The following is a 131,714-nucleotide window of genomic DNA, read 5'->3' as shown; positions in this document are numbered from 1 at the left end:
TTATATGTATCTCATGGATCTCATCATCTTACATATTATCTGTCTCATCTCTCTTTTTCTGTTTCAGATACTAGTAGAATGTTCAGAAGCTAAATAACAGTGTAGATAAACCTGTACCTTGATAATCTAAGCACATTGTCAGCACAGAGCATCTCACAGCACTAGAGGGATCATGAAGTGTCTGCTTAGAGACTGGCCACCCACATTCTGGAATTTTACACTGACCATCACTAAGAATTATAGGAGCTAAAACTGGAAAATTGTAAAGTAAGGGAGTAAAAATTATCTCTCTTGTTTAAACATCACTAGGGGATTAAAATTTGAGAACTTTCTATTATGGGAAAACCTTTAACCTCTTCAGACGCCTGGGAATTAAAATCAACTCCTCTAGACCGATTCTACATAAAACATCCTTCCAATTCTGTGGTCATTACTCTTCTGGAGGAGTTTGCTTTAAAGAAGCATTAGAACACCATCCAAGAGAGGATCAGGAGTCTACTCCAGAATATTTATGTAATCTTTAAAATAGCAGTACCAGGATACATTTGGGCGGCCATTATCCTAGCCTGTCTGTATCGGAAATAGAATCATTTAAAACACAGTATAACAAAAGATTTAAAAAAAAATATTAACTGTTTTCCTAAAGACCAGGCTTAAAATACCAAGGTTACTTATTACACATTAATATTGGCAAATTACATCCAATGTTTTATTGAGGTCCAACGAGAGAGAAGATCCAAAACAGCTTTCACCTATAGTCCCCGCCTTGCACAGGTCTGAGAACCTTCTCAATTCCCATTACAGAGAAGGAACTACAATTCCCATGATGCACTTGTCATATTGCTGCCCTGTCCTACTAAAAGTGAAGGTTTGGGAAGAATTTACATTATTGCAGCCAGCGCCGGATTATAGGGTGGGCGTGCGGGCCCCAACCCTTTTCCCTCAAATGAGCCTACACCAAGTGTGAGCTATACAGGCAGTCACATGGTGGTTCCAATTGCCCAGCTGGTGTGTATGAATCTAATCAGTGTATTCCTGGGAGGGGGCAGTATATACACCAATGATTCTGGGGCAGGCTGTATATAAGTATGTATTCCTGGGAGGGGCTGTGTATATATTTATGTGTTCCTAATGGGGGCTGTATATATCCGTGTATTCCTGGGGGGGCTGTATACGAGTATATCTATTTATTCCTGGGGGATGGAGGGCTGTGTAATATGTATTTTACAGGGATTCTGTATATATCCATGTTAATGGTGGTGGTGCTACGTATCTACATGTTACTGGGGGTGGCACTGTATGTATATATGTGTTACTGGGGGCGTTGCTGTGTATACATGTGTTACTGGGGGTGGCGGTGTATATATATACATATATATGTATTACTAGGGGTGGCGCTGTATGTATATATATGTGTGTGTGTTACCGGGTGTGGCACTGTATAAATATATGTGTTTCTGGGGGTGGCGCTGTGTATATACGTTATGTTACTGGGGGTGGTGCCATATATATGTGTGTGTTACTGGTTGCGCTGTATGTATATATGTGTTACTGGGGGTGGCCCTGTGTATATATGTGTTACTTTTACTGGGGTTGGCGCTGTATGTATATATGTATTACTGGGGTGGCGGTGTGTATATATATGTGTATTTTTGTGTTACTTTTGGTGGCGCTGTATGTATATATGTGTTACTGGGGTTGGCACTGTATCCTGGGGAGCTGTAAATATTAATTACTGTTGTCATATTAATCACAACACTTACTTTTTTGAAAAAAATTGTGGTAAGGGCCCCCACCAGTTTGCACCCAGGGGCAAATGCTCCCTGAAAAGACACCAAGGAAATTGACAGGCAGGTCATAGGCCGGCGTGCGTAATGATGTCATCACGAACGCTGGGAGTGCTGGGGTGGGTGCTGTATATACTCTTGGGGTACTGTATGTACTGTGGGTTGCTGACTGCACTGGGGGTGCCGTTTATATTGGGGGTCTGTACATAAACTGTCTACATTGTTTTTCAGTACACATTAGACTATATAGTTTAATGCAATAAGATGAGGAATACAATCATTTTTTTCTTTTAATATTGAAGGACACAATGCTAAATCATGTTTGTTTGTTTTTTTAAATGTTCAAAGTGGTAAAAAAAATGGAGACAAAATGGTTTTGGGAAATATTCCCTTATAATTACATTGTGTAAATCAGTGTTATTTTGTATAATTTATTTGCCAATTCAGCTCATCACAAGGCATGGAACAAATTAACCACATGATAGTAGGCCAAGAGCACTTTAATGGTCTTCGGAGTGTGCAGTGTGATCCTAGCTCTCTAGAATTGGCGCCATTGAACCTTCTGGCCAGTATGCTGGTCTAAATGAGCCACCGACTATATGTTGACCGTCAGAGTTAATAGCATTTCACTGAGCTATATATATAGGTGTACAGAAGTAAGAAAATTCTGTCAAGATGGGACTTCTCATCAAGACCCCTAGCCCTAGTAAGTAAAATTCTGTCAAGATGGGACTTCTCATCAAGACCCCTAGCCCAGATCTATCCACATACCGTGAACATATGCAGGAGGGGATGTGGATGTTCTGCTTACCTATTCCACTTATGTTAAAACTGCCCAAATTACCCTAAAAATACCCTAATGGTGGAACGGGGCAACAATGAGGATGATCCCACTCTAAGCTACTGTGCAAACACAGAACTAGACAAACAAACAAATAACACAGAAAAATCACAAGCGGTCTGGGTCAAAACAAGCACTAGAATACAGCACTAGTGGAAATGGAGCTGAGGTATTTCTTTGAAAGCAAAAATTCAGCAAAAAGATTTAGCACTTCAAAACTGATTATCTGGTACTCCAACTTCGATAATCCGGTACCTACACCGTCCGGACATCCACACTGGATCAAAACAAATGTAAAAGTGTGCATATAAAATCAATTGTCCTTTGGACACCAAAATAACTTGTCCGACCTAGGTATCGCCTTTTTTCGGTTTCATCTGGGGCATAGTGTTTGCCGTATTTCCATTCCTTAAAAAGCTACATATCTTTACAAACTCTTTACAAACTCTGCTACATCAAACCTACATATTTATTTAATTATTAAAATATGTGTATCCCAGCAATATATTAACCTAAAATTCCTAAGAGCCTAGAAAAACCCCGGGACACTCTATCATTTCCGGCATTAATTCATTGACAAGCTGCCTTTCAGAGTATATAGACAAAGATGTGTTCAAGATGAAGTTGTATTTAAAGGAGGTTATAAGAATACTAAAGGATATAAAAATATAGGAAGAAAATATCTTACTTTAACTGTTATGTGATGTAGGAGTAGTTGATGTTTGAAGACAGTTTTGATGTTTTGAATTTCATTTCCACTTCCCAGTACATGACATGGAATATAAAATACTGTCACTAGGAAGTACAATTTGTTACGCAGAACACAAGCCCTCATACAGTTCTGTACACAGAAAATTAAAAAAGATATTAATTTTTGAAAGTGTGATTGACAAACCGAAAGTAAAATGGAAAAAGCCCATCAGTGGCAAGGGGTTAAAATGCCCCCTATACCACATGATAAAATGTTTACAAATTCTCTGGAATAAGGGTTTTTTGGTACCTGAGGCCACATTCACACATGGCATTTTGGTTGCATTTTGAAACACAATCCAAAGGTTCCACTCGTGATCGCATGTTTTGGTAACATTGTGTTTCCAACATGTAAGCTAATCGCAAAAGAAATGCAATCTTACCTCAAAATATGAGTGGAGGTGGAGCCTTTGGTTTGTGTTTCAAAACGCAACCAAAATGCCACTTGTGAATGTGGCCTCGGGGGCTCTGCAAACATGGCAGAAAACTATTCTATCAAAATATTTGCTACAAAAGCTCAATGGTGCTCCTTCACTTCTGTGCCCCGCTATGTGTATAGACAGCAGGCTACATCCACAGGTGGGGTGTTTGAAACATCTGTTTGAAAAACAGAGCACTTTGAATTTTGAAAATACCCATTTTTTTTCAAAATGGTTTCCAAATTCACATTTTTTCATAAATAAATGCTAAATTTATCGACCAAAATTTCCCACTAACTGAAGTACAAAATGTCATGAAAAAACAAACTCAAAAACACTTGAATAAGTTAAAACGTTCTAAACTTATTACCGGATAAAGTGACACATGCTGGTTTTGAAAATTAGGCCTTGGTCATCAGGGCACAAATGAGCTTGCTCACTAATGGGTTAATACAAAATCAATGATATTGTGGTCACTATTACTCAGGTGCCCCCCAACCTATAATTTTTAAATTCTGTCCCCCCTCCCACATTTGGTCCAGGACTAGTTGTGGGAGGTAATTGTCTTTTGTTTTTTGTTAAAAAAAATACCTCCTGCCTTTGAAGGTTCTGCAGGTTTCTACCTCCAAGTCTATGCCTCGGTGTAATTGAAGTCTCCATGATAAGTACTTCACCGTGTTTTGAGGCCACATCTATTGGACACACCAGCAGTTCCTTTCCAATCTCCATTACATTTGGAGCATTATAACAAACCCCAATAGGGACTCCACATTTTCATTTTCCTCACCAATGTCATGTTATAGGATTTCCCATTTAAAGAACCCTCTCCCCCCTTTTTTATTTTAAACAAAGGCTTTATATTAACAGCCAAGTCATAGCTATTGCCCAGCCATATTTTACTGATACCCACTATATCATATTTGCAATCCAACATTAAGAATCCAAGTTCCTTCATTCTGTTTGTAAGGCTTTTGACATTAGTTTACATACACTGTGTTTTGAAGCCACATCTATTTGAAACACCAGCAGTTCCCCTGCGATCTCCATTATATTTGGAGCATTATAACAAACTGTCAGGCTCCAGGTAGTGTTGGACCCCAACACCTGGGACCGGAATCTAAGTGGTGCCTCCAGGTGATTTCACGGGTGCAACTTTGTCCCTGGTGGCAGCCAAGATGAGGTACAGAGACGTTGAGCAGGATCGTGGTCGGGGACAAGCAGAAAGTTAGGATGGGTGGCACAGGATCAGAGTCGGGAACATAGCGGTAGGTCAGGCAGCATGGGATCAGAGTCAATAACGGAACCGGGGTCTCAACAGGAAATCACAGAGGAAACCCAGGGAATCAGGGAGCAAGCTTTATCAATGGCTATATGGCACAACGATCCGGCGGGGTGTGCAGGGAAGGGCTGGATTGTAAAGAATTCTGGGAATGGCCAGCGGTAATTAATGGTGCGCTGGCCCTTTAAATCATCTGAAGCCGGCACGGGCCCTAGGAGACAGAGATGTACGCACAGCTGCCGAGCCGGAAACAGGATTGAGGATGGGTGAGTAGCAACCGCGGGCGCTGTCTGGCCAGAGAGGGGAGCACGGTCGAGCCCACGACCCGAGGCATGGGTCGTGGCAGCACCTGCAACACAAATGCCTACTAATATTTTTTCTTCTCCCGCTATCTCCAACAATAAGGATTCCACATTTTCATTTTACCCACCAATGTCATGTCGCAGGATTCCCCCCCCTTTTATGTTTACAACTATTTAAAACAAAGACTTTAACTATATTAACAGCTTAGTCATAGTTATTATCCAGCCATATTTTACTGATACCCAATATATCATATTTGCCCTCCAACATTAAGAGTCCAAGTTCCTTCATTCTGTTTGTGAGGCTTCTAGCATTTGTTTACATACACTTTATACAGTTTTTCCTATCCCTATTCCCATGGTACCTATTCAATTACCCCAGCTCCCCTTCCTCCCTAATATACATGATTCTTCCCATGTGTAGTTCCCCCCCAGTCATCCCAGTTCTCCATGAACCCAAACCCCTCCTTCCTACGAGAACCTTTTAGCCACTTCTTTACCTCCCTATTCTCCCGCTGCCTTTCTGGTGTTGCATGTGGTATAGGCAGTATTTCAGTGAAAAATACTTTATTACCTTAAAAAATCCCTGTTTATAGTGATGGTGGAACCTCCTTGTGATGGGGTAAGAGCACCACATATTTGCCATTGTTTACATGCACATTTATTATGCAGTGTCCAACAGAATTGTGCCCACAATCTATGCACCAAAAAGTGCACCAAGAAAACAGTAGGCGCATTCTGTCGGAGCAGTACCAGGGCACCAGAGTCATGAAGAATGCATGAATCTGGCGCCCTGCACACTTCACAGGCAAACTACAGGCAAACTTTACTTTAGACTTTATTTTCAATTTTAAAAAGTATAACAACATACAAATATCAACAGCCGCCTCAGGAAAGTACAAAGTACAATCATAAATATCAAGCAGTAGAATAAAATGAGTAACATAAGATAATTACATCAACCAGTTATGCAGACATGGAGTGAGGATAATCCCACTAAGAGGCACTTCTTCCCTAGAGCGGAGAACACAAATTTGTCCATACAAACACACACAATGCACACAAATATGGAAACTATTCCTCCTCTGCCAGCCAACCAAACATCGCAGAGCAGAGAGAATTGATCCGGGATACCTCTAGCACCATAGGTGAGTTTATAGACTGTAAGATCCGCATCGATCAACAAGATCCATTTTGCAAGTGTGGGTTGTTTAGGGGGTTTCCAGTTTAATAAAATCACCTTAACCTCTTTCCGCTCCGGGTCCAAAGCGAGCGTTTCCTGCATTTCTGATGTCACCTTGTCTCGGGACAGGCTGACACATGGCTGGGTGGTCCTGAGATCTCGCGAGATGTCCCCCCTGATGACATCACAGGATCAATCTGATGCAGACTGGCCAATGACAGCGATCTGTAACGCTGAGGGGCAGATCTTTCTGGCCCCACACTCTCAAAGATCTCACTATTACTCAGGTGCCCCCCAACCTATAATTTTTAAATTCTGTCCCCCCTCCCACATTTGGTCCAGGACTAGTTGTGGGAGGTAATTGTCTTTTGTTATTAAAAAAAATACCTCCTGCCTTTGAAGGTTCTGCAGGTTTCTACCTCCAACAACATACAAATATCAACAGCCGCCTCAAGGAAGTACATAGTACAATCATAAATATCAAGCAGTAGAATAAAATGATTAACATAAGATAATTACATCAACCAGTGATGCAGACACGGAGTGAGGATAATCCCACTAAGAAGCACTTCTTCCCTAGAGCGGAGAACACACATTTGTCCATACAAACACACACAATGCACACAAATATGGAAACTATTCCTCCTCTGCGTATGAAGCAGTCTTGGCAACCAACCAAACATCCCAGATCAGAGAGAATTGATCGGGGATACCTCTACCTCTTCTGAAGGAGTAGTAGTCATGTGGCAGAGGTGTAGTCGTGTGGAGGAGGAATAGTCGTGTGGAGGAGGAGTAGTTGTGTGGAGGAGGAGGAGTTGTGTTGAGGAGTAGTAATTCTGTGGAAGAGTAATAGTTCTGTGGAGGAGTAGTATTTCTGTGCATTAGTAGTTCTGTGGAGGAGTAGTAGTCATGTGGAGGAGGACTAGTCATGTGGAGGTGGAGGAATTCTGTGGAGGAGGATTAGTTCTGTGGAGAAGGAGTTTGGATTGCAGAGGAGGTTGTGTACTATCCCCCCCCCCAATGAATGTTTTCCCTGTGTCATGTCATGGAAAATCAGGGCCTGGAAAACGTACACAGCACTGGAGGCATACACTCACCGGCCACTTTATTAGGTACACCTGTCCAACTGCTCGTTAACACTTAATTTCTAATCAGCCAATCACATGGCGGCAACTCAGTGCATTTAGGCATGTAGACATGGTCAAGACAATCTCCTGCAGTTCAAACCGAGCATCAGTATGGGGAAGAAAGGTGATTTGAGTGCCTTTGAACATGGCATGGTTGTTGGTGCCAGAAGGGCTGGTCTGAGTATTTCAGAAACTGCTGATCTACTGGGATTTTCACGCACAACCATTTCTAGGGTTTACAGAGAATGGTCCTAAAAAGAAAAAACATCCAGTGAGCGGCATTTCTGTGGGCGGAAATGCCTTGTTGATGCCAGAGGTCAGAGGAGAATGGGCAGACTGGTTCTAGCTGATAGAAAGGCAACAGTGACTCAAATCCCCACCCGTTACAACCAAGGTAGGCAGAAGAGCATCTCTGAACGCACAGTACGTCGAACTTTGAGGCAGATGGGCTACAGCAGCAGAAGACCACACCGGGTGCCACTCCTTTCAGCTAAGAACAGGAAACTGAGGCTACAATTTGCACAAGCTCATCAAAATTGGACAGTAGAAGATTGGAAAAACGTTGCCTGGTCTGATGAGTCTCGATTTTTGCTGCGACATTCGGATGGTAGGGTCAGAATTTGGCGTCAACAACATGAAAGCATGGATCCATCCTGCCTTGTATCAACGGTTCAGGCTGGTGGTGGTGGTGTCATGGTGTGGGGAATATTTTCTTGGCACTCTTTGGGCCCCTTGGTATCAATTGAGCATCGTTGCAGCGCCACAGCCTACCTGAGTATTGTTGCTGACCATGTCCATCCCTTTATGACCACAATGTACCCAACATCTGATGGCTACTTTCAGCAGGATAATGCGCCATGTCATAAAGCTGGAATCATCTCAGACTGGTTTCTTGAACATGACAATGAGGTCACTGTACTCAAATGGCCTCCACAGTCACCAGATCTCAATCCAATAGAGCATCTTTGGGATGTGGTGGAACGGGAGATTCGCATCATGGATGTGCAGCCGACAAATCTTCGGCAACTGTGTGATGCCATCATGTCAATATGGACCAAAATCTCTGAGGAGCTTACAGCACCTTGTTGTATCTATACCACAAAGAATTGAGGCAGTTCTGAAGGCAAAAGGGGGTCCAACCCGTTACTAGCATGGTGTACCTAATAAAGTGGCCGGTGAGTGTATAGTCATAGTGAGGATGAGTGTCCATTTTATTTGTCCACCTCGTCCTAACAAAGTGACCCTGAGGAACCCCCAAGAAGGCGCCTTCAGAGTAGTGCTGAAGTACCTGGGGCTTCTGGTGAAGTGCCTGGGACTTCTGCTGGACTCCACATGGGTGACTCCCAGTTACTATACCACTGAGGTCCCTGATTTTACGTCGAGTCCTGGGATACACAGCAGCGATTTGGACTTAAAGGTTTTTTTTAGTGATGACCTAATTGGTCTGATTGTATCCCAGACCAATATCTATGCTGCACAATATGTTGCCCAAAACCCCACTTCTTTTTACACGCGACCCCACACTGGACTCCTGTCAGTGCAGCAGAGATTGAGAAATATTGGGGCATAGTACTTCTTATGGGACTGGTAAAAAAAGCCCACTTTTAGGGAATATTAGAGCACAGACATTCTGCACCACACCCCAATGTTCTGCATGGCGATGAGTAAAATGCACTTTGAAGCCATGCATTATGTTGACAATGCACAGTGTCCACTCAGAGATGACCCCAGATACAATAGATTATATAAGGTCAGGCCCATATTCGAATATCTGAGCGCCAAATCTGTGGAAGTATATAACCCCAAGAGGCACATATCGATTGACGAGTCCCTGGTACATTTAAAAGGGAGACTTCAGTTCCGCCAGTACCTGCCCAATAAGAGGGCAAGGTATGGCATGAAGAGGTATACGTTGTGTGAGAGTGCATCAGGGTACACATATAAGTTCAGGGTATATAAAGGGAAGTACTCCAGAATTAGTTCCCCCAGATTTCCCCCTTCCAGGGAATTGCTGGAAAGTTGGTATGGGATTTGGTGCACCCACTACTGGACCAGGGCTACCACCTCTATCTGGACAATTTTTATACCAGCACTATCCAGTCCAGTAGCCTCGCTTCCAGAAAATCTGCAGCATGCGGCACTGTTAGAAGGCATGACAGAGGTCTCCCGAAGTCACTGCTAGGGGAAAAGCTCACAGGAACTATACTATGCCTATATATAGACGTCCTTGTATTAAATATGGAGGGACAGGCTGATGTAGTAATTCTTCCTGGGGCTACCCCTGAATGTCTGTAAGATAAGTCACTGGGTAATGGATGGGGAAGCTCGTGGTGGTAGACAGCCATATCCAGGGATCAGATGGACGATCAACTCACGGTTCTTTATTGAACAACAGGTAGCAGGCAACGGGCCTAAACGGTCAACAGCAGATTCGGATTTTGCATTGCCGCTTAGTAGACGGCAATGCAAAATCAAGGGATTTTTCTCACCAAATTAGTTTTTATTTGGTCAAACATAAAAAGCTATATAAATGGGATATCACTTTAACCATAATGACCCATAGAACTTAAGTTCTATGTTATCTATGCTATTTGGTGTATAAAGCACAAGCTGTAAAAATAAATTACTGAAAAGATTTTTTTTTGCGACCCAACCCCAAAAAAAGCTAATAAATGTTAAACAACAGGGTATAGCGCCCCCAAATTTAGTGTTACTGCAATCCTTGAGGGGTTTATTTTTTTTAAATGGTCCACTCTTTGGAGGTTTTTACTGTCCTACTATGTAAGGGGCTCAGCCAATGCAACATAGTGCATGAAATCTGTTCCAGCGAAATCCACCAATTAACTCACCTTCCCTTCCAAGCCCCGCAATGCGCCCATACAGCAGCTTGTGTTCACATGTGGGATATTACTACAATCAGGAGAAACTAGGTAAAAAACTCTGGGGTGCATTTACTTCTTTAACCCCTTCTAAAAATAACAATGTCGGGAGCAAAGGAAGATTTTTTTGAAAAATATTTTCACTTACACAAGCCTTGGTAAATACTTTCTATAAAACATCTGTGGTGGTAAAAAGTTCAATATCAACATACATAAATTCTCTGGGTGGTGTAGTTTCCAAAATAGGATAATTTATAGGGTGTTCACTCTTCTCGTAGCTCAGGACCTTTTCAAATATATAATGGTACCTGAAAACAACATAATCAAAACCAGCCCTCTAAAAGCTCCTTCCGTTCTGCGCTCTGCTGTGCACCCCTAAAGTAGTTTATGTTGACATATGGTGTGTTGCTGTACCTGTAAGAAACAACACAACCAAATTTGATATGTGTTTTAATTCTTGTGAGAAGCTTAAAGGGTTAACAAGCTTACAAAGGCTGTTTTAAATAGTTTGAAGGGTAAAGTCTTAAAAAGGGGGACAATTTGTAGGGAGTTCCTAATAAATAGTACTTTGAAAACCCTTACGAAGATAAATTGTCCTCTTAAAATATTGATATCTGAAAATTTTGAATATCCTTGTTCAAACTGCAAGCCTCCTAAAGTCCTAATAAAAGAAATTAACATGTAAGAAATTATGTCAGCAGAAAGCAGACATATCGTTCATGTCGCAACCAATTTGGGTGGTTAGACTAACTGTATGATAAATATAACATTTAGAAATCAGAAAAATAGGAAAAATGTTTTAATTTTTTTTACCAAATTTCCATTTTTTAACTAATAAGTGCAATATATTTCAACTAAAATATAGCATTAATGTGAAGTACAATATGTTATAAAAAAAACAGTCTGAAAATAAACTTGTTAAGCGTTACAAAGTTATATCCTTTTTTTTTTTTAGAACCTTTTTTATCTTTGCTTACCGGGGGATCCGATCCCTCCTGCGCAAGCCGGCAGGAGGGAGTGCCCCGAGGCTCTCTTTCACGCCTGGTTCCGCCTCCTGACGGGGCCCGGCTGTATGTAACTGTGTATGTGCAGCATTACATACACTGTAAACTGCAATACATAGTGTATTGCAGTATATTACAATATGTGTATTGCAGTGTAAAGGCCTGAACACCACATCACCACATCCGTATTAATCTGTACAATAAGTCTAAATCAATATTGAACCTATTTGGTGAACGACGTAAAAAAAAAAAACACGCAAAACTTCCCGTAATATACAATTTTTTATCAAACACCATCACAAAAAATGTTCTAAAAAGTGATCAAAAAAGCTACGTTCTCTAATATGATACGACTGAAAAGAACAACTCTTTTTGCAAAGTTATGACCCTGAAAAGTTGTCGATAGTAAAAACAATGCAATTTTCTCCAATATTAGTTTTGCTCAGTAAAATTGAGCAAAGATAAGAAAAACTATATAAATGAGGTATCAACATAATTGCAGTGAACCAGAGAATAAAGATAAAATAATACTTTTACGGTGAAAATAAAAATTGATGATTTTGTTTGATTTTGCTTGAAATAGTTAATAAAATCTCATGAATAAGCTATAGACCCCAAAATGAATTATCTATACATTGTATCTGAACCCGTAAATAATAAGCCCTCATATGTTCGCAATACCAAAAAAAATAAAATGTATAGCTTGTACAATGTGACAATATAAATCTGCTGTGAATGGCGCTGCTTTGATCCTATGCCCGGCCGTGTGCCCGTACAGCAGGTTACCACCACATATGGGGTGTTGATACACTCAGGAGAAATTGGGCAATAAACGTTGCAGAGTGTTTCATTATTTAATTTATTATGAAACTTTTGGTCTAAATGAATGCATTTTCCAAAAAAATTCAAAACTTTCTAAATTGTAGCTCCATATTGTTTTAACCCATGTGAAACACTTAAAGGGTTAATATACTTAATAGAAGTTGTTTTACATACATTGAGGGGTGAAGTTTCTATAGTGGGGTAATTTATAAGGTTTTACTATTAATTAGACCTTTCAAAGTCACTTGAAAGCAGAGTTGTCCCTCAAAATGTGAGCTTTGCCAATTTTCATGAAAATGAGAAAAATTGCACCTAAAGTTCTGTGCTTCATAACATTCTAGAAAAATAACAGGACACATACAATATCATCTCAACATAAAGCAGACATTCTGTAAATGTTAAGCTTTTTGGGTAGTTTTACTTCCTGTCTGGAAAGCAGAACATTTCAAACTTGAAAAATGAAGAATTTTTACAAACTTTTGCCACATTCTCACTTTTTTCAGAACGAAACGCAAAACGTATCGCTTAAATTTTACAATTAACATGAATTACAATGAGTCACGAGAAAACAGTCTCAAAATCACCTGGATATGTTAAAATGTTAAAGAGTTCCGAAGTTATAACCAATTATAGTGGCACATGTCAGATTTGAAAAATCAAGTCTCGTTTTGAGCTGAAAACTAGCGTCAGTGATAAAGGGTTAACTTCAAATCACCCCCTCCGTAGAACTGATATAAATATAAATAAACAGTAAAAATCATAAACACATTAGGTATCGCAGTGTTCGAAAAAACAGAATAAAGGTTTTTCACTGCATTTAACCCCGTAACCCCGTTTTGCCATTTTGAAAAATATTTAAAAAAAAAGTGATCAAAAAAGTCCTAAAAATGATATAATTGAAAACGTCATCAATAGTTGCAAAAAATGACACCACACACAGCTCCGTAAACCAAAGTATGAAAAAGTTATTAGCGCCAGAAGATGGCAAAATAAAAATAATAATTTTTGTACAGGAGGTTTTAATTTTTGGAAATGTATGAAAACATTATGAAACCATTAAAAATTTGGTATCTTCATAATTGTACCGACTCTAAGAATAAAGCAGACATGCCATTTGGGGCACACAGAGAAAGCCTTAAAATCCAAGCCCACAAGAAAACGGCGCAAATATGTTTTTTCACCATTTGCACTCCATTTGGAATTTTTTCCCACTTCCAAGTACAGGGCATGGAATATTCAATATCATGTGGTGTGGTGCCAATTGACTGGCGCAAGGCAAATTTGTTTCCAATATATAAAAAGGGCTCTAGAACCTCACCAAGCAATTACAGGCCTGTAAGCTTAACTTCCATTGTGGGGAAAATATTGGAAGGGTTAGTAACAGACTATATACTGGAGTATGTGACATCTAATAGCATAATAAGTAACAGCCAGCATGGGTTTACTAAGAATAAAAGTTGTCAAACTAACCTGATCTGCTTCTATGAAGAGATGAGCAGATGCTTGGATGGAGGAGCTGCTGTGGATATTGTGTTCTTGGACTTTGCAAAGGCATTTGACACTGTCCCTCATAGACGCCTGATGGGTAAAATAAGGTCTATTGGTTTGGCAGAAATCATTTGCAATTGGATTGAGAACTGGCTGAAGTATCGTATCCAGATAGTTGTGGTCAATGATTCCTACTCAGAATGGTCACCAGTTATGCGTGGCGTACCCCAGGGTTCTGTGCTTGGCCCACTACTATTTAATATATTTATGAATGATATAGAGGTAGGAATTATTAGCACAGTGCCTATTTTTGCAGGTGACACCAAGCTAATTAGTGTAATACAGTTTATGGAGGATGTTCATAGGCTGCAGGGTGACTGTGGAAAATAGAAACATCTAAAAAATAACTTTTAATAAATCGCTAGTTAAGTCCTGGTACCTGTTAACTTTTATGGAAAGGTCTCCATGCCAGGACATTAAATGCTGAAATACACTATTTTCGGTATCCTATGGTATTGTCACCACAATAAGATACATAAACTCCTGGACCCACTTAAGCCTACGCGTTTCGCCGTTCACAAAACGGCTCCTCAGGGGTCTAAATGTGGGGAGGTAGAAACAAAAAACGGATCCTCACAAAAACTGGTAGTGTACACAAAGAATATAATTATGATAAATTAAATTAAACGTCCGACTAGTCACATATGGTATATGCATATATAAATACTCAACAGACACCAGGTTAGTTATATTACAGTCTTAGGAGTTCCTACTTTTCTTATGCAATGTACCTTTTTCGCATTTGCATTAAGACAGGATACCTATAATGTGACTAAGCATGTCACCTGAAGGATTCATCTGTTTTGGTAGATATGTATATGTAAGGGCGTAGGTGCAGATAAATTTCAGGTGCTCAAGCCGGTATATACATATATCTATATTGCACTTGCCCAACTAATTGTGATATTATGTTATTTTATGGTAACAAGGAGTATTCTAGATTGCATACATCCCCAGGCCTATTGCACATAAAAAAGTTTATAGCTCAAATATATTGCACTTGCCCAGATAATATATAGGTGACTCATCGTGAACCGTATGCTACTGCGCATATCATTCAATCAGTGGCGTCATGCACGAAAATGCAAAACTATTATATGATGATAGTCAGTATAGATAATTCATGCACAACCAATGTCAGCAGATATACAGATACAGTTCAACCGGGTACGTCCATATCTAGGCTGTCTGGGCGTCATGATGGTCCTCGTACACTCAAGCTAAGTCTCCCTAAATGTGGCTGGTTATGCATTGATTGTTACAGCTCTGTGGCTTACTGTTTATTTCATCTGTCATGTGGTACTACTGGCTAAGGGTGTTGTGCACTAATTTGCATGGTTCAGTATAAAACTTGGGCAAGTGCAATATCTCCATTGATTGATCATGCTATCTTCTACTGTATGTATTGGGTAAGCTAGGCACATGTATACCCGGTTGATCTGTATCTGTATATCTGCTGACATTGGTTGTGCATGAATTATCTATACCGACTATCATCATATAATAGTTTTGCATTTTCGTGCATGACGCCACTGATTGAATGATATGCGCAGTAGCATACGGTTCACGATGAGTCACCTATGAATTATCTGGGCAAGTGCAATATATTTGAGCTATGAACTTTTTATGTGCAATAGGCCTGGGGATGTATGCAATCTAGAATACTCCTTGTTACCATAAAATAACATAATATCACAATTAGTTGGGCAAGTGCAATATAGATATATGTATATACCAGCTTGAGCACCTGAAATTTATCTAGAGGACACCGCATGGGACCTACGCCCTTACATATATCTACCAAAACAGATGAATCCTTCAGGTGACATGCTTAGTCACATTATAGGTATCCTGTCTTAATGCAAATGCGAAAAAGGTACATTGCATAAGAAAAGTAGGAACTCCTAAGACTGTAATATAACTAACCTGGTGTCTGTTGAGTATTTATATATGCATATACCATATGTGACTAGTCGGACGTTTAATTTAATTTATCATAATTATATTCTTTGTGTACAATATCAGTTTTTGTGAGGACCCGTTTTTTGGTTCTACCTCCCCACATTTAGACCCCTGAGGAGCCGTTTTGTGAACGGCGAAACGCGTAGGCTTAAGTGGGTCCAGGAGTTTATGTATCCTATTGTGGTGACAATACCATAGGATACGGAAAATAGTGTATTTCAGCATTTAATGTCCTGGCATGGAGACCTTTCCATAAAAGTTAACAGGTGCCAGGACTTAACTAGCGTTTTTATATATATGTTGGTTGTCTATTTGGAGACAGTCTGTCTCCTCTTTTTAAATGGATTTATTAAAAGTTATTTTTTAGATGTTTCTATTTTTCTGTGATTTTTTTCTATTTTCTGGAAACATCCTTATTTTTCCCTGCTGACGGGTTGAATGTCAGGCTCTGTGAATTTGCAGGGTGACTTGAACAAACTGAGTGTTTGGTCGTCCACTTGGCAAATGAGGTTCAATGTGAATAAATGTAAGGTTATGCACCTGGGGGCTAATAATCCAAACCTGGGAGAGTTCCTTGTTGAGAAGGACCTGGGGGTACTAGTAGATCATAAATTAAATAACAGCATAAAATGTCAATCAGCTGAATCTAAAGCCAGTAGGATCTTGTCATGTACCAAAAGTGGTATGGACTCTCGTGATAGGGATGTAATATTACCACTATACAAGGCATTGGTTCAGCCTCACCTGGAATATGCTGTCCAGTTCTGGGCACTGGTCCATAAAAAGGATGCTCTGGAGCTGGAGAGGGTTCAACGTAGAGCCACAAAAATGATAAGGGGTATGGAGGGTCTTAGTTATGAGGAAAGATTAAAACAACTAGATTTATTTAGTCTGGAAAAGAGACGGCTACGAGGGGACATGATTAGTTTATCTAAATATATGAATGGCCCATACAAAAAATATGGTGGCACTGTCTCCGTCTGGAGAAATCAAGGTTTAATCACCAGAGGCGACAGGGCTTTTTTACTATGAGAACTGTCAATCTGTGGAATAGCCTTCCATAGGCGCTGATCACAGCAGGGACAGTAGAGAGCTTCAAGAAGGGTCTAGATGCCTTTTTACACCTAAATAACATTGATGGTTATGTTATATAGAATTGTTTCCCCTAAATCCATTCCTCATGCAATCCCTTTCCTTCCTTGGTTGACAAGTGTCTTTTTTCAACCATATAAACTATGATACTATGATCACTGTGAAGTGCAATTTGTTATGCAGCCAATCACAGTGCTTATTATCTGTAAAAATAAAAAAGTTATAGATTTTTAAAGGTGGGGAGTGAAAAATGGAAATGAAAAAACAAAAAGGCCATGGTCCTTAACCAGTTAAAAAAAAAGTTCTTCATTTTACCAATTTCTGATGATTATAATTTTTTCATACTTTGGCGTACAAACCATTATAAGTTGTCATTTTTTGCAGGACGTGATGACGATTGCATTTTTACTATTTTGGTGGAATGTATGATCTTTTGATCAGTTTTTTTATAGGCTGCAAATGGTGAAAAAATGGCATTTTGTACATTTGGTCGCTATTTTCAGGGTTCACTGCCTGAATTAACCATTATTATATTTTGATTATCCTGACAGGGTCTCTTTAAAGGGGTTGTCCAGGGGGGAGGGGTTAAAAAAATTCTTTACGTCACCATTCCCAGCACCTGGAAGTAGTTGGAGCAGAGCTGTTCGTTTACAGGGACACAGCTCCAACGGACTGTGCCGCTGGACTTCGGGAGCATCTGAGGAGGTGAGTGCATGTTTCATCACCAGGCCGGGTTGTAGATTTTTTTAACACTTCAACAACCCCTTCAAAGCATAATGGTGTACATGTTTGTCATAATGCGTTATGGGGTCAAGTGTTATTTTAATTCCTCTCTGACCACGTGCTGATGTCTAAAGTCCGGAGTCTTCAGCAACGTCTTTAGAAGCCACTGCAGTTTTCTTATGGCTAGCGCGGGAGCAGGAATGGATATCCAAGTGTAGGAAATACGCAGAGAAACTAGGGAGAAAGGGAAATGCAATTTATTTCCACTTCTCTCTTCTCTATTCCTCACTGCATTGCACTGAAATAGCGAGATGCACAGAGAAGGAGAGCCGGTAGTGCCATCGGCTCTATAAACTCGGTGGTCACGTGATCGCTGGGTCTAAAGGGGTTAATCGGAGCTGCTGGGTCTGATCAGACCGAGTACAGCTCTAATCAACATCAGCCATCACAGGGGTTGTTTCCCCCTGTAACTGGGGCTCTTATAAATGCCAAAGTTACAGGGGAAAACTTGTAAAAGAAAATAAAAATGTAAAAATTAAAAAAAAAACCTTGAAAAGGGATGTTTTATGACCTCATGGGGGACATATAAAGTAAAAACAAACACACAAAAAAAGAACAAAAAAACATCACCATGGTTGTCCTGTTTGCCCGAGACTGTACATATTATATATCAAAACGCCTGAAACAAAATAGGGAATAAAATAAGGCCCTTTTCCACTGAAATAAAATTCAAAGTGAAAAAATCTTTAAACTTTTATTCATTGTCACTAACCCTATGTGTCTGAAAAAAAATGCTCCAAACTTTTTTAAGGTAGCATGCTGAAAAATAAGTTACGGCCCTAAACCTGCCTCATTCTAAAATGTGCTAAAAATGCCCTGGTCATTAAAGCTTTTTCAGGCCGCATTATTAAGGGGTTAAGGCCGTTATTTTCCTTGTCCCATCATGGAAAACAAAGTTGCATTTTCCTTAACCCCTTATCAGTGACGATTGTTTTCAGCTCAATGACCAGACTCGATTTTTCGACTGTGACATGTGTCACGATAATTGGTTATAACTTTGGAATGCTCTAAGATATCCAGGTGATTTTGAGATTGTTTTCTCAAGACACAAGTTTTGCGTTTCATTCTGAAAAAAAATGAAAATTTTGCAAAAAAGTTTGGAAAAAGTCTTCATTTTCAAAGTTTGAAATGTTCCGGTTTCCAGGCAGTTAGTTAAACTACCCAAAAAGCTAGATAACTAACATTTCCGGAATGTCTGCTTTATGTTGGAATGATATTTTATGTATTTTTTCTAGGATGTTATGGGGCTTAGAACTTTAGGCGTGATTTTTAAAATTTTCATGAAAATCGCCAAAACACACATTTTGAGGAACAACTCAGCTTTCAAGTGACTTTGAAAGGCCTTAAATAATAGTAAAACCCCACAAATTACCCCACTATATAAACTACACCCTTCAACGTATGTAAAACAACTTCTATTAAGTCTATTAACACTTTAAGTGTTTCACATAGGTTAAAACAATATGGAAGTGTGATTACAAAACTTTAGAATTTTTTTGGAAAATACATTAATTTAGGCCAAAAATGACACTTTCATAATGAATAAAATGAGGAATTGCTCTGCAAAGGTTGATGCCCAATTACTCCCGATTGTACTGATACCCCACCCATATGTGGTGGTAACTGCTGTATGGGCACATGGCTGGGCATGGAATGGAAGCAGTGCCATTCACAGAAGATTTGTATTGTCACAATGTACAAGCTATTAAATTTAAAGGGGTATTCCAGGAATCAGCATAATTCATATGCAAATGCATACTCAAAATATAAGCTTATATGTAATTAGTTGTTATTTAAAATTTTGCTCCCCTTAGCAGAAAAATGCTGGTGACATACACAGTAATGAAGTATTAAAATGTTACTGGCCCTTTAATCAGTCCGTTGATTTCCTCCGCGCGGTCCGTTGCAGAGCAGACACAGGACACAAGATGGCCGCTGGTCACATGTCCACATCACATGTCCTGCAGCTGCCTGGGCAGGTCATGTGATCACCACTAAGTTTGGCTGTAGTCGGTTGGTTGCACTGCATCCAGTATGGCCAGTGTTTTGGTGATGGCAGTTACACATCATTACCATGGTAACAGAGCAAGAAAACCTGTTACATTATTACTGGGAGCAGAGCATAAGAGGCAGGAGGAGTTACTGAGAACTAAAGGATCATGGGACTTGTATTTTCCAGTGGCGGCCATCTTGGTGATAACTCCGCCTACTTTAGAGAGGACATAAAATGTTGTGAATCATAAAATCAAACTATTTAAGCTCCGTTTTGTGACTAATGACATTGAGTATTGTTGTATTTATTTATTTATATCATCATGGGTTTTTGTTTCAGACGTTCATATTCCCGGAATACCCCTTTAAATTTTTTTGGTAATGCGAACATATGAGGGGTTATTATTTGCGGGGTGAGATACAAATGATAGATAATTCATTTTAGGGGGGTCTATAGTTTATTTATGAGATTTTAGTAACTATTTCAAGGGGGATACAAACAAAATTATCAATTTTTATTGTGGATTTTTAGCCCTTTTTTTTGTTCTGCTCGTCATAACATAAAAATAATATCGTATCTGTATTCTCTGGTTCACTATGATTAAGGTGATACCTTATTAATATAGTTTTACTGAGCAAACCGATATTGGAAAAAAAATCACTTTTTTTTTTACTATCTAAAACTTTTCAGGGCATAATCTGTATGTTTAAGCTTTTGGGTCTAGTTGAGGGCTTATTTTTTTGCGAAAAGAGTTGTTCTTTTCAGTCGTATCATATTAGGGCACATAACTTTTTTGATCACTTTTTTGTGATGGTATTTGATTAAAAATGGTATATTACTGGAAGTTTTTTTTTTTTTTTTACGTCGTTTATTGAGCGGGTGCAATATTGTTTTAGATTTATTGTACAGATTGATACGGAGGCGGTGATACCAAATATGTACTTTTTTGTGCTTTATATACTTTATTTGGATTTTATAATTAATTGGGCTGATTAGGGGTCTTGTTAAAGCCCTTACATTGCAATACATTTGTATTGTAGTATACAATTTATGGTTCAATAAACTTTATTGCATGCGAGCAAAAAGCCTACAAGTCAGGCACATGTTCGGGTCGCAGGCCCCTGTTTTAGTTATGTCACGACTTTATATGCATGTAGGTCTTAAGCTCAGCAAGGCAAACATAAACATACTTAAAATTCGATCAACCAGTTAAAAGTGAAAAAGAAGGGGGGTGAAGAATAGGGGGATGGATCGGATCCCCCGCTAAGCACACCGGGGGGGGGGGGGGTGTCTGATCCACGGGGGACAAACTTAACGCGCGTGTAAGGGGTTAAACACAAACTCCGATCCCGGGTGTTAGTGCCGAGCCACAGCCTGACACCGGCACCAGCGACCCCTGATGTCCCACAATCTTTTTCTGATGCGCTGAAAGGCGGCATGTCAGAACAAGTACTCTTAACCCCTTGATGCTCTGCGCCATAGCTGTATGGCGCAGAGGTACAGGGGATGTATGAAGAGGGCTCATGGGCTGATCCCTCTTCATAAACAGGCGGGGTTTGTTGCATAATGCAGCAAACCCCCACCGCTAATAACCGCGTCCGATTGCAAAAATGCCATATACTGCAATATATATATTACAGTATATGGTAGGAATGATCAGACCACCTAGGGTTAATGTACCCTGGAGGGTCTAAAAAGTAGTTAAAAAAAATAGTTTAAAAAATAATAAAAAAAGGAAAAAACCGAAAAGTTCAAATCACCCACCTTTCCCTAGAACTGATATAAAACGTAATAAACAGCAAAAGTCACAAAGACACAATAGGTATCGCTGCGTCCCAAAATGCCCGATCTATCAAAATATAAAACCGCTTATTGCCGGCGGTGAACCACATAACGAAAAATAGCACCCAAATGTCCAAAACACGACTTTTACACCATTTTACATCACATAAAAAATGGAATTAAAAGTGAACAAAGTGTCGCACCGACCGCAAAATGGTAGCAATTAAAACATTGGCCCATTTTGCAAAAAAATGATACCTCACACAGCTCTGTACACCAAAGTATGAAAAAGTTATTAGCATCAGAAGATGGCAATTTTTTTTTTCTTTTTCCTACACATTCTTTAATTTTGAAAATGTGTTAAAACGCAATAAACCTGGTATAAATTTGGTATCACACTGATCGTACCGAACCAAAGAATAAAGTAGATGTGTTATTTGAAGAGGATGGTAAAAGTCATAAAAACTGAGCCCACAAGACCATGACGCGAACATGTGTTTTTTTACAAGTTTTGCACATTTGGAATTTTTTTCCAGCTTCCCCATACACAGCATGTAATAATAAATAATGTTACGGAGAAGTAAAATTTGTTATGAACAAATTAAGCCCTCATACAGCTCTGTACATAGAAAAATGAAAAAGTTATGGATTTTTGAAGGTGTAGAGCAAGAAATGAGCGTAAAAAAACTTGCGTCCTTAAAGGGGTTATGCCACGAAACAATTGACTACAAAAAGCTGTCAAAGAGGTTAAAATATTTCAAAAATCTATTTGTAATGGTTACCTGGAAGTAAAGATTCCTTTCTATTTGTTATTATGATGCGTGTTCAGCCTCTATTCTGCTCCACACAGAAGCAGATGTGGGAGGGGCCAGGCCAGGCACAGCACTGACAGCGGCAGTTATTCCACAACTCAGTGCTACAGAGCGCTCAGCCTTCAGAGTCTCCTTCCACCAGCTGTGCTCAAATAGTCCCTGCATTTACTGATCCAATAGAAGTCCAATTGAAATGTGTCATACGCCCCATGTTAAAAGTGCACCAAAAAAAGTTGGTGCAGTCTGTCAAAGCAGTGCAGGGGGCACCAGATTCATGAAGAACGTGCGCCAGAAATCCTGAATCTGGCGCCCCCTGCACACTACACAGGACACTGCACATAGTACACATGTACTATGTATTCTCACAGCATCATGGTCGGTCAGGCTGACATGCATGGCAGAAGTCTAGGTGGTTGCAGGGGAGGCAAACCCCACGTGTATCGTCACTCCAAAGTGACACTTACCCCTGAGGAAGTCACTTTGAAGTGAGGATACGCATGGAGTTTGCTGTCCCTGCATTTTTCTAGACCTCCGACATATTTACACTTTACTGTCCGCCTGACCGACCATGATGCTGTGAGAATACATTGTTTTGCTCTTCTTGTATGCATTGATTGTACAAAATTAGGTGCAATAGTTGTTTTTATAACTTTTACTAATAAACTTTTGTATTTTTGTATGTTGATTGAATCTCTTTCTGTGTATTTTGTAAGGAATTGCAACCAAATCACTAGATAGATAGATATGTGATAGATAGATAGATAGATAGATAGATAGATAGATAGATAGATAGATGGATAGATATGTGATAGATAGATAGATAGATAGGAGATAGATAGATAGATAGATAGATAGATAGATAGATAGATAGATATGTGATAGATAGATAGATAGATAGGAGATAGATAGATAGATATGTGATAGATAGATAGATGGATATGTGATAGATAGATAGATGGATATGTGATAGATAGATAGATAGATAGATAGATAGATAGATAGATAGATATGTGATAGATAGATATGTGATAGATAGATAGATAGATAGATAGATAGATAGATAGATAGATAGATAGATATGATGAGAAAATAGGCAGCACTCCAAAGATATCGTGCAAAAAAATAGTGTCCTTTATTCCATGCTTTTGAAAAAGTACAGCAAGAGCGACGTTTCGACTCACACAGAGTCTTTATCAAGGACACTATTTTTTTGCACGATATCTTTGGAGTGCTGCCTATTTTCTCATCATATCTTGACAAAGGATCCGTGGCCCGATCCCAGTGTGCCTGCACCCACCACTATTTGCTTACTTTTTGGTGTGCTGTTTTCATTTTCTCGAAGTAGATAGATAGATAGATATGTGATAGATAGATATGTGATAGATAGATAGATAGATATATAGATAGATATGTGATAGATAGATAGAGAGATAGATAGAGAGATAGATAGGAGGTTGCTGATGTTTAGCGACTTCCCTGCTAGTCAGGCACAGGGGCCCCTTTGCAGGAGAGCAGGGTAACATGGAGGGACAGTGAATGGTGGAGAGTACAGGAGGAGTATGCATCAGGAGAGCAGTGTAACATGGAGGGACAGTGAATGGTGGAGAGTACAGGAGGAGTATGCATCAGGAGAGCAGTGTAACATGGAGGGACAGTAAATGGTGGAGTGTATAGGAGGAGGACTGCAGGACAGCAGTGTAACATGGAGGGACAGTGAATGGTGGAGATTACAGGAGGAGGACTGCATCAGGAGAGATCAGAGCTCAGCCTGTTACTTGTGTTATCTCTGCAGCCTCCTGTGTGACCTGACTAATGGTGGAGGGAGGAAAGGGCTGATACATTGCTATGATCCATGTTAGGGGAGGACTCCTCTGAGCAGACATGTCTGGCTGCAGTTACCTTGTATCTGCTGCTGTAGGCTCCTGTGTAGCTGGTGAGCAGTGGCCATCACAGCACAATCTCTGCCCCTCCTCCTCTCTCACCTCCTATTGGCTGCAGTGTGTCAGGTGATCTCTCAGTGTGCGGAGGAGCTGTGAGCCCGTGGAGTGATCTGTAGTGGAGAACAGCTGACTGACTCCCTCAGCTGTTGCTCAGGACGGGACACAGCTACCACCGGGGGGCGCCAGCAACCAGAACAAAAGGAGTTATCTCAGTAAGCCTGCAGATTTTGTAATAAGTGTAAATGGTGAAAGTACTTTTAACAATGCATTGGACCCAATTACAGCAATGTGCAATGGTGACACAACCCCTTTAAGGGTGATGCCACACGTGATGTTTTGAACACGTGTTTGACCCGTTTTTAACCAGTCCATCAAAAAATGCATGCGTTTTTGACCAGTTTGAATTAAGATAATTGGTCAAACCTGTCAAAAACGGATGAGTTTTCAAAAAACGCATGTTTTTTTTTTTTTGACCGACTGCTTAAAAAACGGCCCAAATACGCGTTCAAAATGTGGCATCCCTAGGTGGTTAAAGGGGTATTCACATTTCAGCAAATTAATGTTATTGTTTTTATGATAAAAAGTTACACAATTTTCATATATACTTTCTGTATTAATTCCTCATGGTTGTAGAAATCTCTGCTTGGTGTCTTTCTATAGAAAGCTTATGCGTTCACTTCCAGTGGACAGTAATCTGACTGTGGTCACATAGGTGTACAGCACATTATGTCACATAAATTAATCAGAGCTGTATTTTATAACGAGCTGTGCACCTGTGTATCCATGGTCAGATTTGTGTCCACTGGAATTAAATATAGAAGCTTTCTATAGAAGGACAGCAAGCAGAGATTTAGAAAACCATGAGGAATTGGTACAGAAAGTAGTTTGGAAAGTTGTATAACTTTTTATAATGCAAAGAATAACATTAATTTGCTGTAATGGGAATACCCCTTTAATGATCGCTGTAAAAAGCCGATAGGGCGGTCATTGCGGGGTTAAAGAGGACCTGTCACACTGAGGGCTCATTCACACGATGCGTCACTTTTTTAAATGTGTTTTTGATGCATTCTAAAGGCTTCAGCCTTGATCACATGCTACGGTTACATTGCAGATGCATTTTAGCAGATGCAGTGGAAATGCAAAGTAACCTCAGCATGTGATCAAGGCTGAGGGCGCATTCACGCGTTCCGCTAGCGTCGCGTTATGAACAGGGGGCGGAGTTTGGGGCGATCGCATATGCGTTTCCAGAGAAACGCATGCGATCGGGTTATTAATCGCATGCGTTTCCCGGGAAACGCATATGCGATCAGCCCGAGCCCCGCCCACTGTGCGCTAGCGTCGCGTTATGAACGCAACGATAGCGGAACGTGTGAATGCGCCCTCATGCCTTTGGAATGCGTCGAAAACGCATCAAAAATTCTACGCAACGCATAGTGTGCATGCGCCCTGACTAAATCCTCTAGGAGCTTCTTAATAAAGTAAGCCGCTGCCTAGCCCTACCCCAGAAAAAGCAGAGTTAGGGTGATGTCACACATGGCGGTTTTAGGCCGTTTTTGGGCTGCTTTTAGTTTTTTACAATCTAAAAACGGCCCAAAAACTGCCTAAAAACGCCATGTGTGACATCACCCTTAGGATCCATGCACAGTGACATATGGCGAGCGTATATACGGCCGCATACACTTTTCCAATAGTTGTCTACGGCGCCCAGGCTTGGTCTGGTGAGCACAACGACTACGGCAGGGAGCATCCGTTTTTGACAGGTTTTACCAATTATCTTAATTAAAACTGGTCAAAACCGCATTAGTTTTTTGACAGACTGCTTAAAAACGGGCCAAAAACGTCTTCAAAACACCATGTGTGACCGCAGCCTTAACCCCTTCCCGCCGCGGCCCTTTTTCGATTTTGCGTTTTCATTTTTCACTCCCCACATTCAAAAATCTGTAACTTTTTTATTTTTCCATGTACAGAGCTGTGTGTTGGCTTATTTTCTGTGTAACAAATTACACTTCAAAATGGTGGTATTTAATATTTCATGTCGTGTACCGGGAAGCGGGAAAAAAATTCCAAATGCAGTGAAATTGGTAAAAAAACACATTTGTGCCGTATTCTTGTGGGCTTGGATTTTACGGATTTCACTGTGCACCCCCAAATGACATGTCTACTTTATTCTTTGGGTCGGTACGATTACAGGGATACCAAATTTGTATAGGTTTTATAATGTTTTCATACATTTAAAAAAATTAAAACCTCCTGTACAAAATTTTTTGTGGGGATTTTGCCATCTTCTGGGGCTAATAACTTTTTCAGACTTTGGTGTACAGAGCTGTGGGTGGTGTCGTTTTTTGCGGATTTTGGTGACGTTTACATTGTTATCATTTTTAGGACTGTACGACCTTTTGATCACTTTTTATAGATTTTTTTTTTAAATTTTAAATGGCAAAAAAGTGCCATTTTCGACTTTGGGCGCGATTTTCCATTACGGGGTTAAACCCAGTGAAAAATCGTTATCATATTTTGATAGATCGGGCATTTTTGGACGCGGCAATACCTAATGTGTTTATGATTTTTACTGTTTATTTTTATTTATATCAATTCTAGGGAAAGGGGAGTGATTTGAATTTTTAGGGTTTTTTATTATAATTTTTTTTAATTATAATTTTTACCATTTTTCAGACTCCCTAGGGTACTTTAACCCTAGGGTGTCTGTACGATCCTATCATATACTGCCATACTACAGTATGGCAGTATATGGGGATTTTACTACTCATACTTTACCATGTGCTGACAGCACATGGTAATGAATGGGTTAACCCGAAGTAGCTTCGGGTCTTCGTGAGACCCGAAGCTACCATGGCGACGGATCGCCGCTCCCCGGGGAGCGACGATCCACGGAAAGATGGCGGCGCCTGCGCGCCGTCGTCTTTTTGATGCCGCCGGCGATCAGCGGTAAAACACCCACAATCGGTGCCGGCACCGATCGCGGGTGTTATCGGTAAGCCTTTGCTGCGATATGCAGCAAAGACTTACCGGCTATGTCACATGTCGGTAAGGGGTTAAACTTCTGGCGTTATTGGAACATGTCGATGAAGCTAGCAAACGCTGCACTGCCATAGCCCTCAAAAGGCTGACCAAGCTTATAGCATTCCGGTGTATTCATGAGGTGGCAATCCGAGGAGGTGGTAACTGCCGAATGAAGCGTGGCAATAACCGTCAGGGCGTGTTCACATGTTGCACTTTGGTTGCGTTTTCATTGCATTTTTAAATGCATTACAACAGCTGAGGAGAGGTGATTTGCCTAATTACATTACTATTTACATTTGTTAACGCATTGCTGACGCATGTGATCACATGTGCTAACATCGTGTTTACAATGCATTTTGTAAACGCAAATGTTAACGGTAATGTAATTAGGCAAATCACCTCATCTCAGCTGTTGTAATGCGTTTTAAACCGCAATGAAAACGCAACCAAAGTAGTGTGGGAGTCTTGGTCTGGGGTAGAAGCTGAAGAGAGGGGAGTGCCGCCCCCCCCCCCCCATTAATAAGCTGGATCACTGTGAGGGTGGTGGCACAAGTGCAGTTTTGGCTGCGGTTGCAAACGCAGACCAAACCGCAGTCACCGGACCGCCCCCCCCCCCTTTGCGCTAGCGTCGCCTTATGAACGGACGCCTAGTGGAACGTGTGACCGTGGCCTAACACTGCTATTACTGGGATAGGGCTTTAGTAAGCAGCTCCTAGGCCGTGGTCACACGTACCGCTAGTCGTCCGTTCATAACGCGACATAGCACACAGTGGGCAGTCCTCGGCATGTGCGTCCGGGCCGAGGACCTCCCCCTGTGCACTAGCGTAGCGTTATGACGGACGCCTAGTGGTACGTGTGAACGCGGCCCTAGAGGGTTTTTTTAGGGTGACAGGTCCTCTGTAAGAGGTTAAAAATGTGTGAGAGGTAAATATATTAGATAACACTGAAACATGGGGAAATCCCTTCGACAAACTATGTGATAAGACAGATCTTTCACAAAAAAAAATTAACATTACCTTTGTGCTACCAAAGGTGAAATCTGCCAAACCCCTTGCAGAAAAAAAACTCATGTCTGACAATCTTCCAATATAGAACATTTTCTCCTATTCAAGCCAATATACATCCTTGCTAATATGACGCATACTCTGAAGCATATGGATGTAATTCAACCACCATCCTTGGTATTAAGTTGCTCTTCACTTTGGCTACCCACCCCGTCATGGGCAGTTTTTGAGGGCGAGCAGTCCTGCTGAGCGGTAGAGGCGGAGCCGGGGAGGAGCCCCCTAGTGGCGCAGTTTATAAGACTCTATAATGCCGTTGTTAGCGTCAGTTACGTTTACCGCCCGGAGGAAATGGCTTCAGCAGCTAGCAGGTCGTCGGCTTCCAGAGCGCCCTGCAGGTGAGTAGTGACCATAGGGCTGCTGCATTCAAAATGAACGCGGCGTGGCCATGCCTCGGAGGTTTTAATTAGCTCATCTCAGCTTTAACTAGGGAAAGTCTGTCCCCACTTATGGTTTCTGAGTGTTTTAAGATCTTGTGTTCTGCTCTGAGAACTAGGGCCACGTACAACCACATAAGTAATTTTACATGAAATATATCTTCTTAACAAAACGGCATTTGCTGTTGGTTGTGCAGTGCAGGAGCTTAATATTGGCCTTTACAGGTATGATACAGCTTCCTCTGTTCATCCTGGTAATGTGGAGACCACAAGTGTATGTATTTACCTGCATAAAGAGGACCTGTTAGCCATCAAAACGGCACTAGGAGCTGCTTACTGTTTTTATAGGTGACAGGTCATCTTTAAACTGTACCCACTGACTTGGATGTTGTCTTACAAATTCTTTATCTGAGCTATGTTATACTACCGGTATGAGCAATTTAACTGTTAATTATGTTTTTATTTAATAGAGCATTTTTTCGAGGCACATGCAGATGGGGTGTTAATTGTCGTTTCTCACATGAGAAAAGGTCAGCTCCTATTTGTAGACATTTTCAAAAAGGATTCTGTGGTTATGGAGACAAATGCAGGTAAGGTGATCTTGATTTCAGTATAAATGCATAATGAGGGTCACATAAAGTCTATAGAGTCTATAAATACAATGCAAAAACCCTGGATTGAAGGCTTGTCTTGAGCCCGTCCCCTAATGTTTGCTTTGCGTTTGTAAAAAGCAATACAAATGCTACGTGTGACTGCACCCTTAGGGCTCATTCACACTGCCGTCTGCGAGGCCGTACATGCGGCCGCAAATTTGCGGCCGCATGTACGTCCCCATAGACGGCAATAGCGGCACGGCGGGGATACGGTGCCACACGTGTGGCACCGATCCGGGCCGCACACCGCAAAAAGATAGAGCAAGCTCTATCTTTCGGCGGATGTGCGGCCGTGTGCTGCTATTTCCTATGGAGGGAGGAGGGGTCACCACCTCCTCACCTCCAGCACACGGCGTGTGAATGTACCCTTACTCCAAAAAATTGGAATGTTGTTATTCATAACATTAAGAACTGAACTGGTACCAGTTTGTAACTTGGTGTCAAATTTTAGGCTAGAACTATGGACTAGCTCTAAAATTGCATTGTTTAAACTATAGACAAATTGCACTTGTATCTCTGGTTCTATTTCTATAACATCTAGAATAAACTCCAAAGAGCGACGGCTTATTTTCTGCGTTCTAAATTGCACTTCATAGTGGCGTTATTTAATATTCCATGCCATGTACAGGCAGTCCCTGGGCTACGTACAGGATAGGGTCTGTAGGTTTGTTCTCAAGTTGAATTTGTATGTAAGTCGGAACTGTATATTTTATCATTGTAATCCCAGCCAGAACTTTTTTGGTCTCTGCGACAATTGGATTTTAAAAATGTTGGGTTGTCATAAGAATGAATATTAACACTAAAGCTTCATTACAGACACCTTTGAAAACTGTTACCACTGATCATTGTAGCCTAGGACTAAAGTACAATAAATTACCAATATCCAGAGGTCCGTTTGTAACTAGGGGTCGTATATAAGTCGAGTGTTCTTTAGTAGGGGACCGCCTGTACTGGAAGTGGGGGGGAAAAAAAATTCTAAATGCAGTTTAACTGCATTTGTGATGTTTTCTTGTGGGCTTGGATTTTACAGCTTTCACTGTATGCCCCAAATGATATGGCTACTTTGGGTCGGTACGATTACGGGGATACCAAATTTTATGTTTCATAAAACGTCCTGTAGAAATGTTTTTTATTTTGCCATCTTCTGGTGCCGATAACTTTTTTTTTTTTTTTTTTTTTTTTTTTTTTTTTGGTGTACGGAGCTGTGGGTGGTGTCATTTTTCAACTTTTGGCGTTTCCATTGCTATAATTTTTATAACTGTGTGACCTTTTTCTCACTCTTTATCGATCTATTTATTTTTATTTTTTATATATATATTTTTCAAAATGGCAAAAGTGCCATTTTCGACTTTAGGCTCTATTTTCCATTCTGCGGGTTATATGCAGTGAAAAACCGTAATTGTATTTTGATCGGGCCATTTCATACGATGCGATCCCTAATGTGTTTTTGTATTATATTATAATTTTTTTTTTTTTTTTCTTCATGAGACCCGCGGCTGTTATGTCACAGGGAGCGATGATCCGCAACAAGATGGGAAAATGCCCACGAACCCACCGATTGCGAAATGCAGCAAAGACTTACGGGCTATGGAGATGGCTCTGCCAGCGAGCCCTCTCCATGCACGCGTTGGGAAGGGGTTAAACTACTCCAGTATTGGGTTTTATGTAGATCATGGAATAATACAAGGCTTGTCGTTTTTTTGGAAAAAGACAGTTTTACTATCTCTGTGGGGACAGGCATTGCTGGTCTGTACAGTTACATAGGCTGACAGTTATAATTACCTGAATCAGTATTGTTTCTTTTCGTGTGCCCTAGTGGGACAAATAAGAGTACCTGTATATTTGTACAGCTGAAGGATCTAAGCTAAATATGCCGCCTCCCACTAGTGAAATCGCCACCTGGACTCACCCATTGCAGGGTGTGTGAAATGGTTGAAGGGTTGTAGTTTCCTGCACAGCTTACTACTAAATTCACCATGCTAGTGAGGGACAACATTCTGGTACACTTTGTCTGCTCAGATCAAGATTTAAAGGGGTTGTCCTCTTTCACCAAATAATTGATTTGAGTAAGGAAGTTACAAAAAGTATATTGGAAACTTCTGTTCAGAAGCATCCAATCTGTTTATCCTCTCCTCCAATTTTGGGACATAAAAAAGGCACTGGCTTGCTCGAGATGTTTGTTAAACTTTTTTTTTATTTAAGCCATAGCCCGCAATAAAATTGATTTACCGTATACACTCGTGTATAAGCCGAAAAACATCGCCTCGGCTTATACACGAGTCAATAGCAATAAAAAGTAATTATTTAAAAAATAATAAAGTTGTATGCCCTCCGGTGGCCCCGATGCACAGCGCTGCTCCCCTGATGTCTGCGCGGCTCGTATTCTGTCTTCCCGGCTCCTCTTCTTGCTTCAGCGCCCAACTTCTATAACGTCGTGCTGGGCCCCGCCATGTTCTTCTCCCGGCGGCGTCTTCCCGGGAAAGAACAATGGCAGCGCCCACCACGATATTGGAGAAGACAGGCGCTGAAGCAAGAAGAGGAGCCGGGAAGACGGAAGACGAGCCGCGCTTCGCATTGGGGCCACTGGAGGGTGAGTATAGAAGTGTTTTTTTTTTTTTTTTTTTTTTGTTTTAATTATGGGGTGGCTGTATGGTACATACTGGGGGGGGGGGGGGTCTGACCAATGCATTTCCAATAGGTCTTTGCCGTTTTTGCTGGTAAAATTAGGGTTCTCGGCTTATACTCGGGTCGGCTTATACTCTAGTATATACAGTAACAATAAAAGGTTGTTGAAAGCGGGACGACGCGTTTCGCGCTTGAAGTAAGCGTGTAATTCTGCTTTTTTTTTTTTTTTTTAACTTTCAATGACCTTTTATTGTTAAATCAATTTTATTGCGGTCTATGGCTTAAATAACAAACATCTCGAACAAGCAAGCGCCTTTTTTACGTCCCAAAAATGGAGGAGAGGATAAATGCAACCAGATTGAATGCTTCCGAACATTGCTTACTGTCTACAGGAGAGCGAACAGTGGGATCGGGCAGCGGCAATAAGTCTCGTTACAGGCTTCAAGAGGAGTTGTGCCCTTTGTGCACAACCCTAAAAGGTTAGTGTAACCTCACATCCTCTATTCATTTGTCTAAGGGTAATACACCATAGGAGCGCTCTGTCTCTCTATATTAGAAACTTCTGTCCATTGTCTTCTGATGGACCAAGGGTGCACATGCCATTATCAGATTAATTAGACCCATGTGATAATAGCTCATGCACCTGCGTGCCATTACAAGGCCATGGACAAATTTCTATCCCTGGACGTAAACTTTCTATAGAAGGACAACAATTAGAAAACTTGAAAACCGGTGCGGAATTGATGCAGAAAGGATTTGAAAATTTATTTAACTTTTTCTTACAAAAATCATATCAATGGCCGAGGCCATTTGACAAGGCCATTTAATTTTTTATTTTACATTCAATAATCTAATTTTATTTTGCTATATAAAGGGCTTGTTTTCAGTGACTGTATTTAATATCCCATGCCGGGTACTAGGAAGTGGAAACGGCAGTCTTATCAACTTATACTGCCAATAGCTACATAGTAGGCTCACAAATTCACCTGCCACAAAACTTGGACTAGACAAAATACGGTGAAGGCATATAGATAAAATTTAACTTTTAATGATCCAATGTTAAGTGAATAAATATTCTCAACCACCAATGTTGAGTATGGACCAATGGTCCTCTATTATATGCCTGATGGGGCCTGTGTCCCCACTGAATGTAGCGATCATTCTTATGGGCTTTTTTTTTTTTTTTTTTTTTTTGGGGTTGGTCCTTTGATGAATGACGTTTTTGACATTCTTTGCTTCTTTACATGAGGATATTTCTTGAAAAGCTTAACAATTTTTACATGGGGTGGTTGTTTTTTTTGTTTTTTTTTTTTTTCCCATGAAATGTGAGACTTTTTTTTTTTCTTAAAATTTATCAATTAGTTGTTTTTAATAAGTAGTACCGTTTACTTAAGTATAAGCACAAAAGTGCTGAAAAACCCTAACTCTAACTAAGTCTATTAACAGGAACCTACCACCACGACTCTACCTATAAAGGTAGAATGGGTAGTAGGTGGATGTATGGGACGCGATGATGGCGGGAGACGTGAGTATTAGCTCTAAAAAGGGCTATCTTTTTAAAACTTTAAATACCCTAATATGTAAATTTTCTTAAGCAGCTACTGGGGCGTGGAGTAGCCAGACATGAGGCTACACGTCCTGGCTACTCCACACCCCAGTAGCCTCTTTTGTCCTCCTACCCTCCTGTTTTCTTTGTGGCCGCTGCGCCGGAGCTAAATCGCCGGAGCACAACTCTGAACTCTGCTTCTCGTACGAGGGCGCACAGCTACGAGCAGAGCTCGCATTAACGCCTCACCACGCGTCATAGACGCGTGATGAGGCGCCATTACCCCCCAAAATAATTGCCATGCGTAAAGTTACGCTTGGAAATTATTCCCTGTAGCGTGCAGGCTGAGCGGCCCGGCGCGAGCTGCAAATGAGGTACATGTCTGTAGCGTGATCGCAGCGCGCGCCGGGCCGCTCAGCAGATCACGTGACAGTGTCAGGGGCGCGCCGGAGAGACCCGAAGTGAGTTCACCGGGGGAGATCTGTGGGCTGCAAAGATGATTCTCCCTGTCCTGCTCCATCTCTACCTGCCTGCATTTGTGATCGACGGGACCTAAAAGCAGTCCCTGGTGAGTGTGCGCAGTGTTGTGTGAATGCAACGTTGTGTGCTCTGTGTGCGGTGTATTACTAAAATTTTCATACTCCTCCTCGGGTAAAAATACTCCTCAAAAATGGTGAGGAGTATTTTTACCCTTTTGGAAAAATATTAGTGCGACCTCTGGCTACGAGGGTAGGAGGACAAAAGAGGCTACTGGGGTGTGGAGTAGCCGCGACGTGTAGCCTCATGTCTGGCTACTCCATGCCCCAGTAGCTGCTGAAGAAAATTTACATATTAGGGTATTTAAAGTTTTAAAAAGATAGCGGGAGACGTGAGTATTAGCTCTAAAAAGGCTATCATCGCGTCCCATTCATCCACCTACCACCCGTTCTACCTTTATAGATAGCATCGTGGTGGTAGGTTCCCTTTAAAGAAAAAAACTATACTCTCCTTTCCCATGCACCCCCGCAGGTACTCCTCCGCCATCAGCACACACTAAGATGTCAACAAGCAGCCGATATCATGAGTTCGATGGCACCGTGCATGGACACGCAGGCTGGTTTAAGAATCTTAAAAGTTGCGGGCACACTGCGGCGTGTAAGGGGCTTCAAGCGTTAACACTTTAGTGTTTTTTTTTTTTTTTTTTTTTATGGGTAAATAAGTAAACATCCCCTACACGCAAACATTTCCTATACTCCTCTAAAAGTAAAAAAAATTACCAATAAGCCTGCATGGTATCGCCGCGTCCGTAACAATCTCTACAAAAACACAACATTTTTCATAATATCACTTTACAAAAATGTTTCAAAGTATGTGCCAAAATGGTACCACTAAAAAGGACATCTCGACACATAAAGGAGCCGTAAACCAGCTCTGTCAACCAAAAAATATTTTTTTCAGTAAAAATGTATTTAAAAAAAAAACTAAATGAGGCATTACCATGATAGTGATCAATTGAATAAAGATGTTATTTTTATGGTATGGTATAAGGTCCTCCATACATTGGAGTTAAAATCTCATCAATAAGCTCATGACCAACTAAAATGTAGTAGTTGTAAAGTACATCTAATCTCACAGAAAATAAGCCCTTATGTCCAAACTGCCAATAACCTAAATATTGTATAGCCATTTAAAGGGAACCAGTCACCACACTTTTCACAAATACAGTTAGTTACCAGGGCTCTATGGGAACCTGTCACTAATTGGCCCCTTTCTATTAGCTAAAAAATTGTTCCCCTCAGATTCCCATATATTCAACTTTAGTTTTACCTGGTATCTAAGCATGGCTACAGCAAGTCGAGAGGGGGTGTGACCTCCTCGGGCTGAATCCAACAGCTCCCCTCCATCCTATCTCTGTATGCAGCTATAATGTCATGTGACCAAGGTGACATCATTGCAGGTCCTACAGCTTTTGTATCATTAGAAAACTCTACACCAAACATATATCTCATGAAATCGTAGCATATTGTGTCACATGAACTTACAGCAGCCTGCATGGAGAGGAGTAGAAGTCCATGCAGGCTGCTGTGATTGTTTTATGTGGTACATGGGGTACAGTTTGCTAATACTTGGTAGATTAAGGACCTTTGATGTCACCCTGTCACATGACATTGGAGGGAGTTGAGGGAGCGTGGCCTAAAGATGCATAGATACAAGATGCAAGATTATAACTGATTTTATGGGGATCTGAGGGAAACAATTTTTAGCTAAAAGCAGGGTGTCAGATAGTGGCAGGTTCCTATAGAGCCCTAGTAACTACCTGTATCTGTGAAAAACGTGGTAACAGGTTCCCTTTAATAGTAACTATGCATAATATGCTCTGAATGGCCCATATTCCCTTTGATGCCATCCCGTGTACCCAAACAGCAGTTGACCACTACATATGGGGTATTTGGAGTGCTCAGGAGAAATTGGGTATCAAAGTTTTGTAGTATTTTATCCACTGAGAATGTACACATTTATTTGGCCAAAAAAAAAATAATTTCAAATTGCACACAACTGTTTCAACTTGTGTAAACCAATTAATCTTCATAAAAGTGGTTTTATGTACCTTGAAGGGTGTAGTTTCTTTAATGGGATAATTTATGAGGTTTTACTTTTATTTCGGCCTCTAAAAGTCACTTGAGAGCATAACCTACAAAAATGAGCATGCATAAAAAAATCTGTAAATCTTAGCTTTAAAGGGTTTTTTTTTTTTTTTTTTTTTGACTTTGGTAAAATAAAACCTTTTGGTGAAAAATTCTCGATATGAAAATTACTATTTGCATTTTGAGAAAACCGCAAAAGCTACCACTAGCATGAAGTACAAAGTGTCTACAGGACCATTTCAAAATTATTTTGATGTTTTAAAGCATTCTGCAGTTAAAACCACTTATGACACAGGGCAGTTTTGAAAAAAATGGACTGTCAGGAAGGTGAAAAGTAGCTGTGGTGGCAAGGGGTTAAACTTGGTAGTTCAGGCAGGGCCTTTATTATGTTCAACTTTTCAACCAATTCTAGACACCTATTGGCTGTTAACCCCTTCATGCTTCGTGACGGATATATCCGCCATGGAGCTGTGAAGGTTGTATGAAGAAGGCTCACGGGCTGAGCCTTCTTCATACAGAGATGGGCTTTGCTGCAAAAGGTGTTAACCTTTTCTTTGCCGCCGGCAAAGTCGCCAGCGGCACTTTAAATTTGGCAGCGCATGGGCGCCGCCATCTTACCTCCGATCGCCGCTCCCCCGACCCTCATCGGGGGGCGGCGATCGGTTGCCATGGTACCCTCGGGTCTTCATTTGACCCGAGGATACATGGCTTCTGCATATCCATTACAATGAGCCTGTGGCTCATTGTAATGTATAGTGAGCAGAAATGCCATATACTGCGATACAGTAGTATTGCAGTATATGGCAGGAGCGATCAGACCATATAGGGTTAATGTACCCTAGAGGGTCTAAGAAATAGTGGGGGAAAAAAAGAAAAGTTTAAAAAATGTAAAAAAAATAATAAAATATTAAAAGTTCAAATCACCCCCCTTTCCCTAGAACTGATATAAAATATAATAAATAGTAAAAATCACAGACACATTAGGTATCGCCGCGTCCCAAAATGCCCGATCTATCAAAATATAAAAACTGTTACGGCCAGCGGTGACCTCCGGAACGGCAAATGGCGCCCAAATGTCCAAAACGCGACTTTTATGACTTCTTAGATGACATAAAAAATTATCAAAATGTTGCACAGTCCTCAAAACGGTAGCAATGAGAACGTCGGCTCGTTTCGCAAAAAATGACGTCACACAGCTCCGTGCGCCAAAGTATGAAAAAGTTATTTGCGTCAGAAAATGGCAAATTTTTCTTCTTTTTTTGTACACATTCGTTTAATTTTTTAAAACGTATTAAAACGCAATAAAACCTGTATAAATTTGGTATCACCGCGATCGTACCGAACCAAAGAATAAAGTAGAGGTGTTATTTGGAGAGCAGAGTGAAAGTCGTAAAAACTGAGCCCACAAGAACATGACGCACCTGCAGTTTTTTTCAATTTTTCCACATTTGGAATTTTTTTGCGGCTTCCCACTACATGGCATGGAATAATAAATAACATCATGGGAAAGTAAAATTTGTTACGCACAAAATAAGCCCTCACACAGGTCTGTACATGGAAAAATGAAAGTTTTATGGATTTTTGAAGATGGAGAGCGAGAAATTAGCGAAAATACCCTGCGTCCTTAAGGGGTTAAATGCGTGCCATTAAAGCTTGTGTGTTTTTTTTTTTTTTTTTTTTTTTTTTTTTTTTTTTTTTCCCCCTTCCCATTTCATTTCTCCTAGTTTTTTACACATTCCATGTGAACCTTCTGATTCTCCTTCCGGTTACCTTGCCAGCCGTAGAGTCTCTGAGCCATGCATTGTACCTTGTGTGCCTACTCCTCAAGTTGGTAGAAGAGTCTCAGAGCCATCTGTTACTCCTTTGCTGTCATCTGCCTTTGAACATCAGAGAGTGCCTGTTCAATTGCCCAGAGAAAACTGGGCACTTGCAGCAGAATTTGTACCACGGAACACAGGTGTGAATTTTTTTTTATTTATTTTTTTTACCATATACATTGCCAAAATTAAAGGAAAGCTACCACCATGTATCTACCTATAAAAGTAGATGGGGCAGTAGGTACATCTATTGGATGCGAGGATAGCCCTTTTAAGGGCTAATCCTCATGTCCCCGCAATATTTTACTAACTTTTAATTCCTTAATATGTAAATTTTGTAAAGGGGCTACTGGGGCGTGGAGTAGCCGAGGCTACATGGCACGGCTACTCCAAACCCCTGTAGCCTCTTTGATCCTCCTCTCAGATATCTTCAGCCCGCAGCTACTCATAGCTGTGTGTCAAATATGATGGGAGGATCAAAGAGGCTACTGGGGAGTGGAGTAGCCTCGGCTCTGGCTACGCCACGCCCCAGTAGCCTTTTCAGAAAATCTGCCTATTAGGAAAATAAGTTTGTGGGGATGTGAGCTTTAGCCCTTAAGGGCTATCCTCATGTTCAATAGATGTACCTGCCACCTGATCTATGTTTTATAGGTAGATATGTGGTGGTAGGTCTTAAGCTTTGAATGCAAAATTGAGTGCAAACCTTCTATAAAACTAATTTGCTTTGAAGTTTTCAATTTGATTAGTGGCCACATGCATGGGTTCACATGTGTATTGAAATTTGAAAATAACACCACTAGCATGCAGAGATGAGGGAAAATAACAAGTTCCTCTATAGACTACACACGTGACTTGTCAGTAGCACAAATGCAGGGCAACATAAAGCATGTAACGTCGGAAAGAATGGCATTGCATTTTAATGCAAATCTAGCTGACTGGGAACAGAAGCGCAAAGGTGGGAGGCAAAGAGCTGAGCAGGCTGCAGCACACAAGCCAAAGCCCTGGGGACTACACAGAGGATTCTGTAGGGATGCCAGGTAAGTTATAAACACAATTATATTCTAATGCAAATGCTTAGAGAAAGCCGAAAGACATATTTGCAATGCAGCTTTCATGGGCTTCTTTAACAAGTCTTTGTTGAAAATGAGTTTCCCTTTATAATAGTCTTGCGGTAAACTGGGGGACTGGTGATGTAGCTGATTATTTTATTTATGCTTTTATTTTCATGGGAACACGGCAAAAATATAAATTATTTCCCTTTAAAACACTACATCCACAAGTTTTAATAATGGATCATTGAAGCCTTAAAAAGTACCTGTCATCAGAAACCCCTTTTTGGCTTCCCCCATACAGGATATTGTACACATTCGCAACTGTTTATTATTTACCCTTTGGCAATGTGTACAATATTCTGTATGGGGGAGTCAGAAAAAGCGGCTTCTGATGACATGTTCCATTTGACATCTCCAATAGAAAGGCAATACAATAAGAGTGCATCAACAGACCTCCCCTGGTGCACTTAAAACCTATTTAGATTTGGCTTTATGAAAATGAGCTGTTAGAAAAAAATGGTAAAGCTAAAGTCACTTTTTCTTAGGTCTTGTGAGATCTGTGTCTAGCCCAATCCTAATGGATAAATCAAAGGAAACTGAGCACCATGAAGCGAAGCATCAAACCTCGTTGAAAATTCTTCATTCTAAAATGGTTAGTACTATGATCTTGTTTGTGTAGAGTGTGTGTATATAACTAATGTGAAATCTTTCTTGCTGTAGGACCATTCCAGCTTTCAGTATGAACGTAGCAGAGATGTTGTTTGTGGTATCTGCATGGATAAAGTATATGATAAACAGATTGCTGAAGAGAGAATATTTGGAATTTTGCCAAACTGCAGCCATGCATATTGTGTTGGCTGCATTAAACGCTGGAGAAAGACTCGAGACTTTCAAAATGAGGTTATAAAGTGAGTTTCCTTCATACAGATAAATGCTGCTAGTGTTTCTCTATATTGCAGTTTTGGGTTAATGTATAAACTTAACAAATGCAAATTTTATTTCAAAAGGGGTTGTCCTCAGTGTCGTGTAAAGTCGAGTTACTTTATCCCCAACAAATACTGGATTGGAGACTCTGAAGAGAAACTGCAGTTGATTGAAGATTTTAAAGCAAAGACTGGGTAAGTTAACATTAGTGTGCAGGCTGAGCTGTCTTGTCAATATATCAGAATTGTATAGTATGCTGTCTAAGCATGATACCTAACCTCTCCTCTCCCCCTCTGCCCCCCCCCCCCCCCCCCCCCAAAAAAAAAACTTGTTCTTTGCCAAAAATATTTCTTTGAATATTGTGGTCTTCCTCTGCAGTAGGATCCGCTGCCGATTCTTCCTAAGGAGTAATGGGTACTGCCCTTTTAAGTCTGAATGTATTTATCTTCACGATTTACCACATGGTCACCGAAGGAGAAGAAAGAAGGACCAACGAAGGGCTAGTGCCTCTGCTTTGGTAACAATAAACTGTTCTGTTACTGAATAAGTATCCTATTTTTTTTTTTTTTTTTTTTTATTATTTTTTTTTCTTTGAAGAAAAATACACATGCAAAATATTTGACATGTACCCTGTACGCCATATCGTTCCAGTTAAGTAAATCATTACCCATCAGAAAAAAAAGCTTACATTTTATCTATTGTAGTTACAAAGGTTACCACTAGGATGAATGACTATGCAAATGAGCCCGTGGGGCTCCATTTGCCTACAGTCATTCATCCTGGTGGTAGATGCCCTTTAAGAATCTAAATTGCATTGCAAAAGGACTGGATAACATGTAGTATTTTGCTGCTTTCTGAGAAGACTTTTGAGGGATACTTATTCTGTTGTAGTTTGCACTAAACTGCACCACATTTATAAGTGTTTTGTCGCTCCTATGACTTTGATGTGGCCTTGAGCCAAAAAAGTCTGTGCCAGAAATTCTGCTAACCTGACAATTGTCCTAATTTTCTGGCATAAAGTAAGCCAACTAATAGGAGGTTCAGAGTAGGACTAGACAGTCCTATACAAAGACAGATTTATCATCCAAAATAAGACTCTTCTATAAATCTGGTGCAGAATAAGACTCTTAGGACTCTTTTTGTAAATCTGCACCTTTGTTTCAATTAGAAAATGGAGTTCCCTTAAAGGGGTATTCTCATCTGGGCACTCGCATTCAGTTTCATTAATCTGCCATATGTAAACATTTCTTCCATTAGATGTTCTTAATAAATGTTATGTTATGTGAAGATAATTCCTCATAAATGTAGCCATGTTGTCCCTTAGAAACGAGATAGCTTCCTCGGATACGGCCACCTCTGATGGATTGAGTGCACAAAGAAAGAAACGGTTATTGTATATAAAATGTCCGGGAGTTACTACATGTCGCACCGCCGTCCTGTGGTAATGATTGCTGGATCCTGGTGGACCAGCAGGACTCAATACTGCATGTCTGGCCACCGCTGCCAGAGTGTGACGTGGTCGTATCCGAGGAAGCTATCTCATTTCTAAGGGACAACATGACTACATTTATGACAAATTATCTTCACACAGGAACATTTTTTTTTTAATAACATCCAATTGAAGAAATGTTTATATAAGGCAAATGAATTTAAATGTAAATGCCCAGATGGGAATACCCCTTTAATTTCAGATCAACATCCAATAGTATAAAATAATTCTACAGATTTCAAATTAAACTTTTCTGTATTACTTTGTAATTGACTTGCCATATTTTATTTTTGTTTTCCAGTCATATTCTCAGCTGGTAGGAATTTATGAAGAGGACTTCAGTGAAGAAGAGGATATTGACCTTCTGCACTGTGCTCTAACCCTTGCCCTAATTGAAGATCGCTTTGAGCTTGGATTGGGTTTTCCTGAGGAAGTTGAAATTTTGTTGGGAGAATGTAGTGATTCTGAATGAAGTACTTAGTTGGTGCAGTGTGTGTGTGGCGTGTGTGGTTTTTTTTTTTGTTTTTTTTTTTCTTTAACCAGTTTGTGGGTGTTTGATAAAGGTATATTGCTTGCATCCCTGGGTCTAATTGTAGCAGTGCTTTTCAGCAGGCCTTTAAAATGGCCCATTGGGTTTTTGGAGCAAATTTAGAAATGTTTAAAACTATTTGAAAAGTAAAAAAAAAGAAAACATTTTATAGTTGTTATAACATTACTTCTAGAATAAAGAATTTGTATTTACCATTTTTTGTCATTTTGTATGCTTAAGTTTCTTTAAAAGGAACTTGTAAACACAGAACGTGCCCCCCCCCATCCCAAACCACAAAGTATCTTTTTAGAGGTCTTTTATACATGTTTCCATGTATGCCTGTATCCATGGGATTAGAGCCAGCATTCATCTATAGACTTTCTACTGATGTCCATAGTTCTAGCCATGGATTTGGGGTGTGGGAGAGCTGCAGTATACAGTCAAACTTCCCCACCCACGTCCTCACGGACTCATGAAAGAAACACAATGTCATATTTAATGTATGGATGCTTTACAGAGCCAGAGATGCCCAGAGATGTACAAAAAAAAAGTTGCTTTTATGTACAACTTTCTATTGCCGATTTAACTTTTAAGAGTGGATATCTCTAATTTCTGTTAAGCAGCCATTCACAATCCATATTTAACATTAGTGGAAACTCAATATGACACCAGAATTTTGTTCCTAGGTGCAAGGGTTTAGGAGATATAGGCATTTCAATTGTCCCGTTCCCGGCGGTCAGCTGACGGCGGAATGTAGGCATTTTGGTAAAAACTTTCACTTTCCATGATTGCAGAAGTACTTGCACCCTCTGCATCTGTAGCTGAGCCTGCGAAAGGGTAATGGAATAATGCTATACATATTTATAAGTTTGGTAAAAGTTACTACTTATTGAAGACACTTTAATTGGAAAAATGACAATGTTTGTTTGCCCCATGCCTTCATGACAGCCATACTGTAGGATATCCCCTGCCCCTCGGGACAGGAATGAAGAGGCTTGGTTGTTCTTATGGTGCTTATGTCTGCTCCTTCTGCCTCCTAAGCCCACAGATCCTGCTATGCCCCCCCCCCCCCAGTGCCTCCTTTGGTTTACCTAAATGTTTTGCCTCTTTATCAGGCTGGCAAGTCTTCCTCTACTAGTGTATGTAGCATCTGTAAGAAAGTGCTTTCCTCATCCTACAAGAAGCGAGAAATGCACAGCCATCCAGCCCCCTGCCTCTGTAGTCAGCCAGCCCCCGTTTGCCCCCGAAGTTCTTCTCTTCTTCGGTGCGGAAGCAACAGGTCTGTGTGATGTCACACCGGCAGCTGGACACACAATGACAGGGGTGGCTGATGCACTCAAATATAACGCAATTATAAGTTTTTTTTTTTTTTTTTTTTTTTTTTTTTTTTTTTTTTCTCTGCTGAAAAACTTTGCATATACAGTCCCTCAACAAGCAAGGAGGTACTAGAGGCTGGGAACTAGGCCTCATAGCTGCAGAGATTTTTCCTGTGGGCCTCCATTTCTGCCCTGCATCTAAAGGGGCTCAGAAAACCGACTAGCAGACTAGAGTCCCAAGACTTTGAGACCGGGAGAATGGTACTTAAAGAAATCAGATTTTCAGCAGCTCAAGGAAAGCTGGGGAACTCCCTGTATAGATCTGTTTGCAAGTCAAACAAATTGTCAAGTTCCAGCCTTTTATTCTCTCTAAAAATGCCCTTTCTGGAGGAGTAAATGCCTTGTATCAATCTTGGCCAAATGGGTTTGTGTATGCTATTGCCCCTTTATTCTTCCAAGGTTAGAGGAACCTTGAATGAATACATTATCTACTTCTAGAAAACCAAAAACTCTTAAAAGTTTATCAGCGGATTTTGGAAGATGGTGCTCAATGAATAAACCTCTACTACTGCAGTTCTGGCTCTATTACAATTCCTTCAGGATAGCCTGAAAAAAGGATTGAAACTCGATACATTGAAGGTTCATTTTACGGCCGTAAATTACACCATGGGAGGAGTCTTTTCTGATAACCTGCTTATCAAAAGATTTTTCAGAGGTCTTAAAAGAATCAAACCCCTTGTTTATTCTCCACTTCCATCATGGGACTTGTCTGTTATCCGGAAACACTTAGCTCAGAAGCCTTTTGAGCCAATCCAGGAGATAGCCCTACATCTTCTCCTTTAGAACTGTATTTTGGTAGCCATCTGCTCTCCTCCATAAAGAAGTGAGATCCAGGCCTTCTCTTGTAAAGAGCCATACATTAGAATTATGGACGATTGTTTGACCCTTTGTTCAATGCCAGATTTTCTTCCCAAGGTTCCTTCAGTTAGCCTTGAACGAAGGAAGGAGTCTTCTAATGAACACAAGACTATGGGCTCTGGCTATGAAGAGAGCAGTGCTATGGTATCTGCAAAAAGTTGATTCCTTCAGACAGAAGCTTTATTTTTGCAATTCAGAGGTCCTTACAAGGGCGAAACAGCAAGCAAACCAACCTTGGCAAGGTGGGTCAAAAGTGTTATTTCTTTGTAACCAGCTGAAGGATATACCTTCCCCATTGAATCTCTGAGCACATGCAGCCAGATCAACAGCATCTTCCTGGCCTGAGATGGCACAGATTACACTGGACCAGATATGTAAAGCCGCAGTCTGGTCAAACCCTCAACCTTCGTAAAACACCCGGGCTGGATGTAGGCTCGGCCTTCGGCAAAAGAGTGCTTAGTACGGCTGCCTCAAGTTTATCCCACCCTCTCTTTTATTGCTTCTCGCGTCCCATTCATTGCTGCCTGAAGACTACCAGGAATATGGAAATTTGCTCACCAAAATGTTTGTTTCCTGTAGTCCGATGGCAGCACATGTAACCCCCTTCTTCCCCCCCACCCCAAATAAATTTTGCTATTGCTGCATTAAGAACACGTGTGCTCATTGCCTTGGGGTTTTCTTATAGGGAGTCAGCCTGCCAATCACTATTGCTAATTATCTTCTGTCCAATAGGAGATCATAGACTTAACCCCTTCAGTGCTGCCTTTGGACTACAGGAAACAAAAATTTCGGTGAGCAAATTTTCATAATGCTTGGGTCTATTTTAATGCTCTCTCTGTTCTCATAGTGAGAAGGGCTTTTGGCTGGAGTTTGGGTTCATAGATACATTTAGTAGGATGGGGTGAAGCTGGTTGGCCATTTCTAGCCTGTGTAGCTGATTTTCTAGTGCATGTTGGAGGTGTGTGTTTTGTTGGTAATTTGCACGTGGCATTTGAAATGAACTGCTTATGACCCAACATGCGGCTGCCTACCGGTTGATTAGTGTCAGCTGTGGAAGAGAAATCCCAGAGAACGCATGAAGTACAGAAGGTACTCGGTAATCGTGAGCCCACACCATAAAGCACAAAAAGTTTGGTATGTGTGAACAATGGCTCTGAATTTCAAGACACAACACTCAATGAATGTGAACAAAATCCAAGTTTATTGTAGTAAAGTCTCTAAAAGCAATTTAAAATAAACACAAACTGTGTTCCATCATGGAAAATGAACTGGTATAACCCTGCTCCCCCTGACACAAAAAAATGATAACAGGTAAAGTCAAATAAATAGATATAACAAAACCATGAATGAAGAAGTCATTATGTTTTGCACAGATGAAATACATGGTACATAACAAATCGTGGTCCATTAACCCCTTAAAGGGCACCTACCACCACGAATCTACCTATAAAGGTAGATCGGGTGGTAGGTGGATGTATGGGACGTGAGGATAGCCCTTTTTAGAGCTAATCCTCACGTCCCCGCTAGCGTAGCATAAACTTTATTGCCCTAATATGTAAATTTTATTAAGCGGCTACTGGGGCGTGGAGTAGCCGGACACGAGGCTACACGGCGCGGCTACTCCACGCCCCAGTAGCCGCTTTCCCCGCCTACCCTGTGATCTTCGGCGCGCAGCTCCTGGCAGCTGCGTGCCCTCGTCCGAGAAGCCGTAGTTCTGCGCATGCGCAGTAACTCCGGCCTCGTTCCCGAGATTGCGCATCCTCGGGCTCCGAGTGCAGGCCCGAGGATGCGCGATCTCGGGAACGAGGCCGGAGTTACTGCGCATGCCGCACCGACCGCGGTTATTAGCGGTGGGGGTTTGCTGCAATATGCAACAACCCCCACCTCTGTATGAAGAGGACTCAGCCCGTGAGCCCTCTTCATACATTCCCTATACCTCTGCGCCTTAGAGCGTTAAGGGGTTAAAGGTATGATCTGAGGTTGGAGCATATAGGGGGAAATACAAAAAAAAGGCATATACAAGGAAATTAAATTATAAAAAAGGAAATAAATTATATACAAATGTTTTTATCTACAACCATAGAAAATAGATATATAATAATAAAGTGCAAGTGCTGTAAAGTAAAAAAAAAAAACTATAAATGTGCAAACTCTGCTTACATGATCCACACCAATAGATAATGCAATGAATAAATATATGTATATATGAGAGAGGTGAGATTAACCCCTTACCGACATGTGACGTAATAGTACGTCACATGTCGGGTGCATGCATAGGGCTCACGGGCTGAGCCCTCTCCATAGCTGGTTATTCTTTGCTGCATATTGCAGCAAAGGCATACTGGTAACACCCGCGGCCAGTGCTAGCACCGATTGCGGGTGACAACCCGCTGAAAGCTGCCAGTGGTTTAAAAAAAAAAAAAAAAAAGGCTTTCTGAGGATCGTCGCTCCCCACGGCGTCATCAGGGAGCGGCGAACCGTCGCCATGACAGCCTCGGGTCTTCCGAAGACCCGTGGCTGCCTTGGTTTAACCCCTTTCATTACAATGTGCGATCAACACAGTGTAATGAATGAGGAGGGAAATCCCCATTTGCTGTAGTATGGCAGTACACTCACCGGCCACTTTATTAGGTACACCATGCTAGTAACGGGTTGGATCCCCTTTTGCATTCAGAACTGCCTCAATTCTTCATGGCATAGATTCAACAAGGTGCTGGAAGCATTCCTCAGAGATTTTGGTCCATATTGACATGATGGCATCACACAGTTGTCGGCTGAACATCCATGATGCGAATCTCCCGTTCCACCACATCCCAAAGATGCTCTATTGGATTGAGATCTGGTGACTGTGGAGGCCATTTGAGTACAGTGAACTCATTGTCATGTTCAAGAAACCAGTCTGAGATGATTCCAGCTTTATGACATGGCGCATTATCCTGCTGAAAGTAGCCATCAGATGTTGGGTACATTGTGGTCATAAAGGGATGGACATGGTCAGCAACAATACTCAGGTAGGCTGTGGCGTTGCAACGATGCTCAATTGGTACCAAGGGGCCCAAAGAGTGCCAAGAAAATATTCCCCACACCATGACACCACCACCAGCAGCCTGAACCGTTGATACAAGGCAGGATGGATCCATGCTTTCATGTTGTTGACGCCAAATTCTGACCCTACCATCCGAATGTCGCAGCAGAAATCGAGACTCATCAGACCAGGCAACGTTTTTCCAATCTTCTACTGTCCAATTTCGATGAGCTTGTGCAAATTGTAGCCTCAGTTTCCTGTTCTTAGCTGAAAGGAGTGGCACCCGGTGTGGTCTTCTGCTGCTGTAGCCCATCTGCCTCAAAGTTCGACGTACTGTACGTTCAGAGATGCTCTTCTGCCTACCTTGGTTGTAACGGGTGGCGATTTGAGTCACTGTTGCCTTTCTATCAGCTCGAACCAGTCTACCCATTCTCCTCTGACCTCTGGCATCAACAAGGCATTTCTGCCCACAGAACTGCCGCTCACTGGATGTTTTTTCTTTTTCGGACCATTCTCTGTAAACCCTAGAGATGGTTGTGCGTGAAAATCCCAGTAGATCAGCAGTTTCTAAAATACTCAGACCAGCCCTTCTGGTACCAACAACCATGCGACGTTCAAAGGCACTCAAATCACCTTTCTTCCCCATACTGATGCTCGGTTTGAACTGCAGGAGATTGTCTTGACCATGTCTACATGCCTAAATGCACTGAGTTGCCGCCAAGTGATTGGCTGATTAGAAATTAAGTGTTAACGAGCAGTTGGACAGGTGTACCTAATAAAGTGGCCGGAGAGTGTATATAGTTTGAGATGAAGGCAGTCAGACCAGCAACGCTATATAGCATTAGTGAAAAAATCTTGTCCAGTACGAGAGCAGCACAGTATATAATACGTTGTAGTGCCATGTTACATTTCACTTCCAGTAGGCCTTTATTCTGTTGTTATTAGTATACTGTAAGAGCTCTCAGCAGTCTGTACAGAAGATCACATACAGTTTATTGTTTCCTGAACTATGATGTACTATGTGGTTTTCTGAACCTGCTTCACAGCAGTTGTCTAAGTCCCTATTATTTACTTTGATATTCATTTTTTATGTGAATTTTCAAGCAACAATAAAATAAAATATGTTATTTATTATTTTAACAGTATTTAATTGTTGCTTGAAAATTAAAATAAAAGTAAAAAAGGGACTTAACCAACTTACTGTGAAGCAGCTAAATACATCATAGTTTAGGGTCCGGCTAAAGGAGGGACAATATGGTCCCAACAAATAATGTTGGGAGTTATTTTCCACCTGCTTCTTCTGGAGCATATTGTTTCGCCATGCAAACGGGTAAAACTACTACATGTGATCGGAAATAGACAGCGGCAGCAGAGCAGCGTAGTTCCCGTCACTGATGGCGGTACTAGGCGGCAGCTATAACGGAGAAGCACACCACAAGCGCTGCACTGAGTTACCTAGCGGCCTGAAGTTCCGGCTTTCCTGGGTACAGACACCACTGAGGAAGTGCGTAGCAACAAAAAGCGTCACCTGACTATTGTATTACATGTGACTTCTACGTCACCATAAGCACTGGCGGGAATTTCGTCAAGGATGCGGTTTTGTCAGGGTCTGCATTTGCTGTGGAGACGGTATGAAAGCTGCACGGTATATGTATACAATACATAGCAAGAAATTATTTCTATTGCTCTGCGACGCTGATGTAACGGGAACAGTGTGGATACAGTACATCAGTGGTTGCTTCTAGTACCTGTCATACTATTGTATCCAGTGCGTTTTTATCGCATATTTCGCTACAGTGATCGCAAGCTTGTGATGAGGTCATATATGAAACGCTTATGTGCATCATGACTGTGCCAGTGTCCTTAGTGCACCCAACCCTTACTTCTGCTGGTGCTCACAGTTGTTGACTTAAAGAGGACCTGTCACCCAAATTTTCGGCACTAGGAGCTGCTTACTAAAGTAAGCAGTGGTCCGATGTAAGCAGCTCCTAGTGCTTCAAGTAAGCAGCTCCTAGTGCTTGAACAAACGGCGCAGTGTTAGGTTTCCGGTAACGCTCTCACTCTATCTAACACTGTGGCGGGGTACAGTGTAATTGTCGGACAGCTTGCAAAGCTGTCCGACGTATTCATGAGGGCGCGGGGTTGGAGTGTGGCTAGGGGCAGTGACTGCCGGCCTATGGAGCGAGCAGGGCGGTCCGGGGAAAAGGCAGCGCCTCAGATCGCCCTCTCATGAATACATCGGACCGCTTTGCGAGCAGTCCGATGATTACACTGTACCCCGCCGCAGTGTTAGATAGCGTTACCGGATGTTTCCGGTAACGCTATCACTCTAACACTACGGCGTTTGTTTAAGCACTAGGATGAAAATTTGAGTGACAGGTCCTCTTTAAAGGGAACCCGTCATCAAAAATGGACCTAACTACCAGTATGTTGTCAAGCAGTTGAACAACTTCTAGATCATGTTGCTTTTATTGCCCAGGTTGGTGACATCATCCAAAAAATCAACGTTGAAGTGAGATGTAAGTTATAGGGATATGTCGTTGACCCTAAGAGTCTACTCTTTTACCTGAACGAAGGGAGGCGACTCACTTAACCCTGCCCCTAACTGGCTCACCATGCCCCCTTTTACCCAATACCTTCGGGTTAAAAGTGGTGTGGAGTGGTGTGACTGGCTGGACTGCGGCTCATGAGTCAGAAGAGCGGTAATTCCCATCACTAGTAAGTTAGATGTATAAAGTCAGGACGCGGAGAGTTTAACACTGAAGTACAGCTTTCCCTGCCTCTGAACACCTCCTCCCATGTGATTGACATTCACCAGACTTCAGTAGATCTGATAAATGATGTCCCTGGACACAGGACCATTGATTACAGTAATAGTTGTTCTAAGGCAGGTAAAGATTGACTTCAGTGTTAAACTCTCCTACTTGACTTCATAAAACCGATTTACATCTCACTTCAAAGTTTATTTTCTGGATAATGCCACCACACCAGGCCATGAAAGAAACATAGGGGCTTCTTGACTAAGGGTCCACACATGCACTTTCGTCGGACTGTTCGACATTTTCTGGATTTGCTCAGCTTTGACTGGTATTTAACCCCTTAAGGACGCAGCCATTTTGTAGCTTAAGGCTCAGCCCGATTTTTTGGATTCTGACTTGCGTCTCTTTATACGGTTATAACTTTTGAACACTGTTACTTATCAAAGCGATTCTGAGATTGTTTTTTCCCCACATGTTGTACTTCATTTTAGTGGTAAATTTTGGCAGATAAGTTTTGCATTTATTTACAAAAAAAAAGAAAATATGATAAATTTTTGGAAAAATTTGCCATTTTCGAAATTCAAAATCATTGCGTTTTCAGGCAGATCGATTTACCACCTAAATAAGTTGCTGAATAACATTTCCCATTTGTCTACTTTACATTTTCATAATTTCTGAAATGTCTGGATAATTTATTTTGATGTCACGCGGCTTGCAAATAGAATATCGCTTTTCCGGATTTTCAGAATTGACTATTTTGGGGATAAATACAGTTTGGAATGAAATTTTACATATTTAGCATCAAAACCCCCTATATAACCAACCCATTTTCAAATCTGCACCCCTCAAGCTATCAGAAACAGCTTTTACGAAGATTGTTAACCCCTTGAGATCTTCATAGTAATTGAATCAAAATGGAGGTGAAATTTAGAATGGTCATATTGTTCCCTTATACGTTCATTTAGCCCTAAAATTTACACATTTCCAAAAGATAAAAAGAGAAAACCCACCATACAATTTGTTCTGCAATTTCTCCTGAGTACAAAGACCCCCCACATGTGGCTGTGACTTGTGTTATGGGGGCACAGCGAGGCGCAGAAGGGAAGGAGGGCGCTGCAGCTGCCAGGATTTTAGTTTCCTCATTGGCCCCTTTTGAAGGCTATAAAATTTTCGCTTTTTCGTTATTGGGGCCATGTGACGGCATTTTTTTTGCGGGATGAGATGCTTTTTCCAATGTTACCATTTTGGGGTTTGTATCACCTATTGTTGAAAATTTAGGAACGTTTTTTGAGGACAGGAGTAGAAAAGCATCAATTCTGTACTGGATTTTTTACTTCTTTTTTTTTTGGTGTTCACCGTATAGACTAATAATCATGTTATCTTTATTCTATGGGTCGATACGATTACGGGGATACCAAACATGAATATATTTTCTTACGTTTTACTAAATTTGTCAAACAAAACCCTAATGTGGGGAAAAATCTATCATTTATGTATTGCCGTATTCCAAGTGGCATAACTTTGTTACTTTTTTGGCTACGGAGCTGGTTGATGGCTTGTTTTTTGCGGGACATGTTGTACATTGCACCAGTATCATGTCGCAGTACATATGGTTTTTTGATCACATTTTATAGCATTTTTTGTGGGATTGAAAAGGTAAAAATCATAATTTTTGGAGGGTTTATAACAGTTTTTTTTTACGGCGTTTATCGTGCGGGTTCAATAATGATTTACTTTTATTCTACGGGTTGTTACGGACGCGGTGATACTATATATGTGGGGTTTGTGTTATGATTTAGACTTTTTTTTTAGTTATATGTCTCTTTATATGTTTTGGGGGTTTGGGGCATTTTTAGTGATTTATGACTTTATTTTTTTATTGAATAACTTTTTTTTTTACTTTTTCACTTTTATACCATGGGACATGAAGAAGCAATCATCTGATTGCTTCTTCATGATAATATTCTGCAATACTCATGTATTGCAGAGTATTATCAGTGTCAGCCTATACACTTGCATAGGCTGGCACTGTGCCAGTAAGATGACGTCACAGACGCCATCTTACTGGCAATTCTTGCAGGTAACTCTGGGGTCCAGATCGGACCCCAGAGTTACTATAGCAACGATCGGCGCACCCCGAAAACGGTTCGGGGGGGCCGATCGTGGGGGAAAGATCCCCCAGATACATGTTAGATGCCGCGGTCGCGCTGACCGCGGCATTTAACGGGTTAAGCACCCGCGATCGGAGACAACTCCGATCGCGGGTGTTACACTGGGGTGCCGGCTATCAGTCACAGCCGGCACCCCGTCTTTCCCGATGCCGGTTCGGCTCAGATCTTGAGCTGAACCGGCATCAGCTCAGCGTCCGATATATCGGACGCTGAGCGCTAAGTCACTGCGCTCAGCGTCCGATATATCGGACGCTGAGCGTTAAGAGGTTAACAGGGGTTTGCACTGGGATTGCGTTGCACGCGATCAGATTGTGACGCAGCTGTGCTGGCTTTCATGGGACAGGAATGGGGGGGGGGGTCGTCGCAGAATCCGACTGATTCGGACTGAACGCGGGATTCAAGCACTTACATGCACCAGGAAGAATAAGGTGAACTCTGTCGGACCTGAGTGGGGAAGCAACACATGAAGGATATCGGGCGCACACTCTTGGTGAATCGCGGCAGAGTGCATTATTGTCGGACAACGCCGCACAATCTAGCAGCTGCTTGACAACATAATGCTAGTGGTTATTATACCAGTTTCTGAAGCTGAAAAAAAATTCCAAATTTGGAAAAATTGAAAAAAAACTGCACGTGTATCACGTTCTTGTGGGCTCAGTTTTTACGACTTTCACTCTTTGCTCCAAATAACACGCCTACTTTATTCTTTGGTTCGGTGCGATCGCGGTGATACCAAATTTATATAGGTTTTATTGTGTTTTAATACATTTTCAAAAATTAAACGAATGTGTACAAAAAAGAAAAAACATTTTTTGTCATCTTCTGAAGCTAATAACTTTTTCATACTTTGGCGCACGGAGCTGTTTGAGGTGTCATTTTTTGCGAAATGAGCCGACGTTTTCATTGCGACATTTTGATCATTTTTTTATTTCATTTTTTATGTGATGTAAAAAGGTGTAAAAGTCGCATTTCGGACATTTGGGCGCCATTTCCCGTCTCGGAGGTCACCGCCGGCTGTAACCGTTTTTATATTTTGATAGATCGGGCATTTTGGGACGCGGTGATACCTAATATGTTTGTGATTTTTACTGTTTATTATGTTTTATATCAGTTCTAGGGAAAGGGGGGTGATTTGAACTTTTAATATTTTATTATTTTTTTTACATTTTTTAAACTTTTCTTTTTTCCCCCCACTATTTCTTAGACCCTCTAGGGTACATTAACCCTATATGGTCTGATCGCTCCTGCCATATACTGCAATACTACTGTATCGCAGTATATGGCATTTCTGCTCACTATACATTACAATGAGCCACAGGCTCATTGTAATGGATATGCAGAAGCCATTTTTGTTATTTTTTAAACTTTTTTTTTTCCGTTTTTTTCCCCGCTATTTCTTAAACCATCTAGGGTACGTTAACCCTAGATGGTCAGATCGCTCCTACCATATACTGCAATACTTCTGTATTGCAATATATGGCATTTTTGCAGGTCATTCATTGCAATGAGCCACTGGCTCATTTTAACGAATCTGCAGAAGCCATGTAGCCTCGTGTCAAAAGAATACCCGAGGCTACCATGGTAACCGATCGCCACCGTCTTTTAAACGCCGCCGGCGGCGTTGAGAGGGTTAATAGCCGCGATCGGTGCAAGCACCGACCACGGTTATTAGCGGTGGGGGTTTTCTGCAAAATGCAAAAACCCCCACCTTTGTATGAAGAGGACACAGCCCGTGAGCCCTCTTCATACACTCCTTATACCTCTGTGCCGTAGAGCTACGGCGCAGAGCGTTAAGGGGTTAAAGGACATCTACCGTCAAATAACTTGATGGTAGATGCTGATACTCATTTCCTCGTCCCGTCCTGATCATCAATAACCTTTTTTGTATCCTTTCGGAATGTCCTGATTTAGTAGAAAAAATGTTTATAAACTATACAAATGAGGCTGAGGTGCTCTACCACATGGCTCCTAATTTTGACAACTTCTGGGAGTTCACCCCAGTGAGCCCTCTTGATACAGTATTGGCAGCTTTGCACCGAGCGCTAAGAGTTTAAAGGGGAGACTATTCTGTTTCGCCCAACATGACATTCCCCAACGGCATCGTGCGGCAAGGCCAATGTGTGGGTCGCGCGGATCCCCTGAGGTCAGTGGTGGTGAGGGTCTTTGGGATTACAGACCCTGGATAGACAGGGTAAGCAGTGGAGCTCGTGGAAGCTGCATCTGGCTTGTTCGGCGGTTGGCCACGCCCCCAAAACCATTTTGTTTTAATTCTTGTGAAATGCTTAAAGGGGTATTTTGGGAATATGAACATCTGATACAAAAACCCATAATGCTGTAAATAAATTAATATAACAAAACTCAATGTCATTAGTCACACAATGGAGCTTAAATAGTTTGCTTTTTTGGCCTCTCTAGAGTATGCAGAGTTCTCACCAAGATGGCCACCACTGGAAACTATGAGTCCCATGATCCTTTAGGTCTCAGTAATTTCTCCTCCATCTTCTGCTCTGCTCTCAGTGATGATCTAACAGACATTCTTGCTCTGTTACCATAGTAATGATGTGTAACTGACATCTTACCACAGCACTTGCCAAACTGGATGCACTGCAACAGACTACAGCAAAACATAGCGGTGATCACATGACCTGCCCAGGCAGGTGTAGGACATGTGATGTGGACATGTCACCAGCAGCCATCTTCTAACCATTGTCTGCTCCGCGAGGAGGAAATCAACGGACTGATTAAAGGGCCAGAAACACTACAGTGTAGGTCAGCAGCATTTTTCTGCTAAGGAGAGCAACATTTTAAATAACAACTAATTTTAGTTTGGCTTATATTTTAAAGACCCAATTATGAAGATTCTTGGAATACCCCTTTAACTAAGGCTGTTTTGAATAGTTTGAGGGGTGCAGTTTTAAAAAATGGGCGATTTGTGGTGAGTTTCTAATAAATAGAACTTATGATGATGAATTGTCCTCTAAAAAATTACGTCCTGGGGGCACTAAACCAATCCAAGATGCCGGAGGCATTTAAAGGGATAACACATGCTTTTGGTGCCAGCAGCAACCGCGAGTGTTACCGGTGGGTGTTTACCCTACCAGTGAGCCCCCTCCATACAACCGCAGCTGGCATGTGACGTTGCAGTACATTACATTTCGGTAAGGGGTTAAATGTAACTCAAGTGCTGCAGGGAGGAGTTTCTCCTTATCGCAAATGGGTTCGCAAATAGAATAAAATAAGCATACCGCACCGCAGTATCTTTTTTCAATAGAAAAGTCCCGGTACTCAAAAATCTGCAGAATGTCCTATTAAGTCAGTGTCCCGAGACCCTCAAATTATTAGAGAGGTATGAAACGTCCTCTTCTGATGTTGCCGATTCGACGCCGATGCTGATGTCTTACCAGTGTCTCTTAGGTAAGCGATGGTTCCGGTGCTACTGCAAATTCCTCCCTCCGGGGAACTCCATCTCTTTCACAATCGTTCCACTTGCTTTGTCCTCTCTCCCGTTTGTTGTATGGCAGTATATGGTAGGATCGATCAGACAACCTAGGGTTAAAGTACCCTAGGGAGTCTGAAAAATAGTAAAAATAAAAATTAAAAAAAAGTTAAAAAAAAAATTATAATAAAAAAACCTAAAAATTCAAATCACCCCCCTTTCCCTAGAACTGATATAAATATAAATAAACAGTAAAAATCATAAACACATTAGGTATCGCCGCGTCCAAAAATGCCTGATCTATCAAAATATAATAACGTTTTTTCACTGCGTTTAACCCCGTAACGGAAAATCGCGTCCAAAGTCAAAACTGGCACTTTTTTGCCATTTAAAAAAAAATTAAAAATTCTATAAAAAGTGATCAAAAGGTCGTACAGTCCTAAAAATAATATCATTGAAAACATCATCAAAAGTCGCAAAAGATGACACCACCCTCAACTCCATACAACGAAGTATGGAAAAGTTATAAGCACAAGAAGACGGCAAAATAAAAAAAAAATTTTTGTTCATGAGGTTTTAATTTTTGTAAATGTATGAAAACATTATAAAACCTATACAAATTTGGTATCCCTGTAATCGTACTGACCCAAAGAATAAATTAGATGCGTCATTTGTGGCGTGAAGTGAAAGCCGTAATATCCAAGCCCACAAGAATACGACACAAATGCGTTTTTTCACCATTTTCACTGCATTTGGAATTTTTTTCCCGCTTCCCAGTACATGACATGGAATATTTAATACCATCACTATGAAGTGCAATTTGTTACGCAAAAAACGAGCCGTCACATAGCTTTTTAAGTGTAAAAATAAAAAAAGTTATAGATTTTTGAAGGTGGGGAGTGAAAAATGGAAATGAAAAAACGGGAAAGGGCCCGGTCCTTTACCGGTTAAAGAAACAAAGTCAGCCCCACAGGGTAAAAATAAGATGATGGAGGACCGAGGTAAACTAATCACTATTCCTTTTATCACAGAATACACAGGCGAATTATTAAGAAAAATTGGCATATCTTGAAGTATGACCCAGTGATAGGATCATTGATGGCGGCACCCAAATTTGTTCACCGTAGGTCCAAGAACATCAAGGACCATATAGCGCATAGCAGCATTAATAATCATGCCTTCAAAGAAGACACAGCACACACTATTTTTTTAGATGTACTCACTGCAAAGCATGCAGAAGCATAGGTAAAACAAACACTGGGGGTATACATAATTTTTCATCATCGGATAATTCTTTAGTGTACAATATTAAACACTTTGCCACCTGTGACACTACTCAAATTATTTACATGATCGTCTGTCCATGTGGGTTGAAATATATAGGAAGAACGATAAGGAAATTAAAAACACGGATAAACGAGCACTTTAGGAATATAAAGAAAGGGAAGTTAGATCATTGTTCGTCTGCTCACTATGCACAACATAACCAAAAAAACCCCATGGGTACTTCTTTTTTTAGTCTGGAACGGGTCTCCGCGCATTGGAGAAGCGAAGATCTAAATAAAAAAATGAGTCAAAGAGAGTCCTTTTGGATCTTTCAACTAAAAACCCTCACCCCACTTGGACTAAATGCTGATTTTGAAATTAAATGTTTTTTATAAAAAAATTTTTTATATAAAAACTTTTTCTCACATAATTACATGCACAGTAGCACCCTACAATTGGTTTATGTTCTACATTTATTTTATTATTATTTTTATTTTTGTTAATACTGACGTCCCCATTTTTAATCTATATTACTTTACCCTTTTTTAAATGAGGACACTGATGTTTTAAACACTATAGGGCTATATATGGGTGTACGCACCTGTCCGTTAAAATATCTTGTTAAAATATCTTTTTGAATAACGGAGATCCAAAGCTTTTACAGCATCGATATAATTTGTCTTTTAATTGGCAAAAGAATGAGAAGCCTTTGATTATGTAGTTTTTTTCTTGTAAAATTGTTTGTGTATATTTTTTGTATAAAAGACACGCATTTTAACACGCCAGTAAGCCCCGGAAGAAGCCATCCCAGGCGAAACTCGGGAGTCGGGCATGCGTTACCGAGTGTGTATTTATGCTTAAGGTCTTTTTATATTTCGTTGTTTGTGAGTATTTTTAATAAAAAACCTTTTCACCAGCTGTGAATCTACTGCACCATCATGTGTCCCTTTTTTCTTTTGAGTGACAAATGGGAGAGAGGACAAAGCAAGTGGAACGATTGTGAAAGAGATGGAGTTCCCCGGTGGGAGGAATTTGCAGTAGCACCGGAACCATCGCTTACCTAAGAGACACTGGTAAGACATCAGCATCGGCGTCGAATCGGCAACATCAGAAGAGGACGTTTCATACCTCTCTAATAATTTGAGGGTCTCGGGACACTGACTTAATAGGACATTCTGCAGATTTTTGAGTACCGGGACTTTTCTATTGAAAAAAGATACTGCGGTGCGGTATGCTTATTTTATTCTATTTCATTTAGCGATAACAGGAGAACGTAGAGGCGGAGGTTAATTTGTGTTGGAAACGTGGTGGTCAGTTTGACCATTTTTCCTCCTTGCGCCGTTCTTTCCTTTTAAACTATTGTCTGCAGGTGAAGGGTACCATATTGTTTGTAATGCAGAACCTTTGTTGCTTATTCCTGATCACAAGTGTTTTAGGTCTAAACAAATCTCAATCGTGAAAAGCCCCTTCCTGTAAATTGTGCTTCAAAATGCAGCGTGTGAGTCAGACATGAAAGTACTAAATTATTGTGATTGAATTGGTTTGTAAGGAAAAGTTATACAGTTTTCTAAAAATGCTTTCTGTTTCAATTCCTCCAGGTTTTATAGATCTGTTTGCTGTAATTCTATAGTCTTTACAGAACTAGAGGACAAGGTAACACTTGGCAGGGTTTACCTTTAAGATGGCGTCTGTGACGTCATCTTAAAGGCAAAGTGTCAGCCTATGCATCTGCATAGGCTGGCACTGATAATACCCTGCAATACATTAGTATTGCAGAGTATTATAAAGAACAAGCAATCAGATGATTGCTTGTTCATATCCCATGGTGGATCATGTAAAAAAATGTAAAAAAATAAAAAATGTTTTTCAATAAAAAAATTACTTTATAAATCACTAAAAATGCCCATAAGCCCCAAAACATATAAAGAGACATATAACGCTCAAAAAAGTCTAAATCATAACACAAACCCCACATATATAGTTATTATGATTTTTACCTATTATATCCCACTAAAAATGCAATAAAAAGTGATCAACAAAACATATGTACTCCAGAATTATACTGTTGCAAAGAACAACATGTCCCGCAAAAAACAAGCCATCAACCAGCTCTGTAGCCAAAAACGTAACAATGTTATGGGGGGTCGCTGCACTCAGGAGAAATTGTAGAACAAATTTTATGGTGAGTTTTCTCTTTTTATCTTTTGGAAATGTGTAAATTTTAGGGCTAAATGAACATATAACCGACAAAATTTGACCATTCTAAATTTCACCGCCATTTTGATTCAATTACTATGAAGATCTCAAGGGGTTAACAATCTTTGTAAATGCTGTTTCTGATAGTTTGAGGGGTGCAGATTTGAAAATGGGTTGGTTATATAGGGGGTTTTTGTTGCTAAATATGTAAAATTTGATTTCAAACAGTATTTATCCCCAAAATAGTCAATTCTGAAAATACGGAAAATCGCTATTCGATTTGTAGGCCGCGTGACGTCAAAATAAATTATCCAAACATTTCAAAAATTATGAAAATGTAAAGTAGACAAATGGGAAATGTTATTCTGCAAGTTATTTAGGTGGTTATTCGATCTGCCTGAAAACGCGGTGATTTTGAATTTAGAAAATGTTTCTCTTTTTTTTTTTGTAAATAAACACAAAACTTATCAGCCAAAATTTACCACTAAAATGAAGTACAACATGTGGGGAAAAAACAATCTCAGAATCGCTTTGATAAGTAACAGTGTTCAAAAGTTATAACCATATAAAGAGACGAAGGTCAGAATCTAAAAAATGGGACTGAGCCTTAAGCTGTAAAATGGCTGTGTCCTTAAGGGGTTAAAGAGAACCCGTCATGCAAAATAACCCCCCTAAACTAAATATATTTTCATAAACTGCCATTAGAGAGCATTGCCTCTATCCCTTCATTGTCCCTCTACATGCCTGTAAACCTAAGCAATGAGGTCCTAAAGCTGTATGCAAATGATCTGTGAAATGTCCAATGAAGCATTAGCATATTCAAGCTGTCCACTCTATTCATGAGTGGGAGGCACAGCCACACCCCCAGTGCATGACTGGCAGCCTGTATAATGATGTGCTTCCTGGTGCTGGTGGCCACACCCCCTGCAGCCTGTGTGTGTGTTTATGAGAGATACAACAGCTCCAGGATGCAGCCATGTTATAGCAGTACATGTCAGATTCATGTGTAGCTGATGTCTGTGTCTCTCACCTGTATATTAGGAGGATGCAGCATGTCAGCAGATGCAGCACACATATACTAGCCATGCTTTACTATACATTACACACAGACCTGAGCAGGGGGAGGAGAGGGGAGGGGTAACAGGGGTGACATCACTGCCTCTGACCATGTGACCAGCCTCATTTACATAATACAGAAAAGATGATTTTACAATGACTAATGTATGAAATAACTAGATAAAGGCTGGGATGGGATCCTTGTGAGCTTCTCCAACAGGTAGAGGTGACAGGACTAGTGGCAGAGACCTGATGACAGGTGTCCTTTAAAAACCCAATGATGTGTGGACAGTGTTATTGTGGCAAATCAGGTAAAGTAGCTAATAGTTGTTTGGTTGTTATGCATTCGATTTATTGTAGCATATTTTACTCATATGCTGCTGAGTTCCACTGATTGAGCTGTTGGATACATTGTAGCATGAATGTCTATTGCTGACACTAGATGTCAGTTTTCATTTTCTCCTTGCTGAGCACCTGAGTGAAGTTGGCCCCCCCACCTTGTTCAAATCAAACAAAATTGGTGTCAAACGTTTGTGCTACGTTTGTGCTGGTTTGTGCAGCAGAAATTTTTGTTTGTGCCGCTATCGTTTTTGAGATTTTAATGAAGGTTTCCAGAGGTCATCAGAGGTCAACCAGCCCCCCCACATTGCCCAAATCAAACAAAACTGGTGCTGGTTTGTGCTGCGCAAATTTTTGTTTGTGCTGCTTTTGTTTTGAATATATGAACAAAAAATTAAAGTTCAAAAGTTCAAGCAGCCCCCCCACATTGACCGAATCAAACAAAACTGGTGTCAAACGTTAGTGCTAAGTTTGTGCTGGTTTGTGCAGCAAGAATTTTCGTTTGTGCCGCTATAATTTTTAAGATATGTTCAGGTGTTCAAGGTGTTTAGGATGAACTGGTAAAAAATAAACCTAGTGACCCTTTTCTGATTTGATCACCAGGGGGAGCTAGCAAACACATTGTACTTTGGAAGAAATGAACTCTAATGACCTTTGCAAAAAAGTATGAATATATTAAAACTTATAGCGGCACAAATGAAAATTTTTGCTGCACAAACCAGCACAAACGTAGCACTAACGTTTGATACCAGTTTTGTTTGATTCGGTTAATGTGGGGGGGGCTGCTTGAACTTTTGAACTTTAATTTTTTGTTCATATATTCAAAACAAAAGCAGCACAAACAAAAATTTGAGCAGCACAAACGTAGCAGAATTGTTCGGCCCCAGTTTTGTTTCAAAACTGTGCAGCACAAATGAAAATTTCTGCTGCACAATCCAGCACAAACGTAGCACAAACATTTGACACCAATTTTGCTTGATTTGAACAAGGTGGGGGGGCCAACTTCCCTCAGTGTTTTTTGGCATTTTGTGCCTATTGATGGCTAGCTCCATCTGCAGCTCAGAGCTGCCTAACTTTTGCTAATATTTAGCTCTGTTCCACACTACATTGAAATTAAAATCAAGATCTATCAGCCCCCCAACATGTTTCGCCAGTTAACCTGGCTTCCTCAGGGGTAATGGCTATAGGTAGTGGCGGCGTGCTTAGTTTGGGGTTTTAATGACTTTATTGATCCTCCCCTATGTGTTGGTTAGCCATTCAGTGACAGTTTCCTCTGTCTGGGGTATCCTAATAGGTCTGTTGGTTAAATGGCTTGTTTCTAAACAAATCGTAGTCACTTACTGCAAAGACATCATGTCATTGCTAGCCAATATCGAACGGTTTCGGTGAGTCCTCTTCCCAATAGCTGTCCAGCACCGGCGTATTCGGGCCGACTGGGAAGAGATGTGCAGGGTCCAATGGCTCTAGTGCGCATGTCTTGACACTTAGTTTGTGCCACCTGTGTTTCTTGTGCGTATGCTCTGGCACTTAGTTTGTGCCGTCTAGGATTTGTATGCTTTTGTCCATTATCATTGGCGGCATCTTCACGATCGGTCTCCAGACCTTAGTGTTTCTACCCTTAGATGGAGCTGCACATGTCCACGGACTTAACTTCGGCAAGGCCCCGCACTAAGGGACATTGGTATATATTTGACTACGATCCCCTTCTTAAGAATCATTGCTGTATATCGGTATGATATTTCTAGTTGACATCACTGTCAGGGGATACTAGTGGGGAACGATCATTTGCATTATTATCAACTCATTCTAACCCCATTCTCAAATTTCTTATTAGGCCAGCATTAGAATGATTTTAATAACTATTTACTCCTTTACATGTAGTCAGTCCATAATAAATTAATTCTTTTAGAAGAAATTTTTGTGAAGTTAATTTTTCAATTAAATCAAGGGATTCTCATCTTTCCATGCGCTGTTATAACATTATTGGTAGGTGGAATGGTCTTCTTCACCCTTTGATTCGTGTCAGTCTTTACATTATCTACCAAGGTAAGTATAGTTTTGGAACTGCTTCCTGGATATTTGTTTACAGATATTTGCACTTAAGAACCATAGAGCTTTTCTGTACTCTGGACATTGTTACAGTCAATCATGCTTATACGCCTGGTGTAAGAGAGTCAGCTAGTATTTATCCACCGTGCCTCCGTTTGTAACAATAATCTGTCAAGGTTACCTTTTCTGGGACCCAGTTTTAGCTTCTCAATTCCCCAGAATTTCAGACAGTTGACATCTCCCCTATGTACCAATCTAATATGTTTCGAGATTGGGGTGTTTTTGTTGGTGGTGATGGAGCTCAGATGTCCCGATATGCGTCTGTGCAATTCTTGAATAGTTTTTCCAACATAGAGTAGGGGGCACGTGCACTGCGCTGCATACACCACCCCTCACTCTTGCAATTCATGTACAGTATTGTCTGATGGTAAACTCTTCTCCATCTCTGAGGTTAGTGAATTTTCTGGTTGGAGGCATGAATTTATAAAAGGTACAGTTCCCACACGGGTATGACCCTGTTTGGGTGGAATGTAGCCAAGTGCTCTGGTGATGTGACTCCTCAGCAGGTAATCCCTCAGGTTTTTTTTCTCTACGTTAAGTTATTGTTGGGTATGTAGTGAGTTTGTCTCTCAAGTCGCTATCCACTAGCAGAATAGGCCAGTGTTTCTTGATGATTTCAGAGATCTGAACGGCATATGCATCAGATGTTGCTATGCAACGTATTTGATCCTGTTGTTCTTTCATCTCTGTAGTTCTTATTAGTGTCTCCCATTCGGTTCTTTTGGCTCTAGAGTATGCTCTATATAGATGTGGTTTGGGGTAACCTCTGTTCTTGAACCTGTTGAATAGTAGTATACATTCACTCTTAAATGATGCTTCACTGGTAAAATTAGCCTACAGGTATACTCCTCTTAAGGTTCTTCGGATGCCAGCTACACCAGTCAAGAAGACTGTTATTGGAGGTCGGTTTCCGGTAAATTTGTGTTTCCACTTGTTGATTCTCATTTATGGAGATGGTAAGATCCAAGAAATGGATTGATTTTTCCTGAATTTCGCTGGTGAATCGCATCCCTATTTCATTATTGTTGAGTAAATTCGTAAATTCCTCAAATGACGTTCTGTCTCCGTTCCAGAGAATCAGGACGTCATCTATAAATCTACCCCAATATAGGATTTGGTGGGTATATTTGAGCATCTCCTCAGAGAAAACTATGGTGTCCTCCCAACACCCAAGAAAGAGGTTGGCATATGAGGGGGCGCCTTGCGTCCCCATAGCCATCCCTTTCACTTGGTGGTAGAAGGTCAGAAGATCTAATACAAATGAACTGTACCCCCTTGGTGCTTAAAAAGTATTCTACAGCCTTCCTACCCAACTCATGCCTGATGTTACTATATAAGGATTCGACATCCAAACTGGCTAGCATGGTCCTCTGGGTTACCTCAAGTTCAAATAGTTTTCTTATGACGTCTTTAGTGTCTTGCAGATATGAGGGTAGTGATTGTACAAATGGCTGAAGAATCTGTTCGACATAGGTGCTACAGCCTTGAGTGAGATTGTTTCAACCCGACACAATGCGTCGGCTGGGTATGGGTCTTTTATCCACTACTTTGGGTAGTGCATAGAATGTTGTAGGTCTCTTGTTGAGCATATATTTGAACTCCTCCTCACTGATTAAATTTTTCTCTTTTGCATTTTTCAGAATGACCTCAAGTTCTGAGATGTATTTGTTTGTAGGGTCTGCTGGTAGTATCTCGTATGTGTCTTGGTCTTTAAGTATGTCCATTACCATCCTAACATAGTCGCTAGTATTCATTATGACCACGTTGCCCCCTTTATCGGAGGGTTTTACTGTGAGTTCATTATCTCTGCTCAATTGAAATAGTGCTTTTTTCTCTTGTTCAGATAAGTTTGAATGTTTTCTATTCTTACTCATTCTCATCTGCTCAATATCCAGGGAAACAAATGTTTCAATGTTGGATTATTGCCTAAATGGGGGGTTCAGTTTGGATCTAGGTTTTAAGTTTGTTAAGGGGGCCCTCACTCGTGCCGATCTAGTTTCATTTTCATTCTCCAGTTCAATTAGTGTTTCTAATGTTAATGTGTCCCTCATACCACTTTTTCTTTGTTCCAGCAGTTCACTCTTATGTAATTTATGTAGGGCCAACTTTCTTGCAAACAAATGAATGTCCGTAATCCATAGGAATTTGTCTGTAGGTAGAGTTGGTGTAAATGAAAGACCCCTTTGTAAAAGCTCCATAGTGCTGTGATCTAAGATTTTTGAGGACTGGTTGATAATCAAATTTTCTTTATCATTTGTTGGTTTACCAAATCTCTCTATAGGGTCAACTTGTTGTAGCCCCATTTCTCCCGATCCATCAGTTGTACTCGAGGGACCGGGGTACCAAAAAAAGGAGCTGGGTGCAAAATTGTGGTTAAGTGAGGTAGGATGGAAGTCTGAGTGACAATTATTGGTTAGTGAGGGACCAGTAGAGTTTGGTCCTGATTTGTGCTTACTGTTGTCATGGTGGGAATTGAGATTGGTGTGTTCAAGGACTGTGATGAAGAAACGGATAGTGATGTGCTTTTTGCATGATTCTGTGTTATTGAGGATGTGCATTTTGATGTTTCCTTGGTGACACGAACTAAGTGTCAAGACATTCGCACTAGAGCCATTGGACCCCGCACATCTCTTCCAAGTCGGCCTGCATACGTCGGAGCCGGACAGCTATTGGGAAGAGGACTCACCGAAACCGTTCGATATTGGCTAGCAATGACATGATGTCATTGCAGTAAGTGACTACGATTTGTTTAGAAACAAGCCATTTAACCAACAGACCTATTAGGATACCCCAGACAGAGGAAACTGTCACTGAATGGCTAACCAACACATAGGGGAGGATCAATAAAGTCATTAAAACCCCAAACTAAGCACGCCGCCACTACCTATAGTACAACAAATATTTGAAACCACTGTGTAATCCAATCAAATACTTTATATAAATCCTTGGATGACAAACATAGACATAAGGCATATAAATACTTCACCAGTTTCTGGCTCAATATGCTGAAGTCCACAATTAAAAGTCCACGCTATTTTAACCTGGTTCACTGAGACGCTGATCGCCCGGTGTGTCCTATGACGTTTCGGAGGTAACCCCTCCTTCCGCAGACATGCGTAGTGCCGGTCAGGTGAGGGTTTAAATGCATACGGAGCATTATTACAATACAATATTCAAACAAACCCTATAACAACAATAGTACAGCAATTACATATAATATACAAAAAAGACAACGTGAAAAATGTACAAAGAACCTCCTATAAAAATGCACTGAAGCAACATTGTTCATTCAACCCATGGGGTTGTAATGTATCTAACTTGGTAATCCAAAATACCTCTCGTTGTAGGAGTTTTTTATTTAAACCCCAATCATTATCTTGTGTGACCTCTTCCAAAATTAACCACCGCAAATCGCTCACTTGGTGTTTGTTTTCTCGAAAGTGCCTAGCAACACCCGTTTCCTGTTTAACCTTTTCATTACTGGCCATTAGTTCTTCCTCTGTTTTGTTAAGATATTGTCTAATGAGAGACTTATGTTCATTAAGTCTAACACGAATGGCTCTGCTAGTTTGACCCACGTATGCAAGTCCACATGGGCACTTTAACATGTACACAACTGCTTTGGTATTACAGGTAAAGAACCCCTTTAATTGAATTTTATGTCCTCTCATAGGGTGGTTAACGAAATCCCCTTTTAAAATATTCGAACAATTTCCGCAAGCTAGGCACGGGAAAGTGCCGTTCCTCTTAGCGGCAAGAAACTTTTTCTTGACAGTAATGTCAGATCTCACTAATTCATTAGCGACTGACCGTCCCTTTTTATAAGTAAACTTGGGGCGATCTTTAAACAGTAGCCCATATTTAGACAGAGTCCTCAAATGAAGGGGCCACGGGCATTACCCCAACAGGCATGACGACCAGATTAAAACAAAAGAAGAAATAGTTGAATTAGCTGTAAATATCTCGACTCGAGAATTGTCTCCCACAGAGAATAGCGTTATCAACAAAGGATTAGGCTTCGTGCCTACTTATGAAATGGATGAATTCTCGTTTTTAGTCGATTTTTACAAATTTTGCCGCAATCTGAGAATGAAGATGTTTTTCCAAGGACAAACTAGATTGATGGAGTCCATCCCTTCTATACTGAGAAAAAGAAGTACATTCGACCCCTGCATTTCCTCCATCTTTTTGGATACATTTCAAAACATTGTGATAGATGAAGTTAAAAAGAATTAGAGTAAATGTAGGAACCCTTTGCCTAATAATCTATCTAAAGATGAAAGAAATGCACTACAGACCCTAAAGAAAGATACCACGATCACCGTAATTATGAATAAAGAAGATTATTGCAAAGAAGCGATGCACCAACTATCAGATCCGTCAGTGTACCTACGACTTTCAGCAGACCCCACCAAAGAATATAAAATCTACGTGGATCAAATCTTATATGAAGCACTACAACAGAGAGACATCTCAGAAAATGTTTACAAAGCCTTGGTTGTGGAACATCCTCGCGTTCCCATTTTGTATCTTCTGCCCAGGGCGACCGATCATGTCTAGTGTTAGTTCTATCCTTCAGTCCCTCTCAATTTACGTTGATTCCTTTCTGCAGAAGATTGTCACAAAACTACAGAACTGTCTAAAAGACACTAATGCGTTTATGTCCAGATTAGATAAAGTTAATCGGTCCGAGGTTTCGTGGCTTTGTACACTCGACATCAAGAGTCTGTACACGAATATCCCGTATGAGGAAGGCACGAGAGCAGTGCTTGAAGCGCTCAAGAAATAAGCATCTTTAAATAATCGGGACATTAAATTTATTATGGTTCTGCTTGATGTGATCCTAAAGAAAAATTATTTTAGGTTCGGTGATGAGTATTACTTGCAGCTGCAGGGATCCTCTATGGGGGCCCCTGTGGCTCCAAGTTACGCCAATATTTTTATGGCATTTTTCGAAAATGAATTTGTTTACACTAGCCGCTGGTCTGACTCCATTGTAATGTGGACCAGATATGTGGACGATGTCTGCTTATTATGGAATGGGTCTGAGCATAATCTTGATGAATTTATTTGCTATCTAAATCAGTGTCATACCCTCATTAAGTTTTCCGCTGAAAAGAACACTCAAATACTACATTATTTAGATGTGGAAATTAAAAAAACTCAAGATCACATTGTGACCACTTTGTTCACAAAAGAAACTGATCGTAATAACTTATTAAAATATGACAGTTATCATGCACCCCAAACATTTAAAGGGATTCCTAAAAGTCAGTTTGTGCGGGCTAGAAGGATTTGTAGTAGTGACCAGGAATATAATATTCAAAAAGATAAATTGATCGATAAATTTGTTAATCGGGGGTACCCAAAAGATGAAGTGGAAAAAGTGGGACATGAAGTTTCAGAATTACCTAGAGAGAGTGTTAGAGCAGCCAGACCTAAAAAAGTGGGAGATCGAATCGCCTACCTTTCCCAATATGACAAACATGCTAATTTAATTAAAAAAACAATTCTAAAAAATTGGAATATCCTTTCCCATGATCCTAAATATGGGCTACTGTTTACAGATCGCCCCAAGTTTACTTATAAAAAGGGACGGTCAGTCGCTAATGAATTAGTGAGATCTGACATTACTGTCAAGAAAAAGTCACGGCAAACGTTTCTTGCCGCTAAGAGGAACGGCACTTTCCCGTGCCTAGCTTGCGGAAATTGTTCGAATATTTTTAAAGGGGATTTCGTTAACCACCCTATTAGAGGACATAAAATTCAACTAAAGGGGTTCTTTACCTGTAATACCAAAGCAGTTGTGTACATGTTAAAGTGCCCATGTGGACTTGCATACGTGGGTCAAACTAGCAGAGCCTTTCGTGTTAGACGTAGAGGTATTTTGGATTACCAAGTTAGATACATTACAACCCCATGGGTTGAATGAACAATGTTGCTTCAGTGCATTTTTATAGGAAGTTCTTTGTACATTTTTCACGTTGTCTTTTTTGTATATTATATGTAATTGCTGTACTATTGTTGTTATAGGGCAGTGATGGCGAACCTTTTAGAGGCCGAGTGCCCAAACTACAACAAAGACCCACTTATTTATCGCAAAGTGCCAACATAGAAATTTAATTTGTGATTTATTCTCCCTTCTCTGTCACAGTTTTCATTGATACTAGCACCCTGAGTACACCAATAAGGCAGAAAATAGTCCCAGGTTGAGCTGTCACTTTAATATAGCTCTGTGCACAGCATGTCCTGGGCTGTTTGGGACTGTAGGAAGATACCTGGAGTCCTCTCTGGTGATGGCCTGAGTGCCCACAGAAAGGGCTCTGAGTGCCACCTCTGGCACCAGTGCCATAGGTTAGCCATCACTGTTATAGGGTTTGTTTGAATATTGTATTGTAATAATGCTCCGTATGCATTTAAACCCTCACTTGACCGGCACTACGCATGTCTGAGGAAGGAGGGGTTACCTCCGAAACGTCATAGGACACACCGGGCGATCAGCGTCTCAGTGAACCAGGTTAACATAGCGTGGACTTTTAATTGTGGACTTCAGCATATTGAGCCAGAAACTGGTGAAGTATTTATATGCCTTATGTCTATGTTTGTCATCCAAGGATTTATATAAAGTATTTGATTGGATTACACAGTGGTTTCAAATATTTGTTGTACAGATTGCTCGATCGCGGTGTGGAGAGCCCGCGAACTTGACCGGTGTACACACTATGGTGTAAGGGGCTTAATTGCTTTTTGTTGCCACTACCTATAGCCCATTACCCCTGAGGAAGCCAGGTTAACTGGCGAAACATGTTGGGGGGCTGATAGATCTTGATTTTAATTTCAATGTAGTGTGGAACAGAGCTAAATATTAGCAAAAGTTAGGCAGCTCTGAGCTGCAGATGGAGCTAGCCATCAATAGGCACAAAATGCCAAAAAAACACTGAGTGGCCGCTACAATACAGGTAATGTGAGAATTGAGAAGTTGGAGATATCTGAAAAAACCCTAGCTTAGGAATATACAGGCTCAGCAAGAAGAAAATCAAAACTGACATCTAGTGTCAGCAATAGACATTCATGCTACAATGTATCCAACAGCTCAATCAGTGGAACTCAGCAGCATATGAGTAAAATATGCTACAATAAATCGAATGCATAACAATCAAACAACTATTAGCTACTTTACCTGATTTGCCACAATAACACTGTCCACACATCATTGGGTTTTTTAAATGAGTTTATTTACTTCAAATATTTAGGTGTACTTTTTACTTTGTTAGAAATAAAAGTTACATTTTAATGACACTCGGATATGGGTAGAAAACCTTTGCCTTAGGCCAGTGATAGCGAACCTTTTGGAGACAGAGTGCCCAAGCTACAACCGAAATCTACTTGTATGTCGCAAAGTGCCAACATGACAATTTAAGCAGTAACTTATTGATCCCTGCTGTATCACAGGTTTTAATCGTATTGGTGTCCTGAGTTCACCAATACAATAGAAAGATGGAGAAACTTGGATTGTAGCTTCCCTCCAGGATCCCCTGTAGAGGAAGAATCAGGGGACCCAGAGCAGGAGCTCAAATGACAATCCATCTCTATCCAACCCTTCCCGCTCCTCCTGTAGTCCTGGCAGTCAAGGATGTTGCTTTAAAATAGTGCTGAGCATGGTGCGTCCTGGGCTGTATTGGATCACAGGAGAAAGCGTTGAGTCCTATCTGGCAAACTCTGTGTTGGGCTGAAGGCCTGGGTGTTCACAGAAAGTGTTCAGAGTGCTACCTCTGGCACCGTTCCATAGGTTCGCCACCACTGCCTTAGGCAATGTACTGTAATTCTATAGAACGCTTCAATGTTTACTTCCAGTGGATAGAAATCTGTCTATGGTCAGCCGCTATTATCACAGAGAGTAATCGGAGCTACGTAAAACTAACGGCTCGTGCACCTGTGTGACCATCACAAGACCATGGACCGATTTCTTTCCACTGGAAGTAAACATAGAAGCTTTTTATAGCAGAACAGCAAGTAGAGATCTAGAAAACTGAAGGGTATTGATATAAAAATTATATTGAAACATTGTATAACTTTTCCTTACACAAACAATATCAATTATTTGCTAGAAGTGGACAACCTCTTTAACTATATACCACCATTCATATAGTCATGTGGTCCATTTAAATAATTTCATATTTTAGTTTTAATCTGAAAACAGAATAACAAAACAAGCATTTATAGTAGTAAATTAAGGCAGGTCTCTCTGGGACTTGTAGGTTGTCTTGGAAATGTTGTACATTCAGATCTGTGATTCGATGTATAATACATCTTAAATGAGAATTCAATGCAAGTCTGTGACCACCACCACTATCATGGTGATAAATAATTTCATATTTTAGTCATCTTGTTTTCATTCAAAAATTGATAATAGAGCTCAGTGAGCGAGTGAGCCAGGCAGACAGCCAGTAAGGTGCTCCTGCAGTCCCAGCCACTTCCTGTCTGTGTTGCAGTGATGCGCACGTTGGCCGCAGACAGCACAGTACTTTTTTTTTGCAACTTAGGAATTCTGATTTTGATCCGTTTGCAGGGGATTATATTGAAAAAGTACTATCTTACAACCCTACTGATGAGTCATGATAGTTGTTTAATTACTAGTCATTTTTTTCTCTTTATTCTCAGGATCTGTCATGGCAAGCTTTCCTGTCCACAATGACAGAGTTGGGCATCTCTTTCTACAGGCGCTGGGAGCTGGTTCCAATGGAGTCTTGGCAGCTTACAGGCTTATTCAGACTTATCCAGGACCTTTTCCGTGGAACAGGCTATTGGAGAATCTTTGCATGAAGGTCCCATCCCAAGATGTATTAACTGGAAAACTGATCTTGTGAGAAATATTTTTTAAATTTTTGTATTTGGTTTGATTTACCCCCCTCATACACAATCTTGACAAATTAACTCCTTAGGGACATAGCCAGTTTGTATGTTAAGTCTTAGCCCTTTTTTAAAATATCTGACCAGTTTCTCTTCCTGTGGTAGTAACTTTTTAACACTTTGACATATGCCTGGGATTGTTTCTCGTGAGACATTGTAGTTAGTGTTACTAGTCTAATAGTGCTAATCAGTTAGTTTTTTTTGGGTGGTACAAATTTAATAACTTTGGAAATATTTTAAAAGTATTTTCGAATGTTTTACTTTTTAGTTTCAACAAGGTTTTATTATTTAAAGGGGTTATACGGTTTTTAAAAATAACTGAGGCCCGGGCTGGGGTGGGCTAGTTAAAAATAACAAACATCTACTTACCTCGTCCGGCGCCGCCGATGTCCCGCTCCGCGGCCGGTCTTCTCTGTGCGCCGGTTTCATTACAGGGGCACACAGGGAGCTTCCGGCTGGCTGGAAGCTCCTATCCGACACCATCTCTCAGCGCTTACAACACTGAGAGATAGGGAAGGATAGGAGGAACCGGCAAATCCCGGACCGAAAGCTCCTTGTGCCGCGGTCCCTTCGATCCGTGCCCCTGTTTGTTTACAGGGGCACGGATCGAAGGGACCGCGGCGCGGGACATCGGCGGCGCCGGAGGAGGTAAGTACATGTTTATTATGTTTAAATATCCCTCCCCAGCCCAGCCATAAGAAATTTTTAAAACCCAGATAACCCCTTTAAAAAACATGGGAAAATGCTTTACAATAGGTCAAGGCGGAAGGTTTACCCCACTCAGGGGGATTAATAGCTTCTGTATCATTCAAAACAATAAAACATAGGGGAACCAGGAAGGGAAAGAGTACACAGGGGGAAGGAGAAAAACATATAGGTAACAAAATCACAAGAACTGTATAGTGTAGAATAGATAGTGGATAGACCAAGACTACATTTGGAGAAGTGCTGGAGCCATGTTGATGCATAATGGACTATTAAGGGGACAGAGATCGAGCTCTCTCGAGGGTGTGGGAATCTTGTGAAGGGACCCAGGGGTTCCAGATCCCTTCAAACAGTGGAAAGGTGTCTGTTGCCTCCATTCTCTCAAACACCGTCAGTAGGTTGATGTGGACCTGTGATTCATTAGGTGAACCCCGAGATATGTAATGTAGTGTGGTTAAATCTTAAAACCGAAGGAAATAACTAGTGATTCTTGAGTCCTAGCTGGGATTTGGATTTGTCCATATTCACTGTAAGTCTTCATGCTGAGTGGAAGGAGCTGCGTTAAGTTCAGGAGGGATGTGTGAGGGCTGGTGATAGAGAGGAGCAGGTCATCTGCAAAGAGACTTAATTTATAAGTATCCTGTGTGGTTTTAAAGCCCTGTATATTGGGGTTTGCCCGTATGGCTGCCGCTAGCGGTTCCACTGCGAGAGCAAATGGGGGCCGGGTGATAGAGGACAGCCCTGGCGTGTACCTCTGGCAATATGAGTAGGTGTGGGCTGCATTTTAGGGAGCTTGAGTTTGGCAACTGGGTGGTCATAGAGAAGTTTAAGGGTGGATATAAAGGCAGGTGGAAAGCTTCAAGGACTTTAAATAAGTATGGACACAAAATGGTATTGAGATAAGTGATCCAGGGGAAGGGGGAAGCAGGCACATACACTGTGAGCTCTACATTTCACAGATAAGGCCGGATTCGCACAGCGGGCAGACGGCAGTACGTTGGGAGAGGAGTAGAGCGCTGCTCACCCCCGCCCCTCTCCTTAGGGATATATGGCGCACGGCGCCGTATGCCGTGAAAAGATAGGGCTTGTCCTATCTTTTCACGGGGTACGGATCGGTACGGTGCAGCACATGTGCAGCATTGATAAAATGCTAAAGAAATACTTAAAAATGTAATATTTTTATGTACAGATCCAGACTACTTATATACAGAAAATGTATTTTCCTAAAAGCAGTAAGATAGGCGGAGTTCTTATATACCCCACATGTGTATTTTCACCATATTATGCAGCACTGATCTTCACATACCGTAGATATATTATTATACACTCTTTCACAACAGTAACCCAAATAAAAAAAACTAGATATCTATAAACCAAGCTAATAAGATAACAAGATCACTTTAAGATTGGTGAAAATGTTTGCCATTGTATTAGCAGCACACCAGTAGAATCCCCTGTGCTAGACCTGGGGGCAGGGAGGGGGGACTAGAGCTGGGGGGGATGACTAGACTTGGTGGCGAGTCTAGACCTGGAGATGGCGGGCTTGCTTTATGAGTTCTGGCGGGTTTGCTTTAAGAAAAGGGGTATCAGACATGAAGTGGGGCTACCTGGTTAAGGATAGAGAGAAGAGGGGAGAGCAGTTGTATAGTAATTATTTTCCTGTGCATAGGAGCAGTCTTATAGTAGTTATATTTTTGTACATAGTGGCCAGTTTTATAGGAGGAGAGAGGAGATACTCGGCACTAAACTGCAGACTTGGACGGCAAATACTCATAAAATCTTCTTTAATCAATACGAAGGATAAAAACAGCCTTATTCATGGTCTGAGACCATGAATAAGGCTTAACCAGCCGAAACGCGTAGGTCCGTATATTGGTCTCTGTGGATATGTGTTCTGTTTTTATCCTTCGTATTGAATAAAGAAGATTTTATGAGTATTTGCCGTCCAAGTCTGCAGTTTGGTTCCGAGTATCTCTTCTCTCCTTCATTAACCGATGTGTTAAAGTCTCCACATGATCTACGAGCACCTGCAAAGGATGGAAGGGTGAGCTGGAATCGCACATAGTGTGCTACTTTGTTTCAGTATTATAGTAGCTATAATCTTGTACATAGGGGGTAGTATTGTAGTAGCTATAATCTTGTACATAGGGGGCAGTATTATAGTAGCTATAATCTTGTACATAAGGAGCAGTATTATAGTAGTTGTAGAAATAGTATAGTCCATAGGCACCAGTGGAAAAAAATGTATAAGAACCTTTAGTTTATTGGATCATATTAAAAAAGCCAAAAACGACAACAAAAAAATGTGCGCATAGCATGCGGGTGACGCATTTCAACCCGTTCGAGCACGTCCTTATTCATACCTGGCTCAAAGTAGGTGGAGTACTTCCCAAATCACATGGTAGCAAGAGATATATCTGGGGTTAGCACCTATTACAGTGATGGCAAACCTTTTAGAGCCTCAGTGCCCAAACTTCAACCAAAAGCCACTTATTTATTGCAAAGTGCCAGCACAGCTATTTAAGCAGTACTGTATTTCTCTTTGTTCATTGACAACTTTCAATCCTTCAGCCTCCCAAGGACACCAACCCAGTTGAAAGGAGGAGGACAATTTCATCTATCATTGTAGGAAGATTCTACAGGCAGAGTTCTGTCTGGTGAACTTCATTCTGGGGTGATGACCTGGGTGCCCACAGAAAGGGCTCAGAGTGCTGCCTCTGGCACCGTGCCATAGGTTCGCCACCCCTGACCTATTATATGCTCTTAGATTCTGTCTTTTACTTACAGGTGGTACATTCCACATACTACAGTTCACATGAAGTGCATTCAATGAGATCCACTACGTGCGTTGTTTCACAATTCATATACCTTTTAATGGAAAAGGTTCTATTGTTGGACTTGGAGGTAAAAGAATTTGTCTTAACCATGATTTTATAGATATTACATCTAGCCCCACCACAGCAAAAATTATATATGAGCCAGATGGGACAATGGTCTCCCACTGTAAAGTAATAATGGAAAGACTAGAAAGAATTATATTGGTTAGAAGCATATAAAATTCTACAAGTGTGAACACTTACTCAAAACTCACCTATAATCCTACCTCTTCAATCAAGAAACAGATGGAAAAACTATTACAAGAAGGTGTCTTATTGTGAGTGTTCGACCTTATGCCTACTAATTCTTTGTGTCCACAATTTCCCTCTAAGTTTCGCCCAGTTGTTTCAGGGACTTTTTGAAAAACTTGGTTCTTGGCTGGAGCCACTTGTTTTAACATTGCTTGGTTATATATGTGACAGCAAAGATGTTCTGGTCAATATGCCGAGGCTCACTCTCACCTGGCACTGCTCTCCGTTTCCTGCCGGGATCACATAGACACTGGCTGCTGCTGCTCTGGCACACAGGTCTGCTTGCACAAAGAAGTAAATGGGGTGCAGGTCTCCTATGTTCTGGGTCAGCAATCATACACATGCATTATTACGTTGATAGCAAATACGTTTCTCTAATGGTACAAAAAGGACTCAATGTGCACTAGAAACATGGCGGCATTACCCTGGAAACTGACAGTAACACAAAGCTACCATTATTCCCTTGTGGTAAATACCGCACCACAGTGTGAACACACACACACAGCCATCACATACCTCCCCTGGTGACCAGCACCTCCGCGTCCATGCAAATCACGGCAGGGACTGTTATCTGGGGACGGTGACGCCAAGGTCATGCAACCAGGCCGGGTAGGGGGGTGGAGCTGGATGGAGAGTAGTGAGGATCTGCGCGGACGTCTGTATTCCCCTTTCCTGTTTACAGCGCTCCCATACATCACTGTATCACGTGTCCTGCTGAGCAGCGCGCGCTGCGACCACACTACTGATATTTCCCTTCAATGCAGCGCGCGCCGGACCGCTCAGCCTGCGCGCTGTTGGAATAATTGCCAAGCGTACTTTTATGAATGCAATTATTTTGGGGGGTAATGGCGCCTCATCATGCGTCTATGATGGGGGTGAGGCGTTAATGCGACCTCTGTAGGGAGCAGTATTATAGTAGTTATGTTCTTGTACATAGGGAGCAGTATTAAAGTACAGGCAGTCCCCGGGTTACATACAAGATAGGGCCTGTAGGTTTGTTCTTAAGTTGAATTTGTATGTAAGTCGGAACTGTATATTTTATCATTGTAATCCCAGCCAGAACTTTTTTGGACTCTGTGACAATTGGATTTTAAAAATGTTGGGTTGTCATAAGAATCAATATTAACACTAAAGCTTCATTACAGACACATTTGATAACTGTTCCAGCTGATTATTGTAGCCTAGGACTAAAGTACAATAAATTACCAATATCCAGAGGTCCGTTTGTAACTATGGGTCGTATGTAAGTCGAGTGTTCTTAAGTAGGGGACCGCCTGTAGTTATATTCTTTTCCCTTCAGGCCACAAAAATCGTCCCTGTGCAGGCAGGGCACAGTACTGTGGTCTATCAGAGCCAGTTATTCACAATTATTACCTCCTGCATGGGTTCAGACAATTTCTATCAGCATTATTATTGTCTTGTTTGTGCGCTGTATTGTAGTTTGCTCTGGGGACTATGTTCCTTGTACAAATGCAGTATTTTGCAGTAGTGGTTTTTGGGGAGAATTCGAGCTGTACTATGGTTTTTGGTGCATCTAGGGTTTTGGTTAATAGTTCAGCCCCCTGAAGGGTAGCGGTATGACAATGTGAGTCTCTGGCCAAAAAAGGTTGTGCGCCTCTGCTTTAGCTGGCCCACTGGGCTGTCTAATTTTGATGTCCAATGTGTAGCAAACAAGACCTATGGCTCTGCAAACCACCTATTAACTGGGTATCTCACTGATTTTATGTCTAGGGGAGCAATATGTTTAGTCTTGAAAACCCTTTTAGAGATCATTAAAGTAGTTGTAAAGCCAAACCGGCTTTATGATCTCTGTACTAACAGCCACATAGAAGGGTCGGGACCAGCTGCAAATGAACTAATTTCGCATAAATCTCTCCATTCACTTTATTTCCAGAAAGCCAAAACTTTTTCAGCTGCCAATTCAACTACAGAGAAATCTATTCAGCTTCCTGAATTGTGTGTGTCACATCTTACCAACACCATGTATTCAGCTTCTAATAGAGACCGTAAGGATAGAGTGCTGCATCTCAGATGATTGGCTGCTGTACCTCACTGATCAGTTTCTTAAAAATAGTGACCATGAAACCCATGTACAGAGGACCCAAGTGATGCAGAGACTGCAGAATCTCTTCCAAGGCTGGAATGAGACAGGAGCTGAGCAGTCAAAATTAGGCCAATATAAAAAGCACTGGCCCTCCTCACTGAAGGACTGTGGAATGCACAGTGAAAGGGAAACCCCACTAGAAAATGAAACCGGGTCCACTTATGAAGTCTGCACAATCCCCCAGTCAATTGATTCAGTTGAAGAACTGAAAAGTGATGAAGCATCTGCACCCAAGGAGGCAGAGGATGTTCCTGTATTTATCAAGGTAGGGCAGTAATTTATCTTGCTGGTTTTTGAGTTTCTTATTTACTTGAAAGGCATCCAACTTTTTTGCATCATCAAAAAGTAGAATTTAAGCCAACACATCCACAGTTGTGCTTAAAAATAATTATTTATTTATAACATTTTAAAATCCTTCCATAAGCAATATGTCAAAAAACAACCAATGTGGCTTCTAGGTTTTTGGTATCCACACACCCTTAGCTATACACCCATCTGGGTTTGACTTCACAGGTTACATTACTGCAAGAGGCTGGCACCAGTGTAACCAATGAACTGTATCTCAATATGTGAAAAGGACACCCAAAAAAGGTGTAAACTTAGAATTTGGAAATGTTATACCATAATGTATCATCGATAACTCTACCTTAATTTCTTTTTTAGGTTACGGTAAAGGCACATTGAGCTTTCTAATTTCTTAAAACTGGTTAATTTTGTACTATTTGGGTGCGGGGGGGGGGGATATTATCAAAATGTGGAAGGGGGATTTTTTTTTTTTTTACCTATTTCTATTCTATTTATTTATTTGAAAGAAAATGTATTTATTATTAACCCTAGAATAAATTATGTTATCCTCCCATTCATATCAATTTACAATTACTATATTGAATAACATGAAATTGCTATATGGCCTGGTATAAACTCCAAAAGTTCAATAGCAGTGATCTTGTCTCAAGTTAATACACTGGGCTAATGTGTCTGTAATAAAAAATATCCAATATGATTCTCTGCTAAATAATTTTTTTCAGATGATCACCATTTCTTTTAGGTCTTGGATCTATTTGTTTACCCTATATGTAAAGTGCTTGGTGTTTTTCTTATGAACAACTCTGAACTACTCTGCGTTCACCCCCCTTTTCTCCAGCAGGCTTGTGGCTCACGGCACACTTCCGCAGCTGCGGACGTATGTATGGGGCCTTACTATGAGAGTAGTTGTTAAAGAGGACATGTCACCCTAAATAAAACGTGGTAGGAGCTGCTTACTTAAAGTAAGCTTCTCATAGAGCTACCCCAGATGTTGCAGTGTCAAACTTCTAACTTTATGGGAATTTTCCGATAAAGCTAGCTAACGCTCCAGTGCCATACCCTGAGAACGACGGACCGAGCTTACAGCGGTCCGGCGTATTCATGAGTGGGTGAGACTAGGAGGTGGAGACTGTCGCATGAAGCCTGGTAGTCAGGAGGAGAAGCAGCACCCCAGACCGCGCCCTCATGAATACAACGGACCGCTGTAAGCTTGGTCTGGCGTTCTAACGGTATGGTCGTGCAGTATTGGATAGCTTTATCGAAAGTTCCAATGAAGCCAGCAGTTTAACACTGCTAATAATGGAATAGTGATAGGAGCTGCTTACTTTAGTTAGCTTTTTAGGGTGACTGGTCCTCTTTAAATAAAATATTTTCTATTGCATAGAAATATTTATTTATATCTTTAAAAAATATTTATGTATGGATTTCTTTTTAGCCCACAACTTCCCTCAGTATACTGTAATTATACTAACAGTTTATTAATAACATGCTGCTTCCCTGTAGCATTCTGCTTCTAGAGCTTTACAGTTTTTTTTTTTCTTTTTAAAATGTATGTGCTGTTCAACCCATGTTAAACTTTGTTTGTGTTATTTATACTTCTCTTTTTTAAAGGGTCATATTTTAATCCTGAGGAAAAAAATGCATCTGGAGATGGACTCTGAGGTAAAAACAAAATGTTAGCTCAAGTATTTAATGGAAAAGTGATATGGTGCTTTAGCAAGGTAAATGTTAGGACTGGTTTACATTATTCCATCAGTTTTTCAAACCAGTTATTTTGATCCAAAATCAGGGGTGGTGAATATATAGAGATAAGGTATAATTGCAAAGAACACGTGGTTTGCCCCTAAAAAATGATTTAAAAAAAAAAAAAAACATAATACAGCGAAGATGTGAACTGGCCCTCAGCTAAGTATTAGTGGCTATGGGTAACTTGCAGTACCACGATGTGCAGTTGATTCCCCCTTCCTTATTTATGAATATAGATTTTTATGCTTTTTTTCCAGGCATTGGACCAGGAATATTTGCTTAACCTGCAATATTTATGCAGTGCGTGTAACCCTTTGCAGGTGTGTTTTCTTTGTGTTCCCACAAATGTTTGGAACATTCATATTGCGTTTGCGTTGGTTTAATTTGTGTCTAATTCCTCATTAGATTCATATATGCCATAGAATTTATTATGTTATTCTTTAAAATATAGAGTTGATTCCTTAAAATATGTTTTATATAGGAGAACAATGAGGATTGCATACATTTGAGTGTGTTTTTTTTTTTTTTTTCATTTTTTTTTTTTATTGGCTTTGCAAAGCTCCAAACCGTGTTTTCCTCTATTGGTGTCTTACAAATCTCTCCAAAGTGCCTGTTTCAACTATGCACTCACTTGGATTCGATTTCTCCAGATCTTAGCTACGCTCATGCAGAATCATTGGCTAGTATCTTCTTCATTGAACAGGTCAGTAACTATACAATAATAAATGTTATTTTGTCATTTCTGATATTGGAGGTATAAGCAAAATTGTTTAAGTTTTATTAAATAGAAAAACAGAATAGTGCTTTACAATATGTCATGGCATAACATACACCCCCCGCAGGGGGAACTCAGATACACAGCCAGCTACTGAATTAAACAAACAGAATTAGTGTAGGGGGGAGGGGGGTCAGTAAGTAAAAATAGTTTTAATACATAAAATTCCTTTAAAGCATTTTTTTTTTATTTTGGTTTTCGACATACAAAAGTTTTTCCTTTTTTGTTTTCATGACATATGTTTTACTGCTAAATAATAATAAAATATATTGCCTATCGTTTGTCATTTTGATAAATTATATCTATAGACTAAAAATGATGCAGTCTTTTTTACTTTAGTGTTATTGAAGGGGGGGATGGTTACTAGACCCAGCAGTTCTACTTAATTCTAGACCAACAAATAATCATGTGATCTTTTCAAACTCTCTTGCTGAATGCATATGGTGCAGCCCCATCTTTCTGCCTGCTCGTGCTTCAGCAGATCCTGGACGTTGGTGCCCATTTATAGCAATTGCTGTTGTGGTGCTCTTGTTGCCTGGTGAGCCATGGAGAGTGACCGGTGCTATCTTGAGACATACAAGGGGAACCTTTACACTGGTCAGTAGCTACAAGTGACCAGAAACTTCACTTCACTGACTGGTTTTGATGTTGTATTTCACCCTCTGGTGGCAGGGATCGTCAACTGTCCCTGTAAGCCTACATTCACACAGACGAATGAAAACGACCGTATGCGTACCGTTTTTTACGGGTTACATACGGCCACATTCATTTCAATGGACAATACGTCCAACCATTTATATTGCTGTTTTTGACACTGGAGTGTACCGTACTGTATACTGGCCGTATAAAAATATAGAGCATGTCCTAAAACGTGCTGCATACGGATGAAAAACATCACGTATATACGGGCTCATACGGCCCGTAAATACAGGTCTGGAGAAATCATACGGTCGTGTGAATGTAGCCTAAGACGAAGAAAATGCTACTTGACAGTAATGCTACCGATACAATTTTGGTAGGTATGTGGAGGCATACACCTGCAACACCTGCCTGATTACCTATCCTACTATTGTCCCTCTTTATACACTAAGATAGCAGCGTCCTCTTTCGTGTGGAAAAACGGCTAGGGACTTCCCTCTTTGGTGAACCTACAGACACCTCTTTACTCTGGTATTGGGTCTGTTAGATTGCCAGATGCATGGATTACCAGCATACTGGTCCTGGAGCTCGCAGTAGTCCCTACCACATCCATTTAAAGCTGTTTTAACCCCTTAACCTTGGTGATCAATGTTGATTACGGCAGCTATGAAAGTAGACAGTACACAGATTTGGATTCCCTCTGTAGACCACATGCACCTTGCCACACGATTGCTGGGTGTTGCAATGTTGTGGGGTGTTGCATGGCTCTGCCATGGCAGAGTAATGAGCAAATACTCATGACATGTCCCCTAACCTTTATATGTCCAAATTGCCCCCAAAAATAAAGGTTACATATACTCAAGTATAAGCCGGCCCGAGTATAAGCCGAAACCCCACAAAAAAGGAGGGTGGGAAATGCATTGGTCACAGCCCCCCCCCAGTATATAGCCTGCCAGCCCCCCTGCATTATATAGCCTGCCAGCCCCCCTGCATTATATAGCCTGCCAGCCCCCCTGCATTAAATAGCCTGTCAGACCCCTGCATTATATAGCCTGCCAGCCCCCTGCATTATATAGCCTGCCTGCCCCCTCGAGTATATAGCCTGCCTGCCCCCACGAGTATATAGCCTGCCTGCCCCCACGAGTATATAGCTTGCCTGCATGCCTGCCCCCACGAGTATATAGCTTGCCTGCATGCCTGCCCCCACGAGTATATAGCTTGCCTGCATGCCCCCACGAGTATACAGCCTGCCTGCATGCCCCCACGAGTATATAGCCTGCCTGCCTGCCCCCACGAGTATATAGCCTGCCTGCCTGCCCCCACGAGTATATAGCCTGCCTGCATGCCTCCACCTGTATATAGCTTGCCTGTATGCCCCCACGAGTATATAGCCTGCCTGCATGCCCCCACTAGTATATAGCCTGCCTGCATGCCTCCACCTGTATATAGCTTGCCTGCATGCCCCCACGAGTATATAGCCTGCCTGCATGCCCCCACGAGTATATAGCCTGCCTGCATGCCCCCACTAGTATATAGCCTGCCTGCATGCCCCCACGAGTATATAGCCTGCCTGCATGCCCCCACGAGTATATAGCCTGCCTGCATGCCCCCACGAGTATATAGCCTGCCTGCATGCCCCCACGAGTATATAGCCTGCCTGCATGCCCCCACGAGTATATAGCCTGCCTGCATGCCCCCACGAGTATATAGCCTGCCTGCATGCCCCCACGAGTATATAGCCTGCCTGCATGCCCCCACGAGTATATAGCCTGCCTGCATGCCCCCACGAGTATATAGCCTGCCTGCCTGTAGAAAAAAAAAAGAAGTGAACTCGCCTTTCAACGCTCCCCGGCATCCATCGCGTCTCTGACATCGGCTCCCGGTCCATCGCAGGCACCATGACGTCAGGCGCAAGCTGACATCATAGTGTGTGCCGATGACGGCACACAGATTAGAGCATAAGCGTGCGGCTGACATCAACAAGACTGCAACAGACCGGGACCCGATGTCGGAGCTGCGATGGATGCCTGGGAACGTCGGAAGGCGAGTTCACTTATTGTTTTTTTCCCTTGACTTGAGTATAAGCCGAGTTAGGGTTTTTCAGCACATTTTTTGTGCTGGAAAACTCTTTTACTCAAGTATATATGGTATATAGCCTATATGGTGGCACTTCTCATCAATGCCATTACATATGTTGAGGGATTTAGATTCTAAAATATTGTAATTGTATTGAGGTTTACTATTATTTAGGCCTCTGAAAGTGAACAGAAAGCTGTGCAGACCCATCAAAAGTATGATTTAGCATTTTTTATGCTAATGGAAAAAATCTAAGCCTCATAACATCCTACAAAAAAAAAAAAAAAAATAGGGCACATAAAAAGCCATGTCAACCTAAGGCAGACATTCAATAAATGTTAGTTATCAAGTTATTTTAGTGTTGTGACAATGGGGCACATTTACTTGCCCAGTCCTGTCGCGATCCCTGCTGTGCATTGTCTGACGATCATGGACTCCGGCGTGATTCACTAAGATCCTGCGCCTGATTTTCCTGCGCAAAAAATTTGCTGAAAGACCCTAACTCGGCTTATTCTCCAGTCAAGGAAAAAAACCTCTGTATTTCCCTTTCCGACGCAACCGGCTGGCCCTCTTCTGTCTTCAACTCCCCACATGGACCCATCGTACAAACCATAACGTCAGCCGCTTGCCGGCTTTATAGTTTGTGCGCCGTCATCGGCACACACTGTGATGTCAGCAAGCAGCTGACATCATGGTGTGTGCTACAGGACTGCTTGGGGAGCTGAAGATGGAGCCAGAACTGGAAACAAAAGAGGATCTGCGGGGGGCGTCAGAAAGTTGAGTACAGAGTTTTTTTTGTTTATTTTTTAGGCTGGGCAGGGGGCTGTTGGCTATATAGAGTGGGGGCAGGTACTGCCTATATACAGGGTGGGGGAACAGGCACTGTCTATATAAGGGGGGGGGATGGCTACATACCGGGGGGCAGGCACTTGCTATATACTGGGGGGTACTTGGCTGCTGGCTATATACAAGGGATCTACTGGCATTAACCCCTTAAGGACCAGGCCCTTTTTCTGTTCTTGCGTCTTTATTTTTCACTCCCCACCTTCAAAAATCTTTAACTTTTTTTTTTATTTTTCCATGTAAAGAGCTGCGTATGGGCTTGTTTTCTGCGTAACAAATTGCACTTCATAGTGACGGTATTTAATATTCTATGCCGTATACTGGGAAGCGGGGAAAAAATTTACCGTATTTTCTGGACTATAAGACGCACTTTTTTTCCCCAGAAGATGGGGAAAAAACAGTGGTGCGTCTTATAGTCCGGATGTAGCTGCAGGAGGGAATGGAGGGCACCCGGCTGCGCTCTGCCAGCTAATGCTGGCAGTAAGCGCAGCCCTTCACAGTGAAGCGCAGCGGCTGTGCTGAGTGCCGCTGCGCTCCTCTCAGCCCTCCACTGCTGGAGGGAATGGATGGCAGCACCCATGCGCTCTGCCGTCCACAGGGCACCGATATACAGGAGCTTTGTGGCAGAGCAGGAGCGCAGCAGTGGAGAGAGATGGGGGGGGGGGGGGGAGAAAGGCACGGACTCTGTGGCCAATCCCCGCTCGGCTGCCCGGGAGGCTCAGAGGGAAGAGAGAACATGAAGGCTGCCAGCAACTTGAGAGGAGGAACCTATACAGAGCTGTGTGCAGTGTCTGACCTGTAACTTCTCACAGGATCAGATAAGTGATTAGTGCTCCCTTCCCCCGGGTCTCTGCTCTCACACTCTTAACCCCTTGTTGCCTGGTTTGTAGTGGCTGCTGTCTTGTAAAAGTACTTTATCCCACAGACCAAGCTCTTGTGGCCATTGTACAAGCACTGTCATCTCCTGTGTCCCTTCCACATAGATTGTAAGCTCTTGTGGCCATTGTATACGGACTGTCATCTCCTGTGTCCCCTCCTCCTCATAGATTGTAAGCTCTTGTGACCATTGTACAAGGACTGTCATCCCCTGTGTCCCCTCCTCCTCATAGATTGTAAGCTCTTGAGGCCATTGTACAAGGACTGTCATCTCCTGTGTCCCCTCCTCCTCATAGATTGTAAGCTCTTGTGGCCATTGTACTAGGACTGTCATCTCCTGTGTCCTCCTCCTCCTCATAGATTGTAAGCTCTTGTGGCCATTGTACAAGTACTCATCTCCTGTGTCCTCTCCTCCTCATAGATTGTAAGCTCTTGTGGCCATTGTACAAGGACTGTCATCTCCTGTGTCCCCTCCTCCTCATAGATTGTAAGCTCTTGTGGCCATTGTACAAGGACTGTCATCTCCTGTGTCCTCCTCCTCATAGATTGTAAGCTCTTGTGACCATTGTACAAGGACTGTCATCTCCTGTGTCCTCCTCCTCATAGATTGTAAGCTCTTGTGGCCATTGTACAAGCACTGTCATCTCCTGTGTCCTCCTCCTCATAGATTGTAAGCTCTTGTGGCCATTGTACAAGCACTGTCATCTCCGGTGTCCCCTCCTCCTCATAGATTGGAAGCTCCTGTGACCATTGTACAAGCATTGTCACCTCCTGTATACCCTCCTTCTTATAGATTGTAAGCTCTTGTGACCATTGTACAAGGACTGTCATCCCCTGTGTCCCCTCCTCCTCATAGATTGGAAGCTCTTGTGGCCATTGTACTAGGACTGTCATCTCCTGTGTCCTCCTCCTCCTCATAGATTGTAAGCTCTTGTGGCCATTGTACAAGTACTCATCTCCTGTGTCCTCTCCTCCTCATAGATTGTAAGCTCTTGTGGCCATTGTACAAGGACTGTCATCTCCTGTGTCCCCTCCTCCTCATAGATTGTAAGCTCTTGTGGCCATTGTACAAGGACTGTCATCTCCTGTGTCCTCCTCCTCATAGATTGTAAGCTCTTGTGACCATTGTACAAGGACTGTCATCTCCTGTGTCCTCCTCCTCATAGATTGTAAGCTCTTGTGGCCATTGTACAAGCACTGTCATCTCCTGTGTCCTCCTCCTCATAGATTGTAAGCTCTTGTGGCCATTGTACAAGCACTGTCATCTCCGGTGTCCCCTCCTCCTCATAGATTGGAAGCTCCTGTGACCATTGTACAAGCATTGTCACCTCCTGTATACCCTCCTTCTTATAGATTGTAAGCTCTTGTGACCATTGTACAAGCACTGTTTTCTCCTGTGTCCCCTCCTCCTCATAGATTGTAAGCTCTTGTGGCCATTGTACAAGCACTGTCATCTCCTGTGTCCTCCTCCTCATAGATTGTAAGCTCTTGTGGCCATTGTACAAGCACTGTCATCTCCGGTGTCCCCTCCTCCTCATAGATTGGAAGCTCATGTGACCATTGTACAAGCATTGTCACCTCCTGTATACCCTCCTTCTTATAGATTGTAAGCTCTTGTGACCATTGTACAAGCACTGTTTTCTCCTGTGTCCCCTCCTCCTCATAGATTGTAAGCTCTTGTGATCATTGTACAAGCACTGTCATCTCCTGTGTCCCCTCCTCATAGATTGTAAGCTCTTGTGACCACTGTACAAGCACTGTCATCTCCTGTGTCCTCCTCCTCATAGATTGTAAGCTCTTGTGACCACTGTACAAGCACTGTCATCTCCTGTGTCCTCCTCCTCATAGATTGTAAGCTCTTGTGACCACTGTACAAGCACTGTCATCTCCTGTGTCCTCCTCCTCATAGATTGTAAGCTCTTGTGACCACTGTACAAGCACTGTCATCTCCTGTGCCCCCTCCCCATAGATTGTAAGCTCTTGTAACCATTGTCACATATACTCATACCTATGCAGCCCTGGTAACTCTTGAGACCCCCTGAATACATGCCAACATAATTCTATCTAAAGATAGATGGCGGTGCCCGGGAGAGGAGGAGGGGGTGACCACTGCTTGCTCCTGCCCCTCTCCAAAGAGAAACATGGCTGCACTGCACCGCCCAGTTACTTTACTGTTACTTTATTAAATATTTTAGCATACTATTTGGGGAAAAAACATTTTTTTCTTATTTCTCCTCCTCTAAAACCTATGTGCGTCTTATGGTCCAGTGCGTCTTATAGTCCGAAAAATACGGTAAATGATTAAAAAACACATTTGCCCCATTTCTTGTGGGCTTGGCTTTCACTGTGCGCCCCAAATGACAGTTCTACTTCATTCATTGGGTCATTTTGTAAAACCTTTTTCATACTTTGGTGTACAGGGCTGTGGGAGGGGTATAATTTTTTGCTACTTTGATGACGTTTTCAATGCTTCTATTTTTAGGACTGTAGGGCCTTTTGATCACTTGTTATTGAATTTTTTAATATTTTTCAAAATGGCAAAACATTTTGCCATTTTGATCTGCGATTTTGGGCGCTAGTTTCCGTTACTGAGTTAAACGCTGTGAAAAACCGTTATTATATTTTGTTAGATCGGGCATTTTCGGACATGGCGATACCTTTTGGTTTATGATTATTACTGTTTATTTATATGAGGGGATGTGATGTGAATTTTATTATAATTTTTTTTTTTTTTTAACTTTTTTTTTGCTGCTGGCTATATACTGGGAGGAGGCTGTGACAAATGCATTTCCCACCCTCGGCTTGTACTTGAGTCAATAGGTGTGTTAGAATTAGCGGCTTCGGCTTATACGCAGGTCGACTTATACTCGAGTATATGTTTGGTATATGTATAGGTATGTTTCTTCATCAGTGTAGCTACAGCTATTTCAAGCTACAGGTCCATAAGGTATGAGGCATGAGATCAAATGGTAGATTTCCTTCAAAGAGTTCCAAAGTTATAACCACTTATATTGACATGTCTGATTTAAAAAAAAAATGGCCAAGTTGTTGAGGGGTTAATCCTGCCTACCTGGATGCTGAGTGGATCCCTCTGAAAGCCAAAGGCCTTTCGGGTAAAGTTATAAATACTTTAAAGAAAAGTGACGGTTACTGAAGCAATCTATAGCAAAATTTGGGAAACATTTAAGTCATGGTGTGGAAACTTTCCAGTAGACCAATTCCATCCAAACATTGCCCATATTCTAGACTTTTTACAGGCAGGATTAGATTTAGGCCTAAAACCCAGTACCTTAAAAATGCAGGTCTCGGCCCATCCTTAGGTTTTTCAAAGCTGCAGTTAGGAGATACCCATGGGTTTGGGTATCCTCCCCTCAATGGAATCTTTCTCCATTGTTAGGCTGTCTGTCTTTAACACCCTTTGATCCACTAGATCAGTGGTTCTCAACCTTTGTAATGCTGTGACCCCGCAATACAGTTACTCATGTTGCGGTGACCCCAAACCATGCGATTTGCAGTAAAAATGCAATAAAATCGTGGCTACAAAGGCTTTTGGCGACCCCTGTGTTTTGGTCGTTCGACCCCTGCTGGGGTCACGACCCACAGGTTGAGAACCACTGCACTAGATGGTGCTGCTCTAAAATATAATAATAATAATAATAATATATAATAATTTTTTTATACCTTTATAACATACTCTTATGAAATATTTATCCATTCACTATATGGTCTCCAACTGTAATCTTTATCGTGGCATTACTAACAACATCTAATGCTGTAGCCGTTAGCGTCCTGACTCTTGTCACCATTAATGTCCGTCATACTTCACTCTATTTATTTTAATTTATTTATCCATTTCTTGATTTATGTATTTATTTATTGTATCTCCTATTGTTTGTTTTACGTAGGATTTATTTATTTTTTTATCTGTCTGCTATTTGAGAAGGGGTCAGTTGGACCCGAAACACTTCATGCAGTACTTGTACCAATAACAGTTTTTTCTTTAAAACCATCCAGAAAATTATCTTCAACCTAATTTTGCAATTCGGTATTAGTGCCCTGTTATTCAACCTTTTTTCCTTCCATTTCCCTATATGTGACTTTGAAAGTTATTAGGTAAGATTAGGTGAGTTGCAAGGTTTAATTAACTATTAGGCTTCTTTATATATCTGTCTCAGGTGACAGAATTTAAAACTAGACACAGCTTTTCTTCCAAAGATCTCTTGCTGCATCCCAACGTACATGGAAGAAGCAGCACCATTCCACCATGGATGCGACATTTCGTCTTTTCTATAAAGACATTTTCAATTATTGCTTGAAAATGTCTTTATAGAAAAAGTTTTTCACTTTATTTTTTCGGAGTGCTGCTTCATCCATTGATCTCTGCTACTACCAGCGGGGTTTGTCGGACCCCTGGCGAAGACCTGCACCCTACTATCCTTACACGGTGCACTCCACCATCTTTTATTTACCGACGTACATATACTGTACAGACCAAAAGTTTGGACACACCTTCTCATTCAAAGAGTTTTCTGTGTTTTCATGACTATAAAAATTGTAGATTCACACTGAAGGCATCAAAGCTATGAATTATCACTTGTGGAATTATATACTTAACAAAAAGGTGTGAAAAAACTTAAAATATGTCTTATATTCCAAAGTAGCCACACTTTGCTTTGATTACTGCTTTGCACACTCTTGGCATTCTCTTGATTGAGCTTCAAGAGGTAGTCAACTGAAATGGTCTTCCAACAGTCTTGAAGGAGTTCCCGAAGATGCATAGCTATTGTTGACCCTTTTGCCTTTTCTTTTCGGTCCAGCTAATCCCAAACCATCTCGATTGGGTTCTGGTCTGTTGACTATGGAGGCCAGGCACCCTATCACTCTCCTTCTTGGTCAAATAGCCCTTACACAGACTGGAGGTGTGTTTGGGGTCATTGTCCTGTTGAAAAATAAATGGTGGTCCAACTTGCTGCTGCAAGATGCTGTGGTAACCATGCTGGTTCAGTATACATTTAATTATGAATAAATCCACCAGAGTGTCACCAGCAAAGCAGCCCCACACCATCACATCTTCTCCTCCAAGTCCATTCGTTCTGGCCATGGTGGTTGGAACCAAAGATCTCATATTTGGACTCCTCAGACCAAAGCACAGATTTCCACTGGTCTAATGTCCATTCCTTGTGTTCTTTAGCCCAAAGAAGTCTCTTGTGCTTCTTGCCTCTCCTTAGCAGTGGTTTCCTATGAACTATTTTAGCACAAAGGCCTGCTGCCTGATTTTAAATCAGATATTTCATTATTATTTTCAATATTTGCAAATAAACATACAAAAACAATACTACCTCCCCCCTCCCTTCCCACCCCAGCCAAGGCTACAAGCAAACTGTAGTATAATTAGTATGCATGTTGCATATTACACATCTCTACAACAACAGTTGGTGTAGAGATGTGTCTGCTGCTAGAACTCTGTGTGGCATTGACCTGGTCTGTAATCTGAGCTATTGTTAACCTGTGATTTCTGAGGCTGTTGACTCGGATGAACTCCTTCTCCGCAGCAGAGGTCTTGGTCTTCCTTTCCTGGGGTGGTCCTCATGTGAGCCAGTTTCTTTGTAGAACTTGATTGTTTTTGCAACTGCACTTTCAAAGTTTTCCCAATTTTTCGTACTGACTGACCTTTATTTCTTAACGTACTATAATGTCCTGGTGCTGCAGGGGGTGTATGGTGAGAGCTCGCGGGCTGAGCTCTCTCCATACACAGTGGGTGTCAGCAGTATAATTCAGCTGACACCGGCCTGTTACTGCCGCAGTTGTGCCGGCCGCACCTAACTTGCCACTTCATGGGTGCATCTTGGATAGCCCATTGCAGCCACCGACCCCCCATGACCCCGTGACATCATCCAAGGGTGGCGATTGGCTGCCATGGCAGCCTATAGTCTCAATGAGTCTTTTAGGGTTGCCAGGTGTAATGATCCCTAATAGACAGCAGATGGCAGACTATTAGAGATCACCATCAATATTTCTATATACTGCAATACATTAGTATTGCAGTATAAAGTATTAGCAATCAGATCCTGCAGGCAGAGAATACAATAACGCCTCTACAAGCGTCTATGACGCATGCAGAGGCTGATGATTTGATTTTCTTGTAAAAGTGCTGGCTCTCGGCAGTAGTGATGTGCAGCTGCCGCCTGCTAGTTTGTAAGGAGCCGAGCGGGCAGTGGAACGCACAGACACAGAGTAGTCACGTGCACACCGACCACTACACTGCAGAGACGTCTCTGCTTCTGCTGGCAGAAGGCAGGCTCAAGCCACGCCCCCTGAGCATTCCCTGCTGCCGTCATTGTCTTCTCCTAGCTGCTCTGTGTCATATCACATATAGGGAGCAGCAGGGGAATCACATTACACTAAAGAGGGGCGAGGCATGGCACAGACGGGACAGGACACGTGACCATTACTGGGGTCTCTGCTCCTTCTCCCCTCCTGGCCCGTCTCTCTAGTTGTAATATATATAGCTGCACATGCGCGCTAGCAGACATAGCAGAGTCTGAGAGAAAGAAGGAGAGTGGAGGAGCGTTTGATTCCAAAGGTGTTTGTTGTCATCTGTGGTGGTGGTCCCGTGCCTGCTGTGGTGGTCCTATGCCTGCTGTGGTGTTCTCGCAGGTTTGACTGAACTATTCCCAGGGAGTTCAGTTGACTAATAGTGGTTACCTGAGCATGTCATAAGATGTATTTAATAAAGTACAAAATAGTTATGATTGAGATTCTATGCATGGGTGGACTGCATGGGACACAGGAGGTGAAAGCGCTTGTACAATGGTCATAAGAGCTTACAATCTATGAGGAGGAGGACACAGGAGGTGACAGTGCTTGTACAATGGTCACAAGAGCTTAGAATCTATGAGGAGGAGGGGACACAGGAAGTGACATTGCTTGTACAACGGTCACAAGTGCTTACAGGAAGTGACAGTGCTTGTACGATGGTCACAAGAGCTTACAATCTATGATGAGGGGGCACAGCAGGTGACAGTGCTTGTACAATGGTCACAAGAGCTTACAATCTGAGGAGGAGGGGACACAGGAAGTGACATTGCTTGTTCAATGGTCACAAGAGCTTACAATCTATGAGGAGCTAACACAGGAAGTGACAGTACTTGTACAATGGTCACAAGAGCTTACAATCTATGAGGAGCGGGGGACACATGAGGTGACAGTCCTTGTACAACGGTCACAAGAGCTTACTATCTATGAGGAGGAGGTTAGAAGGTATGTTTTTGGGAAGGACTATCTCCCGATACACTTTAGTAAAAAAAATAACAATGGGCGGCAACCCCAGCCTGCACAGTGTGGGGCGGTAGGGGGTATTATTATCCTTCTGGAAAAGTGTTAGTGCGACCTCTGCCTGCAGGGTTAAAGTACCCTAGAGTGTCTAAAATAAAGGTATAATATGTAAAAAAAAAAAAAAAAAAAAAAGTAAAAGTTTTAAACCACTCACCTTGCCCTAGATCACATATAAAAGTAAATAAACAGTAAAAATAATAAGCTTGATGGGTATCACCGAGTCCCAAAATGCCCTTAAATGTCCAAATCGCCACTATTTCCCCATTTTTCCGTCCATGAATATTTGAATAAAAATGATCAAACAGTCATATAGGTACCAAATGGATATAAATTAATACGCCAGCACATACCGCAAAAAATGAAGCCTTACACAGATCCGTACACCAAAGTGTGAAAAAGTTATTAGCCTCAGAATTTGGCAAAATGGAAAATATTTTTTATGTACAAGAGATTTTAATTTTTTAAAATCTATTTAAACCTATATAAATTTGATTTCCTGTGATCGTAGCAACCCATAGAATAAAGAGAAAGTGTCATTTAGAGCGCAAAATAAAACTCTTGTAAACCAAGCCCACAAGAAACAGAAGCAGATAACAAGCTCTAACACATCTCTGTAAACTTATAAATAAAAAAAGTTATTGCTTTTGGAACTAGGGGAGTAAAAAACAGAAACACAAAAAACGATTCTTGCAAGGGTTAACCCCTAGGCGCACCACGCTGTTATACTACGTCCCTGCGGCTACATGCTAAGCGCACCGGGACGTAGTAGAACGTCCAGCTTCTGGGACCGGCTCACGAACGGAGCTGGCACCAGAAGCCGTGCTGTTACACCCGCAATCGGAGCATGACCACGGCGTGTAAGGGTGTTCCTGCTATGGATCGGATCCCCCGTGCCGCTTACCGATCCGATCCACTTCTGTGCAGCTCCGAAGACTGCCTAATGCTCCAGGGCTGCCCGATGTCCCTGCCAGTCAGATCCCTTCCGGGTCTGACTGTAAACTGTCTGAGCATGCGCCTGCATGCTCAGACAGTTTACACTGCTCTACAATGAAAAAGTATTGTAGAGCAGTGTATTGGACTTCAACCAGCGATCAGAGCATCGCTGGTTCAAGTTCAAGTAAGTATAAGTAAAAACACTAAAGTTAACACATTAGAGTAAATAAAAAATAAATACATAAAAATATAAGCACCTAATAAAGTAAAAACACAAACACACAAAAAACTGCCACATATTTGCCGCATCCGTAACAATCTGTATAATAAAACAGAATCGTTACCGGACCTGCAGGGTAAACGCAAAAACGTTCCGAAAAAATATATTTTTTAATTAATACCTTTAAAAAAATGATCTAAAAAGTGATTAAAAAATGTTGCGCACTCTAAAATAAGACCACTAAAAAGAACAACTCTTATCGCAAAAAATTAGCCCCTAACCAGATTTGTCAGCCGAAAAATAAAAAAGTTATGCATATGAAATGATGGTGATGCTAAAATGAACAAAGGTGGGGCAGATTTACTTACCCGGTCCATTCGCGAACCAGCGGCGCGTTCTCTGTGCTGGATTGGAGTCCGGCCGGGATTCATTAAGGTAGTTCCTCCGCCGTCCTCCTGCGCTGAAAAGCATCGGATCGCACTGGAGTTCACCGAGCCGGGCTGAGTGAAGGTAAGTGCAAGCTCCGCAACAGATTTTTTTTTTTTTTAAATGCGGCGGTTTTTCCGAATCCGTCGGGTTTTCGTTTGGCCACGACCCCCGTTTTCCGTTGCGTGCATGCTAGCGCCGATGCGCCACAATCCGATTGCGTGCGCCAAAATCCCGGGGCAATTCAGGGGAAATCGACACAAATCGGAAATATATTCGGGTAACACGTCGGGAAAACGCGAATCAGGCCCTTAGTAAATGACCCCCATTGTCTCCAAATTAGTTTTTATTCAGTAAAATTGAATAAAATCCACAAAACTCCCACATATTTGTTATTGCTACGTCCGGGACAATCTGCATAATAAAACAGAATCATTATTGGGCCAGCAAAGTGAACACCGTAAAAAACAACCTCAAAAAACTCTCAGAAAAAAGATGATTTTTAATTAATACACTTAAAAAAAATGCTCTAAAAAGTGACTTAAAAAAGTTACGCACACTAAAATAAGACCACTAAAAATAACAATCCTTCTCGCAAAACATAAGCCCCTAACCAGCTTAGTAAGCATAAAAATAAAAAAGTTATGCATATGAAAGTCGGTGATGCAAAAATTTATATTTTTGCCTAATTACTTTTTATTCAGTAAAATGGGAATTTTTTTTTTTTAAAAACTATATAAATGAGGTCTTTTCGTAATCGTGGAGACCCATAGAATAAAAATAATTTACTATTTTTACGGTAGGTAAACGGCCAAAAAAAAAAAATCCACAAAAAAGTTCCTAAAAATTGATGATTTTCATTTCCTCCACCAACAAAGAGTTAATAAAATCTCACCAACTGGCTATAGATGCCCCAAAATTATGTACCAGGAAAGTGCATCTCATGTGGCAAAAAAATAAGCCCCTATAGGTCCACAATAAAAAACAAAAACAAAAAATGATAGCCTGTATAATGTTACATAGCAAAATCTGATCTGCATGGCGCCTCCTTCCCTTCTATGCCCGGCCGTGCGCCCATACAGCAGGTTACCACCACATATAGAGTTTCGGTATACTCGGGAGAAATTGGGTATCAAACTTTGTGGAGCCTTTTTTCATTTAATCCATTACAGATGTTTAATTTTCCACCCAAAATGAATGTATTGTCAAACAATATTACAATTTGTAGACCACACCTCCATTTTGTTTTAACCCCTATAAAACAAGGGTTAACAAACTTCTTAAAAGTGGTTTTTCATACGTTGAGGTGTGTAGTTTCCATAATGGGGTAATTTACGAGTCTCGCTATTATTTAGGCCTCTCACATTCAATTAAAAGTTGAGCAGGTCCATCTAATTACGGGTTTTGCTGATTTTCCAAAAAATTCGAAAAATGACACCCAAATTCTGAGCCTCATAACATTCTAGTAAAATATGTGGAATCTTAAAAAACCATGCCAACATAAAGCCAAATTTAATTTTTTTAATAACTAAACACAAAATATATCTTCCAAATTTTTAAACTAATTTGAAGTACAATGTGTCACGAGAAAACAATCTCAAAATCCACTGGATATCTCATAGCGTTCCAGAGCTATAAGCACTTATAGTGACACAGCGCAGATTTGAAAAATGGGACTGCGTCCTAAAGGCCAACAGAGGCTGAGTCCCGTAGGGGTTAAAGTAATGATGAACACTTGTTTTTCTTTACTTAGAATTTATATTATGGTTAGAAAAAAGCAGCTAACAGTCTATTCAGTAGGACTATCGGCTGTGTATCCACCTGATGTCTGCACAACACAACTGATGGTCCCAACCCCATTTATAAGGCAATAGATCCCACTTATTAAAGCTGAAAGGGCATACCTGTGATGAGAAAACCTTTTTTGGTGACTGCATTCTCTTGATGAGCTTCAAGAGGTAAAGAGTGTGGACATCAGTTATCAAAGCAAAAGGTGGCTACTTTGAAGAACATAAGACATATTTTCAGTTGTTTCACACTTTTTTGTTAAAGGGAACCCATCACCACATTTTTCACAAATACAGGTAGTAACAGATTCATATAGAGCTCTAGTAACTATCTGACACCCTTCTTTTAGCTAAAAATAGTTTCCTTCAGATCCCCATAAAATCGGGGCGGGAGTCACCCTGGACCTGGGAATCCGCTGCTTGATCATGGGTAAGAGACCCTGTTCACCTTAAAACTTTATTGGGGCAAGTGCAATATATTGTTACAATAACATTGAAGTACCTGAACGGTACACAAATACCTGATACACCTTATCCCTATAAAATTTGCTATGCAGTAACCTTCTCCCTTTGGGTCCAACGGTGTTACTCCTTTATCTGCCTACCACCATCTGTGGCTGCACATGTTTTATTGGAAAAAACTCTTTCATGGTTTTTGTATGTTTAACTCAATAAAGTATTGTTGAATTATAATTGCATTATGTGTTATGTCCTGGGTCCGTCTACTTATCTAGGTAGACAAAATAGGTTCATATACCCCATAAAATCTTGCCTGGTATCTATGTATCTCCGGAGCGAGTCGAGGGGCGTGGCCTAATGTCAAGTGACCAGGGTGACATCACCACAGGTCCTTCAGCTACTTAACATTAGCAAACTGTACCCCATGCACATATCTGACCACATAAAACATTCACAGTAATACTGCATAGACTTCTACTCCTCTCTGTGCAGTCTGCTGTTATTTCATGTGATACAATATGCTGTGATTTCGTGATATATATGCTTGGTGTACAGTTTTCTAATGCTAAAAAGCTGAAGGACCTGCAATGATTGCACCCTGATCACATGACATTGCAGCTGCATACAGATATAGGATGGAGAGGAACTGCTAGATTCAGCCTTAGGAGGCCACGCCCACCTTGACTCGCTGTAGCCATTCTTAGATAACAGGTAAAACTATAAAGTTGATATATGGGAATCTGAGGGGAACAATTTTTAGCTAAAAGAAAGGTGTCAGTTACTAGGGCTTTATGGGAACCTGTCACTACATGTATTTGTGAAAAATGTGGTGACAGGTTCCCTTTAAGTATATAATTCCACATATGTTAATTATAGTTTTGATATCTTCAGTGCGAATCTACAATTTTTACAGTCATGAAAACTCTTTGAAAGAGAAGCCGTGTCAAAACTTTGTCTGTACTGTATGTCTCGGCGTCCGCTGGTCTTCGTAGCAGAGGCCATGCGATAGCTGCGGTCTGCTGGCAGTAGGTGCTTTCAGCACGATCTAACACAGTGCCCGTCAACCTATGCTAAGTAATATACTGCAGTACAGTGGTATTGCAGTATCGAGACACTTCCAGCAGGCTTGGCAAAAGGTTAATAAACAGAGTGCGATTTCTACTTTCCAGTCCCCACTGATGTCAACCCACCTGTTACCGTTTATTGAATCCCGTTGGTGACTGGGATTTGGTGATATGACACTGAGTGAGCTTGTCAAATCAGCAAGGAACCCCAATCCCTTGGAACTAACAATAGCAATAGGAGCTCCTAGGGCAGTGATGGCGAACCTTTTAGCGGCCGAGTGCCCAAACTGCAAACTCAAAACCCCTTATTTATCGCGAGGTGCCAACTAAAAATTAAAGCAGTAACTTATTGCTCCCTGTTCAACAACTTTCAATCATATTGGCCTCCTGAGGACAGCAACACAGTAGAAAGATGGAAAATTTGCATAATTGTAGCTTCTTTCCAGTGTCCCTCTGTACACAGAGAATCGTGGGGCCAGCAGGAGGTCCTCCAAAGATAATCCGGCCCTGTCTACTTATTCTCCCTCTTTCTACAGTCCAAAGTAGCGAAGTAAGTATCAAAATATGACTGGAAGCAGCATCTTTTAAGTTGTTTGGAACTGCAGGAAGATTATTTGAGTCCTGTATGGTGTGCTGGGGCGATGGCCCGGGTGCCCACAGAAAGGGCTCTGAGTGCCGCCTCTGGCACCCGTGCCATAGGTTCGCCACCACTGTCCTAGGGCAACCAAAGGTCTCATATATTCATGATTATCTACTGAACTCCAGATACCTCTCTTCACATCTATACATAGCAGCATGGGAGAAAGAGCTGGGCCTCACCTTAACAGACAAACTAAAAACATGGGTGCTAATGCACTCCTACAGCTTCTCCCGGGGCGTAAGGCTCCAGGAGCATCACTACAAGGTATTGGCCGATGGTACAAGGCACAATAGCTTTTTTTCACTGGGGCCTACACCCAACGGGAATTTGCTGGACATGTGGAAAAGGTCTGGGCCCCTATACTCATGTACGGTGGTCCTGTTCCCACATTGCCATGTTTTGGCAGGAAATACAAAGCAAAATTGAATCCATTTTCTCGCCATCATTTCAGATATCATTTCTACTCCTAACACAAGAGGAGTACCAAACTGACAGGTACAGATTTGACAACAAATTTGTTGGCGGTGGCAGCAGATTGCCCCTTCTATCCCAATGTGGGAGAATAAAATGTCTTAGATATGCCGTCTGAAGGAACTGTCTAGTTGGGCATCCTGCACACATCAACAGTATGAGAAGATTTGTAAACCCTGGCTCACTTATACCTCCACCTAAACCCCTCCCTGAGAGGTCGAAAGGGGCTAGCAGAGTGAGCTAGCAGCGATGAACCGAAGCTAATAGACCCAATTACTCCACTAAACCCATCGCTCAGAACACCAAAGGTCCACCACACAGGGTGCCAGCGGTGGTAACTAAGAGAAGCACGAGTTTACAGTGTTCGCACACTAAATACGCCACCCCCTGCTGTCCCTTTGGACTTTCCTTCTCATACCTTCCCTTCCCCCTCCTCCCCAAAATAGTCACCTTCCGGTTTGCACACCAACTGTTATGTTATGTATGTAATGCTTTTATGCAGACTTACAGCAACCTTGTAACCCTTCATGGTGTAACGTGTCTTTCTTTGAGTTCTGCAGTGACTTGTGTGGGATGACCATATGTCAATATATCTGGCTCTCATCTAGATGTATAGAGGCTAATGCAATCTGCTTTGTTTCATTGTTTGAAAATGAATAAAAAGATAATCGAAAAAAAAAAAACAGTAGTATTGCAGTACAGTACATGGAGCAAGTGATCAAATGATCACTTGTTCCTGTCCCACACTGGTATAAAGTAAAACTGTAAAAATAGTTTTAAAAAAGTGTAAAAAATAAAATAAATGAGTAAAGATCCCCTAATTCCCCATCACATATAAAAATCAAATTTCACATTAAAAAAAATCACCACAAAACACTTCATATTGGGCATCACCACTTCCGTAACAACCCGTAGAATAAAATAAAATTGCTACTGTACCCCTACGGTGAATGACTTAACATTTTTTTTTAAAAAAACCTGCAAAAATTGCAATATCTTCACATCCAGCCTCATAAAAAAAGGATAAACTGTTCGAAAAGTAACATTTACCCCGAGATGATACCAATAAAAAAGTACAGTACATCTTGTCCCGCAAAAAAACAGATAAAAATGTATTACAACATGGTGATGCAAAAGCAAGGCAATTTTTCAACAAATGAGTTCTTTATTCTACAAAACAAGTCGACCATAAAAAAGCTATATATATGGGGTATCGCCATAATAGCCCGTGACCTATAGAATTAAGATAACATATTATTTTTATGGTATAGTGAACTGCCTACGAATAAACTAAAAACCCTAAACCAGAATTAATGAGTTTCTTATCCTTACCAAGAAAGAATTAATATAATCTTAGCAATTGGCTATTGAACCCCCCTAAATGATTACTTGAAAAGTGTCTCTAAACCCGGAATAAATAAGCCCCATATGTCCACGTTACAAAAAAATAAACATTTTATAGCCTGTAACTATAATGCAACTCTGCTCAATGGGGCTCCTTCCATTCTATGCCTGTCGATGTCCCCATACAGCAGTTTACCAACACGAACGGAGGCTTGGCTTCCTGGTGGTAGATGTGTTTAAAAAAAAAAAAGCTTTAAAATCATGCAAATGAGTCTAGGGGGCTCCAGGCTCCAATAACACTTATGGAGCAAGGAGCCCCTCAGGTTCATTTGCATAATTTAAAAGCATTTTTCTAAAAAGGGAAGAAGAAGCTGAAAGAGCAGATCCTGCCAGAGGAGATAGGTACCAGTATGTCATTGTGCTTGGTTTACAATCTTTGATCCTGGTGGTAGATGTGTTTTAAGTCCATATTGGCCCCCAGAACTGGAAGTTTAACTTCTGATTTTAAAGGACATTTACCAACAGATTCCCGGATGATAGATGATTTAAACTCACCTCCCTGTCCCTTCCCCATTGTAATATCACTAGGAATGGCTGCATTTGGAAGAAATAAAGGCTTTGAAAAAGGTTAAAATGAGGCTAAAGTTTAATTTACCTTATATACTCGAGTATAAGCCTAGTTTTTCAGCACAAAAAAATGTGTGCTGAAAACCCAAACTCGGCTTATACTCGAGTAAAAAATATATAGGTTTTACCAGGTTTTTGTGGTAAAATTAGGGGCCTCGGCTTATACTTGGGTCGGCTTATACTCGAGTATATACGGTAATCTGATTTTCTACATTTCCATTAAACACATGATTTTTGTTTTATCTTCATCGTAGATTAAAGCAAAAAATTTTTTTGTATTTTTCAAACTTGCCTTTTACAATTCCCTTCCGGGGCTTCTCCTTTTGCTCCATTCAAAACCTGTTTTAGTACCTTTTTCATGGTACAGTATTTATAAAACGTCTATTTTTTTTTTTTTGCATATTCGAACATCTATTTGTAATGTTTTTGATAATTTACTCAAGATTAAGTTAAGTAATAATTCTTCTTTTGTATTTTTGTAGGTACTTTCTCTCTCCACCCCAGCTTCCCGTACCCTTATTGCTGCACTTACTGTGTTTTGCCGGAAGTATGCCAGGCCAGCATGTAACACTTTATTAAGTCCATTATTGGACAAAGCTGAGACAGGTAACCTCAACAATATTTGTTAAAGCTCAAACCTAGACAGACCAAAGCTCCTTGTGCATTGCAATGTTTTTTTATTGCTTGTAGCTAAAAACAAGTTGTTTCAAATGCTGCATTTTTATAATTTCATTTCTGATAAATAGGGTCTGTATATGCAGATTTTCTCTTCCGAATGATTTCAGAATGCCTCGAATCACATGAACTACATCTGTGTTTTGAGTAAGTGTAATTTTGAATTAAACTATACATATATATTCTTTATATTTGATATATTTATATTTTTTCTTTTCATGTTTGGATAATCAGCTGTATCTGTCTCCTGTTGGCCTGTGTATGGAAGGTGGTCTTTTTGCCATATATTGGATGTACTATATAGTATACAGTATATGTGTATTTATGTGTCCTGTGTATATGATTTACAGTCAGTTCCTGGGTTACGAACCAGATCTTGATGTTCTAAGTAGGTTCAGTATGCAAGGCAGAATTGGTATATTTTGTGTAATGCCACACACAATATTTTTTTGTCTCATGTGACTAATGGATTTTAACATTTTTGTGGTGTCATTGGGAATGACTGTTAAGAATAAAACTTAATTGCAGACAACTTTTAGTGACTCTTAGGCCCCTTCCACACTAGCGAGTGTGATGCGATGAACTCGCATCACACTCGCAACGCAAGCTGCCGGGAACGCACGGCCCGAACGCTGCACCGTGGGAGTGAACTCAGCATGTCAGTTCACTCCCGCGGTGCAGCGTTCGGGCCGTGCGTTCCCGGCAGCTTGTGTTGCGAGTGTGATGCGAGTTCATCGCATCACACTCGCTAGTGTGGAAGGGGCCTTACAGTTACAGCACCTGCTGATATTTTCATTTTTTAAGACCTATAATACATTCTGATCACTTTATTATGGTTGGAGGAAAAGAGACAAGTAGGGCAATTTAGACGTGTTTTCTCTTGTGGAATTCTCTATATATCTCTATTTATTTTAGAAATCTTCTATATAAATCTGAGTGTGTATGTCCGTTAAAGGAATCCGTAGCGTCTCGTTTACAGTCACCAAATTTTGCATAGTCACTCTCTGACTCCGGGAGCGTCTGCGTCTCGTTGCTGTTCTGCCACAGGTCATTAATATGAGCTCTGTGCTGTGATTGGTTACTACTAGAGATGAGCAAGCATACGAGCTTGATGCTCGTTCGAGCATTAGCATACTTGGAATTGCTAGTTGCTCGGACAAGTATCTTGGCAGCCTGAGAAAATGGCATCTCCCGGCGTTTAGATTGTTGGTGGCCAGAAACCGAGCCAATCACAAGCCAGGCCTGATCAGGTGACCCTGGAATATACTAGTTGGTCAGGGATAGCGTTCGGGTGTTCTAGTAGATTACTGTTAGGTAGGAGTGATTCTCCAAGAACCTTACTTTTAGGCAGGAGTGATTATCCAAGAACCCAACAGCCCTTGTTAGGGCTATATTAGCGTTTTTCTAAAGTTAAAGTGACAGTCACAGCACAAAATCCTTTTGTGTGCTGTCAGTGTTGGTTAGAAACTAGCCATAGCAATCATCTTCTGAGGTTGCTGTCTGATTTCTTCTGCACTTTTTGTTCTATAAAACCAAAAAAAAATTAAATTACCCCCAAAAATGTTTCTCTTTTCTCTATAAAAGAGACTTTTATTTGGGAAATGTTGAACCCGAGGGCTAAGGGTAGAGGACGAGGTTGTGGTCCTGGGTGGAGTGAGACACTACCTGCTGATGAGGGAGCAGGGGAATGCCGCAGAGCTACACTCCCTAGCTTCAAGTCTCAACTTAGTGGGACTCATGGTAGAACACTGTTTAGGCCACAACAGGTGATGTCGTGGATTGCGGACAATGCTTCAAGCCATTTGTCCACCAGTCAGTCTTCCACGCAGTCCACCCATGTTACCCAAGTGAGCACTCCTCCGGCTCTTCCACCTCAACCTCCTTCCCCTCAGTCTGCCCCCTCCCAGGAAAATTTGGAATATGATCCGACATACTCTGAGGAACTGTTTTCTGGACCCTTCCCAGAGTCACAAACCACTTCTCAGGTTGCAGCTGAGCTCTTTCCCGATGCCCAGGTTTTCCAACGGTCGCAGTCTGTGGGTGATGACATTGTTGACGTAGTGGAAGAAGTGTGTAAAGAGGTGTCTGACGATGAGGAGACAGTGGTGAAGTTGTTGTCAGGGCAGGAAGTCCGAGGAGGGAGCAGACTGAGGGATCGGAGGATGATGCGGTGACAGACCCAAGCTGGGTTGATAGGCCGGGTGAAGACAGTGCTTCTGAGACGGAGGCGAGTCCTATACCAGAACAAGTTGGAAGAGGCAGTGGTGGGGCCAGAGGCAGGGCCAGAGCTGGTGCATCAGTGCCAAATGTTTCACGTAGTGTAGCTCCCGTGGCGAGGGCTAGATTTTCTGAAGTCTGGAGGTTCTTTAAAGAAACAGCGGATGACCAACGGACTGTGGTGTGCAACCTGTGCCACACCAGGATCAAAAGGGGTTCCTCCACTACTAGCTTAACCACCACCAGTATGCGCAGGCATATGAATGCTAAATACCCCACTCAATGGAACCAAGGCCGTTCACCTCTGGCCGGGCCCACCACTGCTCCTTCCCCTGTGTCATTTGCTGCCTCTGCTAGTCAGCCCCCTGCTTAGGACCCCGGCACAAACACCTCCCGCTCGAAAACCACACCTTCGCCTCCACGATCCTCCACAGCGTCCACCAATGTCTCCATGCGCAGCGTTCAGCTGTCTATACCCCAGACACTGGAGCGCAAGAGGAAATACAGTTCCATCCACCCACACGCCCAAGCCTTCAACGTCGACATCTCCAAATTACTGAGCCTGGAGATGCTGCCCTATAGGCTGGAAGAGACCGAGGCCTTTCGCAACCTCATGGCGGCGACTGCCAGCCGCCACTACTTTTCCCGATGTACTGTCCCAGCCCTGCACCAGCACTTGTCAGACAACATCGTCCCACTATATCTCGCTGACAGCACATTGGGTTAACTTGGTGGAGGCTGGGACCGAGTCTGACCCTGGGGCCGTTCATATTCTGCCGACGCCGAGGATTGCGGGGCCTACCTCAGTCACGGTCTCTCAGGCCTACTATGCTGCCTCCTTCTCCCAACCCTCCTCCTCCGAATTACCATCCGTGGGAGTGGCGCCATCAGTCGGTAGCTCTAGGCGCAGCAGCGGTGCTCAAACTGCTGAGCCTAGGCGATAAAAGGCACACCGCCCAAGAGCTATTACAGGGCATCACGGCGCAGACCGATCTGTGGCTGGCATCGCTGAACCTGAAGCCAGGCATGGTTGTGTGTGACAACGGCCGTAACCTGGTGGCGGCTCTGCAACTCGGCAGACTGACACATGTGCCATGTCTGGCCCATGTGTTAAATCTGATAGCTCAGCGGTTTCTCAAGACATACCCCAATCTGTCTGATTTGCTCACGAAGGTGCGCCGCATCTGTGCGCATTTCAGAAAGTCGACCAAAGATGCTGCCATTCTCAGGGCAGCACAGTGCCGCCTCCAACTGCCCGCTCACCGACTGTTGTGCGACGTCCCCACGAGGTGGAATTCAACATTAACCATGTTGTCCAGAGTTTACCAGCAGCGCAGAGCGATTGTAGACTGCCAGATGTCAACTTCCTCAAGTCTACAATGAGGAGTGGACGTGGATGTCTGATATCTGTCGGGTGCTGAGTAACTTTGAGGAGTCAACACAGATGGTCAATGGCGATGCCGCCATCATCAGCCTCACCATCCCGCTGCTTGGCCTGTTGAAAAACTCTGGTCAACATGAAGTCGGAAGCTTTGCACTCATCACAAGAGACGGGGGAAGAAGATTCCCTTGTTGATAGCCAGAGCACCCTCCGGTCTGTTTCTCAGTGCGTATCGGAGGAGGAAGAGGAGGAGAATGTCGGCGAGACAGAAGAGGGGACCTTTTCTCAGTCCTTTACTGTTCAGTGTGTATGGGCAGAAGAAGAGGAGTTGGAGGAGGAAATGGAGAGTCAGGCCAGTGAGGGGAGTGAATTGTTGCTCGTTGGGGACTCTGGCTCATATGGCAGATTTCATGCTTTGCTGCCTATCCCAGGACCCTCGCGTTCAAAGAATTTTTTCCAGCACCGATTACTGGGTATTCACCCTCCTGGACCCACGGTACAAGCAAAATCTTTCCACTCTCATCCCTGGAGAGGAAACGCGTGTGAGAATGCATGAATACCAGCAGGCCCTGGTGCACAAGTTGAAACCGTATTTCCCATCTGACAGCGCTAGCGGCAGAGTGCGTAGTTCTGCGGGACAAGTAGCGAGGGAGAGTAGGCGAGCAGGCAGCTTGTCCAGCACTGGCAGGGGTACACTTTACAAGGCCTTTGCCAGTTTTATGTCACCCCAGCAAGACACTGTCACCTGTCCCCAGTCTCGGCAGAGTAGGGCTGATCTTTACAGAAATATGGTGAGGGAGTACGTAGCTAACCATACCATCGTCCTAAATGATCACACAGCTCTCTACAACTACTGGGTTTCAAAGCTGGACATGTGGCCCGAACTGGCGCTGTACGCCTTGTAGGTTCTTGCCTGCCCTGCCGCTAGCGTGTTGTCAGAGCAAGTTTTCAGTGCAGCTGGTGGCATCATCACCAATAAGCGTGCACGTCTGTCGACTGACAGGCTGACACTTATCAAGATGAATCAATCATGGATTTCTCATGATTTCTATTCTCCACCAGGTGAAAGCAGCTCAACCTGAATAATTCTCATGTATGCACTCCTCCTACTCATTCTCCTCCTTCTCCTCCTCTTTGTACACTAAAGCAGAGGCAAATGGCTATTGTTTGCCAGGACCAACTGGCTCTAGCTATAGTACTCTATCCATTCAATTTTTCTGGAGGGCCACCTACCAGGTCCTCAGTTTTAAATAATTTTTGGGAGTGCCACATACAGGTACTCTATCTATTTAATTTTCTGGCGGGCCACTTCCCGGTCCTCTGTTTTGAAAACTTTTTTGGACTTACAGGCACATTCCAAATGTAATTGCCTCCATAGCAGCCTCACTCGGTCACTCTGTCATGGCCATGCTGTTGCCCATAATTTTGGCATAATGGTGCGATTAAGCAGCCTCAGAGGCATCCATTCATGCTGACCCTGCTGTTTCCTGTCCATTTCTGTGGTGTTTCCATCATTTTCTGAGGTTTCCAGGTTTTTGGCCAAGCTTCCCTGTGCAGAGCCTTGGTCCCCTTGAAAAATGCTCGGCCGGCCGGGATTTATGATGGCAGTTCCTCCGCTGTCCACCAGGTGGCACTGCTGCGCTGAAATGCATTTGAACGCACCGGAATACACCGAGCTGGATCAGGTGAAGTTAAGCGCTTCCCAAGCGACACAATTTCTGTTTTTAAATGCGGCGTTTTTTTCCGAATACGTCGGGTTTTCGTTCGGCCACGCCCCCCGATTTCTGTCGCGCGCATGCCGGCGCCGATGCGCCACAATCCGATCGCGTGTGCCAAAATCCCAGGGGCAATTCAGGTACAATCGGCGCAAATCGGAAATATTCGGGTAACACGTCGGGAAAACGCGAAACGGGCCCTTAGTAAATGACCCCCAATGAGTACAAGACATCTTATGTGTGAGGTAAGATGATTAGGAATACAGAGATGGGGGGAGATTTATCAGAAATGTCTGAGGTAAAACTGTTCCAGTTGCCTATGGAAACCAATCAGAGATCAGCTGTAATCTTCTAAACTACTGTGGGAAAATGAAACTTGTGCTGGATTGGTTGCCATGGGCAACAAGAGCAGTTCTGCTCTCAGACACTTCTGATAAATTTCCCCTTAGACAAAGTTGACTGCCAGAGACGGATAGGCGGTCCCCGGAAGGAGACTGCCAGAGACGGATAGGCGGTCCCCGGAAGGAGACTGCCAGAGACGGATAGGCGGTCCACGGAAAGGAGACTGCCAGAGACGGATAGGCGGTCCCCGGAAGGAGACTGCCCGAGGGGGACAGGTCCCCGGTCGTAGGTCTCGAGTTTTCTTCTGCTTCCTCCATATTGGCGGTGGTGGGACCAGGTCTCTGGGTGTCAAAGGCAACCAGAGACTCAAGGAAGATGGGGTTTATTACCGGTTCTTCCTTCTCCGGGTGTCAAAAGCAACCAGAGACCCAAGGAAGATGGGGTTTATTACCGGTTCTTCCTTCTCTGATCCTCACAGCATTGTGCTGAAGTAGGGTGGTGAAGTGAGAAGCAGAACTAGAACTGTCGCTGGTTTGTATGGGTTACTCAGAGCTACTGGAACTGAGCAGGGGGTCGTTTCCCTCTGTAACTGTGTCATAGATGCCACAGGTGAAAACAAGAAAATAAAAAAATAAAATGTTGAAAAAATGTGGAAATGTCGTCCTGGGTCTTTTATGACCTCGTTGGGAACATTAAACCCTCTTGAAGACACAGGGCAAGTTAAGTGGTCTTAATTAACCAGTTGTTGAGGCATTTAGATGATCTATAACTTCAAGCAGTTAAAGTGTCACCCTGTGTAATCGACAGGTGATAGAACAGTGGCGAAATCTGTCACAGGTGGCTGATAATCAGTGTCATAAACCCAAGACTTCTCACAGCTGTCCCTGCGCAGGGATTGCTTTTATTAGTCAGTCAAATCTGACTGACCAGTCATAGCGAAAGTTAAAAGAAAGAAAGTACAGGCAGCCCCTGGGTTACATACAAGATAGGGTCAATAGGTTTGCTCTTAAGTTGAGTTTGTATTTAAGTCGGAACTGTATATTTTATCATTGTAATCCCAGCCAGAACTTTTTTGGTCTCTGTGACAATTGGATTTCAACCGGTTCGCGACCGGTTCGCGATGGAGATGCATAGCCGGTAAGTCTCTGCTGCATATTGCAGCAAAGGCTTACCGGTGACAGGCAAGGCTGCCAGCGGCTTCAAACGGATGGTGTCATCGGGGAGCGGTGATCAGTCGCCATGGTAGCTTCGGGTCTCACGAAGACCTGAAGCTACTTCGGGTTAACCCATTCATTACAATGTGCTGTAGTATGGCAGTATATGGTAGGATCGATCAGACAACCTAGGGTTAAAGTACCCTAGGGAGTCTGAAAAATAGTAAAAATAAAAATAAAAGTAAAAAAAAAATTATAATAAAAAAACCTAAAAATTCAAATCACCCCCATTTCCCTAGAACTGATATAAATATAAATAAACAGTAAAAATCATAAACACATTAGGTATCGCCGCGTCCGAAAATGCCTGATCTATCAAAATATTATAACGTTTTTTCACTGCGTTTAACCCCTTAAAGGAAAATCGCGTCCAAAGTCAAAACTGGCACTTTTTTGTCAATTAAAAATTCTATAAAAAGTGATCAAAAGGTCATACAGTCCTAAAAATAATACCATTGAAAACGTCATCAAAAGCCGCAAAAGATGACACCACCCTCAACTCCATACAACGAAGTATGAAAAAGTTATAAGCACAAGAAGACGGCAAAATAAAAAAAAAATTTTGTTCATGAGGTTTTAATTTTTGTAAATGTATGAAAACATTATAAAACCTATACAAATTTGGTATCCCTGTAATCGTACTGACCCAAAGAATAAATTAGATGCGTCATTTGTGGCGTGAAGTGAAAGCCGTAATATCCAAGCCCACAAGAATACGACACAAATGCGTTTTTTCACCATTTTCACTGCATTTGGAATTTTTTTCCCGCTTCCCAGTACATGGCATGGAATATTCAATGTGATCACTATGAAGTGCAATTTGTTACGCAAAAAATGAGCCGTCACATAGCTTTTTACGTGTAAAAATAAAAAAGTTATAGATTTTTGAAGGTGGGGAGTGAAAAATGGAAATGAAAAAATGGGAAAGGGCCCGGTCCTTAACCGGTTAAAAATGTTGGATTGTCATAAGAATCAATGTTAACACTAAAGCTTCATTACAGACACATGTGATAACTGTTATAGCTGTTTATTGTAGCATAGGACTAAAGTACAATAAATTACCAATATCCAGAGGTCCGTTTGTAACTAGGGGTCGTATGTAAGTCGAGTGTTCTTAAGTAGGGGACCGCCTGTATCTTGCCTCAGCAGCAGTGCTGTCCTCATTCCTGCTATGAGATCGAAGATAAGAGCTGTCTGAAGTGATTTGTGCCCATCACAGTTAAAGCTCAGCAAACACGCGCACCCTCCCTACTTAGTTGTTAACCAATTATGTTTCCCAGTTAACCACTTCTGGCAGCTTTTACCTGCTGCTTGCTTCCAATGTTTTATTGCAAAACACATAAAGGGTTGATAAACAAGCTAAAAGTTGTTTTTCATAATTTATGGGGGTAGTTTGACAAAATAGCAGAATTTAAGCAGGTTTCTGATACCCTGTTTCCCCGAAAATAAGACCGTGTCTTATATAAATTTCTGCTCCTAATGAGGTACTAGGTCTTATTTTCAGGGGATGTCTAATTTTTCCACGAACAAGAATTGACATTAACAAAAAAAATTATATTTCTCTAACCTCCTTATGACTCTCCAAACTCTGAATTTCCTGCTGTATTTCTTGTGACTCCATTTCTATTAGAATCATTGGCCCCAATCTCTCATGTTTAGTAAAATCACTTTCCATAAATGACCCTTCTTATCCTGGTAGCTGCTGGGATCACATTTGCAGCACAACAGCCGGGATTTACTTCCATGAATTCTTCCCCATGTCACAACCTTCTGCAGCATATAAAAGATCCACTAATACTAATGTTTGGCGTGAGCGGGGCTGTAGCAATGACTGATGCTAGGTCTTATTTTCAGGGGAGGCCTTATATTTCTAAGCCTGAACAAAATTGTACTAGGTCTTATTTTCAGGGGATGTCTTATTTTAGGGGAAACAGGGTATATAAGCCATTTCAAATCTCTTTCAATGTAAAGGTTCTTGCAGATTTGTAAATGTACTATTAAATTTATTAACGTTCTAACATCCTAAAATAATAAAAGCATGTTTAAAAAAATACCAGTAAATGTTTAATGTTGGTGCCCCGACTATTTGTCTGCAAAGCAGAATATTTCAAACATAAAAAATGCAAATTTTTCCAAATTTCTGGTAAATTTAATCCCTTCCCGCCACAGCCCTCCCCTCCTTCAAAAATCTATAACTTTTTTATTTCTCCATGTATAGAGGTGTGTTATGGCTTTTTTTCAGCTTAACAAATTACACTTCAAAATGGTGGTATTTAATATTCCATGCCATGTACTGGGAAGCGGGAAAAAAAATTCAAATGCAGTAAAATTGGTAAAAACCCACATTTGTGCCGTATTCATGTGGGCCTGGATTTTACGGATATCGCTGTATGCCCCAAATGAAATGTCTACTTCATTCTTTTGGTCGGTACAATTACGGGGATAACAAGTTTGTATAGGTTTTATAATGTTTTCATACATTTACAAAAATTAAAACCTCCTGTACAAAATAAAATTGGGTGGGATTTTTCATCTTCTGGCGCTTATAACTTTTTTTATACTTTGGTGTACGGAGCTTTGGGAGGTGTAGTTTTTTGCGGCTTTTGGTGACGTTTACAATGTTAGCATTTTTAGGACTATACAACCTTTTGATCACTTTTTATAGAATTTTTAATTTTAAAATGGCAAAAAAATGACATTTTCCGTTACGGGGATAAACGCAGTGAAAAACCTATATAATATTTTGATCGGGCATTTTCGGATGTGTCGATACCTAATGTGTTTATGATTTTTACTGTTTATTTATATCAGTTCTAGGGAAAGGAGGGTGATTTGAGTTTTTAGGGGGTTTTTATTAGAATTTTGTAGGGTACTTTAACTCTAGGTTGTCTGTACGATCCTATCATATACTGCCATGCTACAGTATGGCAGTATATGGGGATTTTACTCCTTATTCATTACAATGTACTGATAGCACATTGTAATGAATAGGTTAACCCGAAGCGCCCTTGGGTCTTCGGAAGACCCGAGGCTGCCATGGTGACGGATGTGCGCCGCTATCTTTTTGAAGCCGCCGGCAGCTTCACTGGCGGCGATCTGGGTTTTAACGGTAAGCCTTTGCTGCAATATGCCCGTGAGCCCTCTCCATGCACCCGCACCCGGCATGTGTACTATTACGTCACATGTCAGTAAGGGGTTCAAATTTTTTCATAAAAACACATTACATATTTATAAAAATTATTAAAAAAACTATAATAAAGTAAATATGAAAGGAAAAAACTATGTTGAAGCATTCGAAAGTTATTTGAAAGTGATGCATATCAGATGCATACCACGGTGCGGTGAAGCTACTTGTATATAAAGATTACTAAACGCTTTACAACGGTTTAAAAACATTTGCAGCTTATAACCTCCATCGGAAGTGGTGGGTTTCCTTTAAGCTAAAAAAAAAAAAAAAAATGCCTCTGTCCTTAAAGGGGACTTGTCACCCTCAAAAACGGCACTAGGAGCTCCTTAATAAAGTTAGCAGCTCCTAGTGCTAAAGCAAACGCAAGAAGTGTTACAATTCTAGCGTTATGGGAAATCTCAAATCACAAACACTGCTGCGCTGTGTACTGGAAACGCCAGACTGTTCTCTAAGCGGTCCGGCGTATTCGTGAGGTGGCGGTCCGAAGCGCTGCCTCTTCCCCGGGGTTGCCCCCCTTCCCCTCTCCGTAGGCCAGAGGTGACTGCAGCACAGCACACCGACCCAAATCCCTTCCCCAGTCCCGCTCCCTCATGAATATGAACCGCTCTCAAAGCCAGCATACAGCGCAGCGTTGTTTGTTAGCGTTTGTTAGGTTTCCGATTCCATTGTAACACTGCTGCGTTTGTTTTAGCACTAAGAGCTGCTTACTTTAGTAAGCTTTAGTAAGCAGCTCCTAGTGCCATTTTTGAGGGTGACAGGTCCTCTTTAACCGGTTAAGGACCGGGCCCTTTCCCGTTTTTTCATTTCCATTTTTCACTCCCCACCTTCAAAAATCTATAACTTTTTTATTTTTACACGTAAAAAGCTATGTGACGGCTCATTTTTTGCGTAACAAATTGCACTTCATAGTGACCGCATTGAATATTCCATGCCATGTACTGGGAAGTGGGAAAAAAATTCCAAATGCAGTGAAAATGGTGAAAAAAACGCATTTGTGTCGTATTCTTGTGGGCTTGGATATTACGGCTTTCACTTCACGCCACAAATGACACATCTAATTTATTCTTTGGGTCAGTACGATTACAGGGATGCCAAATTTGTATAGGTTTTATAATGTTTTCATACATTTACAAAAATTAAAACCTCATGAACAAAATTTTTTTTTTATTTTGCCGTCTTCTTGTGCTTATAACTTTTCCATACTTCGTTGTATGGAGTTGAGGGTGGTGTCATCTTTTGCGACTTTTGATGATGTTTTCAATGATATTATTTTTAGGACTGTACGACCTTTTGATCACTTTTTATAGAATTTTTAAATTTTTTTTAAATGGCAAAAAAGTGCCAGTTTTGACTTTGGACGCGATTTTCCGTTACGGGGTTAAACGCAGTGAAAAACCGTTATTATATTTTGATAGATCGGGCATTTTCGGACGCGGCGATACCTAATGTGTTTATGATTTTTACTGTTTATTTATATTTATATCAGTTCTAGGGAAAGGGTGATTAGAATTTTTAGGGTTTTTTTATTATAATTTTTTTTTTTTTTTTACTTTTTTTTACTTTTATTTTTACTATTTTTCAGACTCCCTAGGGTACTTTAACCCTAGGTTGTCTGATCGATCCTACCATATACTGCCATACTGCAGTATGGCAGTATATGTGGATTTTACTCATCATACATTACAATGTGCTGATAGCACATTGTAATGAATGGGTTAACCCGAGGTAGCTTCGGGTCTTCGAGAGACCCGAAGCTACCATGGCGACGTATCACCGCTCCCCGATGACGTCACGGGGAGCGGCGATCCTCGGAAAGATGGTGGCGCCCATCGCCGGCGGCGATCAGCAAGAAAACACCCACGATCGGTGCCGGCACCGATCGCGGGTGTTACCGGTAAGCCTTTGCTGCAATATGCAGCAGAGACTTACCGGCTGTGGAGAGGGCTCAGCCCGCGAGCCCTCTCCATGCATCGGAATGCGACCGCCGCCGTGAATACACGGCGGGCAGTCGCGAACCGGTTAAAGGGGTATTCTCATTTAAGCAAATTTATGTTAATGTTTTAATGTTAAAAAGTAATACAATTTTCCAATCTACTTTCTTTATCAATTCCTAACTGTTTTCTAGATCTCTGCTTTCTGTCATTCTATACAAAGCTTCTATGTTACTAGTCGTGAACAGAATTCTGACCATGGTCACACAGGTGCACGGTTCGTGTCAGAGAGAGTAATCAGAGCTGGTATAATGAGCCGTGCATCTGTGGTTTCACAAAAAAAAAATTCAGCAAAGATTTTTCACGATATTGCACAAAAGAAAAAAAGTATGTAAATTCTGAAAGTGCTTAAATTTTTGTGCTAGGAGTGGAATCATTTTTGAAAACATGCCAAGATGCATGAAAGCTTTTAAAAATCATGGTTATTCCACCAAATATTGATTTCCGAACTCTTCCTGAGTTAAAACATTAGTATTGTTGTTTCTAAATGGATATGAACTTATTTATTTGCATTATTTGAGGACTTAAAGCACTGCTTCTTTTTTTTATTATTTTATTATTTTGACAACTTCTCATTTGCTACAAATAAATGCAACATTTTTAGCTTTTTATTTGAGACACAGTATTTTCTAAATTAGATTACACTATTGTAAAATTCCTACTAATATAGCTACCAAAATTGCTCAAATAAATACTGTATATACTCGAGTATAAGCCGACCCAAGTATAAGCAGAGGCCCCTAATTTTACCACAAAAAACCTGGGAAAACCTATGGACTCGAGTATAAGCCAAGGGTGGGAAATGCATTGGTCACAGCCTCCCCAGTATATAGCCTGCCGGACCCTGCCCCATAGTATATAGCCAACACCTGCCCCCCAGTATATAGCCTGCCAGCCAATATCCCCCAGTATGTAGCCAGCCCCCTGCCCCAGTATATAGCCAGCCCCCTGCCCCAGTATATAGCCAGCCCCCTGCCCCAGTATATAGCCAGCCCCCTGCCCCAGTATATAGCCAGCCCCCTCCCCCAGTATATAGCCTGCCAGCCCATATCTCCTAGTATAAAGCCAGCCCCTTGCCCCAGTATATAGCCAGCAGCAGGGGAAGCTGGAAAGGTGAGTTTTGATATTTTTTGGGGGGGGGTTTCAGCACATTATTTTGTGCTGAAAAACTAGGCTTATACTTGAGTATATATGGTAATTAAAATTCTCCTCCTGATTTTTTTTCTGTATAGATTTCTTACTAGTGCATTGGCCTTGCTCTTGCTGTTTTCCTGTTTTGGTACTATATGTGTGTTAATTTAAAGCACAGTGGATGAAATGTATAATTTTAATATCTACATTTGTATTCTTTTTTTTTTTCAGCCCAATCTTTAAGGTATCATGCACTGAAGTGTCTGTCGGTGTTCTGCACTTGCTAATTAATAAAAAGGTATTACTTAGATGACCAATAGTTTTATACAATTTTGCCCAATGTACAGAGTTGGGCTACATGCACACTGCCTTGCCCACCGCACCGCAGCACGGCGGGCACATGACAGCGCACGGGGAGAGGAGGAGGAGGTGAGCGCAGCTTACCCCCGCCCATCTCCATAGGAACATATTGGCCACGGCGCCATAATACGGGAAAAGATAGGACATGTGGAAGTGTATGGGAGACGTATATCGCCCGTAAATACGTCCCCCATACATGTGTGTGAATGCAGCCTTAGTTGGTAGAAATAGCTGGAATTTGTAATATTTACTTGTGTAGAGAAATCCAAATGAATATAGGCATTGGGGTAGATTTATTAAGCTGTCTGAGAGTCACAGTTCTCCTTTAAAATATTTATATGCACTGATAAAACCGAAGCAGAGCTGTATGTGGTTGCCCTAGGCAACTTAGAATATTTTGACTTTCAGACAGCTTGATAAATCGGCCCCATTCTGCTTACACCTCTAATGTCTTTGAGGCTTTAGTTTAAAATTTGTACATTATCAGAATGGGCCTGCTTTGATTTGTTTCACATGATGGTGTTCAATCCTTCAACAATGGACCATATCTTGGACCTTTTATAGACCGAATATGGGCTTATGGAGCATGTCTAAAGGCATCATAGCATCCCTATAGGACAGTGATGGCGAACCTTTTATTGACCGAGTGCCCAAACTGCAACCCCAAACCCCCCTCATTTATCGTGAGGTAAAGCAGTAACTTATTGTTCCCTGTTTTTCAACAATGTTCAATCATATTGGCCTCCTGATGACACCAACACAGTAGAAAGAAGAAGGGAAAATTTGCATCATTGTAGCTTCTTTCCAGTGTCCCTCTATACACAGAGAATCATGGGGCCAGCAGGAGGTCCAACAAAAATAATTAAGCCATCTCCCTCTTCCTAGAGTCCCAACTAAGTATCACTTTAAAATATCACTGAAAGCAGCATCTTTTAAGTTGCTTGGAACTGCAGGAAAATTCCTTGAGTCCTGTCTGGTGCGATGGGCGGGTGCCCACAGAAAGGGCTCGGAGTGCCGCCTCTGGCAACCGTGCCATAGGTTCGCCACCACTGCTATAGGACTGTGCCTACTGAGGAATGAGGAACTCGTTGGGGGTCATTTATCTTATTTCTGTTTGTTTATTTTGGCTTGTTTTTGCCTGTCTTTTTCTGTCTGCTATCATTCTCACCTTTTTCTTGTGTTAAATTGTTTTTTTTTTTTTCAGGTCTCTTTCTGCGACATTTGTAACAATTGTCTCAAAAATGTTGTACAAATGTCGCAAGTCACCTCTTTCCATTTCAATTTTCCTTAAGCATGGTTTCATCTGGAATTTTTTGCGCCAAAAAATGTTGCAAATTTTAGACATTTTGGAAAGCTAAATGCCAGAATAGAAGATAAATGTGTCAAACAAATGTCTGGTGGACTTCAGTGTACTTTTCCAAAAATCTCAAAAATTGCAATGTGCCAAAAAAAAGTCTCAGAAAAGACAGAAAAAGGGAATTAAAATAAAGATAAATGACCCCCATTGAATCATCAAGTATTTAACTCAGAGTCCCTTCACAGTCCATATTATGCAGCCATCTTATGGTTCTTGTTATGGCCAAACCTGGTCCTCTTTAACAGGTGCAGGTGGGAGTGCAGAAAAACAGCTGTTGTAGGTGAGTATATTCCTATGTATTGTAATAATGTACCTCCTTTTTTAACATTTTATTAATTTTTTTAAAAAGATAGTCAATACATAAATCACATATCCCCCGGATTAAAACTGGGATTAATGGCCAGTAAAACACATATAAGTTACCCTATTTATAGACCCAACACACCCCCTTAGCCCTCAGCTGGGTCAAACAATAAATAGTGGATCATGACATTGCTGGTGTGTCTCTGCGGAATAGGGATTGAAGGGCGTAGCTCATGTGGGCGATCCTTTCTTTTTCATGTCCAACTCGGGGATATCTCTGCCCAACCTTTTGAGTCGCCTCAGTGAACTCTCTTGTTGTTCAAACTTAAAAATGAATGTCTCTAATTCTGAAGCTGTTACAATCATATTACCTCAAGCAGAAAAGGAACAGCTGGCCAATTCTTCCTTTCCTCTCTCATGTTTTGCCGCACGCATTCCCCCTAATTCTAAAGACTTATAGCAGCTGAATTTTCCCAGTCTTCTTAACACTATTAAGTCTGACTGTGATTCCTCGGGTAAAGGTACTTTCATATGGCTAATCTTAAAAATGACCATCCTCCCTCACATCCTCTCTTTTTCAGGCTCTTCCCAATTCCCTCTCAGGGACTTTCTTCTGCAATCCAACACACATTTATATGGGCAGGTAAACTGGCAATACTGAAAAGGGAGGTCATGTTTAGACCCAAAGATAGAGGCGATTTAGATTGGACCATCTGGTGAGGTTGGTGATGGGAGTTGTCACACTAAGGTTAAGCCCTGGGTTTCTCCTGAGAAATCTTTTCTCACTTGACTTAATCTGCGACCCCTTGGATTGATAAAATCATTTAACCATATTGCCTACCTTGAAGGTTTGCCAATCGGATGCTGTGAAAGGACCTCTACTTTCTTCTCATGCAACCACGTCCCATACTGGGGCACCCTCGTTTCTCACCTGGCCTGGATGGCGCTATATTTCGCTGTTGGACAGCTTGAAGCGTCCATTTCATGTTTCTTCATTTTCTGGGCGTCCAATTGACACTCTCACCTGAGAAAAGGATACAAATTTTTCCTCTGATTTACAAAACTTCCATAAGCTCTTGTCTAGATCGTATATGGGTCCCAAACAAGCTTCATTCTATACTCCATATCTTCTGTTCCTGTCCAATGTTAACACCCTTTTGGGACGCTGTTCAGTCTACCGTCAGGCAGATTGTTGACTACACTTTGCCTCAAGACAGCTCTATTCCTCCTTCAGCATTTCTAGATCGCTGCACATGTTTATAAGAGTTCCCTACACAGTTTACTTGTAATGGCAGCACGTTCATGTATATCGCAATTGTGGCATCAAAGAATTCTTCATTTGTGCGCTATTTTCTATCACAGGGTTTACTGCCGGGAATGCTCTTTTTTATATTTTGATAGATTGGGTCCTTTGAGATGAGCGAATATCTAAAAAAAAATATCTATTGTGTTTATTTTTTCTTATATTAGTGCTGGGGGGGTGATTTTAATTTCATTGTGATTTTGCAGATGATCTGTTACTGCACACAAACATGTAATGTTCCCGATCCAGAAACAATATCTGTGCCAGCTAAAACGGTCTTTATGTCATCTGCTTTTACAAAAAGAAAAATGGCTGGCAAATGATGTCTTCATCTTGTCCCAACCCCTTGAAGGTCACATAATTGTGTTGACTGGCAAGTCACTGCAAACATGGACCGCATGCGGAGGAATCTTATGTGTCATCTGAGTGGTGTCAACAGTTTTCACATTCCAACTCTTTAGGAAGACTTGAACCGCAAACACAGGAATAGGACGTACTCTGTGTTTTCTACAAACCCCACACAGATCTGTGAAAAATACAATCTTATGGATGAGCCCATTTAAGTTATGCGATATGCAAAAACAATGGAAAGTACACAGAAATAAACAATGTTCAAATAGTTAGCTTTACCTTTCAAACAGCATATTGTTATGTTTGCCTCTGAAGTGCTTCATACTTTAAAAGCTTTATACCTTTTTTTTCACAAATCAGTAGCTCTTGGGATGTAAAACAATGCCTATTATCTTTTTTACATATATGGAGCAGTTTATTTGCTATCACCCTCAATTCTGCAATGGCTGCTTTCTCTCCATGTGCTGATAAGCCCCATGAGTCCATAGCATGTTTACACTAAGTTTGTCAGATGGTTTCATGTAAGGGGAGGGGCTGCTGCTCCCTGCTCACAGAGGAGGAGGCCATGTGATAGTGAATGTAGCAGAGCTGGAAGTGTACAGAACAGTGAATGCAGATGTCCCCTACACAGAATAGTGAGGTACAAGATCACCCTGTTTCCGATCAGTCCCTACACCCTACTCTGTGAATCTACATGAGAATGTCTGTCTCCTGACCTTATGCTTCTCCCTTCCTCCACATTGTCATCGGCAGTATCTGCTCTGTGAAGATAAGCTATTAACCCATAGTGCTCACACAGCACAGGCAATAGACTTCATGTAACTGGTTTACTTATGATTTCTACCACATATTACATTTTCCCTGCTCTGTGATGGAAGATGCCAGGCTGGTCACCACATACATCCTCTATGTGCAGTATTCATTGGATTTACATGTAGGAAACAAAATGGATGTAATGCTAAATTACTTTGAGAGAGAACACAAGGCATCATGGGATCTCGTGAGCAAGCTAACGGGCCTCAGCTTGAGGGCACAGATAGACAGACATTAGTCTCCGCCCACTTTACCTCTAGTGAGAAAGATTTTTGTCAAACACTTTCAAAACAGAAAATGCCATAACTTTTGTAAAGAAAAGGGTGAGCAGCACAAAGTAGGCATCGTTTCGTTGTTCCATTGTTTTCAAAGGGGGAATCGCATATAATAATTTGGTAAAATCACTGTAGCTTTACAGTTACGCTTACAGTTACGGTAGCTGCACACATACATTTTATTGATCAATAGTTGCTAATTTGACTTCATGCTAGTCACTTCCACCAAGCATCAATGTTTTGTTTTTGTTTTGTTTTTTTAAAGGAAAAACTAAATCAATCTGAGTTTGATCTCTTGCTTATTCACCTTGGTCATGCTTCAGAAAACGTCTCCAATTCCATGGCTTTTTCTAAGTTGTTATTAGTTCTCCTGACAAATAAAAGGAACTTGGTGAGACATTTTTCCTTTTAATTATCACTGTTACATTGGATGTTTACATTAAAAACATTGCACAGATTACTGTGCAAAGTAGTAAATTTGGTTACGGAGTTGTTTACTGTGGTGTAGTCAAAAATATTTGCGGTTTTACATATTCCTATTAGGCTTAGTGTATTGAAATATTGCATGTAAAATTACATTTCTAAATTATTCATTATTATTATTTATAGAGCACCATCAGTTCACATACATTACAATAAGACAAAAAAGGTGCAAAATACAAAACTGCAGTGATCAGGAGACAAGTAGGAGGAAGACCTTGCCAGTGAGGGCTCACAATCTATATTGGGGGGGTGGGTGTTGTCGTTTTGAGAATGATACAAATGTTAATTTTTACAAAGTCTACATTATCAGGTTTTATAATGGCAATTTGCATATACTCCAGAATGTTATAAAGAGTGATCAGCTTAACAGCAATTAATTGCACAGTCAATATTTGCCTAGAAAATGAACTTTTTCCCCCAAAACACATTTCAACTTCATTGCAGGCCCCCTTAAAAGGAGCAGCTAACATTGTTTCAGTGATTACTCCATTAACACAGGTGTGGGTGTTGATGAGGACAGGGTTGGAGATGAATCTGTCATGATTAAGTAAGAATTACACCACTGGACACTTTAAAAGGAGGCTGGTGCTTGGCATCATTGTTTCTCTTTTGTTAACCATGGTTATCTCTAAAGAAAAAATTTGCAGTCATCATTGCACTGCACAAAACTGGCCTAACAGGGAAGAGTATCGCAGCTAGAACGATTGCACCTCAGTCAACAATCTTATCGCATCATCAAGGAATTCAAGGAGAGGGGTTCCATTGTTGCCATAAAGGCTCCAGGGCGCCCAAGTAGGACCAGCAAGCACCAGGACCGTCTCTTAAAAATGTTTCAGCTTCGGGATCGGGCTACCAGCAGTGCAGAGCTTGCTCAGGAATGGCAGCAAGCAGGTGTGAGCGCATCTGCACGCACTGTGAGGCGGAGACTCTTGGAGCAAGTCCTGGTGTCAAGGAGGGCAGCAAAGAAGCCGCTTCTCTCCAAAAAAAAAAACATCATGGAGAGACTGATATTCTGCAAAAGGTACAGGGAGTGGACTGCTGAGGACGTGGGTAAAATCATTTTCTCTGATGAATCCCCTTTCTGATTGTTTGGAACATCTGGAAAACAGCTTGTTGGGAGAAGACAAGGTTAGCGATGCCACCAGTCTTGTCTCATGCCAACTGTAAAGCATCCTGCAACCATTCATGTGTGGGGTTGCTTCTCAGCCAAGGGAATCGGCTCTCTCACAGTCTTGCCTAAAAACACATCCATGAATAAAGAATGGTACCAAAATGTCCTCCAAGAGAAACTTCTCCCAATCGTCCAAGAGCAGTTTGGTGATCAACAATGCCTTTTCCAGAATGATGGAGCACCTTGCCATATAGCAAAGGTGATAACTAAATGGCTCAGGGAACAAAACATAGAGATTTTGGGTCCGTGGCCCAAAGATCTGGCTCCCCAGATCTTAAGCCCATTGAGAACTTGTGGTCAATCAACAAGAGATGGGTGGACACACAAAACCAGCAAATTGTGATAAAATGCAAACATTGATTGTGCAAGAATGGACTGCTATCAGTCAGGATTTGGTCTAGAAGTTGATTGAGAGCATGCCAGGGAGAATTGCAGAGGTCCTGAAGAAAGTCAATATTGACTTGCTGCATTAACTCATTCTAACTTTCAATAAAAGCTTTTGTTACTCATAATATGATTGCACTTGTATTTCTGTATGTGAAAAAAACATCTGACAAACGCACATAAAAACCAGATGGCAACAGATCATTTGGCCATGACTGTAGAGACATGAGATGAAGGAGCAGTGTAGTTAACGTGCGTTATAAGCGAACCTGAGCAGGTGGGTTTTCAGTTTGCGTTTGAAGGTTTGGAAAGTGGGGGACAATCTGACAAATTTTGGTAGAGAGTTCCAGAATATGGGAGATACACAGGAGAAGTTCTTGATGTGGTTGCGAGAAGAGCGAATGGAAATAGAGTGAAGCTGAAGGTCGTTTGAGGAACGGAGATTACGCGTGGGGCGGTATTGCCGATATATGAAGGGGACATGTAGTGGAGGGCTTTGTAGATAATGGTTAGTATTTTAAATTGAATTCGCTGTGCAATGAGTAACCAGTGGAGAGACTGGCAGAGAGTAGATGCAGCGGAGAATATAGGAGTCAGATGGATTAGTGTGTCAGCAGAGTTTAGAATAGATTGGAGGGGTGTTAGAGAGTTAGCTGGGAGACCCCAGAGAAGAGTGTTGCAGTAGTCCAAGCGAGATATGATGAGGGCATGGACTAGTAATTTTGTAGACTCTGAATCTAGGAAGGGTCGAATGCAATTGATGTTCTTGAGATGGAGGTTGCAGGTTGTAGTAAGAGCCTGTATATGAGGCTTAAAGGGTAAGGCAGAGTCAAAGGTGGCTCCTAGGCAACGGACTTATGGAGAGTTGGAGCCATGGATTGTGACGGTTAGGTCAGGTGGGAGGGATATGTTGGGTGGAGGAAATATTATGAGTTCTGTTTTGTCCATGTTAAGTTTTAGAAAACGGGAACAGAAATAGGAGCATATGGCTCACAGACACTCTGGAATTCTGCCTAGAAGAGAGGCGATATCTTGACCAAAAATATACATCTGTCATATGAATGGTATTGGAAGCCATGGGACTTAATTAGGTGTCTCGGGCCAGAGGTGTAGAGGGTGAATAGCAGGGGTCCCAGGACAGGGCTCTGAGGGCTGCCAACAAAGGGGGCAAAGTCAAGAGGTGGTGTGAAAGTGATAGACACTTAAAGTCCTGTTGGAAAGGCGTGAGGAGATCCAGGAAAGGGCATGGTCAGTGATACCAAGAGAACAAAGCATCTGCAGGAACGCTTAAGGTCTGCACTTGAGCAATAAAGACCTACAATCTTCTTCCTTTCAGGACCTTCTGCTTTACTCTGTTACCATCCGCTCTTCTCACAACCGTATCCAGGACTCCACTCGTGCATCCCCTATACTCTTGAACACTCTACCAAAATGTGTAAGACTGTCCCCAACCTTCCAAACGTAACCTGGAAACCTACCTATTGAGGATCGCCTACAATGCACAATAACTGCTCTGCTCCCTCACCTCATGTATTCCCCACATAGGCTTCTCCTCCCGTTTGTTCCAGATCTCGGTAGTTTTTGTACTTGCATTTGTACTTTTCTTTATGCAATTTATGTGAATCCCTGGTACAAATTGTAATCTGATACCAATAACTGTCATTCGATTTTACAGGTACAGCCTTTTCATATTGGATTCCTGTCTAATGCACTAAATTCCAACCAAACCTTTATGAAGAAGTCCTTACAAAATGCTCTGAAGAAATTACAAGAACACTTCAAGTGAAGTACTTATACAAGTTTTCAGTCTCCGAGGTGGAATATCTGTGCTTCCATTTAATTTCTTAAACCTACAATCATGGATCTACTTAATAAGGTAGATTCGGTGGCAGGTTCCTTTATTATGTATGTATGTAATGTATTATAGCTCCATGCTTTTTTAAATTTAACTGTTAGCAGCACAGAACATTATAAAGCTAATCTATTTGCAAAAAGGCTACTGGGATGTGGAGTACCCGCCATGGAGCAGGAGCTATGGCTACTCCCCAGGAGTCTCTTTCAATCCCTCCTATCAAGAAATCTTCAGTTATAGCAGCATGCACTTGTCTGAGAAGCCAGAGTGAACATACGCAGGAGCCGATACCTGCAGGCATACACTCACCGGCCACTTTATTAGGTACACCATGCTAGTAACGGGTTGGACCCCCTTTTTCCTTCAGAACTGCCTCAATTCTTCATGGCATAGATTCAACAAGGTGCTGGAAGCATTCCTCAGAGATTATGGTCCATATTGACATGATGGCATCACACAGTTGCCGCAGATTTGTCGGCTGCACATCCATGATGCGAATCTCCCGTTCCATCACATCCCAAAGATGCTCTATTGGATTGAGATCTGGTGACTGTGGAGGCCATTTGAGTACAGTGAACTCATTGTCATGTTCAAGAAACCAGTCTGAGATGATTCCAGCTTTATGGCACAGCGCATTATCCTGCTGAAAGTAGCCATCAGATGTTGGGTACATTGTCATAAAGGGATGGACATGGTCAGCAACAATACTCAGGTAGGCTGTGGCGTTGCAACGATGCTCAATTGGTACCAAGGGGCCCAAAGAGTGCCAAGAAAATATTCCCCACACCATGACACCACCACCACCAGCCTGAACCGTTGATACAAGGCAGGATGGATCCATGCTTTCATGTTGTTGACGCCAAATTCTGACCCTACCATCCGAATGTTGCAGCAGAAATAGAGACTCATCAGACCAGGCAACGTTTTTCCAATCTTCTAATGTCCAATATCGATGAGCTTGTGCAAATTGTAGCCTCCGTTTCCTGCTCTTAGCTGAAAGGAGTGGCACCCAGTGTGGTCTTCTGCTGCTGTAGCCCATCTGCCTCAAAGTTCGATGTACTGTGCATTCAGAGATGCTCTACTGCCTACCTTGGTTGTAACGGGTGGCGATTTGAGTCACTGTCTGCCCATTCTCCTCTGACCTCTGGCATCAACAAGGCATTTCCGCCCACAGAACTGCCGCTCACTGGATGTTTTTTCTTTTTCGGACCATTCTCTGTAAACCCTAGAGATGGTTGTGCGTGAAAATCCCAGTAGTTTCTGAAATACTCAGACCAGCCCTTCTGGCACCAACAACCATGACACGTTCAAAGGCACTGAAATCACTTTCTTCCCCATACTGATGCTCGGTACTGATGCTCAGTTTGAACTGCAGGAGATTGTCTTGACCATGTCTACATGCCTAAATGCACTGAGTTGCCGCCATGTGATTGGCTAATTAGAAATTAAGTGTTAACGAGCAGTTGGACAGGTGTACCTAATAAAGTAGCCGGTGAGTGTATATAGTCTATGCAAAGCTGGAGCTACTGCACATGCGCAGAACTCTGGTTTCGCAGACTAGTACGCACAGCTATGACGATCTGTGCGCTGAAGATTTTTTGGTAAGAGGGATCGAAAGAGGCTACTGGGGGCTTCAAGTAGCTGTAGCTCCACTGCGTTGCTACTCCACACTCCAGTAGCCTCTAAACATTTGCATAAAGATTTTTTTTTAAATAGTTTTACAAAGTTCTGGACCACTAACAGTGTTATTAAAAAAGAAGCATGTAGCTATAATACATCAAAAGAACCTTTCCGCTGGATTTACATTTTTTAATGAAATGGCAATAATAAATAGTGCAAATGATAGTAGTAAACTTTGTAATATTACTTATTAAAGAAAACGGTTCCTGTATCCTTTTTCCCATGCTTCTTTATTTCCGTTATTTGTTATCACAGTTTTTGTATGTCCAGATTCACGTTATTGTGTGATCATGGATGTAACAAGGGCTGTGCCACAGACTGATCACTATGCTGGGAAGCAGGTGAACTCCGGCGGACCTCTGCGCAGAAGCGACACATGCAGGAACTCGGACGCTCGATCTTAGTGAATCTTCGTCGGACAACGCACTGCGGGATCACGACGAGACCAGGTAAGTAAATCTACCCCAATGTGTGACGCAGTATTGCCTGAGGAGAGCAGAGTTGACCGGTGGATTAGCATTAGTTTTGGATGGATTGTAGGGGCATTAGAGAGGTAGCTGGGAAACCACAGAGAGGAATGTTGCAGAAGTCCAAGCAGGAGATGATGATGGTATGGACTAGTAATTTTGAGGAAGGGTCGGATATGTTCTTGAGATGAAGAAGCAGGTTGTAGAAAGGGCCTGTATGTGAGGTTTGAAGGATAACACAGAGTCAAAGATGACTCCAAGGCAGTGTACTTTAGGGACCGGGGAGAGTGTGAAGCCATTGTGGATCCAGGGCACATTAAGACAGGTGGTAAGAGACAGAAGGTTTGTTCTGTTTTGTGGACTGTGGATTCTGGACCTTTGTTCTTAGTGAACTTGTAGTATGGGCTGGTATGACACAGCTGACTCTGCTCTTATAAATTCATGTTTTTTCCATTTGCCGCTTCATATATATATAGAGCTATATATATATAATTTTGGAAAGTAAAGCCAGACACTTGAGATATAGCATTTTTATATTTTTTTTACCTGGTTCTTAAATTAAGCCAAAAATTTATAAAAGGGCATTTGCGTCTACACCAAAGGAGTCTGATTTCTGTTATGTAAAAAAGCTGACCCATAAAACCAAAGTTTTTGTGTATATTGTATGTTGAGACAGGACTGTGAAAAGTGAAGTTATAAGGTTACATTCACATTTCATTTATGCTTAAGCCAGGAAAGGCTGTATACATAGGCTCAATGTATAGGCTGATCAAATACATAGATATATACTAGCACCTTTTTTGCTTCCAACTGCATAGTATTCACAGGATGGAAAGATGCAGAAATCGAAGGCTCATTCACATGATCGTAATGGGGACCAATATCCGTATCGATCCCTATTGACGCCTAAGGCGCCTGGGCACTGTACAGTGTGCACATGTTGTCTTACCGCACAGTGAATGGTAAAATAGAGAACAAGTTGGCGCCGGCCCTTCTCTATGGAGAGTGAGGGGTGGACAGAGCACCCTTCTCCTCTCCAGCGCTTTGACGTGTACTCGCCTCTCTGTGTGAATGTACACTAAGTCTTGAAAAGTGGATAAAGTGGGATACTTCTTAGCCTTTTATTATAAGGACACATCAGGAATTTGCCAGACATATCTGTTGAAATGCTTGCTATTGGAAACATAAACAATACAGAACATGTAGTGCTTGTAACCAATCAAAGCTTTTCAGGCTGCGTTCACAGAGGCATCTACCTTGTATTTAGAAAAGCTGATGCTGTACAGAGTATGAGGGATGTTTTGTATGCAACATATTTTGGAATCATCTCAGACTGGTTTCTTGAACATGACAATGACTTCACTGTACTCAAATGGCCTCCACAGTCACCAGATTTTAATCCAATAGAGCATCTTTGGGATGTGGTGGAACGGGAGATTGGCATCATGGATGTGCAGCCGACAAATCTGCGGCAACTGTGTGATGCCATCATGTCAATATGGACCAAAATCTCTGAGGAATGCTTCCAGCACCTTGTTGAATCTATGCCACAAAGAATTGAGGCAGTTCTGAAGGCAAAAGGGGGTCCAACCCGTTACCAGCATGGTGTACCTAATAAAGTGGCCGGTGAGTGTATACCCCCATAATAACTAACTATATACCCCCTATAATAACTATATACACCACCCTATAATAAGTAACTATATACAGTTCCCCTATTATAACTATATACACAACAGCTCCAATAATAAGTAACTATATACCCCCCAATAATAACTATATACACACCTTTTATAATAACTAACTATGTACCCCACCAATGATAACTATATACAGTATATTTTATAAATAAAATTGTATATCACCTTCCTCCGTTCCTCAGATGCGCGCCGTCCTCGTCTTCTTCCCTCGCGGTTATCTTCGCAGGTGCACCAAGATGGCGGCGTCATTGTTATTGTTCCCTTGCTCTGCCATAGTATTCAGCATTTGTATGCCCCATTGCTACGGCGGCCGGCCCGGACACAAATACACAGTGGGCGAATCGGGCGGTCATGCGACCGCTCGAATCGCCCACATTTGTTGGGGGCCCCTTTAAGGGCAAAGTGGTGGGGGCCCCGGGGCTTGTGCCCTTTGCCCCCCCCTCCTCCTCCCTGTGATCCGACCGTGAGCTTATGACAGATGCTGAAAACACTAATAGAAATAAAACAGATTATTTTTGTGGTTCATACCCGTGGGAAACCTTGTTTCTACCACTAAAATCCAATATGCCTCCCTCATACTTAGTCCAGTCTACGCCACTTTGTGGGAAGGGAACATGTTCTATTGGAGGTACATTTAGACTGGACATATTACCAACATGTGATGATATAAAATGCTTTAACAGTCCCGATAATCCTTGGCCAAGAGTAAGTGTTTTCTGTGGCCTCAATATCCTCTTTTTAAGGGTGCGAATTGTGCAACCCATGTATTGTTTTTTTACATAAGGTGCCTGTGGCCATGTATATTACATGGTCGCTGTCACAATTTAGGTGTGTTTTAATAGGGAATGTTTTAGCGGTAGTAAAAGAGGTTTTTTCATATATTTTTATTTTAGATTTTTAAACATAGAAGGAAAAAAATGAGATGTGTCTACAATAATAATAAAATAATAATTTTATTCATAAAATAATTTTACTCAATTATATGACAATTAAAAACATCTAAAAAGCCAGAAAAGGCTGGACACAATGGGGCTCATTTACTAAGGGCCTCGCGGACCGCACCATTGTCGGAGATCCCGACGAATTCCGTTTTGCGCCGCTGGGACAGGTATTTAAAAGGGGGTTTTGGCGCACGCCATCGAATTTTGCCGCAACCACGGTAGCTTTCATGTGACACAAATCGGGGGGTGGGCCATCAGACGATCTGATGGATTCGTACAAACCGCGGGATTTAATTTCAAAATTGTGTCGCAAGAAAAGGAAGGTGAACTCCGGCAGACCTGATCTGGGAAGCGACACATGCGGGATATCGGGCACACGATCTTCATGAATCGTGGCAGAGTTCATCCTCGTTGGTGGGTCCGGATCGGGGATCGCGCAGGGACCAGGTAAGTAAATGTGCCCCAATTAATCAAACCCTCTCTCCGACAATGATAAAAATATATCCATACAGTAATGTGATCTTGTGGCTCCAAAAAGACTTTATCAAGGAAAATAAATCCCTAAAAAAAAATTTAGTAACAAGTATAACATTGGAGCCAGAATTATGACAAATAGTTAGTATATCAACAGTAAATGAGGGCGACAAATTATTGCACCAGGGCACCCAGACACACGTGAGCAATGTTCCCAAGTAGTATCCTCTTCCGAAGAGCAGGTCAGACATGGTCTTGCCAGGAGGAACTGCCGAAGGTCCACTGGATCCGTAATAACCAGTCACTCAGGAGGAATGACTTAACAAGATGCCAATTCTTCCCCAATGGTATCCGAGGCACGAGAAGGGGCATCAGCCTTGATGTTCTTTTTTGCCAGACGGAAGTGGATCAAGAAATTGAAGCGGGAGAAGAAGAGTCACCAGCAGGCTTGTCGTGGATTAAGGAGCTGAGCAGTCTGGAGATAAAGATATTGTGGTCAGTTTATATGCAGACTGGAAAGTGAGCTTCGTCCAGAAGATATAGAATATTTAAAGAGAAAAAGAGGTGTGCCAATAGACAAAATTATGTAAAAAAGGAATAAATCTCTATTTCAACAATAGAAAAACTCCATCAAGGCATGAAGGACAAGTTAAAAACAATTAAAAAACATACATGAGTCAAAATGTTTGGCACAACCAGGTAAGGTTCACCAAACAAACACCCCCTTCATACAGTGGAACCTGGCCCCTAGTGTGATACAAGTACAAAGAAGGATGAATAAGGCCCAAGCTGTCTAAGATGAACAGATGAAGATAAATCTGCCATAACAATCCATAGTGCGGCTATATATATATATATAGGATTAAAAGAATTTTTTTGTTTTTAATTCATCTAAAGAATATATAATACAAGTAGCAGGAAAGTGAATAAAGTGTTACGGTACTAGAAGACAAAATTTCTTAAAGGTGCCAAGTATAGCAGAGAAAAAATGGCGACATATCTATACATAAAATACGACGCAACAAAAGTGCTATTGTTCCAATAAGTGGTTTCTGAGAGGTAAGTATTCAGCATACAGAAAAGGGTGTGAGAAGCACACTTACGGCGATACATTAAACAAAGAGAAAAATAAAATAAAGTCAGATATTGTAGCCAAATCCAGTAGTACGTAAGATCATACACTCTGCACTTATAGAGCCAAGGTGCGTATAAGTCACAAGGGTCTCAGTCATAGTATTCCAATACATTCATGAAGGTATAGGGTTAAAACTGAAATAGATATTAATGTACGGCATAAATGAACTTTTAACATGTGACATATACAAGGTACCAAAGGAGTTTTGTTCGAGGACGAGGGACAATGGGGGGTACGACAAGGGAGCAGGCAAAAGATAAGCACAAAAGAAACAAAATTGTGGCAAATGACAATCCGCCATCCCAATAGGAGTAAGGTAATTGTAAAAAGCACAAGTGGTTCTGTTATTATTCATCAGAAACAATGGTACAAGACAAATGTACAGCTTTCTCAAGTCCATTTGGTCCATGGGGGACAGGTCCATGCAAGAAACAAAGGATCTGTGCATATGCATTTTCAGAGAGAGACAAGTCATATTGGGGCAGATTTATCAAGTGTCTGAAAGTCAGAATATTTCTAGTTGCCCATGGCAACCAATCACAGCTCAGCTTTCATTTTATCAGGGCTCATGAATATTTTAAAGGGGAGCTGTGATTGGTTGCCATGGGCAACTAAAAATATTCTGACTTTCAGACAGCTTGATAAATCTGCCCCATTGACTATTGTTGTTGGTGGTACTAGGTATATCATGCTGATCCAAAGGGTATCCAGGTATCATAGGAGTCTTGAAAGGACGGACAGGAGCAGAAATTCACTGTGGTATTACTATGGGTGAGTAACATAATATAAAAGAAGAAAGTGTTATTATGGTGACAAACATAAAGGAAAAAAGAAAAAAAGTGTTTAAGTGTGAACCTAGTGTGAACCTAAAAATGAAGGGACTATAGGAGTCCAAAGACTACAAGGGGTGAAACCCGTGTTACAACAGTGAAATGTAAGATTCTTGCTAATGTATGTTATGTCAATAATCTAGATATATATGTATATATATTAAAATAAAATAATAAATAAATTTAAAAAAAGAAAGAAAGCGGCACTCTTCTAAGGCCAGTTTTATGGCCAATAGGTCTTGGTCTCCTATGGAGTAATTACTCTCTGCAGAGGAGAAAGTTTTAGAAAAGAACCCACAGGTGAGACTTCAGCCCTTGGGTCCTTTTAGGGTAAGCACTGCACCAGCTCCCACTGAGGAGGCGTCAAGCTCCAGCTGGAATGGCTTCTCCGTATCAGACCGCATGAGAACCGGAGCAGAGGCGAAAGCTTCTTCAGCCGCTGGAGGCCAGAGTCTAGAGTTGGCGTTCTTCTTGGTCAGCGCCACAATAGGAGACACCAGAGAGGAGAAGTGTTGTATAAATTGCCGGTAGTAATTGGCGAAGCCCAGGAATCTCTGTATAGCGTGGAAGTCCTAATGGGCAAGGCCACTGGAGAACCGCAGACAACTGTCACTAAGAGGGGTACTGGCACAGTTTGTAGGGACAACTGTCACAGTCACGGAGGACCACTGCGGGAGATGATAATGGTACTAGCCAACACCCGGGACCGGAGTCTAAGTGGCACCTTGTCTTCACCAGAGCATGCCACAAAGCAGGATAGTCTTGCTGCGCCAGGGTGCCACCAGGTCGTTCCACGGGTGCGACTAGGCCCACGGTGGCAGCCAGGGTAACAGGGAGAAGGAGGAGATGCAGGCCACAGTCCGAGCCTGGGGGTAACAGCAGGAGTACGGCTTGGAAGCAGGAGCTGGCACATGACACAGCCAGACAGGAACGGACTGGCCCACAGAGAAGAGCTTGTGGCTTGAAGGTAGTGGGAACACACTAGCCACCAGAAGCGTCTGGGAAAGCTTCCTGGGACACAGGAGCGTCTGGGAAAGCTGAAGGTACAGGACACTGGAACGTCTGGAGACACAGGAGCATCTGGAAACGCTGAGAACAGGGCGGCATCTGGGAATGCTGGAGACTATCTCACGCCAGAGAAGGAAGGTGCTGGATAATAAGGGTGAGCCGGATTAACCAGCGCCAATGAGGAGGATGGTGGCCCTTTAAGGCTAGCATAGCCAGTGTGTGCGCGCCCTTGTGAGCAGGGAAACGCGCGGCCTAGTCGGGAAACAGGAGCGTTGGAGAGGTAAGTCCGTGCCGAGGGGGTTGCCGCGCCACATGGAAGGGTACGGTGTACCCGCGATTCGTACCAAGGATCGCGTGTGCGACCGTGACAGTAACCCCCCCAACCTTTAGGGACCTTCTTCCTTTCTTCTTCAGCCTCTCCTTCCACCTCCTCCACTTCTTCTTGGTGACGGGACACTTGAGGAGGAGAGCAGGAACTGTCATACTTGAAGACACTGTAAAGACACCATGGCAGGCCACTCCCAAGACCTTAAGGGGTTGGCGTCTCCTGAACAAGGAAGAAAGAAAACCGGACAAACCCCCATGAGGTGCTTGGAACCGGCACAAGATAGGCCGAGGTTATCCTGCGGACGCCTGAAATTCCCTTGGCTGTGAGTCGAACTCTATTAACTTGCATTGACTCCCCTGCAAGTAGTATGGCCGGAGGCTGGAGTGGCTCTTGGCAAGACGGAGGCTGGAGTCGCTTCTGGAAAGCCGGAGACTGGAGTGGCTTCTGGAAAGCCAGAGGAGAACTTGGAAGCGGTGGAAGCACGGCAGCCGGCTGGAGTGGTTCTTGGGAAACCGGAATAGAGCTTGGAAGCACGGCGGCTGGCCTTTGGAACACCGTAGCCAAGCGAGGCATGGAAGCCGGGCTTGAAACTGCTGGGAGTCAAACAGCTGGGAAGGC

At 41.7% G+C, this 131,714-nt stretch overlaps 2 protein-coding genes across 8 annotated transcripts; both read left to right on the top strand.

The window, feature by feature from the left end:
- Nucleotides 1–28,576: 28,576 nt before the first annotated feature.
- On the top strand, nucleotides 28,577–42,236 carry LOC140118828 (E3 ubiquitin-protein ligase makorin-2-like). Of its 2 annotated transcripts, XM_072137184.1 has the most exons (8): nucleotides 28,577–28,725; nucleotides 29,235–29,354; nucleotides 37,937–38,169; nucleotides 39,627–39,733; nucleotides 39,802–39,989; nucleotides 40,089–40,199; nucleotides 40,384–40,522; nucleotides 41,796–42,236. In XM_072137184.1, the coding sequence occupies exons 1-8, from the start codon at nucleotides 28,679–28,681 to the stop codon at nucleotides 41,964–41,966; spliced, it is 1,116 nt and encodes a 371-aa protein (XP_071993285.1). In that variant the 5' UTR covers nucleotides 28,577–28,678; the 3' UTR covers nucleotides 41,967–42,236. The 2 variants fall into 2 exon arrangements, with proteins under 2 accessions (XP_071993285.1, XP_071993286.1); XM_072137185.1 differs by lacking the exon at nucleotides 37,937–38,169.
- A 6,403-nt stretch (nucleotides 42,237–48,639) lies between these two features.
- Nucleotides 48,640–124,413, top strand: FANCE (FA complementation group E). 6 transcript variants are annotated; one of them, XM_072137180.1, is made up of 12 exons: nucleotides 48,809–48,911; nucleotides 57,876–57,987; nucleotides 71,276–71,477; nucleotides 77,252–77,726; nucleotides 79,379–79,429; nucleotides 79,771–79,833; nucleotides 80,073–80,216; nucleotides 100,511–100,634; nucleotides 100,775–100,850; nucleotides 114,113–114,179; nucleotides 118,909–119,034; nucleotides 122,357–124,413. In XM_072137180.1, exons 3-12 carry the CDS (start codon nucleotides 71,284–71,286, stop codon nucleotides 122,465–122,467), a joined length of 1,431 nt encoding a protein of 476 aa, XP_071993281.1. In that variant the 5' UTR covers nucleotides 48,809–48,911; nucleotides 57,876–57,987; nucleotides 71,276–71,283; the 3' UTR covers nucleotides 122,468–124,413. The 6 variants fall into 6 exon arrangements, with proteins under 6 accessions (XP_071993282.1, XP_071993278.1, XP_071993283.1 ...); XM_072137181.1 differs by lacking the exons at nucleotides 48,809–48,911; nucleotides 57,876–57,987 and adding an exon at nucleotides 48,640–48,786; XM_072137177.1 differs by lacking the exon at nucleotides 57,876–57,987 and having other exon boundaries at nucleotides 48,796–48,911.
- The last annotated feature ends 7,301 nt before the right edge of the window (nucleotides 124,414–131,714 follow it).

This window comes from Engystomops pustulosus, chromosome 2, assembly GCF_040894005.1.
Source record: "Engystomops pustulosus chromosome 2, aEngPut4.maternal, whole genome shotgun sequence".
NCBI lineage: Eukaryota > Metazoa > Chordata > Amphibia > Anura > Leptodactylidae > Engystomops > Engystomops pustulosus.
Note: the sequence above shows the minus strand (reverse complement) of the source record. Positions and strands in the feature narration are given on the sequence as shown.

Excerpts from the sequence above, each read along its gene's own strand:
- FANCE (XM_072137181.1), top strand. The coding sequence starts at position 71,284 with ATGGCAAGCTTTCCTGTCCACAATGACAGAGTTGGGCATCTCTTTCTA. Across the intron at positions 100,851-114,112 it reads GAACTACATCTGTGTTTTGA|CCCAATCTTTAAGGTATCAT; the intron begins GTAAGTGTAATT and ends TTTTTTTTTCAG. Across the intron at positions 114,180-118,908 it reads ACTTGCTAATTAATAAAAAG|GAAAAACTAAATCAATCTGA; the intron begins GTATTACTTAGA and ends GTTTTTTTAAAG.
- LOC140118828 (XM_072137184.1), top strand. The coding sequence starts at position 28,679 with ATGGCTTCAGCAGCTAGCAGGTCGTCGGCTTCCAGAGCGCCCTGCAG. Across the intron at positions 29,355-37,936 it reads GGTTATGGAGACAAATGCAG|TTTTTTACACATTCCATGTG; the intron begins GTAAGGTGATCT and ends CATTTCTCCTAG. Across the intron at positions 40,523-41,795 it reads GGGCTAGTGCCTCTGCTTTG|TCATATTCTCAGCTGGTAGG; the intron begins GTAACAATAAAC and ends TTTGTTTTCCAG.